This window comes from Mastigoproctus giganteus, chromosome 9 (genome assembly GCF_048544385.1).
Source record: "Mastigoproctus giganteus isolate SK-2022 chromosome 9, ASM4854438v1, whole genome shotgun sequence".
NCBI classification, from domain to species: Eukaryota; Metazoa; Arthropoda; class Arachnida; order Uropygi; family Thelyphonidae; genus Mastigoproctus; species Mastigoproctus giganteus.
The window spans coordinates 68,653,955-68,798,133 of NC_143583.1; the positions used below are offsets into that span (position 1 = coordinate 68,653,955).

At 37.3% G+C, this 144,179-nt stretch overlaps 2 protein-coding genes across 3 annotated transcripts in view; one reads left to right on the top strand and one right to left on the bottom strand.

Annotated features, from left to right (window-relative positions):
- The first annotated feature begins 1,030 nt into the window (after positions 1–1,030).
- Positions 1,031–89,788, top strand: Vha26 (V-type proton ATPase subunit Vha26). Its single transcript, XM_090381324.1, has 8 exons — positions 1,031–1,199; positions 5,927–5,992; positions 26,823–26,932; positions 32,854–32,920; positions 38,189–38,278; positions 49,520–49,683; positions 65,317–65,404; positions 89,636–89,788. Exons 1-8 carry the CDS (start codon positions 1,167–1,169, stop codon positions 89,696–89,698), a joined length of 681 nt encoding a protein of 226 aa, XP_090237450.1. The 5' UTR covers positions 1,031–1,166; the 3' UTR covers positions 89,699–89,788.
- Positions 89,789–115,915: 26,127 nt separating this feature from the next.
- The window catches only part of LOC150080424 (mitochondrial glutamate carrier 1-like), a 112,642-nt gene continuing 84,378 nt past the window's right edge, over positions 115,916–144,179 (bottom strand). Inside the window, exons 3-10 of one of the 2 annotated variants that reach the window (XM_090381764.1) lie at positions 143,692–143,747; positions 141,389–141,482; positions 138,314–138,429; positions 129,655–129,942; positions 127,694–127,769; positions 126,404–126,544; positions 123,677–123,696; positions 115,916–116,125 (exon numbers count right to left, since the gene is read on the bottom strand). In XM_090381764.1, the coding sequence (XP_090237890.1) occupies positions 123,678–123,696; positions 126,404–126,544; positions 127,694–127,769; positions 129,655–129,942; positions 138,314–138,429; positions 141,389–141,482; positions 143,692–143,747 (790 nt within the window). In that variant the 3' untranslated portion in view covers positions 115,916–116,125; position 123,677. The remainder of the gene's footprint in view (positions 116,126–123,676; positions 123,697–126,403; positions 126,545–127,693; positions 127,770–129,654; positions 129,943–138,313; positions 138,430–141,388; positions 141,483–143,691; positions 143,748–144,179) is intronic. The other variant, XM_090381765.1, reaches the window with a different exon arrangement.

Genomic DNA, 144,179 nt, shown 5'->3' on the forward strand with positions numbered 1-144,179 from the left:
CTTCTCTAACATGCTGCTGTAGAAAACAAGTACAGTATTCAATAAAACAAGTATTCAATAAATCCGCACAAGGCTTTCTAGTGTGGTTGTTTGTAATCTATCCACAATTTCTAGTCAATGTCTGAAAAGTTTCCATTATAAGACTTTTTGATTTACTGGCCACTCTATTTATCTGTAAAGTTGCTTGTTATACTCATCGCAGTCAATTAGGCCTATGACAAACTCCTACTGTCAGTTTTGTTTTTCCTGTGTTTGTGTCACACCAACCTGACGCAACATTGCCCTAATCACCCATGTTGACTGCCTTAGCTTTAATATACTTTTTAACTAAGAGAACCATCCTCCCCTGCTGTTCTGTACTCCGCATATTCAGATTCTGCATCCGTTATGTCTCAGTGACACCATGCGTCTGATATCCCGCAATGTCCGCATTTAATTACTTAATGACTCTTCAAATTCATCAAATTTGCTTACTCTACTCCTAGCATTAGTGCACATTTAAGTATGAATTCAGCTGTTCTTGCTCTTAGTTATTATTATTATTATTATTATTATTATTATTATTATTATTATTAGCCATAGAGTGCAAGGAAGCCTGAGGCTTATGCTGCACCAGCCAAAAAAAAAAAAAAAAAAATTTTTCTGAATTACCCCGAGAGAGAGAGAGAGAGAGAGAGAGAGAGAGAGAGAGAAAGGAATCACCAAGAAAAAGAAGAATGATGATATCCAGCTCAGGACCCTGGGTGTGCCAAGCCCATACTCACTAGATGTGAGCCCATGGGGTTAAATTTATCCTGACATAGCCCACTTGTTCCACCATGACCCAGAGCACGGCATGATATCCCCGAAAACCTCCTTGGTTCCTAGGCTGCTGTATTAAAGTACTGTAGTATAAAATATTGTACAGTATAAGTATAAAACATGCTTAGTAAAGCATATACATTTCTAGACTAATAAAAATAAAAATATACTAATATATATTTGCCCTAAGCACTAGGTAGCGCAGCAATGCAATTTGTCATATGATTAGTAAATATTGATGCTCGCTGGGGTTGTGTTGTGATATTTATCTTAACATTTATTTATTGTATATATTTTTCAGAAGTCCTGAAACGTTTTTAGAAATCTCTTTTGCGTAATTTAGCTTTATACGTATATATTTTAGAATGGCTCTTAGTGATCAGGATGTTCAGAAACAGGTGAGACCGAACTGTAATTTTATGTGGAACTTTTCTGATTTATCAGAATGCCGGTTGTGAAATTGGGAGCTGGACCTCTTGCAACAAATTTAGCTGTGGAATCACACAAATCAGGGGCGTTCCTAGGGTATGTGGCGCCCGGGTGGCAGTCGCAATTTGGTTCTATCCTTAAAATTTTTTTTCATATGTGTATGTAAGTTTCAGGTTTTCAGGCGCCCCTTGAACGTTTGTGCCCGGGTGCAGTGCATTCTTTTCACCCTCGAGACGCTCCCCCCCCCAACTCAGATATTCGTATTAATCGTAACACTTTAAATCCTAAGTAAGAATCACAAGAATTTTTTAAATATCTGTGTGTTTCACCATAATACTTATATGCCATCGACAATTTAAAGAAGAATGAATAACATTAAAATAATGAAAATGCATGATTTTAATCCATGTATCCCTCATACATTTCTTTGATAAATATTTTGGCAATGCCTCTTTAAATTTATGTAAGCTTTGGGGATTGCAAAAATAGGTGAGAGTTATACCATCAGCTGATTAAAGGCTTTTACAAATTATCTAAAGCAGTTTTAACTTTTTGAATACCTTCGCCCCCTCCCCCACATAATACTTAGTAAAAACAACTTTGGCTACTATATTTTCATTATAAATATAATGCTTCTAGTTACATTATGATCATTGATGGTTGGTTATAAAGTGCCATTGAGTCATTGTACTGCTGTAATAACATTGAAAAAAATAAAAGTAAATACTATTTTGTATTTTTATATTTATTACTTATATTCATTTATTTGGTTCATATTGCTCTAAACAGCAGTTTTATTCATAAGCCACTGGCATAGGTGCACTCATGGGGGGCTTAGGTGGATGAAGCCTTCAGGAACTTTTTTTCTGATATTACATATTGTACTGCCTTGTGTTGACATTTGTAAAAGCTACCATTTTGTAACATATGACTCCCCCCTCACCTCCAAGCAACATTTCTAGATGTGCCACTGGTCAATGGCTAAAAATAATGTGCAGCTTCAAAGCTGGCTCTCATGGCATGGATATAGCAAATAGCACATGCCACCAAACTCTTTACCAGGTGGAAGGAAGAATGAATGTTGTAGAGAAAGACTGGCTAGTGTATGTTCATTAATGTTTATTCACAATAAATATGATAATTTATTAAAAATAAAAAAAAAATTAATTACCGCCATACAATGATAAGTTGAAATTCAATGTCAGGCAGCCTTTTACCTGTTTTAAATTAAGAAATTTTGTTGTTTTGGCACTAGTTGAAATCATCAATGGCTGCTACTGATTATGTTAATAAAAAATATTATAAAAATATCAATAAGAAAACTGCAGGATTGTAATCCACATACCCTTCATATATTTATTTTATGTTTTTCATAAGTATTTCTCCAATCCTTTTTAAATTTTGAATAAATTATTGATAATTTGTTAACTGGGTAAAATCTCAAAAAATTGCCCAAACAGACATACAATATACTCCCCACATTATACATTTATATATGTATGTTCCACAGAGCACACACATGCCACATTGCATATATGCATAAAAAAGGGTTAAGCTATATGTGTTTATATTTATTTCTGATTTTTTAAATCAGTTTTATAATTTTTTACATTATTTTTTCCCAAAATTATAGGCAGGCCATGTGAGAAGATTTATGCTGGCCACAAGTAGCCCACATGCTGCAGGTTAGCCACCCCTGACATAAAATATAAAAAAAGAGTATTGAGAACAAAACATAGGGAATAGGGGATTGTACCTTTGTTACAGAACTAGAAAGAAATGTAACATGGCCACAACCAAGATATATAAAATATTAAATAAGTTAAAAAAGAACATTAAAAATAGCACAAATGTTAATGAAATACTTATGGAAGGATGGCTAAATTATTTTTAGGATCTGCAGATTCATGACAGTCGCCAGCTTTCATCCAACCTAAATAATAATAATTATACCGAAACTTTTATATTTTCTAATTTGATTTTCTAATTCTAAAAATTCCATGCCATTCCACTTTCTAATTCTTTCATATTACGTATGAAAGAATTAGTCCTCGTGGGTAGCACAGTGGTTATAATCACAGTCTCCCCAAGCTGGGTGGTAAAGGCCTGAGTTCAAATCCTGGAAGATTTTTTCTCCTGGAATCTTGGGATTTTGCCCAGCAAAACAAGCAAATTGACCAGAGAACACATGGAATTTATGGACATATTACACATGGGAAGATGAATTAGTTCTCAGGTGGCCTTAATATGATGCTTTACTTGTAATATACAGGGTGATTCACTACCAGTGCGACAAACTTGCAGGAGGTGTAGGGGGCACAAAGATGAATTGGAATCACATAGCATTGCAGGGTCTGAAATGCCTTCGTCATGCGGTAGAGGACGTTGAACGGGAGGTCGCGTGAACAGCGATCCTGCTGGAAGTCAGCATTTGCGAACCGGTTCCTGAGGCAGTAGGATGGATGAGTATTCAAATGTCGAACTGGCCGACATGCACCTTGCGTATGGAGCTGCGGACTGTAATGGGCGCGCCGCTCTGCGCTTGTACCAGGAACGTTTCCCACACAGGCGTGCTCCTCATCATACGATTTTCGCACATGTGCACAGAAGGTTACGTGAGACTGGTTGTTTCACAAGAGGTACCATGAATCGAGAGCGAACGACGAGGATGCCAGACAATGAGGAGAATATCCTACATCTTGCAGAAGGCAATCCGAGTACGAGTACTGAAGCGATAGGCCAACAATTGGGTATTTCCCAATCCACTGTATGGAGGATACTGTCAACAAACCAAATGAGTTCATACCATCTGCAACATGTCCAATCATTGGAGCCTGCAGATTATCCACTCCGGAGGACTTTTGCTACTTGGTTTCTTCAACAGAAACGGTTCGCAAATGCTGACTTCCAGCGGGATCGCTGTTCACACGACCTCCCATTCAACGTCCTCTACCACATGACGAAGGCATTTCGGACCTGCAATGCTATGTGATTCCGATTCGTCTCTGTGCCCCCTACACCTCCTGCAAGTTTGTCGCACTGGTAGTGAATCACTGGTAGTGTAATTTATATATATATTACAAGTAAAGCATCATACTAACCCATAATTAACACATTTTATAATTTGCCCTATTATATTTCAATTTATGTTTTTTAGTTCATTAAAATTTATGTTTTTAGTTCATTAAAATTTATGTTTTTTTTTTTAGTTCATTACATTTTATGCTACTGCTATTACTACTTTCTATCTCGGCGCCTTCGTAGCCAGGTGGGAAGGAGCAGCAGTGCGTAGCACACGCTTCTTGATTAGACCGGGGTTCGAGCCCGTCACCACCAAATACGGAGGATGCAGAAAGGTCAGGGAATGACCACCGCATATCCCGGAGCAATATGGCCTTAGTTGTTAATGCTCCTAAAAAAAAAAAAAAAAAAAAACCAAACTTTCTATCTCATTTTGCTTTACTTTCACTTTATATTGTATATATATATAATGTACTTCTAGGTTATGCCACAGCCTTGGCCTTTGCACGTTACCTGGGCTGTTTTGACTTACAGGTCATTCTCAGACTGCACCTTAACTTACTCAGCTTGTTACCTCATTTCTAATCCAATGTTTTTACACTACCAAATTCTACTATATCAACCTTTTAATATATCTAGAACATATCAAATTAATACAGAGTGATGTAATGCATAATCTTTCAAATAGATGGCATTGATCTATTCTGATTTTATTAATAACTTTAAGTTATCTATGATTTTAAAATTTATAAAGAATGCTTTGCCTAACATGGATATATATATATATATATGAAAGAATTAGAAGTGATAAATGGATACATGAATAATAAAGTCCAAGTGAAGTTGGCATTAACTTAGAACTTTTTAAATGTGTGTAAGACCTATAAAGAAGGATTTTTAAAATTCATAAGTAGATAATGGGAAAGTAAAATACTTCTATTTAGATGGAATAGAACAATAGTTATTCCCGTTTTTAAAAATGGAACATTAATGACTGGACCAAAATAATTATTATTCAGAGTATAAAAGGTATGCAAAGATAATTAGAAGTAAACTGAATGAATTATTTGATTCTGAGATAGGCAAGGAGTAGAACAGATTTAGACAAGACTGTTGTAGCATTGATGGCTATTTTTTTCATATAGAGAAGATTATTTGGTATTGTGAATAATGGTTGACTGTCTTTTATGACTCAGGAAATTGAAAAACACCTTAGTTTCACCAGTTACTCAGCTGTTTTTTGCTTTTTTTTTTTTTTTTTACTAATAGTTCTGTTAGTTTCGTGTTATGTTCATTGAACAATATTGTCCCCACCCCAAATAAAGTTACATTTGTAGTGCAAATTATTTTAATTTCAATGCAGTGAAGTATTGCTTTTTTTTTTTATTACAATATCCTGTGTCAAAAGATGCCCTTTTCCCAACATATTGTTGAACTGCAGCAGGTTAGGTTACTCTAAATAGCAAATATATTTTAGTTTATAAGATCCATACTAAGTATGTTGTGTACAACTGCATCATATTTGTGAATATAGAATTGCTTGTTCTTTGCATTACCATTAACGTTCTGTCTCAAGGGAGATTGGCATGTATTACATTCTAGTAAAGATTATTATTGTTACACATTTTTCCATCTTTGCACATCTTTTGCAATAAGTTTTTATTTTTTACAATAGCTTAAACATATGATGGCTTTCATTGAGCAAGAAGCTAATGAAAAAGCAGAAGAGATTGAAGCAAAGGTAAGTATTCCCTTTTTTTTTTTTTTTTAAAGAAAGTATGTTTAACTATGGATACAAATATATTTTTCCTGTAATACACGTTAAGCTATCTGTAAAGAAAATATTTATTGTCCATCACTGATGAATAGTAACATGTTCCATTTGATGACCACCCTGATCAAGACACAGTTTGAGACTTCTGGTGAGATTTGTAGCTATGTTTCAGAATAAAGATAGTTGCTTCAGTCAGAAAAGGTCTCTCAGCTAGTCTTCAGTTTTTGGATGGTTGAAGGATGGTGAATGATGAAATTTTATCTCCTTGACCATTCCTCAAATGTATGCTTCTACTGGCATTAGGTCAGTTGAATGAGATGATTAAGAGAAGTGTGCAGTTTGAAATCACATGGTTTCCAAAATGTTAGTTGCTTATTCTCTGGAATGAATGGCTGGATGATGTGTCATGCTGCCTTGTTGAAACTGTTTATCACAAAGTTGAACAATCCTTGCCCAGCAGAAATGTTCCAGGTCATTGAAAAATAGAGTCAGAATCTGCTCCTGATTAATGGAAAGATTATTGCCATTTTTGTCTTTGATGAGGTAAAGTGCTGTTCTTACTAACAGCACACCAGATTGTGACATGCCCTGAGTGAAGTGGGAGAAGTGATTATTTTATCGGGTCACTTGAATGCAAGAAATCTGTTACTCTTGTTGTTGATACGGCCAGACAAATGAATATGGGACTTAGTGGGGAATCAAACATTTTCAGGGAAGGTTTGCTCCTCATAGTATACAGCAACCATTTTTGCACAGTTAAAGGCTGTGTTCTTCCATATCTTTGTGATTGGCCTACCTGTATGCAGTATAAGAAAGTACTCCAATATCTCACAGTAATCATTTGATAGATGTTTATGTGCATTCTTTTTTGATTGAGAGTTGGTAACTGAAACACTTTTGACTTGACACTTTATAGCCACAGATGCTAATGTGCCATAAAACTCTGCGCCTCTGTAGCCAGGTGGGCAGGAGCAGCAGTGCATAGCACACACTTCTTGATTACACTAGGGTTCGAGCCTGTGACCACCAAATATGGAGGATGCGGAAAGGTCAGGAAATGACCACCGCATATCCTCGGAGCAATATGGCCTTAGTTGTTAATGCTCCTAAAAACCAAATACAGCAGCAACAACAACAACAACAGCCATAAAACTCTTAAACAAACAAACAAATTGAAACACCTGCTGCAGAAATGTTCTTTTTCATTCATGAGAATAATGCTTTTTCAGCAACTTGACTGGCCCTTCCTCTCTGCCAGGCTGCTTCCTCTGTTATTAAATTTCCACAGCAGATAAGATTACAGTAAATGCGAGCTTGCTTATGGAAACGTCATGTGAAATTTTCTTGAAAGGACATCACATTTAGCCTGCTATCATCATTCAGACTGTATGATATAAAATAGTACTCATATAAGAATATTTTTTTTTACATTGTTAACACAATGTACACTGTTTTGTTTGCAGTGTGCAAATTTGTTTTCTGTTTGCTCTGATTTATATATTAGCACAGGTTGTTTGATTTCAAGGTGAAGTTTTTGACATTTGTCCTTAAGATGGAATAATTTCAATACTGTTGATTTTTGACTGTACTATATTTTTTACCACAAAGTACCTTTTGAATAATTTATAATTATTAATAGCAAGGTTACAAAAATTTTTAGTTTGATGAATGTGGAGCAATTTGACAGTATATGGAGGGACCAGTAGTATGTAGAAAATATTTTATGTATACTGTCTATTCCTCCCTCTCCCAGTAGCAGTCTCCTGATAAAGTATTATACGGAATGTTCACAAACTTTCATTTAAGCCTTTCCATATAGTTTTCTTAAATTTCTCTTAGGACTAATGCAAACATTTTCAGGGAATGCAGTTAAGTAGTAAGTGCAAGAGCACAATAGTATTTGTTTGAGTTGACTGTGATTCAAGCCTGTGTCCATTAAATATGGTAGTGATTATATTCTTTTTCATATAAACTCCCCTGACCCTATGTGGCCAAATCGGAGTATAAACATAAATTTATTTACTTTATTATATGAGGGTTGGTCAATAAGTATTTACTCTCACCTAGAAATATTTGAGTTAGGAATTTCAAACTTGGCTGGCAATTTCATCCTTTTCTATGTAGCTACCTTTCACAGTCAGACATTTTTCTTATCTCTGGATAAGTTCTTTCAGGCCTCAGTAAAACAATTACAGGTAGCCTTCATTTTGTGCTAGTCCGATCACTAACCACAATGGCATTTTTATTTCTATTTATTTATTTTTGCATTTTTTTTGCAATTTTTTTATAAATTGAAAGTTTAAAATCGTCAGACAGAATTTATCGGCATCATACTGTGCTATGTATCGTGCACTGTTCATGTGATTTAGGATAATCTGAGCCAATCAGCAATTAGCACATTCTTACCAGAGACGAGAAAGATTCCCGCCCTCAAAGTAACCACTCGTGGATGCGCATAGTAAAGGTCCATGCGGCGAAGCATTCAGTTGGTTGTTGATTATGCTATTTACACGTGTTGGAAATTTATTATGCTAACATTTTTTTTATTAATTGTCATTAATAAATTGTGTTATAAAGTTTTTAATTTAATATAATCAAGACACACTATATCTGGTAAAAGACTCCACTAATGTTATTAGTGGAGTCCCTCAGGGTTCGGTGTTGGGTCCATTATTGTTTTCTGTATTTATAAATGATATTGATGATGGTATATCAAGCTTAATGTCCAAGTTTGCAACCCTGCCAACAAAGGTTGGCAGAGTTGTTAAGGACACTACTGTTGCTATGCTGCAACAGGATCTGGAAAGATTGAGCAGATGGGCTGAGAGTTGGCAAATGAAGTTTAACATTGACAAATGTAAAGTACTACATATGGGAAACAGTAACCCCAGAGCAACGTATGAACTCTGTGGTGCTGCACTGACAGTGGTAGAGAATGAAAAGGACCTGGGGGTAATTGTGCAGGCAGATATGAAGTTCTCTGAGCAGTGTAGATGGGCTGCAATAGTAGCTCATGGTGTCTTGTCAATAATATACAGGAATTTTTCTAGCAGGGATAAGGAGATGATTATTCCCTTGTATAAGGCAATGGTCAGGCCACACCTTGAGTACTGTATACAGGTGTGGAGGCCTCATTTCAAGGATGTAGAGCTGCTGGAACGAGTACAGAGAAGGGCAACAAGATTAGTGAATGGAACAAAGGGTTGCTCTTACGAAGAAAGGATTAAGTTTTGCAAATTACAGTGTCTGGAGACTAAGCACCGGCGAGGTGATCTGATAGAGATGTATAAAGCCTTGAATGGTTTGAGCATGCTCAATGCCGAAGGGATTCTTCCTCTTGCTCAGAATAATCACCTGAAAGGGCATAAATTCAAATCGAGGAAAGACAGATGTAGGATAGATGTGCGGAAATTTGCCTTTAGCCAACAGGTAGTTGGTTGGTGGAACAGACTTCCATTCCTTGTTGTAGAGGTTGATAGCCTAAATAAATTTAAGGCTCATCTGGACAGGTATTTTGAACAAATGGAGGGATGAAATGGGAGCGGTTTTTTTTTTTTTTTTTGGCTGATGCTGCATAAGCTTGCTTTCTTGCATCATATGCCTCTACTAATGCTAATGCTAAAAAGTAGTTAATTGAATCCTGGTGCAATATTCGGTGGATAGGGGCTCCTCCGTAGCCAGGTGGGAAGGAGCAGCAGTGCGTAGTACATGCTTCTTGATTAGACCGGGGTTCGAGCCCGTCACCACCAAATACGGAGAATGCGGAAAGGTCAGGGAATGACCACCGCATATTCCCGGAGCAATATGGCCTTAGTTGCTAATGCTCCTAAAAACCAAATAACAACAACAACAATCGGTGGATAGAATCTGATGAAAGCTGCCCTAATGTGTGTAGGGCTATGAATATGCCTCCATCGACTATTACTACAATTATGAAGAAGGTTGGTGCCTCTGTAGCCAGGTGGGCAGGAGCAGCAGTGCGTAGCATACGCATCTTGATCAGACCGGGGTTCGAGCCTGTGAGCCACCAAATACAGAGGATGCAGAAAGGTCAGTGAATGATCACTGCATATCCCCGGAGCAATATGGCCTTAGTTGCTAATGCTCCTAAAAAAAACCAAATAACAACTATGAAGAATGCTAATAAAAGAAAACAATCGATGCAAAATGGTAGGTAAAATTTTTGGTGCCCGGAACCTAACCCTGTGATTTCTGATTGACTCCATTATATAAAGGGTTCCATTTGCACCTGTCCCCCAGAACATAACCCCAACATAAATCAAGGGCTACCTGTATTTGCTTTTCTAGATCCATCTGTTTCTTATTTCTAGGCTAGGGTTAAGTACTTATTGACTGCTCATTTTAAAGACAAATGGGGTTATGTCTTCAAGGCTATTGTGGAAAAAGGAACTCTAAATATACCACAAAACTAATGTGGCAAATTAATGCTATAGTGAGGGTTATACTTGACAGATTTTTCTTGTTAGGGTACCTGAGTACCAAGATACCCTAATAATCAAAATAAACTTAAATCATAAAAATAAGAAAAAGAGAAAGAAACACTCAGCAATGCAAATGCATTACTCCCCAGCCAAACATATGTACTCCCATACATGCCAAAGTATGAGTGCCACTTTCTTAGTAAATGAATGATATAAAGACTGGAACTCACAAGCACCGCCCATTCACTGGGATATCAGATGAGTGCCACTTTCATAGTAAATAAACTAAATAAAAACAAGTACCTCACAAGCACCACCTATTCAGTGGGACATCAGAACTTTAAGTGTTGCTTTGTGTTTTTCTTACCTGTATGATTCTATTTTATTTTGATTATTATGGTATCTTGGTAACCAAGGTAGCGGAATCATACTTTCCAAGTTTAAATCCTAATTGTAGCACTGTTTGTTTATCATTTCAAATTACAAAAAAAAAAATTAAATAAAAAATTGACATGTGAAATATAAGAACTATGAGATGCCATATAGATACTAATACTTATAGGAGTAACATGCCTCCTTTTGTAATACAAGTGATATTAGTTCCCTGGCAGCCCCAGTTTTTAACTTCAGTATTTGAAAAAAGGTTTTTTTTTTTTTTTTTTTGAATTGTACTTTTAGCTTACTTATGCTTCACCTTTTCCCAGTAGACTGCAATGCTTATTAATTCAGTTCTTCATTTTTTTAAACAATAATTTAAAATTTTGCAAATGTTGAGCATTTTGGCATTAAAAATATCATTAATTTTAATGAAATAAAAAGTTTATTAATTTACTTAACTTTTCAGAAAAATGTTGGTGTCATAAAATATCAATGTGACACAATTAATTTAAAATCATTTACAGTCAGTTCTGCTATAATACGGTACATGTGTTCCTAAAAATCCCTGTGTTATGGTATTTCACGCATTAGAAACAACAGGGCTTATGGGAAATATGGGGATAGGGCAGAGCGCTTAAAAAAAAAAAAGTTCAGTTTGGTAAGTAAAACACTAAAAAAAGTTAGAAACCTAATAAAATTGCTAACATAGGTTTAGACATCTTAAATTTCTAATAAATAAATAAATATTACAGTAAATACAACACTTTACCTAGAAAAGATATGAAGTTTGTTTGTTTCTGTTCACTGACTTTTTTTTTTTTTTTGGATTGTAAAATTTAAAACAGTAGAAAAGATAAGCAATCAATAATGGTGAACACAGGACGTACAAATTGCACTAGTGAGATACGAAATAACAAGTTTATGAAGGTTAAAAAATAGAAATGAAGAGAAGATTCTGAAAATTTATTTATTTTTTATATGATTGAAGATTTCATGGAAGGGGAAACACATTTCACCATAATAACATAAAAACCCACAGAATTCCAGCTATCGATATTATCGCAAATGGAATTAGATTGAGTTTACTACCCATTTATAATTAATTGCACTAATTGAAAAGCCCAATAAACTGGGAACTGCAATTTTTTTTTATTGTTTTATGGTAGTGACCTCTAGAAATGTGCTCCTCTGCCCATGCTATCATGCCTCACGAAATTTCTGTTCAAACAGAAAAATGTGAGCTCCTGAAAACATGAGTCGGCCTACAATATGGAGCAGTGTGGCATTGGAGGCAAATTGCTGCTGTGGATAAAGGGGTGGCTGAGGGGGAGAAGACAGAGAGTGGTAATCAATGGACACTGCTCGTCGTGGACTAATGTTATTAGTGGAGTCCCTCAGGGCTCAGTGTTAGGTCCATTATTGTTTTCTGTATTCATAAATGATATTGATGAGGGTATATCAAGCTTGATGTCGAAGTTTGCAGACGATACAAAGGTAGGCAGGGTTTTCAAGGACACTACTGACACTATGCTGCTGCAACAGGATCTGGAAAGGTTGAGCAGATGGGCTGAGAGGTGGCAAATGAAGTTTAACATTGACAAATGTAAAGTACTACACATGGGAAACAGCAACCCCAGAGCAACGTATCAACTCTGTGGTACTACACTGACAGTGGTAGAGAATGAAAGGGACCTGGGGGTGGTTGTGCAGGCAGATATGAAGTTCTCTGAGCAGTGCAGACGGGCTGCAAGAGTAGCCCATGGTGTATTGTCAATGATATATAGGAATTTTTCTAGCAGGGATAAGGAGGTGATTATTCCCTTGTATAAGGCAATGGTCAGGCCACACACCTTGAGTACTGTATACAGGTCTGGAGGCCTCATTTCAAGAAGGATGTAGAGCTGCTGGAACGAGTACAGATAAGGGCAACAAGATTAGTGAATGGAACAAAGGGGTGCTCTTACGAAGAAAGGCTTAAGTTTTGCAAATTACAGTGTCTGGAGACTAGGCACCAGCGAGGTGATCTGATAGAGGTGTATAAAGCCTTGAATGGTTTGAGCATGCTTAATGTTGATGGGATTCTTCCTCTCACTCAGAATAATCACCAGAGAGGGCATAAATTGAAATTGAGGAAAGACAGATGTAGGATAGACGTGCGGAAATTTGCCTTTAGCCAGCGGGTGGAACAGACTTCCATCCCTTGTCGTGGAAGTTGATAGCCTAAATAAGGGATAAGGAGGTGATTATTCCATTGTATAAGGCGATGGTCAGGCCACACCTAGAGTACTGTATACAGGTCTGGAGGCCTCATTTCAAGAAGGATGTAGAGCTGCTGGAACGAGTACAGAGAAGGGCAACAAGATTAGTGAATGGAACAAAGGGGTGCTCTTACGAAGAAAGGCTTAAGTTTTGCAAATTACAGTGTCTGGAGACTAGGCACCAGCGAGGTGATCTGATAGAGGTGTATAAAGCCTTGAATGGTTTAAGCATGCTCAATGCTGATGGGATTCTTCCTCTAGCTCAGAAAAATCACCTGAGAGGGCATAAATTCAAATTGAGGAAAGACAGATGTAGGATAGACGTGCGGAAATTTGCCTTTAGCCAGCGGGTGGTTGGTTGGTGGAACAGACTTCCATCCCTTGTGGTGGAGGTTGATAGCCTAAATAAGTTTAAGGCTCAGCTGGACAGGTATTTTGAACGAACAGAGGGGTGAAGTGGAAGTGGGTTTTTTTTTTTTTTGGCTGATGCTGCATAAGCTTGCTTTCTTGCATCAAATGCCTCTACTAATGCTAATGCTAAGTTTAAGGATCAGCTTGGACAGGTATTTTAAACGAACAGAGGGGTGAAGTGGAAGTGGTTTTTTTTTTTTTTTTTTGGCTGATGCTGCATAAGCCTGCTTTCTTGCATCAAATGCCTCTACTAATGCTAATGCTAATATCACGTGTTATCTTTGTGAATACAACAAGTGATAACAGTGTGTCTCTCACCAATACAACTACAGTAAATGGGAAATATAGCTCTCACACATTTGATATTTGACATTTTTTAAACTTTGTAAACTTGCATTGCTGCACCAGTCGCTACATTCAGCTTGGTACCGGATTTTGTGTTCACTTAGTGTTACTTGCAGACGAAATCGCACATGAGCGAATGCGAAAATTGCATTATACTCACATTGGAGCAAATTCGTGTTGCGAAAATGCTCATTATAGCAGAACTGACTGTATATTCTTTTTTCTAAGGTTCTTTTGACATTCACTACATGAAAATTCTGCATAGCTGAAATAGAAAAACAGTTGTGTCACATTACATTATGTGCCCATCTTTTATTGCAATTATTTATTTTTCTTATGATGCCGCATGTCACATGCAAATTGATGTATTATAAATTTATTAGGGAAAAAAAAATCACCATGGACCAATCTATAGTATTCTGGCTGATACCATACATAGTACACAACTTGTCCAGCTATGTCAGTCCCCTACTCTTTTGTAGAATTGTAAAATGCGATGATCTGTGGCTTTTTTCCCCCCTCCTGTTGGAGCATCAGTTTTACTGCATGCACACTACCTGTCAGAATAATGTTCTGGTAACATAAATTACTTTGGGACACCCCTCGACGTGGGCACCTGTACGTGGTGAGGGGACCTCCCAGTGACACTGCTTGACTTCCAGACTAGCATCACTATGATCCAACGCCCATAGCCCAGGTTCCAGGCTTACATCAATGGAATCCGGCGTGTTTGCCATGCGCTGCGACCCGTGGAAATTCGGAAAGGGGGATCCTGGTGGTTGAGGGGCCCAGCTTCAATACACCACTTTGGCCCCTGCTTCGACAAGATGGGTGGTCCTGGAAGGCCTGGCTAGGATCAATCGGCTAGTAGGCTCGCCTGCGAGGGTCAACCGTGTCAATGCCACGCCCCTACCTTCATGGTCCAAGGGACAGGATTCAGGCTGGCGGTGGTGCGGGTATAGTGTCTGGGTAGCCCTGGCATTCCACTCCCGAGCGCATTTATTGCATGCCGGGTAGTGGGCATCCCTTTGGGCTCTGTGGTGGGTGGGGAGCCCGGGCACTGAACCACTTCAAAACTTCATGAATCCTGATAAACATATTCCTTCAGGGGCCCCAACCCGGTCCCTATCTGAAAATATTGACAGAGAGGCAGATAGCATTATTGCTACAAAGAGGCAGCGAACCGAACTACCATCAGGGCCTGTCCCAAGGTTCTTAATAATGCATTCCACCAACGAAACACCGATTGGTAAAATGTCACCCTTTTTTATACAAAAAAAGGGTTGGATGGGTTAGCAGGTACACCCAAGTCAGTTAAGAGGCTCCGTTCTGGGGACCTCTTGATTGAAACAAAAAAATGACAGGCAGTCTGAACATCTACTCCGAGTAACATCAATCGGAGGAATACCCATAACAGTGACACCACACAGAACACTAAATTCATCGAGAGGTGTCATTTCGGAGTGGGACCTTCTCGACGTCACCGAGGAGGAAATCTGCTCCGAATTAAAACCACAGGGAGTTATTGCCGTCAAGAGAATCACTGCGCGAAGGGATGGAAAAATTGTTAAAACCAGGAGTGTTATCCTGACTTTTAACTCTCCTGATGAGATTAAAGCTGGCTACATCAACTGTCCAGTGCGTCCATATGTTCCAAACCCTTTACGGTGTTTTAAATGCCAGAAATATGGACATTCTCAAATGGCCTGCCGTGGAGTCCTTGCATGCGCTCGATGTGGTGCAAAGGACCACGAAACAACAGCATGTTCAGCCACGAAACCCACCTGCATTAACTGTGAGGGAAACCACCCAGCCTATTCACGAGCATGTCAGAGGTGGAAAGAAGAAAAAGAAATTCAACGGCTGAAGGCAGAGCTAAACATTCGTACCAGAAGGCAAGGAAAGCAGTGAAACCTCTCAACATCAAAAAACCTACCTACGCCCAGAAGGTAGCAGGGAGGTGTTCGATTGGGACTCAGACGGACATGTCCGTCCCTCCAAAAGAATCATTTACTCCCATTGCACGTTATCTTTTAAGCTCCCAAAAACCTGCACAGAAGGACCAATCAGCTGCCACTCCTATATCGGTACCTCCTAATTCTCCACAAATAACAAAAGCAAATGCAAAAGAAAAGAATAAGAAAGGTGAAATACCACCTAGTACCCAAGAAAACATGGATGTCGAGCAGAAGGAGGTACAAGAAGACTCAGTTTTGGAGCTCTTTGCTGAGGAGAAAATGGACACTGGACAGCATCCATACTTCCCCAGGAAGGAGAAAGCCAGAACTGAAAAAGGTAAGCCCTCAGCACCTCTGAAGCCGCCTGATGGACCCACCAAGCCAAAATAATGGCTAAATTCCTACAGTGGAACTGTCGTGGATTCCGGCAAAATACTGATGACATCAAGGCACTCCTGCAAAAGCAAAAACCAGCTTGCTTTTGCATACAGGAGACTTATTTAAAGGCAAATGATGACCCCACTATGCATAACATTACCATCATTCGTAAGGACAGAATTGTGGATGGTCCTGCTCACGGAGGAGTCGCAATCCTCATCGGCAACCAGATCCCATTTCAGCCTTTGCAGCTTACAACTAGCATTGAGGCTGTAGCAATTCGCCTTTCAGTGGGGTTCTTATTAACTGTCTGCTCCGTTTATTTGCCACCTGGGATTGACATCCCCCAGAAAGGCCTTGATGATCTTATCATGCAATTGCCTTCCCCTTGTTTAATTCTTGGGGATTTCAATGGACATAATTCTCTGTGGGGTGGTGCTAACATCAATCGAAGGGGGCAAGTCATAGAGCATATGCTCACTGATAATGACCTTTCCCTCTTAAATGTGGGAACAAACACCTTCTTCCACATGCCTACCCGTACATTCTCTGCCATTGATCTTTCTATCTGCTCCCTTTCTCTCCTTCCTTCACTTACTTGGGAGGTAGAAGAAAATCCATATGGAAGCGATCACTTCCCCGTGATAACAACCCTAACTAGTGGTAGACCCTGTCTGCCATTTAGTTTACCGTGGTGGAAGATTGATCAGGCTGACTGGAATGCCTTTCAATATCTGGTAAACTTTGACATTGCTACAGTCAGTCAGGAGCCAATCAATGAAGCAGTCATGTATGTCACAGAAACGATTGTCCAAGCAGCTGCAGTTGCAATCCCAAAATCATCCAGCCGGTTCCCACTATTTCCCAAACCTTGGTGGAATTCAGAATGCACGGCAGCAAAAAAAGCACAAAACAAAGCGTGGGGGATATTCCGCCGATATCCCATGACTGAAAATTTAATATCATTCAAACGTGCACGTGTGAAAGCGCGTTATGTACGATGTCAGAGCCAAAGGAAATCTTGGATTCATTTTACATCTTCCATAACTCAGGCTGCTAGCTCAAAAGTAGTCTGGGATAAGATCCGGAAAATGAAGGGAAAATATTCACTATGCCCTTCAGTGATCCTCAAGCACAACGGATGTCCAATTGCAGATCGAACTGCAGTTGCAAATACTTTAGGGGAAACATTTGCAAAAATCTCTGCAATAAAATCTTTTCCCACAGAGTTTTTGGCCCTGAAAAAGAAAATTGAGAAAAACCCACCGAACTTCTCTTCAAAAGGGCTTGAATCATATAACAAGCCCTTTTTACAGGAAGAGTTAAATGCAGCACTCTCTCTCACGCATGCAAGTGCTGTGGGGCCCGATGACATCCACTATGAAATGCTAAAACACCTCTCACCACAATCTAAGGATCACCTTTTAATTCTGTTTAACAGAATTTTTATTCACAAACAATTTCTGGATTCCTGGCAAAGGGCTATCGTCCTTTCATTCCCAAAACCAGGAAAAGACCCTAGCAATCCAAGTAACTATCGTCCTATTGCTCTGACAAGCTGTTTGTGCAAATCCTGGAAAGAATGGTTAATGCACGCCTCGTATGGTATTTAGAAACAAATGGTCTGCTTTCCAGGACACAGTGCGGCTTCCGAAGAAATCGATCCACTCTGGATCATTTAATCCGATTGGAAACGTCCATTCGTGATGCTTTTATTAAATCCGAGCATTTGGTAGCAGTTTTCTTTGATATTGAAAAAGCGTACGACACAGCCTGGCGATTTGGGATTTTAAAAGACCTCTATAACTTTGGTCTTAGAGGTAACCTTCCTCTTTTTATTAAAAACTTTCTTTCGAATCGCCAGTTTCAAGTCCGTTTAGGATCCACCCTCTCTCGAGTTTTCTCTCAGGAAGAGGGAGTCCCACAAGGATCCGTTCTAAGTGTCACGCTTTTCGCAATCAAAATAAACTCTATCGCAGAACAACTTCCACCCACTGTAAACAATGCCCTCTATGTTGATGACTTTGCTATATTTTGTCATTCATGCAATATGAGGGTCATTGAAAGGCAACTGCAGAAAACCATTGACCATCTTACAGCTTGGTCTTTGGCTAATGGGTTCAGATTTTCATCACAGAAGACTGTTTGTGTACACTTCTGTCGCAAACGTAATCTTCATCTTGACCCAGAATTAAGGCTCGGGCAAAATAACATCCCAGTTTTAGCAGAATTCAAATTCCTTGGACTTATTTTCGACAAAAAGCTGACATTTTTACAACATATTCGTCAGCTGAGGACAAGATGTGTCAAAGGGCTTAACATCCTTCGTGCCCTTTCGTCAACTTCATGGGGCTCAGATCGTTCTACCCTTCTTCGTCTTTACCGAGCACTTGTCCGCTCCAAACTAGACTATGGGTCTCAGATTTATGGTTCTGCTAGAGATAGTGCACTTCGGTGGTTAGATCCAATCCACCATCAAGCCATCCGGACAGCCACTGGAGCATTTCGCACATCTCCTGTCCAAAGCCTTTACGTTGAAGCAAATGAACCATCTCTGTCTCTTCGACGTAAGCAGTTGTCCTTACAGTACGCCTCCAAATTAAAATCCCTGCCCGATCATCCCACGTGGCCATCCGTTTTTGAGCCGCGCTGGGAAAACCTCTACAATACCCGTCGGACTGCCAACAAACCTTTTGGTATTCACATTCAAGGGCTGCTGAATGAGCTGAACTTGATGGTAGACAACGTTGCCCATTCACCAAGGCAATTCTTTCCACCCTGGCATGCTTATTTTCCAACTTGCGACTTCTCCCTTAAGATCTGGGAGAAGGCTACTACACTGCCATCTGTCTACCAGCAACTCTTTGCATCACATAGACAGCAGTATTCTGACTTTCTGCCAATCTATACAGATGGCTCAAAGTTAGAATGTCATGTGGGATCTGCTGTTGTGTTCCCTCACAAAACATTATCCTATAAGATCCCACAAGAAACTAGCATTTATACTGCAGAGTTGCATGCAATACAAACAGCCCTAGATCACATTAAAAATCGCGACTACCAGAGGTATATGATTTATTGCGATTCATCGAGCGTGTTACAGGCTCTGGTATCGGTGAGTTTTAACCCTCATCTGATCCTGTCCAGGATCCAGCAGATTCTTTTTTCTCTCAAGAAATTAGAATTCGATATTCGTTTTTGCTGGATCCCAAGCCACATTGGGATCCGGGGAAATGAATCGGCTGATGCCGCTGCCAAATCAGCCATTTCCCTGGATAATTATTGCCTGTCAGTCCCCTATACAGACTACAGGCAAATAATACGTTCTAAACTACTTTCCCAATGGCAAGATTCTTGGCATGGACAGGCCACAAATAAATTACATCGCATCAAGCCTGTAATTATGCAATGGCAGTCCAGTCTACGCAGGGTCCGAAGAGAGGAAGTTGTTCCTGCCCGGCTCCGCATAGGTCATAGTCATCTAACCCATTCCTACTTGCTGAGGGCGGATGACCCACCTATGTGCGAGATGTGCAATGTTATTTTAACCGTCCTTCATATTTTAATAGAATGTCCTGTTTTTATAGAAGCACGACGCTTGTATTTTACCGCTTTTAATAATTTGACTGAGCCATTTACACTCAGTCAGATTATATAGGTGACAGACACAATATGTCTGACATTTTTAACTTTTTACAATTTATTAATTTTTATACAAAGATCTAAGTTTTATGCTTTTACTTTTATACCTTTTTAACATAATAATTAATTGTTTGACGTGGTAGCCTTGGCTACCAAAATGTTTAATAGCATTTTAAACCTGACTTGGCGCATTATGGCTTTAGCTGCCAATGCGCCATTAAAAACCAAACCAAACCAAACTTTGGGACAACGCTTTCCTGAAACATAAATGCACTGGGGTTAGGTGATTTACTGTTTGTAGCTACAAGCTCTATCAGAATTTCTCTTATTTTCCATCTTAATTCTCACATGGGCAAGTGGTGAACTCTCGGAAGCTTTTGGATAATGAAAAACATGCCATTGTGATGGAAAGCAGTGTTTGATTACATGGACTGTATATTTGGCCAGACACAATGCAGTAATGTAAACAATATCACCCCCTTAGGGCCACTCAGCTTTCATGAAGCAAAACAAATATAAACAGATAAAAAAAAAAACCCATCACGTACAAGACTAATGACACTTATTAGGAAGGTACAAAAATAATCAGCTATTAATCTCCAATCATTGAATCAGTAGGATTAAATATTTTCTGCTGACTGACTGTCAGGGAGACATGATACTTCTGCCAAGTTAAGTTCTATGGGGCACATTAAAGTACACATTGCACCACTTGTGGCATTTGTGTCACATTGGTGCTCAATTTAAGGCTGAGCTGGACGGGCATTTGGAATGAATGGAGGGGTGAAATGGGAGCCCTTTTTTTTGGCTGATGCTGCATAAGCTTGCTTTCTTGCATCGTATGCCCTTGCTAATACTAATTTCTTTTCATACATTGCTTAATATTGCAAGTTGCAATGAAGAACCACTGCTTCTGTTGTGATTGTGTTGCTTCAGCTTTACAGTGTTTTCCACTCCTGACAAGTACATATTAAATTTGTATAATTCCAAAGGGAAAAAAATTAATTGTGGGTAAGATCAGATGATTGCAGTAGTGTGAAGATGGGTCCATCTCTACCTTAATGGTGCAGCAGCCAGGCATCTAAAAAGAAGTGGACATCATGGGACCAGTGAGAAGAAATTCCATCGTGTTGGAATATGAAGTTTTGTTGACAGTCTCAAGTTGTAGTCCCACAAATAGTTGAAGCATGTCTGCAAGGTTATCACATTTTTTTTTTTAAGATAAAAAATGAGGTGATAATCCTGTTATGCTAAAACCACACCAGGCATTAAATTTTAAGCTATCTCTAATTAACTTTTGGGCTATCTCTTTCAACTTGTGGTTGTCATACAGGTTTAGACCCCCCCCCAGGCGCCTCCGTAGCCAGGTGGGAAGGAGCAGCAGTGCGTAGCACGCGCTTCTTGATTATACTGGGGTTTGAGCCCATCACCGCCCAATACGGAGGATGCGGAAAGGTCAGGGAATGACCACCGCATATCCCGGAGTAATATGGCCTTAGTTGCTAATGCTCCTAAAAACCAAGTAATAACCCCCCCCCCCCAACTCCAGGTTCAGCAGTTGTACCTATCGATGAATCTACATACATGAAATGTTGCTTGTTTTTGTTATTTGGTTTTTAGGAGCATTAGCAACTAAGGCCATATTGCTCCGGGAATATGCGGTGGTCATTCCCTGACCTTTCTGCATCCTCCGTATTTGGTGGTGACGGGCTCGAACCCCGGTCTAATCAAGAAGCATGTGCTACGCACTGCTGCTCCTTCCCACCTGGCTACGGAGGCGCCCATGAAATGTTGCATTGTTGGAGATTATGATCCTGTTCAGGTAATCAGCCTTTCGAGCCTACAGGCGAGTAAGGCTTCTGGGGTTGATGGCATATACCCTATAATTTTAAGGGAGGTAGAAAGTGAGTGCATTGAACCATTGAGACTAATTATGAGAGCATCACTAGACTACGAGAGATTCCGTTGGATTGGAAAAGTGCCAATCTATCTCCAATACATAAGGGCAGTTCTAAAAGTGAAGTGGGAAATTACTGACTAGTCAGTCTAACTTCAGTAGTAGGGAAAATCATGGAGGCAGTGATTAAGGAAGGGTGGAATTCAGGATCATTTAGATAGAAATGGAATTCTGAAGGATACCCAGCATGGTTTTGTAAAGGGAAAATCATATTTAAGAAATCTGGTTAGCTATTTTGACAGGGTAACTCATGAGCTGGATTTAGGGAATAATTTCAACATTGTTTATTTCGATTGCAGCAAAGCATTTGACTCAGTCCCACCTGAGCAGTTACTTTATATGCTGGAACAGGTTGGAATCACAGGGAAAATCCTTTGATTCCAACCTGTTCAAGTTATGGGGGAAGAAGTTTAGACTGGATTGCAGGAAGTTTTATTTTAACCAGCAAGTTAAAAATTACTGGAATAAGTTACCTACATGGGTGGTAGAGGCTGACAGCTTGGGGAAATTCAAAGGTCAGCTGGATAGTTACCCACGGCAGGAGGGGAAACACTTAGGTTGTCTATTTCCTTTTCGTTTATTATTTATTAATTATTTATTAATTTATTTTTTATTAAAATTATTTTATTCTTTCTTTTTTTTGACTGGTGCAGCATAAACCTTAGACTTCCTTACACCATGTGCCATTACTAATACTAATCAGAAATGTTACTGAGGCTGGGGATCATGTGCATGGCATATCAAATAGCGTTTCCATTTGGGCTTCCTTGGGCTTCTTTGACAGACAGCATATGTGCATTGATTTTCCCTCTGCAATGTTTTGGACTTTCTTCCAATATTTTGTTTTGGGATGCTTCCAATTTCCTCAAATTTTTCATCTGTGCATACAGTTCTCTTCTGCTCATTGGTTACTTGCAACCATTCATGACACATATTTTGCCTTTTTGGGAAAAGGGATCATCATAATTTGGTTTGGAGCTTAGAAGAATTTAAGATGAGAAACTTAAAATTGATATAATATTATTTGTAAAAGATTCAGTATTCTTCCTTTCTTACATAAAAAAAAAAAAATTATAATACATAAAAGGTTACATTTCATTGTGAATAAGCTGTATGTATTGTCTATAATTGTACAAAATACGAGAATAAGAAAATTTCCTCATTATTTAAACAAAAAAAGGTTGCTGTGGCCCCTAGATTTTACGATTTCGTACAATCTAGGAGCGAACAGTATTATTTATTGCGGCTAAATTGAAAATTTTCTTCTGAAGGAGTTTTGATAATTCCAAAAACATTATGTATTAAATTTCCTGAACTGCAAATATTTTTAGGAATCTCTATTTGATCATTTTCGTCTTTTATCCACTTTATTTCGTCTTTTATCCATTTTTTACAATTTTTTTCTTTTTTATGAACGATTAGTTTCAGCAGGGCTATCAACAATTTGTGATTCATTTTTTTATTTTTGCACTTTTTGTATCTTTCCTTTCTTAATTGTGAAGCCTTTAACTTATTATAATCGCCTTGTTTTCTTCGTTATCAGGATTTTTTAGTGCTACTTCATACTCTTCAATATATTTTCTTTTCTTCTCAGCCTTTCTGATATGATCTTTCTCTTTTCTATTACTGCCATTATTAACAACGTGGCTAATAGCTGAAGAAACTTTTGAAAAAATTGAACCATTGCCTTGAGACATGTAGAATTCTAAAATTAAACCCCACAATTAACAACAGCTGAACAGTCAACATTGTGTGATATCATAATGCTACTAAACGCTATCAGGTAAAGAGTCATCACTGTTGTATATGCAGCTTAATTTAAGAGTGACGTGCCTAGGCATGGTCTTTGAGACAGACCTGTCAATCACTTTGTTGTAGTATGATGCAATAGCAGATAGCTGTGCCTTGTGGAAAGCAAAGAGTGTGCACATGAAAAAGCACTATTTTCCAAAATATTCTTTTATATATAGATCCATCCACCAGGAGTTGAGCTGACCGGGCTAGCCAGGTGGGTAAAGTGCCTGCCTGGCAACCCAAAGGTTGTGGGTTCGAATCCCGCCTCGGGCTTGGATCAGTGTAAAATGCAAAAACTTTGGGAGGTGTATTATGGCCACAGAAGCCAATGCACCAATAACTAACAAAAAAAAAAGAAACCCCCAGGAGTTGAATTATTAGATGCTGTCAGATGGATGGACGTGGTGAAAACGATAGCTGCTTTATGCATATATGCTAATTACACTTGAAAATGAGAATTTGCACTCTGTCAAAAATATAAACCATACCAATAAATTAACCATTTACAGAATAGCATGTTAAGTGTTCGCATTTTCAGTCTTTTTTTTGTCATACAACAAATTCTTGCATAGAATTCACCAAATCATCATATTCACCGAATTATTATAGCCACCAATTATCTTTCACCAAATTGTCAGGTACAACGAACTGTCATGCACCAAATTGATGTGAACCTGATTTCCTTGACTGTGTCCAGATATGATATAAAATACAGCAATTATAAATGCTCTCCTTCCACATTGTTGAAAAAGCCTGAGTTCAAATTGTGTCAAGATGAGAGGAATTTTGAGAGTTTTTATACTATGACAGAGTTAGGCAGCTGGAGTGAGGACTTCGTGGCTCCCTCCCCTGAAACTTTGGTTTTTTATCTAGCAGAACAGGCAAGTTACCTTAAATCTCTCTCTCTCTCTCTCTCTCTCTCTCACTCTCTCACACACACCACACACACACACACACACACACACACACACACACACACACACACACACACACACACACACACACACACACATGCGCCCACAAACACATGCATATACACTTATTATTATTGTTGTTGTTGTTACTCTTATATCGTTTCTCCCTGATTGGGGGATTCCACTTCGTGACGAGTACTGCTACCAAGTACACAGGGTGGCTGTAATGTCTGGTGTTACTGTTGGTCGAGGAAATCTCTGACTATCCCACAGGTGTTCAGAATTGTGACTTTCTGGAGTTCTTTGTAGGTGTTTTCTGGGAGACCTATTGCTGCTAGGCTGCCGTGTAGAGTTTTTGGCACCATACCGGTGTTTGACATGATGATCGGGATGGTCGATACTTCTTGCATATGCCACATCTCCTTCACCTCATGTCTCAGATTCGTGTACTTCCTAATTTTTTCCTCATGGGTTTTCTGGACATTGCTAGTGTTGGGCACTGCTATGTCAATCAGGTAGGTAGCCTTTTCCATCTTGTCCACAAGGGTTATGTCCGGTCTGTTGTGCAGGATAGTCTTATCTGTTATTATGGCACTATCCCAATACAGCTTGTGGGTTCAAGTCTCTAGTACTGCCTGGGGTTCATACTTGTAGTATGGTACACTTTCTTTGGTCAACTGGTATTTCCTTGCTAGCTTCTGATGTATTATCCTGGCTACCTCATTGTGTCTATGAGTGTACTCAGTCTGGGTGATCACCTTGCACCCCGCGGTATTATGTTGGATCATTTCTGAGGCCAGGTGGCATCGTTGACATGTGTCATCTGACATTCCGAGCTCTTTTGCGATGTATTTTCTATAGTTTCTGGTGTTGATTACCTGGTCTTGGATGGCCAGCATGAATCCTTTAGTCTCGAGGAAGAACATTCCAATTGTGAGCCATACATTCAAAGTCGAAGCAGTGTTATCGATGTGACCTTGATGGAGGTCATTGTAGTGTCTCCCGTGGAGTGTCTTCTTTGCCCATCTTTCTAACTTTGTTTCTTGTGCCGTCTGGTTGAGTGGGGGTATACCACTTATCTATCTTCCTTATGGCCTGTGGAGTGGTGCTGTGTTGTTCTTGAAGTAATCCTTCAGGTTAACCATCGCTGTTTTCTGTTGCTCTATCATGTCTATCAGGCCCCTTCCTCCCTCTTTCCGAGCTATTGTTAGTCTCTCCACTGCTGACTTTGGGTGGTGTTGGTAGTTCTTGGTCATCATTGTCCTTGTCTTTCGCATGGCATGATATCTTCTAGCTCGGTGTTAGTCCAATCTATGACCCCGAAGGTGTATGTTAGTACTGGAGCTGCATAGGTGTTTATGGCTTTAACTGTGTTCCCTCCATTCAGTTTTGCTTTCAGCAAGCTTCTGAGTCTCTGATGATATTTTTCTGTCAGGCACTTCTTGATTTCCTTGCGCTCTAACTGCTGAGCCCGCATCATCCCTAGGTATTTGTAGGTCTCTCCTTCCGTCATAGTTTCAATCTCTTTACCAGTCAGCAGCTAGTAGTTTTGGCCAACTAATTTTCCCTGGTGCAGTGTGTGGGTCTTGCATTTGTGTAGACCAAATTCCATCCTGATGTCCTTGCTGAATTTTTCGGTGATCTGGAGTAGTTGCTGGAGTTGCTTCTTGGTTGCTGCGTAGAGCTTGATGTCATTCATGTACATCAGGTGGGTGAGGGTGTACAGGTTATTATTATTATTATTATTAGCCATATGGTGCAAGAATCCCTGCAAGGAACCTTGAAGCTTATGCTGTACCAGCCAAAAAAAAAAAAAAAAAAAATTCCTGAGTTACCCTGAGAGAGAGAGAGAGAGAGAGAGAGAGAGAGAGAGAGAGAGAGAGAGAGAGAGAGAGAGAGAGAGAGAGAGAGAGCGAGTCAGTCAGTCAGTCAGAAGTAGAAAGGAATCACCAAGAAAGAGAAGAATGATGATATCCAGCTCAGGACCCTGGGTGTGCCAAGCCCATACTCACCAAATGTGAGCCCCTGGGGTTAAAGAAATTGTTAGCGGAGTGTGGTTAACAATTTCTTGAAAACTTACTCCATAATAGACATATAATAGTCACCTTTCTTTTTTACTCTTGACATTTATTTTTTTTTCTAAATAAATGCCTTAATACAAATCACTAGGTCTGTCACTTTAGCAAGTAGTGTGTATATTTCAATGATGGAGGAATATATGTACGTACCTTGTTAACTAGGTATTCTTTATGATAAGTATAGATATCTGTATTACTATATAAGTATAGATATTTGTGTTTATATTAATATAAATTTCTAGGCAGAAGAAGAGTTTAATATTGAAAAGGGCAGGCTTGTACAGGAACAGCGGTTGAAAATTATGGAATATTATGAAAAGAAAGAGAAGCAAGTGGAGCTACAGAGAAAGATGTAATATTTTCACTTATAATTGTTCTGTTAGTACAGTATTATTTATTTTCCTCATATTAAAAAGATGTTTCAAATATTTCATCACTATTTAATGACTATTTTTTAATGTAACATGTATCAAGGTTGATTTATTTATTTATTCATCACATATGGTGAAATCACACTAAATTGTCGCATATACCAAACTGTCATGCACTGAACTGACTTAAATTTAGTTTCCTGCAGTTTTGGAACTAAACATTTTTAGCAGCCTACAGTATGAGAAATGGAGTGGTTAAAGTGGTACAGAGAAAATTCTATACAGGTTTGGTTCGCATAATGCATCAACAAAAAAATACTGTTTGGCATTTACTGTTTCTTCAAATTTCTTAACTAAATAGTTTAAGCAATTTGAAGAAACAGGTTGTCTTTTCAAAGTTCTAAAGACATGATAGGTATCAATCCATACATGCCTATGGTAGTAGATGAAGACAGACAATCACTATTAAGAAGTGATTGTCTGTCCCAAGTAAAGCTTGTGACATCTTTCACCAAACATGAATGTGAGTGATAAGAAAAATTTCCAATTCTGATTTACCAAGATATCCTTACAAGATACAGCTGTCTTATCCTTGAACTGAAATCAGGATACACTGTTGTTTAATGTTTTGAAATGAAATATCCAACATTTTAAATATAATGTGATTTTATTTTAAATCTCATTTTAATTTAGATGGTTATGTGAAGAAACAAGATGCTTATTGGGCTTTTAAAAATTCCCATATAGAGCAGTGTACCCTTTTCCAACATTGGCTTCTTTTAACCATGTTTACTGAATTTTACCTGAATGTTTTACAGAACATTGTTCTCTTACTCATGGATTACGCAGCTGGTACTGTTAAACCATGTTCCTTTGAGATAATGCTTTTATTCAGAAGATATTATATTACATTTTTTGATATCTACATATTTCCAGATTTATATTTGGAAACTGTACTCTCAAACAGATTTCCTGATGTTTATGATGGAAGTTTCGCTTAGTGACCTCTGTCGTCTGATTTAAACTTATATGACTGTTTTGTGTGGAGATAACTCAAAGATAAAGTGCTCTAAAACTGTCTTTACATAATTGAGGATTTGAAATTGGCAGTGCAGCAAGAGGTGCAGAATTCCATGAAATGTGCAGACAGCTTTCAGAGAAGATGCTATGTGTTGTTTGAAACTTTTCAGTGGTTTAAAAGCTTAAAGAGGGCCTCTTGTGCATCAAAGATGATCTTTACTCTGGCTGTCCTTAAACCAGTGATTCAGTACTTGTATTCGTGATCTGATCTGGGATCATAAACTTTCAACTATCTGTGAAGTTACTAGTGAATTCAGTACATGAGACATATCACTCAATTTTAATACAAGATTTGGGAGTGAAATGCATTTCAGCCAAATCTGTCTTGAATCCTGATTGATGATTATAGAGAGTAGCAAGTTCATGCATCAGGATCTTTGTCAATCTTTTGCTGCTGATCCACACTTTTTTTTTTTCTTTCATCATTGCTGGTGCTGAAGCATAGATGTATGGCTATGGCCCATTGAAAAAAAGGCTCGGCCTTCTCAGTGAAAGGGTGCCTCCGTAGTCAGGTGGAAAGGAGCAGCAGTGCGTAGCACACGCTTCTTGATTAGACCGGGGTTCGAGCCCGTCACCACCAAATATGGAGGATGCGGAAAGGTCAGGGAATGACCACCGCATATCCTGGAGCAATATGGCCTTAGTTGCTAATGCTCCTAAAAACCAAATAACAAACAAACAATCTCAGTGAAAGATTCCATCTTCTCCAATTCCAGAAAAGAGCAAGACAATCTCAGTCAAATATGGAGATCATGCTTATCTTATTTTTGGCTCATAGAGAATTGTTCATTAGGAATTTGTCCTGCATGGTTAAATAGGAATATTATAAAAACAGTTCTACAGTGATTGCATGAGCTGATCAGATCAAATGGCTGGAAAATTTCTGTTAACTGATGAATTGAGATCACTAAAGACTTTTTTCATTTTTCTGAAAATGTTACAAGTGATTCTATTGTTTCTTAATATTTCTATGCCATTAGTATCACATGAATTTAGCTTCTCAAAGTAAAAATTATAAAAAATTATTTAAGGAATTCTCTGTGGCAAGAAAGATTTAACAGTTTGGTTGACATCTCCATCAAAAATGATGTTGTTTGTTCAATACGTGAATTGGCAATTAAATTTCCAAAAAAAAAAAAAAAAAAAAAAAAAAATGACATTCATACTTCATTAAATGAATGAAGTTAACTTTATTTTACATTTTTGGAATTCTTATATGTAAATAAAAAAAAACTCAATCTGGACAAAAATTCAGATCTGCATCCAAAAAAACGGAGGACAGAATGTAATTTTTTGGGGATCAGATGGTGCTGATGAGATCTGCTGCTGTATAGTACAAAATATGTATTATATATGAAATGCATACATTTGTAAATATTAAAAGTTATGTAATATTATTTGTAACTTTGTGTATATGAAAAAATAACTGTCAGATATCTTTCTGGATAAAATTAAATTAGGAGGTTCCAAAATTTAATTCTGCATTGGGCTCCACAAGAGTTTATTACACTGTATACTTTTGCTAAAGCTTTAATGAAGAGGTGAATATAAATGCAAAGTGCTGTAATAAGCAAATAATGAAAATCATTGTTCTGTTAGGATTTTTGGCTGGATCAGTAAAATCACAAAGAAACATAAAATTGTGGTTGTAATATCATTCTTTCATTGTGTATTAAGCACGAACAGTAAGAGGATTTGTATAATATTTACTTTATGTTGTACTATGAACTAGTAAAAGAATGTAGGGTTTCAGAAGTCAAGTGCCTATATGGTAAATATATGGAGCATCATTAGATATTAGGAGCTCCTCTCCAAGTTCACATTGATCAACAAGGTTGTTGTTGTTTTGGTTTTTAGGAGCATTAGCAACTAAGGCCATATTGCTCCGGAGATAGGCTGCGGTCATTCCCTGACCTTTCCGCATCCTCCGTATTTGGTGGGCACGGGCTCGAACCCCGGTCTAATCAAGAAGCGTGTACTATGCACTGCTGCTCCTGCCCACCTGGCTACGGAGGCGCCGATCAACAATCACCTTGTTGAGAAATAAAATTAATTTATTCATATCTGTACTTACAAAGGAAGGAATTTTAGACTATATAGCGACTGGTGATTTAATTTGATGGTAAGTGTTTATGTAAAGTCAACTGTATTTGAAGGTATTTGAGAATGCATGCTATTATGTTAAGAGTTGGTAATATGATTACACACACATGCCCAAACCCACCCTTGTACTGCCTACAGAATTATTAAAAGCAGGTTGACCTAATCCAGCATACCATCAAGTAAGATTTAAAGTATTACTGCTTATTGATCAGAGATGTCATTTATAATTAAAACCTGTAAAGAAATGAGCCCAGATATACAGGATGTCTCAAAAATATTGGTACAAACGTTTAGGGGAGGTAGGTAACATCTAAAGGAATGTGAATCGCATAGGAACCCATAACCGGAAACGTCATGGGAAAGTAGTAGCAGAGACACAAGAAGCAAAAATGACACAAGACAGTAATTAGTGGCAAACATTTATTTGACATAATATTAACAATGGAGTAGGAGCTGGATGCATTTCATGATGTTACAACAGATGCTCTAAGGTTCCACCATGAGACGCGATGCATGCATGACACTGACGCAAAATGGATTGGCGGACATGGTCGAACACACCTGGAGTTTCTTTGACAGTAGCAGCAGCGCAGACGAGTCTCGCCACAAGATCCATTTCCGTCTCCACAGGGGATTCATACACGATAGATTTGAGGGCCCCCCACAAAAAGAAATGAAGGCTCGATAAATCAGGTGAGCATGGGGGCCAGGCAACGGGTCCACGACGGCCAATCCACCGATGCTCAAAACACCTGTTCAAATGGTCACGAACACACCTTCCATAATGGGCAGGCGCCCTGTCACGTTGAAACCAAATGTTGCGTCTCACGTTTGCTGGAACATCGTCGAGTAACCCTGGTAGAACTTGTTCAAGAAAGATCCGATATTTAGTGGAGTTCATGCGGGATGGTAACAGGTATGGGCGGACTAAGCATCACCGACCATACCGGCCCACACATTTATTGTGAAGCGATGTTGTGCCGCATGGGGGCGCACACCGTGTGGGTTGTCGTGAGCCCACACATGAACATTGTGCCGATTGAATAAGCCTTCCTGAGTGAAATAAGCCTCATCCGTGAATAAAACATAGGCTGGAAAATTCAAGTCTTAAACACTTTCTTGGAGAAACCACTGCGCAAAAGCCACACGTGCAGGATGATCTTGGGGGAACAGTAACTGAACCCTTTGGAGATGAAAGGGGTGTAAGGAATTGTCGGGCCAGACATGCTGTACACTGCAACGAGACACTCCTAAGGCAGAGGCAACGGCACGTGTGCTGGTAATAGGATTATTCTGGATGAATTCAACACACTTTCTTCCATGGCGGGAGTTTGCGTCGAACGTGGTCTGCCCGCAATACTCCTGTTACCTCTAAATGACCCATAATCGCACAAATTTTGATGCACGCGCAAACAAACGGTGGTCCAGTACATATCTGTCTGGGACGCGTTCTCCATAAATTCGTTGAGCGGCTCGTCCATTGCCCTTTGCTAATCCATACACTAGGTGCATGTCTGCCAGCTCACAGTTCGTATATCGATGCATGCTCTTCGTGCGGCGACTACTGCTTGAATGAGTGAACCAGAAATTTTCCCTCTCGGAAACTGATGAACAGCGCCATCTACCGACTTACGGTGACGTTTCTGGTTATGGGTTCCTATGCGATTCACATTCCTTTAGATGGTACCTACCTCCCCTAAACGTTTATACCAATATTTTTGAGACACCCTGTATATGATCACATCCAGATATAGGCATTTTTTCCCCCTGACTATTCCTTGATAATAGCGTTCTTCCAAAATGTGCATCTTATGCATAGAAACTTAAGTTTTTTAATAGGACAGTGCTCTTTGTTACAAAACTCAGCGATATGATGACTTAACTTAGATAGAATTATGTGATACTGATGGACTAGCTTGCCCATAGCTCTAATATGAGGCCAATAGGAAATATTTGTGAAGACCTGTACTTAGTGGCTAATGTCATTTACCTAACTATAAGCTAAATATTAAAAAGTAGGTGGGTTATCTTATCTTCCCTTATATTTTTGTAACTGACAGGAGTTAAACTGCCCAGCTCATGGAATGTTTTTAACGCTCACAGTAGAACAAACTTTGCTCTTATTACAAGTCACCTTGTTATTACACTACTTCCAATAAATGGCATCACCAAAAAGTTAAGCTGCCATTTATTTAAAAGAAGCGACACTGTTATGAGCCTGTTTTGGGACTTACTGTTCCCTTGGCAGATGGTCTCTATTGACAATTGGATGGTAAATATGATAACCTTTTGGCATGCCATTTTTTTGAAAGTTATACAATACCAAGATGATTCAATTAACATAAATATTTGTTCTCTTGTGAATATTAAGACTGTTGCATTAACTAGGCAGTTTAAATCCTGCCAGTAATAAAGATAGTCCTCCTCCTACTTTTCATAATTTCAAAGTTCCAACTAAAAACTATTCTGCTGGAGAGAATGGAATAATATATATAATGCATATATCATAATTTGGTGAAAATGTTCCCCAAAAACGCATTCTGTATTATAAACCAAAAGTGTACCCTATTTAAATCTAATTCATAAACTTTTGTGTTTTCCTTTAGTATAAGAAAATAATTTTGGTAACATAATATATTTTTATTTTTTTCAGACTGTTCTTCTTTTTGGATCCCTCAAAATTTATCGTGTGTGTTTTTTTTTTTTTTTTGTTTTTCAGTCAGAGTTCCAATGTGTTGAATCAAGCCAGACTGACAGTATTGAAATCACGAGAAGACCACATAAGGGTAAGTTTCCAGAGGATGTGATATTAAATAACAAATGTGTGTAAATATGATAAATTTGTATTAATTTTATCTTCAGTTATATTAGTTAGTTAATTACATATTAACTTAAATTTTAAACTTTATATTTAGAGCAGATTATTCTTTGTGAACTTTAATATCTGTTCATCTTAGTTTAAAGTAGACATTATGCTTCTGCTTTATGACCATGTATATATTAGGCTGGCAAAAGCTGATTATCGGAAATCACTTGCTAAAGGAGCAAAGAAAGAGGACACGGAGTTTTAAAAGTTAAATACAAAGAAGAAAAGGGCAAATCAAATTGGCCACTCACATAATGGTGCAGGAAAGTCAGTGATAACCCAGCTGTTGAACTGAATTGGTATCATGCTAATCTTTAAAAATGAAAGTCTCTTTGTGGCGAGTAGAAACTGTGCTAGTGAATCTCAGTACTGTAAAATGAGTGATACAGTAAAATCTCGTTAATACAAACTCGGTTTATACAAAGTACTCGTTTATATGAAGCACATACCCTGTGAAAGGATAGGCTCTTCTATGTAAAAATATTCATTTATTACAAAATTCAGTTAATATGTATTACATAGTTCATTTTCACCCTGTGAGAAATACTGTTATTTTGTATGTTTAATACAAATCTTGGCACAGTTGTCCGATTATTGCCTCTGGCCCCTCGGTTCCTTGCTTCCCAAAAGATGGTCCCGACTTGTTAGAATTTACTTTTGTGTAACCGAAACCAGTTTATGGTAGCTACAACATAAGTGCACTCTGAAAAACATCTTTGTGAAGAATGAGCTGTTAAATTAACAAAAGAATAAAAACAATATTTTAAAGTTTTTAACATACACTCCCTCGCTCTCCATGGGATTAATGTCATTTGCATTTATTATGCCAGTTCAAAGAGTCTTTTGCTACAGTACAGTATAATCTATTTTTTGTGTCATTTAATCTGAGCTGATGTCTTTTTTGTAACTTGTCTTAAAATTAATTTAAAGTTTGTTTATATTAAATCTCATCTAGCAGTGTTATGGTGACATAAATAGATGGAACTAAGGCTGGAAATTAAAATGAAAATTATACAAGAGGCTGATAAAATTCCCTTCCAATATTCCTTTGCAAAACGGACATTGCAAAGGAATACAACGTCCTTTTATCTACTTTAATGCAATACTGAAAAACTGAAAAAAACTTAGTATTAGTAGAGGCATATGATGCAAGAAAGCGAGCTTATGCAGCATCAGCCAAAAGAAAAAAAAAAAAAAAAAAAAAACACTTCCATTTCACCCCTCCATTCGTTCGAAATACCTGTCCAGCTGAGCCTTAAATTTATTTAGGCTATCGACTTCCACAACAAGGGATGGAAGTCTGTTCCACCAACCAACTACCCGCTGGCTGAAGGCAAATTTCCACACATCTATCCTACATCTGTCTTTCCTCAATCTGAATTTATGCCCTCTCAGGTGATTATTCTGAGCAAGAGGAAGAATCCCATCGGCATTAAGCATGCTCAAACCATTCAAGGCTTCATACACCTCTATAAGATCACCTCGCCGGTGCCTAGTCTCCGGACACTGTAATTTGCAAAACTTAAGCCTTTCTTCGTAAGAGCACCCCTTTGTTCCATTCACTAACTTGTCGCCCTTCTCTGTACTCGTTCCAGCAGCTCTACATCCTTCTTGAAATGAGGCCTCCAGACCTGTATACAGTACTCAAGGTGTGTGGCCTGACCGTTGCCTTATACAAGGGAATAATCACCTCCTTATCCCTGCTAGAAAAATTCCTGTATATCATTGACAAGACACCATGAGCTACTCTTGCAGCCCGTCTGCACTGCTCAGAGAACTTCATATCTGCCTGCACAATTACCCCCCAGGTCCTTTTCATTCTCTACCACTGTCAGTGTAGTACCACAGAGTTGATACGTTGCTCTGGGGTTGCTGTTTCCCATATGTAGTATGGGAAATTCAATGTTAAACTTCATTTGCCACCTCTCAGCCCATCTGCTCAACCTTTCCAGATCCTGTTGCAGCAGCATAGCATCAGTAGCATCCTTAACAACCCTGCCAACCTTTGTATCGTCTGCAAACTGGACATTAAGCTTGATATACCATCATCAATATTATTTATAAATACAGAAAACAACAATGGACCCAACACTGAACCCTGAGGGACTCCACTAATAACATTAGTCCATGATGAGCAGTGTCCATTAATTACCACTCTCTGTCTTCTGCCACTCAACCACCCCTTTATCCATAGCAACAATTTGCCACACTGCTCCAATTTGTGCAGCAGTCTTCCATGTGCAACAGTATCAAAAGCCTTTCTAAAATCCAAATATATAATATCAAAGTTATTCCCTGCATCCAGTTCTTTTGTGACTGCATCATAGTATCCAATCAAATTGGTCAGGCAAGACTTTCCCTTAACAAAACCATGCTGTGTCCGAGCTATAACTGAAGTCTTGTCTATATGATCCTGCAGTGCTTCTTTAACCAGTGCTTCCATTAATTTTCCTGGAACAGAAGTTAAACTCACAGGTCTATAATTACTTGTGTCAGCCTTTGATCTTCCGTTGTGAATTGGGGTTATATTTACATTTCTCCAGTCTGTGGGTACCTCCCCTGAGTCCAAGGAAGCTCTCGTAATTATGGCTAACGGATTGCTTACTTCCTTTGCTGCCTCCTTTAATATAACTGGATAGATCCCATCCACCCCAGGTGCCTTTCTTGTATTTATCTTCAACAATTTCTCCTCCACTTTACTCTCAATTATTACAAGATCATCTAGCTCACTGCCAGTGTTTACTTAATTTATGGCATTCCCCTTCCTGAATAACCCCTCATGTGTGAATGTAGATGCAAAATATTGATTTAGTTGTTAGCTACCTGAGCAGGATCATGAACAGTTGAACCATCGATATCAAGTGGACCAATCTGATTGATCCTCTTCCTTCTATAGTTTACATAAGTAAAGAACTCCTTGCTGTTTTTCTTTCCATCCCTTGCCAAGGATTTCTCGTAATCTGCCTTCGCCTGCCTAACCTCCTTTGTAACTTGGTTACATTACAGATCAACTTATATCTATCATAGGCTTCTGTGTCACATGTTAATTGATATGTATCCCATGCATTTTTCTTCTCTGCCATGTGTCTCATTAGTTCATCTGACATCCATTTAGGCCTGAACCTTGAACAATATTTCTTAGTTGATATGTTAAGCCTAGTAGCTTCCAAGATAAGTTCTTTGAATGCTTCCCACTTAGAATTTACTGTTGGTAACATGATCAGTTGATCCCACTGTATAGAATTTAAATACTGTCTCAGACCATCGTAGTCGTCTTTATGAAAGCAATAACCCTTCCCTTTACCCCTGATTGTAGTTACCTCCTTGAGTAAATCCCACTTCAGCACACACACAGGCCGACCGGGCTAGCCGGGTGGGTAAAGTGCCTGCCTAGCAATCCAAAGGTCGCGGATTCGAATCCCGCCTCGGGCTTGGATCAAAGTACTGCAAAAACCTTGGGAGGTGCATTATGGCCACAGAAGCCGATGCGCAAACAACTACCTAAAACTTCAGCACACTGTGATCACTGCCACCTAGTGGTTCCTGTATCTGCAGGTTCTTAATGCATGAAGAATCACTACTGATAATCAAATCAAGAGTATTGCTCCCTCTAGTTACCTCCCGAACATGCTGATTTAGAAAACAATCATCCAATAAATCCACAAAAGCCTTTCTAGTGTGTGAGTGACCAATCCACAAATTCCAGTCAATATCTGGGAAATTAAAATCCCCCATTATAAGACTCTCTGATTTACTGGCCCACTCTATTTCCCTGTACAGTTTCTTATTATACTCATCAGAGTCATTAGGCCTATAGGACACTCCTACTCTCGATTTTGATCTCCCGTTGCTTATGTCACACCAAACTGACTTGACACTGCACTGTCCAGCGATGTCGACTGGCTTCACTTCCTTGGATTTTATGTGTTTCTTAACTAATAGCATTACCCCTCCTCCCTTCCTATCCTGTCTATCCTTTCTGTAGACGTTGTACTCCCCAAATTCCAGTTCTGCATTACTTATATCTGTGTGACACCACTTCTCTGATATCCCAACAATATCCCCCTTTGATGCTTTGAGCAATACCTCAAATTCATCAAATTTATTTACCAAATTCCTAGCATTGGTGTACATGCAAGTATACATGCACCTGTTCTTTTCCTTAGCTACCCTAACACAACCCATGTGTTTACTTGTACCCCAGTGACTCCCAGCAGTCTCTGAAATATCCTGCATCTTATTTTCCAAGCTGCTGCTCATTGAAATAGAAGCAGTGCAAGAATCACTTTCACCTCTGCCAGTGGCTACTATTAATCTATTAGTCCTTGTATCCCACCAATGGAAGACTAGTGTACAAATTGGAGCAGAATGGTATTAAGGGTAAGTTGCTACAATGGATAAAAGGATGGTTGAGGGGAAGAAGACAGTGTGGTAATCAATGGGCGCTGCTCTTTGTGGACTAATGTTATTAGTGAAGTCCCACAGGATTCGGTGTTGGGTCCACTGTTGTTTTATATATTTATCAGTGATATTGATGAAGGTATATCAGGTTTAAATGTCCAAGTTTGCAGACAATATGAAGATAGGCAGAGTTGTTAATGACACTATGCTTCTGCAACAGGATCGAGAAAAGTTGAGCAGATGGGCCGAGAGGTGACAACTGAAGTTTAACATTGACAAATGGAAAGTAGAGCATATGGGTAGAAGTAACCCCAGAGGAACGTACCAATTGTGTGGTACTACACTTAGGGTGGTAGAAAATGAAAAAGACCTGGGAGTAATTGTGCAGTCAGATATGAAATTTTCTGAACAATGCAGGCAGGCTGCAAGAGCAGGTCATGGGGTTTTGTCAATAATATACAGGAATTTTGCTAGCAAGGAAAAGGAGATGATTGTCCCTCTGTATGAGGCAATGGTCAGGCCATGCCTTGAGTACTGCATACAGGTCTGGAGGCTTCATTTTAAGATGGATGTAGATTTGCTTGTACGTTTACAGAAAATTTTGTACAGAGTAAAAAGTGTCCAATCTAATAAATTATTATATTCAACTGTCCCTCTTCATATTCCAGGGTGAAGAAAGGAAGAGAGTAAATCCCGAAAGATAAACATGGTGTATGTTATATATAATATATATGAAAATTACCTTCCTTATGAGTTGGTAATTCCTTTTTAAATTTTTTCCAATTAGAATGTTTTGGATGAAGCACGTCAACAGTTGCAAGCTAAAATCCAAGATCAGGGTTCTTATCAAGCAATTTTAAAAAATCTAATTGTGCAGGTAAGTGAAAAAAAACACTTGAAAAAAATAAAGTAATTAATATAGCTGTAAGATAAGTTTTGTAACAACAGAACCATTTTTTGTCATTATTTGCATATGTGAAAATGAACGGTTGTTTGAAAATGACACAAGCCTGAGTTCCAAAACCACAAATGATTTTGGAACTCAAGCTTTTGCTTCTTTATGACTGGCCACTAAGACAACCTCTCAAAATTGTCAATATAGTATGCATGCATTTATATAAACAATGAACTAGATAGTATGAATCAGAGCTGTGCTACTCAATATGACACTAATAAACAATGAACACATGCAAGCTTGCTTTGAAACTTGTCACTGAGTTTTTATCCTGCTAGAAGCAAGGAGATCAATTTATGCACCATTATACCCTTAAAAATATATATAAAAAATATTTTGATCTTGCTGTAATGTTCAGTATTATTCAAGTATTCAGTTGCAGAGTAATTTTTGTAAACGACAGGGCTCGTCAGACTGATTACATAGACACCTAATTTCTGTCTTTAGCTAGAGATGCAATAAAAGAGTATATCAGTGGAACACTAATTACAAACAACTACCTCTGGAGAGGAATATGGCTTCCATTCATCAATGCATTACATTAGTTACAAAGTAAATTTTTGTAAATAATAGCATATGACATCCTTTCTTCGACTAGAAGTTACACTTAGAATAGCAAAAACTGTTAAGTGCTAAACTAGACAAAAGTATACATGAACTGATAACTGATTTAGCAAAATCATGTGACTTCACTTCAGAACTATGATAGGCTAGACAGTTTGGTTTAGATTTTGTTTTCTCAAAACACTGTAAATCCTAAGTCATCAGAAATAAATACACAGAAAAATTAGTAAATCAGTAACACTGAAGTAATGCCCACCAAAAGAAAAAATTATTCAGTTGAAGAAAAGTTAAAGATTATCGAAAGAGTTAAGAGTGCAGAAACAAAATGCAGTATATTTTGAAAGTGTGGAATTCCAGAAGGAATGATCCACAGTTGGATGAAAGAGGAAGAAAAATTGGGTGAAGAAGATGAAGGAGACTCATAGAAGATGAAGTAGGCCTCCAAAGAAAGAAAACTAGACTTTGTGAATGCTTATACAAGTGGTTTCTACAGAAGTGCAGTGAAGGAGTACTGATAAATAGAGTAATTTTGAAAGCACAGACACTTAAATTTCATAAGCTACTTGGTGCTGGTGATAATACATTTAACGCTTCTGAAGAGTGGCTTTGGAGGAGGAAGGCATGTAGGTGAATCTGCATTTGGTGACATTACAGCAGCAGAAGCATTTCCTGAATTTCTGAGTAATGTCATTCAAGATGGTGAATTCACAGACAAACAGTTGTACAACTGTGATGAAACAGTGCTGTACTATAAGCTTCTCCCTGGCAAGTCACTGGATATTACACTGGTGTGCAAAATTTAAGGACCAGTCAGGTTTTCACCTGTAGCTCTCATAGGAGTGGCCAGGATATGGGAAAAGCATACCAAAGGAACCTCGTGAGGTACAGAAATGATGAAGGAAACAACAGCAACACAACAACGGAAACAAACTGGTACAGAGGGACTTTATTCCAAAATAGCAACATAGCACTGGCTGCCATGATACAGATGCATCACTACCAAAGATGGAACAAAGGGAAGAGGTGGTCCTCAGTAGTAGATATGGCCACCCCTGATGTCGATGCAGGCTTTGCACCGCCTGTACATATTTCGAACAATGTTGTTGATAAGTTCTTGCAGTAACATTGTCCATTCCTCTGTCAGTGCCATCTTCAGCTGGTGAATATTTTCTGGTAGGTATGGACATGCTGCTAGGCATCTCCCCAGAGCATCCCATATGTGTTCGATGGGATTTAGATTGGAGGAATGGGCAGGCCAATCCATACGAACAGTGTCCTCACTTTCCCAAAGCATATCACAGCTGCAGTGTGATGGGGTGTGGCGTTATCATCCATAAACATGAACTCGGGACCAATGGCACCTCGGAACAGACACACATGGGGAAGAATTAACTCAGTACAGTGGCGTGCACTGGTTACAGTACTGCCTTCCGGTATCTGGAGTTGTGTATGTCCATCCAAGATAACGCCTCCCCGCCAACCGGGCTAGCCGGGTGGGTAAAGTGCCTGCCTGGCAACCCAAAGGTTGTGGGTTCGATTCCCGCCTCGGGCTTGGATCAAAGTACTGCAAAAACCTTGGGAGGTGCATTATGGCCACAGAAGCCTATGCGCCAACAACTACCAAAAAAAAAAAAAAAAAGAAAAGAAAACGCCTCCCCAGACAAGAACACCTTGACTGCCATATCGATCCCTTTCAATGATGTTTGTCGGGTGATAGCGTATGCCAACCTCTTGCCAGATTAGCTGACGTCCAGAATTGCTGCTGAGACTGAATTTACTGTCATCAGTAAAGAGTACCTTAAGTAAAGATTTTGTGGTTGTAACCTTTAGAAATAGTGTTGGTCCGTAAGTTTTGTATATCAGTGTACAAAGGTACCCAACAAAGCTAGGATGAAAACTAACAAAAAGATAAGTACTGTGCACAAAGACTGGAAATCACAAGGTAAAGCATTGTGCATTGGCAAAAGTTGAAGTCCCTGTGTTTTATACATCTCAACATGAAATGTCTACGTGTGATTTATAAAAATAGCTCCATTGCTTGGATGATGTGTGATATTTTTGCTTCATGGTTTGAAAGTGAATTTGTACCATTGGTGAGATGCCACTTTCTTTCTAAAAAAGTTGAAGAAAAGGCTCTTTTACTGTTGGATCACTGTCCAGATCATCCTTCGGCTGATATCCTGAAATCAAAATATGGTAAGCTCCAAATCACGTTTCTGCTGAGAAACACAACTGCACTTATTCAATCCATGGAACAGGGCATTATTTGAGCCTTACAGGCCTACTATCATAGTGAGCTAATTGCTGGTGTTTTGAACTCAGAAATTCAAATTGTAGAATTTTTGAAAACATTAACACCAAAAGATGCATACAATATTGGATTAGTGTGGGAGGGAATAAGCTCAAGAGCAATTGAAAACTGCTGGAAAAAACATATTTGAAAATATGAGATCATTAATAATAAACTTCAATTAGCAGCATTTTCAGAACAAGAAGCAAAGGCTGCTTCTTGCTCTGAAATGGTGTTATTTGTTTCAAGACTGCCACCAACATACTTGGTGGCAGCATAGGTGCCTCCGTAGCTAGGTGGGAAGGAGCAGCAGTGCGTAGCACACGCTTCTTGATTAGACTGGGGTTTGAGCCCGTCACCACCAAATACGGAGGATGCAGAAAGGTCAGGGAATGACTACCGCATATCCCGGAGCAATATGGCCTTAGTTGCTAATGCTCCTAAAAACCAAATAACAAACATAACAAACAACAACTTGGTGGCAGTCTTGGAACAAATAACCTGCCTGCTTGAATTAAAGTGGATGAGAAAGCTCCAGTTACACATTATCTGTAACTGGAAATTGCAGCCTCTGTGAACAGTGGGAAGACAATCAACAAACAGAGGGCCAGTGACAAAAGTAGTGACTAAGAAGATAATATGGATGACTTGTATAAGGAAAAAGCACCAGAAATTAAAAAAATTTGCTTGAAAACATTAATGAGGTGATGGCATGGTTAGAATGGAGTGATAGTGAACATCTTCATTTATTGCCTCCAACCACTATTAAGAATTATATATTGAAAAAACGCCATCATCAGTTTCGTCACGCTAAATTACACGACTCTTTCAGAACAGATTGCATAAAATGTAAGTCCATAATAGCATTATGCATTATTAGAATGTAAAGGGAATGATATAACTTTTAATACTTTGTCGTTAGTCTGTATACTAATAAAACATTAGTAAATAAGGTATATATTTACTAAGTAAAGTATTTATGTTAAAAAAATCTGTGAAAAAATGGTAAAATTTTTTTCGGCTATAATGTGTTTCACTTATAACGTGGATATTAAAGTTGTTGTGGCATTCACGCTGTATCTAGGTTGCGCTGTACTAAACATTGCTACTTAGTATAATTTTTATTTTTGCTAAAGAAAAGCTGTGTACTGCTCATTTTATTTGAAAGTTATTATTTAGAAAGTAATTAGAAGAATGGAGAAATGGAAGAGATACAAATTTTTTAAATGTCTATAAGAAATAAATTACTATACAGTGGCTGACAAAAAAACTGCAGCAGTTGTGAATTTTGCAAATAATGTGTTTTGCGCTGCATTGTGGGTTGCAGAAATGTTCGAAATGTATTTGTTAGATGGGATATATATCTCTGTGAATGAAATCTAATAAAAAGACTCAACCTGATATACCTAATTGCCATAAATATCTTCCCAGAGAGTAAAATGCGTAATTAATGAAAATATGAGAAATCATGCAAATGGCAATCGTGACAACCAGACATACATTTTATTGCATTTACGTGTACAAACTGAAATGACAAGTTAACATAATAGTATTATGTACTTTAAATCAGCAAAATAAGTCCTCAATATTTTGTTGTTCCTTCTTGAGCTGCAATTACAGCCTTGCAATGATCTGGCACAGAGTTAATCAACTTCTGGACATACGAGTGCCCAATTTCGTGGTACCACACCCTTACAATGCTCTCTTGCAGCTGAATCTTACTTGTTGGCTTCTTCTGGGCAATTTTAGATGACATTATGTACCAGCAGTTTTTAATAGTGTTCAAATGTGGACTGTTGCCGGGCCAGTCCAACACTGTAATGCCAACATTTCTGAGGTATGATTGCACCTTAAGGGAGAAAAACGAGGGAAAACATTGGTGTAAGTATGTTTTAAGCCTTGTGAGACAAGAAGACAAACTCATCATTAAATCTAAATAGCATAAAACTTACCTTTAATTATTGGTGTATACTCATATGTTCAGTTGACACTTTAGTGTCAACTGAACATATGAGTATATACCAATTTTGCTGTGTGGCAAGGTGCTGAGTCCTGTTGAAAAATGCAGTTTTGAACTATTGTGTGTAGTGATCCCTAATAACTGGTTTCAAGCACTCCTTCAAGATAGCAGTGTAGGTTACTGCATTCACCGTTCCATTAATAAACTTAATTTCCCCCTACCTGTTTGCTTGTTATGCATCCTGAGACCATCTGACCGGCGGGGAACTTTACAGTCGGTATTATGCAGTCAGGACGGTATGCCTCTGATTTTCGTCTTCTGACCTATCACTTCCCATCTGAGCCATGCAGGTTGAATTTCGATTCATCAGAAAAGATGACTGTGTCCCATTGCTCTTTTATCCAGGAAACATGTGTTTTTGCCTAAGCAAGTTGCTTCTTCCTCGTTTGTTGGGTCAACAAAGGCTTCTTCTTGGGCTGATAGGCATGCAGACCACATTCCGAAAGCCATCTTTGTATAGTTCTTGCACTTGTTTCCTCACCAGAGGCCATCTCAAAGTCCAGTTTTAGATCAGGAGCACTAGCATGGTGATTACAAAGGTGCAGCCATTGCAAATATCAATCTTGGGAAGGCCTAGTCACTCTCTTACAGCCTGATCCAGGTCTTCTCTTCACATCACCAGTTTCACACTTTAATTTCAACACTTGGATACTGTTGACTGGTGGCAGCCTATTTCATCAGCAATAGCACGATTGAGCAACAGCTACACTTTTTTTTTTCTAAGTGTCAACTGAACATATGGAGCCATGCTTACGCCTCTGCAAAACAGGATGCTAACAAGTGTGTATTAGGGCTCACAATGCCGGTCAAATTCTTAATACCAGTATTTCGGCATTTTTAATTTATGAAAACCTGGATACCAGTATTAATACCGGTATTAAAAAAAAAAAAAAAAAAAAACATTTTTCGCAATAAATTTTGATGACAGTTAGGTGCAATTAATTACTTGAATTCACATTATTACAATAATAAATATTCTAGCAAAAATCATTAAACATACAGTTATTGTAAAAACAAAAAAATAAGTATCCACACTACTTGTCCGAATAAAGTGAGCTCTTAAGAAACTCAATAGTGTTATGGTTTAAACTGGATCTAATTTTGGTACATATTTAACTAGTGGCAGAAAACATCATTTTTGATTCTGTGCTGGTTGGTGCTTTGTAATGAGATAGTCGTAGACGAGTTACAGTTTAATCCCCCCCCCTTTATTCCCTCATCTTCAAAAAATCTTATTTCCTTTTTATCAAAAATAAAAAATATTTCCTTTTTGACTTTTTATGGCATTATAATAACGAGAGAAAGGGACTGATGGTTAAGCTTGGTGGGGAAACCAAATCTAAGTTGTGGGGGGGTTATTTATTTATTTATTAATTTTTATTTCCCTGTACCTTAGTATCGCCATCAATGGCCATTGTTATGATTTTCGTACAGCATGCACTAAGTGCCAAGTGCACTAATCTAAGCACTAAGGTCATATCCTCATCCCCTCAAACACTAAGCCCCATAAGCTACCTGACTGCATTAAAGAAAGAATTTCCAAGAGCTGAGGGCTATCCCCCCCCCCACACAAGTATATATATTATATATCATATATATATATATATTATATGTGAGCTGTCAGTTTCTCAAGAGCAATGACACAAATATAAAACAAAAGTCATTTTCATACAAAACTACTTACTATACGTAACTGGTGTTCATTTACATCTAATCTATTCATTTTTCTCATTTACTCTGTTAATACATGCTATGATTTCCATAAAGTTTCTCTCAATTAACAATCTCAACTCTCTCTACAGCTTCAAACACTAAACTAATTCAATCTTAATCACTTCCTCATATTTTTCTTAATAACCAATATCAATTCTCTTCACAACAACAATACATGTTGCTAACTTAATGCTAACAATTCCATGTAATCTCTCTTAATTTAGCAATATCAATTTTCTTTACAACTTCAACCAATAAACCAACTCAAAACTGAACATTTCCTTATTTCTCGTGTTTCTTCAACCTTACTCTAAAATAATCTCCAACTTTATCTAAGTAACATTTCCAATACAACACAGTTCAGAGGACTTATCTTTCTTCTCTTTCATGGTGGGATTCCTTTGTGCAGGTTCCTTCCACGGAGTGCGGTGAGGTCTCTCTCTCTCTCTCTCTCTCTCTCTCTCTTCTTAGTTGAACTCTGCATCTGCTGTATAGCTATTCCAGTACTGTCTTATTTCAGGATTTTGAGAACAGTTAAGGAAATTACCACAACAGTAGTAGAAGCCAGGGCGTTATCTGACTGGCTTGTTATTCAACTTCCGGATTAACTTCTAGCACAGGAACATGCCCGGCGGAATGCTTCACTATATAGCTGGACACTCCCAGAACTGGAACCAAACTGAACCCAGAACTACCACTGGAAGTATGCAACCCCTTCGAACAACAACCACAAACCCCTCTTTTGGTGCGAGCACCTTATTTATTTCATTCTCATTTATTTATTTATTGAATTGATTGCAAGCTACAATGTACAACTTTTTTATCGCAAGCTTATGTGCAAACCCCAGAAGAGTTCGCATACATTTACCTATCTTCCCCTATCTAATTTAAACCTAACCCAATCATGGTGTTATTCTTTAAACTCATTCTTTTTCCTTTGGTGTGAAAAACAGAATATTTTTCCCACACAGCGAAATGCTTTCATCTTTTACCTCGGCCGCCTCCATAGCCAGGTGGGCAGGAGCAGCAGTGCGTAGCACATGCTTCTTGATTAGACCGGAGTTCGAGCCTGTGCCCACCAAATACGGAGGATGCGGAAAGGTCAGGGAATGACCACTGCATATCCCCCTGGAGCAATATGGCCTTAGCTGCTAATGCTCCTCATAACAAACAAACAAACAAACGGCTTTCTTTTACCTCAAGATCACCTGTTCACAATACCTTTGAACTGCTCCATACCGACACCCTTTCCAAAAATGCACTAAGTGTTGCATCCTCAAGTAGCAATGTAATAGAGGGATTAAACTATTGTTCAGAAGCTTTTAATTTTAACCCTTCTGCTTCTGCCTTCTTCCTCAGCACACTGTAAACTACATTTGTTTTATTCTATCTTAATTTGGTATTTTATTATCAGTAACATTTTATTTGTATAATCACATTTATTTTGTTTGATCTACTGTAAATTTATTGTAAATTTAAATATAAAGCTTTTTAAGATTTTGGTTTTCGTTTTTACTTCAATGGTTGGTGAGAAATGCTAAAAATCATAGTATATTCCTTAATTGCTCTACCAGGCCTACTGCCACTAATGGAAATATTTCCATAATAATGTTTTCGTTATTCCTTAAGTGCTTTACTTCCACACGCAAGTAAATTTGTAAGATTTTATGTCTTGCAGTTTCATGACGTTTTCAGGTTTCTGTTGCATTTGTACTGTGTATAACAATCCCTCATTTGCAAATTCAGCAGTATTAATGATTTATTATTGTCAATTTTATGACCTTTATGTGAATAAATCATGGATAATTATTTTTTAAATTTATTACTGAAAAACCGGTATTTTTTTATCAATACTGGGATTTGAATATCGGAAAAAAATGACCAGTATTCAGGATCCTGGAATCTCAGTATTGTAAGCCATAGCGTGTATAACCTTCCAACATCGTATTTTTAGAAGCGGCTGATGCAATAACTTTCAATTACTGTATGATGCAATAGAAGTGTTATCTGATGCAATACCTTTGCTTTGCAACAAACAATATCTTATACATTTCACTACAAATGTTACTTTTTTTATGGTGATGCAGTTTTTTTGTCCGTCACTGTAATTGTGAATGTGACATTTTATTTTAAGTATTTATAAAAATTTATAAAAATAATGTAAAAGAATTTCATTTACAAACATTAACATTAACTGGGCGCCTCCGTAGCCAGGTGGGAAGGAGCAGCAGTGCGTAGCACATGCTTCTTGATTAGACCGGGGTTCGAGCCCGTCACCACCAAATACGGAGTATGCGGAAAGGTCAAGGAATGACCACCGCATATCCCGGAGCAATATGGCCTTAGTTGCTAATGCTCCTAAAAAACCAAATAACGAACAAACGAACAAACATTAATACACGGTGGTGTTATTAGTTTCTGTTGAGAAGCGTATGAATATTAGCATTTCTAACCACGTTGATCATGAAATTAAAAAGAAAAACAAGTACTGCCTTTGCATTTGTACAATTTTAATGTTGCAGAGAAAAAGTATTGTATTGATCATGAAAAATAATACCAGAAATATTCAAAACAACCACATTTTAATATGGAGTAGATCTTCCACCCCCATGGCAAAATCTGTTGCAGAATTACACACTGATACAACCAGTATAGTTGTTCTTTTGTTCTCATTTTGTTATAAAAATGTGAACAAAAAAAGCAGCTAATAGTAAAAGCTGCAGGGTTATATTTCATGTTGATCTCTCCACTGATAACCAACCACCACAAGCCATTTGTCAAGGCTTGCACTTACTCTCACATTAGACACAATTCTCTTATTCACAAGTCAACTTAAGTTTAATATTTTAAATAAATGCTATCACAAGGTCAAAGTTCAAGTATCTTTCCATCTCTTCTGTCATGTGGTGTGAGTCATCTCTTTTCAGGTTATGATGGGCATCATGGTGAGATCTGCTATGTCGTATATTTTGAGGGTAGAGCTTTAACAAGGGTACAACGGTTTTTGTAGGCTGGCTGCTAGATAGTCCACCTGGATCAATCTTATGAGGAACACTATTATGCATCCAGGACAGCTAGTGTATAATCATACTGTCTCTACTCTGCAAGCTGCAACTGGAGAAAGAGATTCCAAGTAGTATTTATGTGGGGGTTACTACCAACCATGTTTGTGTCAAGGAGACTGTGTAAGCTATATCTAAAAATTTCATAAATTCATGCAACATGCCTTCTCCAACTTCTTTTACCACATCTACATCAGGGCATTGTGAATAGCCAAATTAATGGAACAACCTTATCTGTGAAAGATCTAAATCACTCAAAAAGTTCTTAATTTCATTTCACAAATATGTAGTCCCAGTTCCAATTTTTAGCGATGTCCATTTTCACCTACAGTCTGCCAAGTTCCACTTTTTCTGATGGGATCCCAATTAATCGGTTGCATCAACCACCACTTATTTCATTTGTCCTAATTTTTTATCCATGATCCTTTATTCTTCAATGGTAGTATTTGTGCTTATATCTGTCCTGATATTGCTTGTCAGAGAGTTCCTAAGTTGTAATTTCCACACACTAAAGCAACTTAAATTCAAAAATAAAAATATCTATTTAGGTGATGTCAATGTGAATTAATATTCTTTTGTTATTGGTTTGTTTTTGATCTGTATTATTAATTCTTTTGTTAAAGCAGACATTTCACCATAAAAAAGGAAAGGTTTTTGTCAGCCTTTATGAAGCCAATTTGCACATATAATTAACAGTCACTCTAAATCAAGAATTTAAAATTGGTATATTTGTAGCATCCAATAAAAGATGCACATGCATACTAGTTCAAGTTTTGGCTTGAAGCAAGTGAATGGAAGTGCTTAGCATCAGTTGTTGTTTATATCTGCAGTAAGCATTTTTGCGAAATTCGGTCACTGAGGTGCATGAGTATTTGAATTTTGCTGCTTTCAAGTCACTTGCCAACAGTGAAGATAATACCCAAATGCAGTCATTATGAAAAAAACATGTGTAAAGCACATAAGGTGCTTTACACATTTATTTTATTTAAAAAAAAAAAATTTAAATATATGTTTCCAATGTAAAAAATGATTTTTTTACAGTTGTGCTTATAAAACATTGAAAATTAAGATACCATTAAAAAAAAGCAAACAGTTTTGTTTTTGTTTGCTCTTTTTTGATAGCATCTTTCTGCTGTTTTTTAACCTTCAAAGTAAGTGGTGTACAAAAGGTACCATTCCAGCTGGTTTTATAAATTTTGCATGCCAGTTGGAGAGTTAAAATCTTTTTACACCATTCTCTAAAATTCATTTATTGCTTCTTTATTCTCCCAATTCTACAAATCACCCTGAACTTTTTGGCTTTCTCTAAACTAACTTTCCTGATAGGGAAGTATTTTTTTTTGGTGATTTTAATATTTACAACTCTATCGGCTTCAGTTTTTTAGTTGGTAGAGATGCTGAGACTTTTATAAGGTTAAATTAGTATGAAATGGATATTTTTAATTTTTCATATTTTGAAGTACATATTTATGTTATCAACATTTAGAAAAATATATTTTATTTATATTTTATAGGCAATGTTTCAGCTTCTAGAAAAGGAAGCTGTTATTCGCTGTCGTAAAGAAGATTTTTCTGCAGTGCAAAAATGCATGAAACCTGCCATGCAAGCATTTGCAGCCGAGGTTGGCAGAGAATGCAAACTTATACTTGACACTGATAACTATTTACCATCTGACATGTAAGTAAATGAAAATGCAAAGTAATTTGAATTTGCTTACCTTAAGTGAAATAGTTTAGATTTATACAGTGGAACTTCTATGTAACAGATTTCTCTATATTACGAATTTATTCATAGAACATTGCACCTTGAAACGAAATTACATGTAAAATTAGCCCCATATAGCGAAGTGTTAGTTTCTCATAATGAATTTTAAAAAAAATTAGCAAAAGCATTTTTAAAGATTTTCAAGCATTTATTGCTAAATAGTCACTCAAATATAATTCAGCCTCCTTCCTTCTGAAATTGCTCATCGGCATCTGGAATTAACTATCCTTTTAGCTAACACTTGTGGCCATCGACACCTGTAGGAGGGTCTTTGTTTCATTTTTGTAACAGGGATAAAACCAAATGGGTTTTCTTAAAAGTGGTCATAAACTTTGCAATAAATAGGATAGATTTGTAAATTGATGTTGGCCAAGGGGAAAACGAAATTTGCTGTGGGAAAACCTTTAGCGTGCTGCAGTGGCAATACATAGAATGCTTCAGCAGTTGGTTTTTAGTAATATCTACTGAGTTACAATCGCTTCTCACCTCAACTGTACCACATAACCTTCCCATCAATCATATGATAGTTTTCATCTAACTGGTTGGTTGTTGGACTCCTGGTAGATGGTTTTCATGAAATTTTTTAAATTTTTTTCTTTTTTAGCCGAGTAATTTTTACTGTTGCAAAAACGATGTCAAGGAGAAAGTGTTTAAGTATTAATGATAAAGTCAAGATTCTTCATGATATTGACCAGGGTTTTAAGAAAAAAGATATTGCGGAGAAATATAGCATACCTGCATGCAGTTTATCTATGATTTTAAAAAATCAAGAATCAGTTTTGAAGAAGGAGGAGCAGACAAGAAATGAATTAAGTTGTGCATATATGAAGATGTTGATAAAGCTGTTCTGAAATGGGCACAAATGATACGTGAAAAGAATATACCAGTATCAGGTCTAGTATTTTTACCAAACTTAAAAGTGTGAAATTGTTGTTTTTACCACCAAACGTAATGTCAAAACTCCAGTCAATGGACCAAGGCATTACTAAAAATTTAAAATTTCTTTATTGAAAGAGAACATTAATGAAGGTTATCAATGCATTACAAGAAAATAAAAACTTGGAAGTTACAATAAACAATAGAGATTGCATCTCTGAACTGGCAAAAGTTTGGACAAATGATGTCGTCAAATACACTATTCAAAAGCGGGATTTGCATTGAATATGCAAATCCCGCTTTTGAATAGCTTTTTGGCAGTTCACCTTGTTCATCCAGTTGTTGAACGACAACTGGATGAACAAGGTGAACTGCCACTTTCACAATTGAAAAACTTTTGAACATTATTAGAATTGTCAGGAAACAGAAAATCCTATAAATACTGGATGGTTATGTTAATGTAGGTCAAGATCTGGCTACAAGAGAACATCCAAATGAAGATGGAATACTGCTGAACAGTGTTAGATGCAACGATGATCATGAAGAAATTAACAATGTCGCTGAAGACACATCAGAACAACCCATAGAAAAACCAACTCTTAAAGAAATGGTTCATGATTTTAAAACAGTTTGTCTGGGTCTACAGTTTTGTGAAAATGTTCCTGATGATGTTTTTAATGCTCTGAATAAATGTAAAGTTTTCTTTGAGAATCAGACATTTTTTAATTTTACTGTGCAAACGAAAATTGCCAATTTTTTAAATTTGTAATACTTACCCGCAAAAATTGTGTAAACATGTAATTTAAATAAATATGTTTTTGAAATTAAATACATTAAAAATAAATGTCCGTTGTTTTCATTTTCTAATTAGATAACAATTTCCAATAAAAAAGATATTCTCTGTGTAGCAAAATTTCTCTATAACGAATTTTCTCACTGCATTTATCAAATTTGATATAGTGAAGTTTGACTGTAGTATATTATACTAAGTTATTCACTAGAGAAGTTAATAAGTTGCTTGCTTTTGTCTTGCTATTCCTTCCCTTAATGTCATGTAGAGTTTTGTCCAATGTGCAGTTATTTTGAGAATAGATCATTCTTATAATTGTCTTCAGCACATATTATTATGGCTGCTTTGTGATGCTTCTTTATACATTGTTACTTATATTTATCTGAATAATGAAAACTGGTTTGCTTATCTGCCTTTCATTTTCTCTATCCTCGTGCATTTTCTCTATCCTCGTGGACGGCCTCTTTCCGGAAACTAGTGAACAAGATTGGTCACAAAGGAATCAAAATTATAATGTTGAGCCAGAAGAGAAATTTTCACTGAATGAGATAGAACAGGCAGTAAACCAGGCAAAGGATGGTAAATCACCGGGCCTTGATAAGATAGAAGTATCAGTTTTGAAAAGGACACATAGAATGATACCTGATTTGTATTTAAATATGTTTAATAAGTGTCTAGAGGAAGGAGTATTCCCGGCGGGATGGAAGAGTGCTCGGATAAAGTTTTTGATTAAAAATACTGATAGACTATTAAACGAAGCTAATTCATATCGGCCAATAGCACTCTTGTCAGTGATAGGAAAAACCTATGAGAGATTGTGCATGAACCGTCTAATGATGAAGGATCAATATAAGAATATGACCTCAGAAAACCAGTACGGTTTCAAAAAAGGGGTTTCAACTGAAGATGCTATTTATAAAATGGTACAAACGGCTGAATTAAGTAATGATAAATATGTTTTGGGAGTTTTTATAGACTTTAAGGGAGCATTCGACCATCTTTGCTGGGAAAGTATTTTGTCTAGAATTTATAAAATTAGTAATACAACATTATATAATGTGTTCAGAGATTATTTTTCTGAAAGGAAGGTAGTTGTTAAAAATAAGTATAATCAGGTTGTCAAAGTAGTAACAAGAGGATGTCCTCAAGGTTCGGTGATCGGCCCCTTTGCCTGGAATATGGTATTCGATGAATTTTTAAATATGGACATGCCTGGCATAATAAGGATGGCATATGCAGATGATTTAGCTATAATAGTACAAGGTAATGCTAGATCAAATATAGAGAATAAGGCTGAAGAAGCTTTAAGAATGCTGGAAGAGTGGACGAGAAAACATAAGTTACAGATTTCTAAGGAGAAGACAGTACAGATGCTGTTGAAAGGAAGACTGAGTAGGAATAGGGCCCCGACTGTAAGGCTGGAATGGGGGCGCTGTCCGATATGCCAGAGTAACAAAATATCTGGGAATAATGATAGAGGAATGTCTCTTTTTTGTAGAGCACGTGAAATATTTAAAAAATAAAGTTAGAACTTTGTACGCCAAGCTCCGGCGAGTAATTAGGAGAGACTGGGGAATCAAAGGAAAATCCCTTAATTTATTATATCAATGTCTTTTTGTACCTATTATAAGTTACGGTGCTGGAGCTTGGGTGCATAGAGTTGATAAAGTGATTGTGCAAAAATATTTGTTACAAGCGCAAAGGTTCGCTCTTTTAGGAATTACGAGGGCATGTCGGACAGTGTCCACTGAGGCCTTGCAGGTGGTATCTGGGAGAATCCCTGCGTATTACGAGGTCTTAGTCTCTGGACTGTCTTATCTAACTAAAAGAGATATAAGGAAAACTGTACTTGGTGTCAGTACATGTCAAGATGAAAATAGGATATATTCTGGGGCTGACGTGAGAAATGAGAAGAAAAGATTTTATGATGAGATTAAGATTATGTGGCAAGAAAGTTGGGATAACACCGGAAAAGGTAGACAGACTTATATGTTTCTACCAAATCTAGAGATAGTCAATCCTAATAGGAAAACATGGCTGCAGTTTGGACTGCAGGCCATGTTTTTAATGACGGGGCATGGCTTGGCACTAAGGCTATATCAGCTGGGATTGCGAGATACTGGTATGTGTCCATGTGGAGGGTTAGAAACCTCAGAACACAATGCTTGAATGTGGTTTATATGTTGATATAAGAACTGAATTGGAACTCTCTATAGGCTTCCTGGAGAGAGAGGCCCTCTATGTTTTGTTCACTGATAAATGTTCATTCTCATATTTTAATAGATTTGTAGAAAGAGTTTTTAAAAGGATATGTAAAATTCAAATGACTGATGGTAGAGCCACACCTCCACAAGGTAGGGATGGCAACTCGTGCAATTAAGATTTATGGACTAATATCTAGATAAATTCTTTCTTGCACGAGGCTAAGTGGCATACGTGAAAAGTTTAAATTTTGTTTAAAATTAATGTTGTTGTTCGTTTTATTAACAAAATAGATTTTGAATTTCATATTAGGACACTATACCCATTTTAGAATATTGCCACGGATAGTCCTAGGCCTAGGGAGTGGATTCTCAAATGGATGCCAAAATGGAATATCCTCGTGCATATAATCCTCATCTGTATCCTCAGACCTTGTATTTAATTATAACTTCCCTAATGATATTAAGATCACTTTGTGATTCTGTCATTACAAACTTCATTGCTTATTTGCAATTAAATGTTATTTGTTGTTACTGAAACTGTTCTTAAGGAGTTTGGATACAGCCCTAAACATTGAACAGGTCTTCAACATTGATGAAACGGCTATTTTGGAAGAAGCTTTCGTGAGATGAAATTCATCTCATTTCATTATGTATGTATGTATTATATGTGTGGATGGCTCCTAGAACATAAGTTCAACTCCGCCTCATTCCTTTGAGAGAGAGAGAGTAAGGAGAAGGAAAAAAAAAAAAAAAAAGTTTTTCATCCCGCACAGGAGGACAGGAAAGAAAATAAAAACTGTCTGTGTGTCCTGTCTTATTGTGTTGTGTATTGGCTTTTTGGCTACCTGAGAGCAGCAATCATCGGACGGCTGCTTCCAGGCACTCATTCCTAGCCAAAGGAAGGCAGGCCTCCCCTACTATCTGCCCACCCTCTCTAAAGTCGAGGGGGAAGGGGGACTTCCCGGCTCAGGGAAGTCCTAATCCAGGGTAGAATGAGAGAGAGAGAGAGAAAAAAAAAAGATTTGAAGAGAGAGGGGCTGCCATGGCCTGGGGAGCCCCAGTTCAAAGCAGAATGCGGGAAAAAAAAAAGTTTTTCATCCCACATGGGATTAGAAGAGGAAAAGGAAGGAATGAAGAGAAAAGCTACCCCAGCTCCAGAACCAGAGTGGAACGCAAAAAGGGAAAAAAAAAATTTTTTTTTTTTTTAAGAGGGGCTGCTCTGGCCTGAGGAACCCCAGTTCAGAGCAGGACGGGAGAGAGAGAGAGAGAGAGAAAAAAAAAGTTTTTCATCCTGCACGGGACTAGAAGGGGAAAACGAAGGAGTGCACAGAAGAGCTACTCCAGCTCCAAGAACAGCCCTAGAACCAGAGCAGAGCACAGAGAGAGAAGAAGAAAAAAAAAAAAATAAATAAAAGAGAATAATATAATAAAATAAAAAAAGAATAATATAATTAAATAAAAAAAAGAATAATAATAATGATGAGATTATGGGAATTAATCATTGCTGGGTTGAGGTGGAGGTGCTGGGTTAGCATTAAGCCAGCAGGGTATGATGCCACAAAAAGACAGCCTTGGCAAACTCCTGGAAGGAGGGGACATTCTCAAGGTTCTGGATGAGTTGCTCCAGTTGGTCAGTTGCAAAGCTAGGGACAGTTGTCTTTGGTTAGCATTAGCATTAGTAGAGGCATATGATGCAAGAAAGCAAGCTTATGTAGCATCAGCCAAAAAAAAAAAAAAAAAAAACCCACTTCCACTTCACCCCTCCGTTCTTTCGAAATACCTGTCCAGCTGAGCCTTAAATTTATTTAGGCTATCAACTTCCACGACAAGGGATGGAAGTCTGTTCCACCAACCAACTACCCGCTGGCTAAAGGCAAATTTCCGCACGTCTGTCCTACATCTGTCTTTCCTCAATTTGAATTTATGCCCTCTCACGTGATTATTCTGAGCAAGAGGCAGTATCCCATCAGCATTGAGCATGCTCAAACCATTCAAGGCTTTATACACCTCTATCAGATCACCTCACCAGTGCCTAGTCTCCAGACACTAATTTGCAAAACTTAAGCCTTTCTTTGTAAGAGCAACCCTTTGTTCCATTCATTAATCTTGTTGCCCTTCTCTGTACTCGTTCCAGCAGCTCTACATCCTTCTTGAAATGAGGCCTCCAGACCTGTATACAGTACTCAACGTGTGGCCTGACTATTGCCTTATACAAGGGAATAATCACCTCCTTATCCCTGCTAGACCCTGCTAGAAAAATTCCTGTATATCATTGACAAGGCACCATGAGCTACTCTTGCAGCCCGTCTGCACTGCTCAGAGAACTTCATATCTGCCTGCACAATTACCGCCAGGTCCTTTTCATTCTCTACCACTGTCAGTGTAGTACCACAGAGTTGATACGTTGCTCTAGGGTTGCTGTTTCCCATATATAGTACTTTACATTTGTCAATGTTGAACGTCATTTGCCACATCTTAGCCCATCTGCTCAACCTTTCCAGATCCTGTTGCAGCAGCATAGCGTCAGTAGTGTCCTTAACAACCCTGCCAACCTTTGTATCGTCTGCAAACTTGGACCTTAAGCTTGATATACCATCATCAATACCATTTGTAAATACAGAAAACAATAATGGACTCAACACTGAACCCTGAGGGACTCCACTAATAACATTAGTCCACATTGAGCAGTGTCCATTGAATACCACTCTCTGTCTTCTCCCCCTCAACCACCCCTTTATCCATAGCAGCAATTTACCTCCAATGCCACACTGCTCCAATTTGTGCAGAAGTCGTCCATGTGCAACAGTATCAAAAGCCTTTCCAAGATCAAAGTATATAATATCAAAGTTATTCCCTGCATCCAGTTCTTTAGTGACTGCATCATAGTATCCAATCAAATTGGTCAGGCAAGACTTTCCCTTAACAAAACCATGCTGTGTCCGAGCTATAACCGAAGTCTTGTCTAGATGATCCTGCAGTGCTTCTTTAACCAGTGCCTCCATTAATTTTCCTGGAACAGAAGTTAAGCTCACAGGTTTATAATTACTTGTCTCAGCCTTTGAACCTCTTTTGTGAATTTGGGTCACATTTGCACATCTCCAGTCTATGGGTACCTCCCCCGAGTCCAAAGAATCTCTCATTATTATGGCTAAGGGTTTGCTTCCTTCCTTTGCTGCCTCCTTTAATATAACTGGATAGATCCCATCCACCCCAGGTGCCTTTCTTGTGTTTATCTTCAACAATTTCTCCTCCACTTTACTCTCAGTTATTACAAGATTCTCTAGCTTATTGCCAGAGTTGAATACACCTCTGGCATTCCCCTTGCTGAATAACTCCTCAAGTGAGAATGTCGATGCAAAATATTCATTTAGTTTGTTAGCTACCTGTGCAGGATCATCAACAGTTGAACCATCGATATCAAGTGGACCGATCTGATTCATCCCCTTCCTTCTAGAGTTTACATAAGAAAAGAACTCTTTGCTGTTTTTCTTTACATCCTTTGCCAAAGATTTCTCGTAATCTGCCTTCACCTGCCTAACCTCCTTTGTAACTTGGTTACAGATCAACTTATCTATTATAGGTTTCTGTGTCACATGTTAATTTATATGTATCCCTTGCATTTTTCTTCTCTGCCATATGTCTCATTAGTTCATCTGACATCCATTTAGGCCTAAACCTCGAACAATATTTCTTAGTTGGTATGTAAAGCCTAGTAGCCTCCAAGATAAGTTCTTTGAATGCTTCCCATTTTGAATTTGCTGTTGGTAACATCATCAGTTGGTCCCACTTAAATACTGTCTCAGACCATCATAGTCACCTTTACGAAAACAAAAACCCTTCCCTTTACCCCTGATGCTAGTTACCTCTTTGCGTAAATCCAACTTCATCACACTCTGATCACTGCCACCTAGTGGTTCCTTTATCTGCAGATTCTTAATGCATGAAGAATCACTACTGATAATCAAATCAAGAGTATTATTCCCTCTAGTTGCCTCCCGAACATGCTGATGTAGAAAACAATCATCCAATAAATCCACAAAAGCCTTGCTAGTGTGTGAGTGACCAACCCACAAATTCCAGTCAATATCTGGAAAATTAAAATCCCCCATTATAAGACTCCCTGATTTACTGGCGCACTCTATTTCCCTGTACAGTTTCTTATTATACTCATCAGAGTCATTAGGCCTATAGCACACTCCTACTCTCAATTTTTATCTCCCAATGCTTAAGTCACACCAAACTCACTCGACACTCACTAATAGCATAACCCCTCCTCCCTTCCTATCCTGTCTATCCTTTCTGTACACATTGTTCCAGTTCTGCATTCCTTATATCTGTGTGACACGACGTCTCTGATATCCCAACAATATCCGCCTTAGATGCTTTGAGCAATACCACAAATTCATCAAATTTATTTACCAAACTCCTAGAATTGGCGTACACGCAAGTATACATACACCTGTTCCTATTCTTAGCTACCCTTACACAACCCATGTGTTTACTTGTACCGCGATGACATCCAGCAGTCTCTGAAATATCCTGCATCTTGTTTTCCAGGCTTCTGCTCATTCCAATAGAAGCAGTGCAAGAATCGCTTTCACCTCTGCCAGTGGCTACTGTTAATCTATTAGTCCTTGTATCCCCCCCAATCTAGCAGTTTTCCGACCCACCTAACACTGCCTCGATAGCATCAGCAAATATTCTTGCACCCTTTCTATTTAAGTGTATCCCATCCCTGTAGAAGCAGTCTCTCCTGTTAACAAGTACAGACCAGGCTGAAAAAAAATTCTACCCCTTGAGTCTTGCACAATCTTTCCAAGGCCGAATTGATCAACAAGGCTCTCATCATATACTCCCTCCTATCGTGTCTGTGCAGAATTGCAGACACTTTCAAATTCAACCCTAATTCACGGCTTTTTTTCAACAGTGACCTGTACTTGTTAAGTAATCCTGCCGGTCTCCTACTCTTAATATCATTAGTGCCAACGTGTACAACTATATCACCTTTTGTGCCCTTAAAAGATGATATCCGCTCTACAATATTATCAACCTTTGCCCCTGGCAGACATACCCTGGTCCTGTTCCACCTATCCTTTTTACAAAGCATGTTCCCCGTTTCCCTGACAATAGAATCACCAACAACTACTAGTTCCTGTGGGACCAGCGCATTCTGCCTTGGGGGTTGCTGCTGTGTTGCGTGATGACCAAGTGCAAGCTCTGGCATTGATGTGGGCAGCTGAGAGCTTGATGGCCCCTCAATTTAGATCCTTCGAGGGCATCCACCCTGTCCTTCAAGCCTGATTTCGTTACACTCCTTGCATCGGGCGCACACAAAGACATCCCCCATGGCAAATCATGTCCCGTACCCGATTGCTCCACAAACATCATGCAAGCAGTGCATTTTAAAAGGCTGTGATTCAGAGGGCAACTTCCCCCCTCAGTTCTCCCCTGAGCCACAGCACTCCCATTAGCCTTTTGCTTTGTTGCTCTGGTCTGAGTCATGATTTCGATTTAATTTCAATAAAATTTCAATTTCAGTACAAAATTATAATCCTAAACTTGTATCCCAACACAGTTATAATGCTATATATATTTTTCAGTATGAAGTATTATCTACAAGTTCCGTTTATATAACTTCCGTATCAAGTTATGTATTAATTATGTTACGTTTGTAATCTAAGTCGTTGTATGTATTTAGTTAAAAGTACAATTTAATTGACAACGAAGTTTAACAAAATTAATAGATTTTACTGATTAATTGACAATATTATATTATATACTGTACTATACTAAGCTTAAGCTATCTAGTTCGGGATATAACGTTGTGTCGTATAACAATGGCGGCAAGTTACAAACGGTAAATCTATGGACACTTAAGTATTAATTAACTTCCAAATCTCGCTGTCTCAATTCAGAATAAACTAAGGATCCTGACTAGGTCTATAAGCTACTTATAGAAAATAATTTGATGTAACAATTGGTCAATAAAGCAGATAAATATGGCTAAAAAACTTCTCGTTCAGCGGAGCTGCAACTTGTAACACTTGGATTTGATACCCTTACCGATCATTTTATGCAATTACAAGGCTGAGTAAAGAATAAATACACCAGATTAATCAGAAAATCACAAAATAATGCTATACTACTAAATTTAAATCAAAAGTTTTAGAAAAACAATAATTTCAAATCAATAAATAAGAAAATCCACTTAGTGGCTTTGAGCATGTCTGACTCCCACGAGCCTCGTCAGCAGATCGCTGATGGTAGTTGTAGACCACTGATGGTAGGTTGGGGAGATCATGTTGAAACTTGCACTCATTTACCATTATGAGAAACCAAAAACTTTTGACTTTCGTGCCTTGTGGTTTTGAATTCAAACAAGGAAGCTTGGGTTACCTGGGCCTTGTTCCAAGAGTGGTTTTGTCAATATTTCTTCCCTGCACTAAAGATTTAACCTAGCAAGAAAAGAGTAAAGATTTGCCTCAGCCCAGAAGAAAAAAAAAAGCACTGGATTGTTGGCAGTGCTCCAGGTCACCTAGATAACCCTGATGAGATGACATGGATGACAGTTGGTGTGTTGGAGATGGAATAAAGCTCATCTTCCTTCCTCCCATAAGAAATTAGTCTTACACCCCCCATACTAATTCTAGTTATACTACCAAACGATGATATTTACTAAATACTTGGATGCCACTGATGAAGAAAAGAGGCCACTTTTACAGTCCAGTGAGTTTCAAGGATAAACAAAGGAATTACCTTTATTCCATCTATAGGACTTCTTATCCAACTCTCCTCAAATGTTGATAAATTATGAATGATAATTTAAAATAATTTTAAAACTCAAAATGTATTCCTCACCTTCAGCTCACGAGTAATTCAATAGCCCAAGTAGCAGTCATAGACCCCAACTCGACCCTAGAAATATCAAACCCCATGTAACCTCTAGTGATGGAAGATATTGTCAGAAAAAACACGGGTTAAAAATATGTTAGAATATAATTAAAATACAATGAATAAAATCCACTAAAAAATTTCTTCCCTGAAGTGGACCAAAACTTTTCAACCTGTTGTCCTTACAGTTTGGAATAAAACTGACGAACGTAATATATGTGTGTTACATTATTAATAGGAGATTAATTTTTAGCACATTCATTCAAACGACCATGAATCAGATATGAGAAATGGTCAGTGGATGTTTATAGAATTACTTTGTAGTTTCATATCTAAAGTTTCAGCAATTGACAACTTAGTATAATTATGCTGAATATTCAGAATTTTAGCTTCATTCAAAAGAAATGTGTGGTTTTCATTTATCACATTAAATGCTAGTTCCGAAGCATTGGCACGCAATGCACAAACAGATGCTTCATGCTGTTTAACCCTAAAATTTAAAATGCATCTGGTTGATCCAACGTATGCAGTCACAATCCCTACAAGAAATGTTGTAAACTAGGTCATGTTACTGTTCAGAAGAAGAGAATAGTTTCTTCCTGTTCTACTCTATTCTGAATTTCAACCTAGTGTGAATGTTGTTGAAGGGCTGATGGTGAGGAACACATTTTGAGTTTTAAAATTGTTTTAAATTATCATTCGTAATTTATCGACATTTGAAGAGAGTTGGATAAGAAGTCCTATTGATGGAATAGAGGTAATTTCTTTGTTCATTCTTGAATAGTAATATAACGTAGGATAAATTTAGCCTTACTAAATAAGATAAATTTAGATAAACTTACTTACTTGGTTCACTGAGTGTATTTTTCTGTAAGTATTATGGTGACCAGTTTTTTTTTTTTTTTTTTTTTAAAAGTCTGTCAGAGTGACAGTTTTAGTATTCTCAACTAATGTATTTCCTTTTGATCTACATTATTAATTGTTTTGATAATGACAAAGTTTGGCCATAAACAAATAAAATAACACATTTTCATTAAACCTGAGGTATGCAATCATTAAAAGTATGGATTTAAAATTAGCTGGGTCCTTTTGTCCAATTCTGGTAGCATGCTATCATAATATTAGCATTAGCTGAAGCATATGATGCAAGAAAGCTTATACAGCATGAGCCAAAAAAAAAAAAAAAAAAAATCTTCTCATTGTGCCCATCCAGCCACTCCAAATGTTTGTCTAGTTCAGCCTTTAGAAGCAGCTCAAATCGTTGATGTGTACTGCCTTACATAAACAATATGAGATTGTTAATTCCAGCACTTTTTGTTTTCACAAGTGAAAACAAAAAGTGCTGGAATTAACAACTCCACTACCAATTAATAAGAATGCATTAATTTCATTTTCACAAGTGCTGCTCTCCACTAATCTTAGCAGCACGGTGCATCTTCCCATAGCATCAAATTATGCTATGCCCAAAGAAGGGGTGAAGTCAAACAAAAAACAAATGTGCCTGCCCCAATGGAGTTACTTTAAAAATTATTTAAAAATATGTTTAAAAATAAAAAATGGATTGTTTACAGTTGTTTTCATAATAGATTGAAATGTAAGGTAGCATCAAACTGTGAACAATTTTGAATTATTTCTTTCTGATGGAAGGTTTTCAAAATGTAGGACCTTAAGGGATGACGTGCCCAATCGTGTTGTGGCAAAAATGTAATGTACCTGCTGAACTGTTAAGGGAATATTAAAAATGCTTCAGTGGCAAGAATACAGTAGGCAACATTGCAATCACCTGAGTTGAAGTGGTTCCCTCTGTATAAATAATACATGAAGGACATTATGGCCTTGAATATATTGCTGGATTCCAAAGGAGACACTTGGGAAAATGCATTAAAGTATTGCTTAGTTTGGAATTAGAGAGCTCTGTGATGTTGAAGAAAGAACTGTTTATAGCACATGTTGAAAAACTGAAAATGCAAGAAGAGAGAGCTCCTACAATGACCTTGGACTCTTGATTGCAGAGAGAACTTCTTTGCAGCAACAAAGATTGGTTTCAATTGATCATCTTAGCTTTGTTGCTACTAGATCCTGAAGGAGAGGAAGAAGGTTAGGTTGCAATGAACTGTAACAGTGGATTCCTTTTGCAAGAAAAGGATGTTGCCTTCAGGAATCCACAGCCCTCACATCTGAATTTTAAGTTTCTGGTATGTGAATTGAGGCTGAATGACTCATCCTTCAAAAAGTAAACTGATATGCATATTATTTGTTTAAATCATGAAAGTTATCACTAAACTAATTTAAGTGGTGTTTATTTATCTGAAAAATCAATTTATTGTTCAAGTTATGACTTAATTTCCCTGGAACTATATAATAGGTACTATTATAATGCAAGCCCATTGCTCTATTCATAACACTTTTAAGGAAGGAACTATTCATACCAAATATTGAAGGCCTACTGTATTAAATTTTATGTTAAATCTTCTTATTCTGTAGTATACTTTTATAAGTATGAATTCAGCAAGTATGTAAATACATTTATATTTTTTCATATTTACAAGTTTTTTTCTTTATTTTGTGAATTATCTAGGAATATATTTTTTAAGCCATTCCAGATAATATGGAATCCACTATATCATTTAATTTGTTTTTGTAAGTAGCTTTAATTAGTTGTTTTACATGATATATTTTGCATTTTTTATAACAACAAAAAAGGTCTTGGAATTCTAAATTCAGTGGCTAATACTATACAATTGAACAAAGGCAAAAAAGAGGACCATTTATACAATACAAGTAACTTTAAAATACAGTTTATTACATTTCATAATGTAATAAACAGAAGATATGTAATTCTTCTGAGGCGTCTCCGTAGCCAGGTGGGAAGGAGCAGCAGTGCGTAGCACACGCTTCTTGATTAGACCGGGGTTCGAGCCCGTCACCACCAAATACGGAGGATGCAGAAAGGTCAGGGAATGACCACTGCATATCTCAGGAGCAATATGGCCTTAGTTGCTGATGCTCCTAAAAAAAAAAAAAAAAACCAAAAAAAAAAAAAAAACAAGTAATTCTTCTGTGATATTATTATATAATTTTTATAGTTTTTAATTCCAGAATTAGAGTAAGTGCCTTCCATATCTATATATATATAAAACGCTTAGGTATGCTGCCCAAATTTTCCAACTACTAATTGTTGCCAGCACCCTTTCACACAGTTTCGCATGACCACCATACCTGACATTCATTTTTAATTTTTGTATTGACGTTTTTCAAGTGAAGAAAGGCAACCTATGCCTGAAAGCTATCGATGTATGTTTATTTTAACTGTTTATTTTATCTGTCTTCAATTGTAATAAACCGTTCTAAGTTTTAAGAAGCATAAAAATGGCTGAACAGTGTGTAAGAACTTTTAGAAAATATAGAAGAAATGCTAATGAAACATTAGAGGAGAGATTTAATAGATTATGAGACCGAAATGAGACTCTACAGCTACTATGAAGACAGACAGAAAACATTGAAGAAAGAGAAGCAAATTGGAAATGAGAAGATGGGCAAAATACCATAGGACTAATCAAATAGAAGTACCAGATGCTAATAATCAACAAGCTGTAATTAATGTGGAAGAGCATGACATAGGAAATATGTGTTACAACTGTGAGTATTGCAATGCAAAATCTTGGGGACATAAGTTAAACACATCGAATAAATACATTAAATGCTATCATGATGAAAGATTTCACTGTCTGGGACACCTACTCTATTACTAGACATGCTTACGGGGGATACACGTTAAGCAAATATCTACATAGAACATATATGAGAGTACAACTCAGCAATGGGGTTCACATCAATGGGTGCAGAGATTAAATCACCGCCTGGAACTGGTCCATCCTGTTTTAGAATATGCGGCCAGATATACCATTTGGTTTCAATGCTCTATCCAAATGAGGCAAATAAGCCAGGATATGGACAACTTTATATTTTTGATTCTGCTGAAGCAACAACAAAATAGCTTGAAAAACAATCAAACCAAGGGGTGTATGGCTGAAGTAATGCAACAATTGGACGAGATGCTGTGACAAGTTAACCCTTTTCCTGAATCACCAGGCCAATCCAACAATGAATGTGCACATGGCATTTATAGAATGCCTGGACTTAGATAAGAGATGATATAATGCACCTACATTCAAAACGGAGGTGGCTGCAATATTTGTTGGAGAAGATGGGGAACCACTTGCAGATAGAGACATGCATATATCCCACAGGTGACTGATGTAGAATTATATCACCACTAAACAAGAATGGTGAAGACTGAAGGATCTAGATTAAACTATTTATCCCATAATCAGAAAGATGGCGTATGTTACGCCAGGTACAACTAGTTTTTTCTAAAGAATACTTAGACTTGATTTTATAAATAAGGCTGTGAATGTACCAAAACTTCCTCCTTACACCTTTTAACTCAGCTATCAGACGCTTTCAACTTCTGACAGCTGAATTAAAAGGCTTTATGTCATCTAGTGAATTAAAATGACTTGCTTATCATGCTTTGTTTTGGTAATTAAAATAAAATAACAGTAATGCCATAACAATATGCTGCTTGTCTGGAAAGCAGATCAGGTGGAGTCTTGGAAAATTACAGACAAGAATTGGCTTATGATCTCTTTCTCAATCTAGCAAGTTGATCAATAATTGTCATCACATGCAGTGTAATTTTAATGTATTTGACTTAATTGATAAGAATAAATATTTTTATATTATGTCTTCTGATTAATTGGCTTTTTATATCATCTCTTCCAGATGTGGTGGTGTTGAATTATTAACAAAAAATGGGAAAATTAAAATAAATAATACCCTTGAAAATCGTCTGGATCTGATCAGCCAGAAGGTAAGTTAGATTATGTGGAACCATGATGTTTTGAATTAGTACAAAAAACTGCCTAATGGCACAGCACACGATGATTAAAGAATTTTGTTTATGGTTACAACTGGAAGAATTTTAGCATATTTATTTATTTATTTACATTTATTATAAAAGAATTTCTGCTCCACATTGCCAAGTATTTTTACCATTAGCATTAGTAGAGGCATATGATGCAAGAAATCAAGCTTATACAGCATCAGCCAAAAAAAAAAAAAAAAAAAAACACTTCTCATTTCACCTATCCATTCGCTCCAAAAGTTTGTCCAGTTCTTCCTTAAATTTATTTAAGCTATCAACTTCCACAGGACAGATGGAAGTTTGTTCCATCAATCAACCACCTGCTGGCTAAAGGCAAATTTCCACACATCTGTTCTGCAACTGTCTTTCCTCAATTTGAATTTATGCCCCCTCAAGTATGTACACTAGAGTCCTGCTAGTCCGAACTAATTGGGACCGAGCCCTGTTCGGATTAGTCGAATAACTGCAATAATGCAGAAGCAAGCAGTAAAACAGGTCTGGTTTATTAAGGAATGAATGTATAGTAGGCCTACAATCGTTTGTATGCAAGCGTGACACACCGGAAGCAAACCCTCCCCCTCCACGCTATGACTCATTGCACGCAACATTGTGCATTAAACGTGAATGTTTAAATCTTCGCCCTACATTATTGTAGTTTAGTTCAGTCTGCTGCCACAATGGCCACGAAACGGAAACACACAACGTGTACATTGAAAAATAAGCTGGAAGTTTTGAAAAGGCTGGACAAGGGTGAAAGTGCAACGAAATTGGCAATAGAGTTTGGAGTGGGCAAGGCCACAATAACTGACTGAAAAAAAAACCGCACAAAGATCGAGCAGTTTTGTACCTCTACTTCAGAAAAATCAGTTGAAAATCGACAAACAGTAAGGCCTTCAATGTTTGACAAGCTTGATGAAGCCTTATTCACGTGGTTCACTCAGGAAAGAGAAAGGGGAACACCCCTAAGTGAACCTCTTGTTAGAGAAAAGGCCATCTCAACAAACTAATGAAAGGTGATGAATCATTTAGTGCGAGTACCGGTTGGTTTGATCGCTGGAAGAAGCGCCATGGGATTCGCCAGCTAACGATCACCGGGGAGCAATCATCAGCTGATCATGCTGCAGCAGAGAAATATTTGGGTGAGTTCGCTGATTTGGTATCGCATTATTCACCTCAGCATGGTTACAACTGGAAGAATTTTAGCATCGATATATAACGATGCTAAAATATATAACTTAAATAAAATATATATATATTAAAATGCTAAGATATATAACGATTTAGCAGCGATATATAACGCTGATGAGACAAGTTTAAATTTTAAGGCTTTGCCCACAAAAAGTCTAGCATCTCAACAAGAAATGCGTTTCCCAGGTTTTAAAATGAATAAGGAGCGAGTGACATTGATAGCTTGTAGTAATGCTTCAGGAAATCACAAGCTACCTTTGATGATGACCGGTAAATCAGTGAAGCCAAGAGCTTTTAAAAATATGAACATTAACAATCTTCTAGTTCATTATAAAAGTCAAAAAAAAGCTTGGATGAACGGACAGCTTTTCATTGAGTGGTTTCATAATCAATTTGTCCCAGCAGTGAAATGTTTCAGCAATGAAAATGATTTGCCACCTCGTGCCATTCTCCTCATAGACAATGCGCTGTCCCACCTAGACGTTTCCGAGTTGACATCAGGAGATATAAAGGCAGCTTTCTTACCGCCTAATGTAACACCGTTATTACAGCCCATGGACCAGGGGATGTTACAGTCTATCAAGCTTGCATACAGAAAGAAATATCTTAGGTCCTTGATAGAAGATAACACCAATTCACTTTCTTTACATGAGAAAATGAAACAAGTGAACTTAAAGGATGTTGTATATTGGGTTGCTGAGTCGTGGGAGGGTGTAACCGAGCAGTCCATACAAAGATCATGGAAGAAATTATGGCCCTCTCTCAGCCTTGTCGATAGTTCTGACGAAAACAATGACACAGAACAATTAATTCAGCTCGTACAGGAAATTTCTGGGTGCGAAGAAGCAATAGAATCTGACGTTAACAAGTGGATTCCAGTGGATGGAATAGGTCAAGAAAACCTCTTGGATGAGGACATTGTGGCAGATGTCACCCAAGAAGACTCCAAGCAGAATGATGACGAGCCCGGTGGTACTGCAGAACAACTTGTGTCGCACACAGACATGGCAGCGGCCCTTGACCTCGCTTTATGCTACTTAAAACAACATCCCAGCACTACACCAGCAGACTACATATTTATGAAGTGGTGGCGAAACATGGCATCTTCTAGCCGATTTTCATCGTTACGTCAAAAGAAACTAACAGAGTTTGTTACTTCTGAAAAATGACTTTTGTTCCTGTTTTGGTGTGTAAGTATAGATCTGTAGTTTTAATAGGCCATGTCAAACACTGATTTCTTAATTTTGTATTAGTACAGTACTACAATAAAATACAATTTTTTTGTGGAATTCTAAATGTTTTTGTACCATTAATACCATTTAAATTTAACTGGAAAATACAAAAAAACGTTTATTTTGCGAACTAAAAAATTTCCTCTCCGCTGACCGAAACGTGTTCGGATTAGGCAGACGTTCGGATTAGTGGGAGTCCACTGTACTTTGTAATCTGAGCAAGAGGAAGAATCCCATCAGCATTAAGCTTGCTCAAACCATTCAAAGCCTTATAAATCTCAGTCAGATCACCTCGCAGGTGCCTAGTCTTCAGCTGCTGCAATTTGCAGAACATAAGCCTTTCTTGGTAAGAGCACCTCTTTGTTCCCCTCACCAATCTTGTTTCCCTTCCCTGTAGTCGTTCCAGCAGCTCTACATCCTTCCTAAATGAGGTCTCCAGACCTGTATGCAGTACTCAAGGTTTGGCCTGACCATTGCCTTATACAAAAGGGATAATCACCACCTTATCCCTGCTAACAAAATTGCTGTATATCATTGACAAGACACCATGAGCTACTCTTGCAACTTGTCTGCACTGCTTAGAAAACTTAATATCTGACTGCACAACTACCCCCAAGGTCTTTTTCATTCTCCACTACCCTGAGTGTAGTACTGCACAGTTGGTATGTTACTTTGGGGTTACTGCTAGCCACATGCAGTACTTTGCATTTGTCAATGTTAAACTTCAGTTGCCACCTGTCAGCCGATCTGCCCAACTTTTCTAGACCCTCAATCAGATTGACATCGATTGTAAGACTGGCATTGCAGTTCTTTGATCACTGAACTGCCATTTGAGATAGCTGAATCTGTCTTGTGCTCTATTCTCTTTTGTGTAGTAATGAATAGCCTGATTTCACAAGTTTAAGTGTGCTGTTAATTATTTGCATACGTTTATATTTATACATTTAATGCTGGTTAATGTTATCATTGGTTATTATTATCAGCTGCTTTATTTGATCATACCCCCATTTATTGTTATCATTTTTTGTTTCAATTAGGAGAAATATGGCTTCAGGAATGCCTAAAATTGTGTATAGGTCAGAAATTTGTCGATTATTTACAACCCTTACCACACCAAATGTTTACAACCCTTGTTAAAAGCAGTACCTTTTAACTTCTAATCCCTTTTTTTTTTTTTTTTTATGAAAACCCCAAACACGAAAAGTATCTAAACCTATAGTACTTAGTACCGTGCATGGGTTGAAGGAGAAGTATGGGGGAGGGGATGCCGGAAACTTTGCTCTAGAGACTAAACATGGGTTTCACCACTTCAAGCCTCCAATAAGCAAAGTGGTGGTATTTCTCCGGTTGATGAAAGTCATCAAACACCTGCCACTCATATCTGTATTCTTCATGAAAAGCAGGAGAATGCCTTGAACAAAAGCAAGTGAACAATCAAGAAAATGATGCTTTTGCTATTGGGCTATACATTTGGGGAAAGAAGCAAATCTAAACCCACTATTGTAAAGCTTTACAACTATATAACACAAGTTATTAGTGTTTAATTACTCTGTCCAAACAGAAGTTTTCCCATGAGTGATAACATGATCTCATGGTGTTTATTGTAGTACTGTATCCACTGTCTGCTTTCTGTAAATAGACTTGAGTTTAGGTTGCATTTGATGTCTGGTGAGAATTGAACTGTGATTTATTTTTTCATAGAATAGAAATGTCACAGAAATGTAGAGATTTAAGTTTGAGTGAAAAGAATAAAATTCTAAGTGCTTATGATGCTTTACATATGTAGTCAGTGAGAAGCTGCATTAAAACTTGGTGTTTTACAGCTTTTTTTTATAAACTTTTAAATGAATTAGGAGTGACTGAGAATGGTAATCTGAACAGGAAGAGTAAAAGATGTGGAAAAAATGAATTTGTGGAAGAAGCACTTCTGAGATGGCTCACAAATGCAAGATTAAAAAATGCTCCTATCAATAGAAATATACTATGCAAAAAGGCAAAGAAATTTGCAAATGAACTCAGTGCAAATGAATTTAAGCCTACAGATGGTTGCTAAGCAGGTGGAAAAAGAGATACAACATTGTGTACAAAAAAACTTCATGGATAAAAATCATATTCAGGTACAAGTTCAGCACAAAAATAGATAGAAAATGTCTTACCTAATTTAATGGAAGAATTTAGTCCTCACTGTTTTCAACACTGGTGAAACTGGTTTTTATTTTAAAGCAATGCCTGAGCTTATTTTTTTTATTAATAAATGGACACTCAACAGCTGGAAAAAAAAGCAGGAAGAAAGAGTGACTGTACTTTTTACTAGCAATATAACAGCACAATAAAAAAAAGCTTTTTATAATTGGGAAAAGTAAACATCCATATGTCTTCAGAAGGACAAAACCCTACCAGTTGAATATAAAAGCAACACAAGTGCTTGGATGATGTCTCATATTTTCGTTAACTTTCTGAAGGAATGTGTCAGAGAATTATCCGAATTATCGCAAGTCAGTAAAAATTTGTGCTTGCCGTATATAACTGTACAGCTTATCCGAATGTGCAGCTGAACAATATAAAACTCATATTTCTTCCAGCTAATACACCATCTATAGTGCAACTTTTTGATGAAGGAATCATAAAGACATTCACACATGAGGAGTTATTCAGCGAGGGGAATGCCAGAGGTGTATTCAACTCTGGCAGTAAGCTAGAGAATCTTGTAATAACTGAGAGTAAAGTGGAGGAGAAATTGTTGAAGATAAATACAAGAAAGGCACCTGGGGTGGATGGGATCTATCCAGTTATATTACAGGAGGCAGCAAAGGAAATAAGCAAACCCTTAGCCATAATTATGAGAGCTTTCTTGGACTCAGGGGAGGTACCCATGGACTGGAGATGTGCAAATGTGACCCCAATTCACAAAGGAGGATCAAAGGCTGACACAAGTAATTATAGACCTGTGAGTTTAACTTCTGTTCCAGGAAAATTAATGGACGCACTGGTTAAAGAAGCACTGCAGGATCATCTAGACTCTTCAGTTATAGCTCCGACACAGCATGGTTTTGTTAAGAGGAAGTCTTGCCTAACCAATTTGATTGGATACTATGATGCAGTCACAAAAGAACTGGATGCAGGGAATAACTTTGATATTATATACTTGGATCTTAGAAAGGCTTTTGATACTGTTGCACATGGAAGACTGCTGCACAAATTGGAGCAGTGTGGCATTGGAGACAAATGGCTGCTATGGATAAAGGGGTGGTTGAGGGAGAGAAGACAGAGAGGGGTAATCAATGCACACTGCTCATCGTGGATTAATGTTATCAGTGGAGTCCCTCAGGGTTCAGTGTTGGGTCCCTTATTGTTTTCTGTATTCATAAATGATATTGATGATGGTATATCAAGCTTAATGTCCAAGTTTGCAGACGATACGAAGGTTGGCAGGGTTGTCAAGGACACTACTGACACTATGCTGCTGCAACAGGATCTGGAAAGGTTGAGCAGATGGGCTGAGAGGTGGCAAATGAAGTTTAACATTGACAAATGTAAAGTACTACATATGGAAAACAGCAACCCCAGAGCAACGTATCAACTCTGGTACTACACTGACAGTGGTAGAGAATGAAAGGGACCTGGGGGTGCTTGTGCAGGCAGATATGAAGTTCTCTGAGCAGTGCAGACGGGCTGCAAGAGTAGCTCATGGTGTATTGTCAATGATATATAGGAATTTTTCTATCAGGGATAAGGAGGTGATTATCCCCTTGTATAAGGCAATGGTCAGGCCACACCTAGAGTACTGTATACAGGTCTGGAGGCCTCATTTCAAGAAGGATGTAGAGCTGCTGGAACGAGTACAGAGAAGGGCAACAAGTTAGTGAATGGAAGAAAGGCTTAAGTTTTGCAAATTACAATGTCTGGAGACTAGACACCAGCGAGGTGATCTGATAGAGGTCTATAAAGCCTTGAATGGTTTGAGCATGCTCAATGCTGATGGGATTCTTCCTCTTGCTCAGAATAATCACCTGAGAGGGCATAAATTCAAATTGAGGAAAGACAGATGTAGGATAGATGTGCGGAAATTTGCCTTTAGCCAGCGGGTGGTTGGTTGGTAGAACAGACTTCCATCCCTTGTCGTGGAAGTTGATAGCCTAAATAAGTTTAAGGCTCAGCTGGACAGGTATTTCGAACGAACAGAGGGGTGAAGTGGAAGTGGTTTTTTTTTTTTTTTTTTTTTTTGGCTGATGCTGCATAAGCTTGCTTTCTTGCATCAAATGCCTCTACAAATGCTAATGATAAAAATGCTAATAAAGGATTTCAAAACATTGCACAGGGCAACACAATGAAAAATGATTGCAGAAAGCAACAATGCCCAGCTAAGGACATAGCAAAAAGGATTAACTTATTAGATGCAGTGCATATGATGATTAGAGCTTGGAATTTAATTTCCGAATAAACAATCAAAAACTGTTTTCATAAAGCCGGATTTATTCAGCCAGGTGTTGTGATAAATATTGAAGAATGTAATGTAGTGCCAACAGAGTATACCAATAATTCATTTAATATTACACAAAATTTTGACAAGTGAGTAAAAATTGCTGAAAATCTTCCGACAACAGGTGATCTGTCAGTAAAGGATATAGTCAATGGAATTATATGATAAACCTAACACTAAGAAAAATTAAAATTCTGATAATGAAGGTATCGAGGTCCAGAGAGTTATGCCAACGACCAGAGAAATTAGGAAATTTTTTTGAAGTATTGCTGAGTATATTAGAATTTAAGGGAGGGAAAAGCGAAGGCTTCAAATTATAGTATAGGTTACAAGAACATGTTGAAAATATAACTGCTAAGGATTTAAGACAACAAACATTGGAGAAAAATTTTGAATAGGTTGGTATGTTTATAATGTGTTTTTGTATTCATTGTTTTTTTTTAAATTTGTATTTATTATTTTTTTAAATTTTGAAATTGAAATTGTCTGACGTTCATAAATGCCTGGATGATGGGGAATTTAAGCAGTTAACAGTCCTTGTTATGGTAGGAAATAGACCCACTACTGTAAAGTTGAAACTTATCCAGAACATGGACTAGCTGCATTTGGACAGATTCATCCTGATTCCGGCAAACTCAGCTTTCTTGTCCATAGTATATGGAAGAGCATTATTCACCTCCATTTTCATAGTAAATGAAATGTATGGGGACAAGGAGTTAAAATATTGGAGGAACAGCATCTCAGACCCCTGAGGAATAACTACAAATACATCATCAACTTATCTATGCCAGATACAATATGAGTGCCAATATCAAAAAACTTATCGTTAGCAAAATATCAGAAAAGAGTCTGACAGGAACAGGTAAACCCACAAATATGTTCTCTTCCAGGGCTTCCACAGTGATATTGGCTATGGTCCCCTAACCAGGGCACCCATAGCAGTACTTTGTATATGTCTATACAAAGGGTACTAGGAAAGTTTTGCAATACAGCTTTGTTTATTTAATTTTTTCAAAGTAATTTCCTCTACATTCAATACACCTCTCCATCCTCCGAAACCAATCTTCAAACCAGTTCTGCCAAGTTTCACTAGGGAGTAAAGCACACTCGTTGTCCAAAGCCCGTAGAAGGCCCTCATCACTGGAAAACCGCCTCCCTTTTAGCTTCATTTTCACATGCGGGAACAGTGCAAAGTCGCAGGGAGCAAGGTCTGAACTGTAGGGAGGGTGCTCGAGAAGTTTCAGTCCTGTCGTGGTCAAATATTCGGTGCAGGCTTTGGCGCGGTGAGCTGGAGCATTATCGTGATGGAGGTACCAGGTGTCCATTCTTGACTTTGGCCGCAGGTTCTTCATAGATCCAATGACTTTAGGCAGGCATTGTTCAGTATACCACTTAGCTGTGACTGTCTTCTGCGTGTCCAAAACGACACGTTCCACAATTCAACTCGATTTGAAAAATACAGCTATCATTTTCTTCTTTACAGATCGGGATTTTCTGACAATTACGGGTGTGTCGTCATCATCAAAGACCCAAACTTTGTTTTGAGCCTTGGTCGGCAGATCGTAATAGTACAGCCAAGTCTCGTCACCTGTCACGATGTTGTTCACATACCGAGATTGTCCCTTATCAAAGTTTTTTAACATCTCCCGGCACCAAATCACACGTCGTGTCATCTGCTCTTCAGTCAGTTGATGCGGCACCCAGAGAGAACAAAGTTTCTTCACGTGCAAATGATCTTGCAGAATCGAACGAATTGCTGGTGCATTTAGGCCCAAAGTATCCTCTATCTGTTGGTAGGTCACTCGCCTGTTTTCGTCAAGCATTTTCCTCACAGCAGTAACGTTTTCCTCCGTAACTGACGTTCGTGGCCTTCCCGGCCTCTCAGAATCCTCCAGAGTGAAATTTCCCCTTTGGAATTCTCTATACCACCTGAATATCGTTGTACGATGTGGACAGTCATCATCTAGTGCTAGAGTCATTTCTTCTAAGCATTGGTCTATGGTTAAACCACGCACGAAATTATACCGCAAAACTGTCCTTATCTCATTTCGTGACCACGATGCCATCGCAAGCACTTTACACTCTCACTACTAATGAATAACTGAGCCCATCGACTTGGCGCGGCGGCTACTATGCACGTATGAACATGTCTCAACATGCAGCAACAAGCAGCTTCCTGTGATTCATTGTTGCGTCATATTGCAAAACTTTCCTAGTACCCTTTGTATAAAGAATTGCCACACACAATGGCACAACTAGACCGACAGATGTTCAAGGCATGACAAATACCATTAGTGGAGAGCAAGGTTCTGTCCTCCAACGTGAAATCCCTGTCCAACAATTGCCTAGTGAGATCAGTTGCTAGCTGTATTGAAATAGATGTGAACAGGGAAACTATGTTGAAGGGAACCATAACCTCACTTTCTAAAATTCTCTAATGTTTCATCTGTAGAAGCAATATTTATTTCATTATGACTGTTCCTGGTGCTCAAGGCTTCTTCTCTAATATTTGTGCAGTGTATGGCCACGAGGTGTATGATAACGTCAAGATATTGAAGTTATACCTTTCAGAGGCCCATGACAGAAACACTTAAGGTTTGTACATCGTTGCAAGGCAGCTCAGGTCATTCCTAAAGGCTTCCGTTATAAACCACCCTTTTCTGATCACTGTATGCATTGTACTTGTCATCAATATAGTTTGAATACTCTGAGTATTTATCTGGATTGGGATTCTACATTGCCGGCTCCAATCTTTCTTATATCAAGGCTAGAGGCATGATGCATTATAGGGTTTTTTTTATTAATCCATGACTTCTATGTGTGCAGGCAGTGTGAGAGTCTGACAAGTATTGCATGTGACAACAGGAAAAGTTTAATACTCTTATTCGTGAGATACATGCTTCCTGCACCATCTGTAAGAATAATTATGCTAATACCTTACAATTTGTTCTTAACCTGAGTAATAAATCTGCAGATCAACAGAATGTTCTCTCTTTGGAAATTGCTGATTACACAGCTTTGGAAATTGCTACCATGGAAATTGCTGATTACACAGCTAGCTATGGTTGTGGAGGCTTCACTTTCATGTATCCCAGAGGAAATTGAAACTGAAATACGTTCTATAGTTACATCTATTTTACAGCATATTCGACCAGTGGCTCCTAATTTGTTTTGTATACGACAGAATGCCCCTAGTTCTTTATGTAAAAAGGCGCCTCTGTAGCCAGGTAGGAAGGAGCAGCAGTGAGTAGCACACGCTTCTTGATTAGACCGGGGTTCGAGCCCATCGCCACCAAATACAGAGGATGCGGAAAGGTCAGGGAATGACCACTGCATATTCACGGAGCAGTATGGCCTTAGTTGCTAATGCCCCTAAAAACCAAATAACAAACAACTTCTTTATGTAAAGGCTAGGATATTATAGTCTTACCAATAGATAAAGAACATTCTACTGTTGTAATGAATATAAATATAGTAATATCCATATAGTGCAAGGAATCCACAGGCTTTTGCTTGCACTGGCTGGGGGGGGGGGGGAAATAACAAGTAGATACGAAAATACAAATTATTTGCTTCCCTCTTCACATAGGTAACTATTCAGTTGATCTCTGAATTTATTTAAGCTGTCAGCCTTAACTACCTGTGAAAGCAACCTGTTTCAGCAATCAACTCGCTGGCTAAAAGAAAACTTCCTATCATCTAGTCTAAACCTCTTCTGCTGTAATTTTAATTTATGCCCGCAAGTTCTGGAATTCTCTATAACAGTGAAATTTCCACCTTCATTCATTTTACTAACCTCTCTCAGAGCATTATAAACCCCAATTAAGGTCCACATTTGGAATACTGGTTCAAGGTGCCTAGTTGCCAAGCTCTGTAGCCCACATATAAAGATTTTCCTTGTATGGTCTCCCTTTTGCCAATCCCACCATGCTAGTTGGATTCGTCTTTGGACCCTCTCAAGCTCAATGTCTTTTTTTCAGATGAGGTCTCCATACTTGGACCAGTATTCCAAATGTGATCTTACAATTGCCTCATACATTGGGATTATGACCTCCATATCCCAACAGGATAATGTTTCATAAATTATTAATAGGACATCACGGGCTTTCCTGGCTGCCTGTTTACACTGCTCAGAAAACTTCATATCTGTCCATATTATAACTTCCCGATCACTTTCTTCCTGCACTGTTTTTAATTCAAACCCACCAAGTGTACAATTTATTTTGGGATTGCTATTCCCCAAGTGTAAGACCATGCATTTTGCTGCATTAAAACAAAGCTGCCACTTCTCTGACCATTCTTACAGCCTGTTCAAGTCATGCTGAAGGAGTGCAGCTTGCTACTGATTATTAATTACTCTTTATCAAATCTTTATATCATCTGCAAATCTTGACACCAAGCGTTCTATCCCACTGTTGATGTTGTTTATGAAAGTCAGAAACAACAGTGGTCCAAGAACCGATCTTTGGGGGGGGGGGGCGCAATTTCTGCCTTTATACCAATTTGATGAATATCCATTAAGCACAATAAAGTGGACCATGTTCAGAAAGCAGCTTTGACTTTGTAATGTGATGCGACCCGATCCACGAGTATATAAGCCTGGACACTCTTACATCAAAATGTTTAAATGATCAGAATCCAAAGTGATTTGTTTATTTTTTTATTCTGGTTTGTATATTTCTTGGTATATATGGATAAGAAAATTAGCAAATCTTTATTGTGGTGGTAACTTCATGTGATGGGTGGGCAACTTTCAAAAATTTTATGGTTTACTCAAGGTACAGAATTTGGGTATTTCTTTGCACCAATTGTTTTCTGTTGTGGCACCTGACATGAACTCTCCAGACACTTGGCTGGTCTATTAGCACTGCTTATTGGCAATACAGATTATACAGTTGACAGCAGTGTTCGTTTCTTACAAATTATTAGAGATTTTGATATTTTGGAGAGAGAGGTTATTGTTTCCTTTGTAGTTTCTCTTTTTGCATCTATTCCAATACAGCCAGCGATTGATTTCACTAGGCCATTGTTGGACAGGGATTCCACGCTCGAGGACAGGATCTTGTTCTCCATCGATGATATTTGTCATGCCTTGAACATCTGTGCGGTCGTGTTCAGCGATTCCCTGTATAGATAGATTCAAGGTACTGCTATGGGTGCTCCCATAGCCAGTGTATCCACCAACATATCCACCAGTGTCACTTGCATTTCTTGGAAGAGTACATATTTGCAGGTTTACCCATTCCTGTCACACTGATGGATATGTTAGTGACATCTTTGCCGTTATTCATCTGATGTCAGAAATGCTTCTACTTCAGTATCTTAACTCCTTGTCCCCATACATTTCATTTACCATGAAATGGTAAATGAAATGATTAAGATTTGGAGGTGAATAATGCTCTTCCATTCTTCGATGTTTTGGTCCATTGCACAATCAATCAATCAATCAGTTATTTCAGTTTACAGAAAAAAAGTTGTTGGGGCAGTTTACTAACAATAAATCTGCACATGCCCCAGGGCATCCTCACGGCACGGCAAGGGCATTGTTCAATCGTGCATGATTACATTGTGACTATGCTTTGGACAAAGAAGCTGAGTTTGATAATAATCAGGGTGGATCTGTCCAAATGCAGCTACCCCTCCATGTTCTGGATAAGTTCAATGTCATGGTAGTGGATCTATTTCCCACAGGATGGTTCACTCGTTGCTACTGCTTATATTACATTCCCCACTATCCAGGCATTTCTGCGCACCTTTCCAGGGTGTTGTACTGTTACCGTTTGTTATTGTTATTTGGTTTTTTGGAGCATTAGTAACTAAGGCCATATTGCTCCAGGGATATGCGGCGGTCATTCCCTGACCTTTCCGCATCCTCCGTATTTGGTGGGCACGGGTTCGAACCCCGGTCTAATCAAGAAGCATGTGCTATGCACTGTTGCTCCTGCCCACCTGCCTGTTACTGTATTGGATGCATGCAGTTCCCTGGCAGGAGATTACAGTTGATGTTGTCAAAGGTGAAATTGACTGTTCTACCATTGCATCGTGCGAATGTGGTTTATTGCATTACTTTGCCCAGATTGTGGGGTTTGTTATATTGATGAGTCAGAATGTAGATTATGAGTTTCATGAGTTTCATGAAATGCTCTGTGACTTGGCCATCACGGAGCATTATTGGTGTGAGCAGCATTTTAATTACCATCTGTGACCTAACGTTGAAATATAAGACCATGCCTGTGATTCTCACCATCTTTCATGGTTGGTGGTCCACTATTAATCGCAGTATGTTCGTGTCAGGCGGCACCTGGGATTTCTCCCATCTCCGCTGTTAATCGCAGTACTGGGACTTGCATGCATCCTATTATGGAGGCAATTATTTTACATCATGACAAAAGATGGTGGGTTAACAACAGGGCCAGCATACACTACACCATTCCCATGGAGTCTGATGGGTATTTCGTTGTTCCCCTTCCCTCTTTTCACTGTACACGATCCATCCACACTTGTTGTTAATGCATGTGCATGGCTATACCTCTGCATACTATAAGGACTTGTTATTGTGTACCTTGTTTAAGTTGATAAAAAAGCTCATTGTCTTGAAAGCTTCTTTGTGCTTATTTTATCACTTTTATTCTCTTTATATTAATAGTTTTTCTTTTATTATTTATTGGCTGTGTATAATTTTGTTTTTAATTTGTACACTGTATTTTATATCATCTCTCTCGGCATCCATGTATTTAATTTATTTTTAATAAACTTACTTATTTTGACTGTTTTGTCGGTAAATAAATATTTATTTCATTATGACTTCTTGGCATTCAAGGTCTCTTCTCTAATAAGTAGTCTGATGTTAAGTATCTTTACTAATACCTTTCATATGTGAGGTTTTTATTTAAAAACAAAAGAAAAAAAAAAGGAAACTGAACTTGTGTATAAGTTTAGTTTTTCATTTAAATTTGTTAGGTGTACAAAAGATGACCACTTGGCTAGCCTCAATAAACTAAATATTATTTCAGGGAGTTCCAATAGTGTAAGTGTACCACTCTCGGTCTGTGTTTAATGGGGGGCATGATCATGTTCAGTGACTCTGTTTTGCCAAATATAGGGCACAGCTATGGGTGCCCCTGTTAGTCCTATCATGGCCGATATTGCCACGGAGGAACTCGAGAGTCAGATTTTCTTGAACTTACCTATTCCTATCACTCTGGTGTCATTATGTTGACGATATTTTTGCAATTGTACCCCGGGGATCGGAATCTGGGCTACTGCAATATCTCAATTCCCTGTTGCCTGTAATTCAGTTTACGATTGAACTAGAGGTTGATAATACTCTTCCTTTTTTGGATGTGTTAGTCCAACGTGTGGATTCACGTTTAGTAACTTCCGTTTTTAGGAAGCCAATGTGCGCAGACCGATTTACCAATTATGAGTCTGCGTATGCCTCTGGTCATTTACGTAGCACTGCCGTACTTTATTCTCCCGTGCTTGGACGCACTCTAGTTTGACTGGTGACGGGCAATTGGAGATTTCTAAAATTAGGGCAGAGCTTTCAAATTGCGGCTATCCACTTCACGTTCTAGACAGATGTGAGCTTCAGGCTCACAAATTTGTTATGCAATCTAACCCGCCTCGCGTCAATCAGTTTATTTTATCTCTACCACCTACATCCCCTGTTATCCGGGCATATCAGAACGTCTTGTTAGGATTTTGCATCTCCATCATATACGATGCGTACAACTTCCGGGGAGGAAATTACAATCTGTTATTTCTAAGGTGAAAACACCTGTTCCCTCTTTCCTACGGAGTGGTTCTGTATACCACATTACGTGTCTGGATTGTGGGAGAGGGGATGTTATGTAAGGTGTAAGGTGTGTTTAGTGTCAGACGGCACCAGGGGTTTCCCCCATCTCCGCGTAGTTTTCATTGTGGGTATACCAGTTCACTGGAAATGCCAGAGATTTAAAAGTGTATGGATATTGTATATGTGTAGTGCCGTGTACCGTTGTTCATCTGGTCGTTTAGCCGCTGGACCCCTGCTGAGGCCCAACGTTGCCCCCACCTTTGCCCCGTGGAGGCAGACCAGGAACCCAGTAGGCTTAAGTTACTCTGGCAGGTCCTGCCACCTAATTTCCTAAGATTTCAGTGGCTAGGACCTAAAAAAAAAAAATTTTTTTATTGTATTTTTATTGCCATGCATATATGCGTGCATACAAGCACATATAAAATTATTTTTATGTGTAGAATATAGTAAGTATACATATAAGTATCGAATTTAACTAATGCTACTAATGAAAATACGGTGTACCCTGGGAGCGATATATGTGTTGAACAAAGGGTGGAAGAAAGGAAAAGAAAATAAGTGTAACGATATAAAATGAAAAGAACCAAAAAGCAAATTTTGAAAAAACAACGACCAAGGTAGAAATAGCATTGCAGTATCTTTCATAATTTTTGTGTCTTCTGCAGAGGTCATCCACCAAAATTATGAAAAGGACAGCAATACTCTTACTTCTGTTTCTGACATGTTCTGTATGTCAAAGAACACGTGTAAGAAACCACGTGGTAAAATCTAAAAAGAATTTTGAATACAAATTTTGAATAAATAATTAAAATCAAGTTATGCAAAACTATTATGTGTTACTAAAGTATTACATACAGAACATGGATGACCTTACAGAAGTAAGTAGACCGCTATGAAAGTGAAATAGGCGAAGACAAAGGAAAGGAGCACATATATACACATATGTACATCATACATGTGCCAACGTCAATCGTGGGGTTGACGTCGCTTGAGTTGGGCCAGAACGTTGGTGAAGATATTTTGGATGTATTTAAATTTAGGTGTGTGGGGCTTTGCTAGCGTGAAGATAGAGAGGGGGGAGGCTGAAGACTGGGGAGAGAAAGACAGAAGTATGGAGCCAATAGGGAAGACAGCCCCAAGTTTCAGTGTGGCATGCTCATGCCCCACCAGAGTAGAAATGAGGGGGAGGGGCGATGAGAGAATCGTCTCCCCGGGGGAGTAGGGTTTAAAGGTGAAGGGGGCTAGGGTGCCCTCTTCAGGCTGCCATAAGGCTTTGGGAGCTAGGCTGCAGTTTGTTGTCTCTATTCTTGTCCACTTGATTCAGATTGGGACACTCATGAGGCAATCCCTGTCCTTTTTTTTTTTTTGTTGATTCTCTTTTCTTCTTCTTTTTCCCTTCTTTTCTTTATTCCTTTCTCTTCCATTCATTTTCTTTTCTTCCACAGTTTTCTTTTCCAGGAGTTGTCTCTGTCTTATGCGATTTATGTTACTGTACTATCAGTCTCGGTATATGGCAATTAACACCCTTCTCCTTGTGAAGAGGTCCTGTGCATACTGGGAGAGCGCGCGGTACTCCTCTTCCGTGTCAATGAAGTGATGTTCAAGTCCTTTGGGGAGGTAATGGATTTTCGTGATGAGGGTGCATCTGAAGTCTTCGTATTGTGGGCAGTCGTAAAGCAGGTGGTCCCAGCTTTCGACCTCCCCGCACGTGCAATTTGGGTCATCGACGAGGCAGAAGCTGAACAGTTTCTGGTTGAAGGGTCCATGTCCTGTGAGTAACGAGGTCAGGTGCAAGCCTGGAAAGAACCAGCCCGGTTGCCTTGGGTATATTTTGTTCAGTTCTGGAAAAAATTTACGAGTGATCTCGCCCTTTGTCGTCTCTGTCCATCTTTGTTGCCACTCCTGAAGGAGGTAGGTCTGTAGCCGTGCTCTTTCCGTTTTTTGACTGCTTGCTGGGTTGATTGTGAAGTCCTGATGATTTGCGGCCACTCCCTTTGAGTGCAGGTAGAGCAGTCCTGCTTTCACAGCTTCTAAATCCAGGGGTAGCACTCCAGCAAGCACCTGCAGTGCAGGTGTGCTTACCGTGCGGCAAGCTCGTGTGGTTGTCAGTAGGATGGTCCTATGTGTCGTATCCAGGATTTTCTTGTTGGTTACCAGTGATGTTTTGGTGTACCATACTGCAGCTGCGTAGATTATTGCTGAGATGAAGGTTGACTTATAATATAGCATTAGGGTTCGTTTTTTCAGTCCCCAATCCTTCCTTGTAATCCTAGCCACTAGGGCTGAGTATCTTCTTATTTTCATTCTTATGTGTTTCAGGTGAGGTATGAAGGATAGGTTATTATCTAAGATAACTCCTAAGTACTTCATTTGCTTGGTGAGTTTGATGGTTAGGCCATTTATTTTTATTTGGGGCGGACGCTGTACCCGAAGAGTTCCTTTCAGCAAGATGGATATGGTTTTTGTCGGTGCAATTTTTAGCTGGTTTTTTGTGGCCCACTATTGTAATTTCTGCATTGCCTGATTACCGATGTTTTCCAGTTGGACTCTGGAATCTGCCTCAATAGTAACAATGAGATTGTCCGCAAAGGCCTGGGCCTCAGCCAGCCCCAAGTCCTTGCACAGGAAATTGTCCAAGACCATGTTCCAAATGAGAGGACCCAAGACAGACCCCTGCGGACACTTGAGGCGCCTCCGTAGCCAGGTGGGAAGGAGCAGCAGTGAGTAGCACACGCTTCTTGATTAGACCGGGGTTCGAGCCCGTCACCACCAAATACGGAGGATGCGGAAAGGTCAGGAATGACCACCGCATGTTCACGGAGCAATATGGCCTTAGTTGCTAATGCTCCTAAAAAAAAAAAAAAAAAAAAAAAAACAAAACAACAGCCCCTGCGGACATCCCCTATGTATGTTTCTTGTGATTTTTTGATAATTTGTATTTATTTCCACTCTTCTGTGTGAAAGGTAGTCTTCCATTGCTTTGTATAAGTTGATTGGTACTGCAGCTTCTCTCAGTCTATTCAGGACGCTCGGCCACCAAAGTGAGTCGAACGCCCCGGCAAAATCGACCGAAATGACCAATAGATATTTTTTCCTGCACTCTTGTGCTTTCCTAAGCAGATCTCCAAGGGCATCCACCGTAGAGGATCCTGGCTTAAAGCCAAACTGATTTTTAGCTGCCAGGCCTGCCCTTTCGTAGTGGTTCTGTATCCGCATGTGGAGCATCCTCTCGTATAATTTACTGACTACTGAGAGCAGCGCGATGGGTCTGTATGATGATGGACATTCTGGGTTCTTAGTAGGGTTTTTCAGAATTAGCTTGGTGTTTGCAGTTTTCCGCAGGGAATTTCCCTGTTTCCAAACATCTGTTGTAGAGGGTGAATAGGATTTGCGGGGCAATTTCTGCTATTTTTTTCAGTATCTCCAGTTCGATCATATCAAGTCCCGGGCATTTGTGGTTTTTGATCCTGGTAGCAGCCGTGCTGAGTTCCTCATGGGTGAAGGGGGGCTCGAGCGCAGGGGTGATATATTTTTCATTTTCTTCGCAGATCCTATGTTGTTCTTGCAGAGTTAGGGTCGCAGGTTCCTTGAAAATTGTGTCAAGTATATTACCCATTGATTGCTGCCAAGTGGTTGTGTAGTCTCCTTGCGAGGTCCTGGTGGTGCTGATCACCTCCCCCCCTGGGCAGTTTGTTTGTAGTCACCTTGTAAACTACACCCCAGGGGTCAGTTCTTCCTGTCGTGGATACTAGACGCTCCCAGGAACGCTTCTTGCTTTTCTGTATCGTGTCCGTATAGTGATTTCTGGCTTCTCGATAGCGCTGTCTTAAAGCCTCCACTTCATGTGCGGGCCAAGTCCTACGGGCTCTCTGGAAATCTTTCCTAGCTTTTTGCATCTGGCGTTGAAGCACGGCTATTTCTGGGGTCCACCAAGGAACAGCACCAGGTTTTGGGTTTTTTCTTTTGATTGTTCGATCGCTAATGGTTTGTATTAGGTCTGTGGTCCCCCTCAGCAGGTCAATCCGGGTCATTCTGTGGGTTTATGCTGGCTGGGTTGCTTTCTATGGCTGTGATGAGCAGGTTTTTGAATGACATCCAGTTTGCTTTGGCAACTGCATATCTGTTTTTCTGTTGGTTTGTTAGTGTTACTGTTGTCAGTTGTCTGATTATTTTAAAGGTGATTGCACGGTGGTCTGAGGTAGTCAGTCACAAATCCCGCCAAGTTCCTAGTGGCTAGGGATACATCAATCGTAGCCTCCCAGAGGGTGTTGCAAAAGGTTGGCAAGTGGTGAGGTTGCTTTAGCACTGTCAGCTGTGATCCTGCCAAGTAATCCTCAAGGAGTTGACCATTTTGGGTTCCACGCCTGCCAGGGGTAGTACTGTGCCATGTCGGGGATCGACAGTTCACGTCAGCTCCTATGATGATTTTTTGGTTTGGTAGGATGTCCTGCAGGGATTGAAGATAGTCGATTGCAAAATCTGTCTGTTGTCCTGGTCTACAATAGAGTGCCACAACGTACAGGTTCCCTAAAGCTGTATTTAGCTGGGCACAGGCGACCCACTTTGTGCAGAACTGCGTGATTTTAGTCACTGTGATATTGCTGTTCCTTACCAGGACAGCAGCCCATGGGGTGTCTTCAACTGTGTGTATCACTTTGTAGGTGAGTGGGTAGCCTACAACCCGTTTCCCATGCGAGTATGGCTCCTGTAATATGATGACATCTGCGTTTTCCTCTTCAGCTTTAACCCGGATCTGGTCGGCTACTGCTCTAGCCCTCTGCGCATTTATTTGAATTATTTTTAGTATATTTGTGTTGTAAGCTTTAATTTTTGTCCCCATAGTTAATCCTACTTTGGTATAAACTCTTGGCTCGTTGGTACGTGGGACACATGGGGTCTCTCAGTGAATGCTTGTACTCTAACTTTAAGTTTAAGTTTTTACAGTTTACGCAGATAGGTCCCACATCTTTGTGGGGGCAGGCATTATATTCATGGCCTTTTTCTGAGCAGTGGCCGCATGTTGGGGTGGTTTGTGCACACGTATGCGTGGTGTGACCGAACTTGCAGCAGCGGTAGCACTTCGGAACGACCACACATTCGTGATATCGGTAGCATCCCCATTCTATAAACACCCTTGTTTGGTTCTTCAGGGTTTGCCAGGCTTCCGGGGTTAGTTCTACTACCCAGTTTTTGTTTATTCCATCCCTCGCTTTAATGGAGTATTTGGGCATTGCTATCTCTTGTGGATTTTTGTTAGGGATTTTACCGTGTAGGTTTCTATGGTAGAGTTCGTAAGCTAATTGGTTCAGTGTGATGTCTTTATCTACATCGTATATTATTATCGCTGGCCCTTTTCTTTTGGGTGGTTCAGCTGTTAGACCCAAAGTGGCTATTTTGGGGTTTTGTATTATTCCTAGCATCTCTTTCTTTGTCTCGGCTTCTGTTACCAGTCCTATGCTCCTCATCTTGCGTATTCCTCTGATTTGGGTTTGTTTGAGTCTTCCTTCATGGTGCTTATTAGTTTTGCCTTAATTTCTTCACTTGTTTTTATTTCCTCGGCATTTTTGGGCCTTAGTATTACCAGGTTTGGCGTTGGGAGGAGTGTCATTTTCTTTGGCTGTTCATTTCTTGGCATCTGTGTCACAGTTGGTGGATTACTCAGTACACTTGCATAGGTAGGGATGCGCTGTTGCATTTGTTGTGTGACCCTACATTCCTGGTAGGCCTCCAGTTTGGCTGCATTTCTTTCTGCCTCACTGCGAACCTTGTGGAAGACTGTCTCCAGCTTGGTCCATATTCCTACAATATCAGCCCTAAGGGCGGCTGAGATTCTACTTGCGGAGTCTTTCAGTTTGTTTTCAAGCTCCACCCGGAGGGCCAAAACCTGGTCCAGTACCGTTCCATCCGGCAATCTGGGGTCTATTGTAGGCTGGGACTGCTTACTTGATTCTTCACTGTTCTCTGGTTGGGGGTCCTCATTGTTTTGTTGGTCTTTCAATTCGCTTTGCGATCTTGTCTCCATTCCCGTACTCAGGGCGACATATTTCTTGTATTTCTTTTTTGAAGTTTGTTGTGGCTGTGCTCCATCGTCGTGATCATTCTTCTCTATAATTTGCAAATCATCATTTTGCTCTAGGATAGGTTGTTGCCTTCTTCGTTGGTGTTCATCTTCTGGCTGAAGTTCAGTCAATTTCTGACTATGGGTAGTCATTTTGTCTCAGGTACGGTTTATTGAGACTACTCCGGATTATCGAGGTAGGATCCACACACTGAAGAACCGGCTGGGAATGTTTACAAATGTTGCCGATCGTAAGTCCGTGGCACAATTTCGGGCCTAGCAGTGGTCAATATTTTGTAGTGGGAAAGTGAATGCTGTGAAAAGCAGGTGGTCGCTGCAAGGCAATTACTGCCAGAAGCGTAGAGTGCGGCCAAGTTACGCTCGCTAAAGAGAAGCTTAAGCGGCAAGTGGCCTTCAGCTATGACTGTGAGTGTGGCCCGAGACGTTTATATGCGCCTAGCAAGTGGTGGCGGTGGCGAAGCTAGTGCCGAAGGCTGTAGATGGCAACCAGGAGCTCTCGCTAATAGAGGCTTAAGCATTAACACATATGAGGGGTCACCCCCCACTCAATAATGCAGATCACCGTAGTCACACCCTCCAGTTCAAGAACAGTGGGTGAAGCAGTATGTGTGTTGTCGCAGGCCGTCCCAGTGTAGCACGGCGCAGTAAAAAATAGTTCTCTACACTAAGTACATGTTCAAAGCACACGATTTTACACAATTCGGCAGTTTACGGTACAGTTTGGTGGAGCGGTCTTTCAGCTCAGTTTTAAACACAGTTTGGCCAACTCCCCAGTCAAGTGTAAACTACCAACGTGGCTTCTGCTTTATATCAGTGCCTCTCTATGGCCCTGTTGCCAGCCACATGGTGACCATTGTAGTCTGACAACAAAGGACACAGATAGAAACGCTGGTAATTTACTAAATTCCCAATAGATAATAAAACTAATCTCACCTACGGACTCCTCCAGATAAGCTCTTTCAGGTGGAACACTTTTTTAAACTGATTAAACATTTTAAACACTTATTTTCCACACAAATTCAGGAGCGCGAAATAACATGTCCGGTCGTAACCCGGTCAAGGTCGCAAGTCGGGGGTGTTATGTAGGTGAGTCTGGTAGAAGATTGAAAGAACTGGTTTCTGAGCATGACGTGGCTCTGCAAACTGCTAATTTTGAATGCTCCGCAGTCGCCGAGCATTTTTGGGTTGAGCAGCACAATCTTTATCCCCAACGGGATATTGAAATCGTCGACTATTTACGCTCATTGCTTGAAGCACTGCACATAGCCACCAATAATAGTACTATGAATCATACAAGGGGAGTACACTTGCACCCTATTATAGAATGTACTGTATTGCAGTACGATGAGTGCTGGCGATCATCACGTGCATGTAATTCTGCTCTACTGACACCAGACTCATGATACATGATCATGCACAGCTGACTTGTGCTGTTGTAGCCATCAATATGTACTGAAGTACACCATTCACAGACTAGCTGATGAAGAGGCACTTCGCTTCAAAAGCTACTATGTATTTTAATGCTTTTATCTTATTTTATTTCTGTTTTTATCATATGTATATATCATTTTTATTTTAATCAGTTAGTTGGTCGTCGCAAGAAACTTGGATGATATATATTTTTAATTAGTTCAATGAAAAACTTTTATCTGGGGACAGCGGTGAAATAGCCAGAGTGGCGCATAAGAAAAGAAAACATAAAAGGAAAAAACACGTTATTGTACTGTAAAAACTGATATGTATTTTGTAGCGTTATTTATGACTTCATTGGTGCCGATCCCTTCACCGCTTCTTGTATTGTCTTGTCCTTTATTATTGTGTTCACCGTTGATACTGACAAGTCTAAATTCCGCACGATACTTGTTCCTATTTTATAATTTTAATACATCCTTATTATTTTAATTTTCTGATCCAAATCGATTGCATTCCTTTTCTTGGTAGATTTGCTAATACTGCTATCACTTATTCTCTTAGTCAGCATATGTAACGGTCAAAATGAAATTTTCTGTAAAGAACAGGGTTAAGGCGGAAACCCTATTGCGAGCTCACATTTTGCTAAAGCACATTTCTGGAGGTCACTAGCATCAAACAATAAAGATAATTTGCACTTTCAAGTTTATTGGGCTTTTTTGTTAGTGCAATTCTTTGTAAATGGGTAGTAAACTTGATCTTATTGCATCTGTGATAATACCAATAGCTGTAATTCTGTGGAATTTTACATTATCATGGTGAAATGTGTGCCCTCCATCTTCACTGAAATCTTCAGTCATATAAAAAAAAAAAAAATTTTTCAGAATCTTCTCTTCATTCCTATTTTTTAAGCTTGTTACTCCTTATCTCACTTGTGCAATTTATGCGTACCATGTTCGTCACTATTGATTGCTTATTATTTTTTTTACTGTTTTAAATTTTACATAAGTCCATGACACTGTATATTCAAGAGCATTCATATCAGTGTTGCCATTTTCACTTTTGCAGATATTTTTGGTTCACAGTTTTTATTAAGAAATCTTAAAATATATCACTGAGTTTTTGTCAGGACCATGCAAAGGTACTGGGGGGGCCCCTAATGCAAAAGGGGTTAAAATACCTCGTTTATATATGTTGAGACTTTTATGGGCACCTGATGCCGTGCATCCAATGCACCGCACCAGGTGCCCCATCCAATGCACCTCCCATTTGCACAGCCCTAGTTTTTGTTATAATGATGTGCATCTTGTATTCCAAACACACCCTGTATCCAAAAATTATTTGGTATGAAGAAAAGATCTATATATAATCTAATTAAGTCATCTATGTGCTTATGCTTGAAAGGAGTGCTGACTTTTGGGTGATTTGCTCAAGGTAAAAAAAATAAAAGGCATTAATGTTAGGTGGCACAGTCATTGAATATCATTCATTCATAGTCTTAATATGTAGGGGATCCTAACAATGACTTTCAGATCATTAAGTTTGCATATGCTCAATAGAAAAAAAGCCTATCATTTAATTATTACAACTGTATCTTTTAATAGTATGGGAGAGGCAAATTGTCCAAAAATTCCTAATGACTAGAGCAGTTTGAAAATGGAGACTGCCCACTTTTTGTAGCACATTCTCCATTTTCAACCAACTATTCCACATATTTTGGAGAATAGCTAATAGAAATTAAATTTAATGCAGCAACAACAATAAGCCTGGGAAATTAAATTTTGACTAAATTTAAGTTAAAAGTGATGCAATGTTTCAGTCTCTCTCTCTCTCTCTTTGTATATGATTACATGTAGAGTATTTTTTTATATTATTTTTCTAAAGTAACATTACTTTGAAATCACTGGTAAAAAAAAAATAATAATCATAATTTATTGCTTTCCATCTTATCTTGAATTTTTATTTTATTTTATTTTTTTTCCTTCTTCAGATGCTTCCTGAAATCCGTGTAACCTTGTTTGGTATAAATACCAATCGTAAGTTTACTGATTAAATTGTGCTGGCCATTGTACAGATTAAAACCTCTCAGCTGCAACTTGGTCATAGATATGAAAAAAATCCTGTTAGAAAAAAAAAAAAAAAATGAAGTATAACAAGTTGCATTCTTTCTTTATGGCACTATTACTGTAACATTCCTTCAGTGTATGATTTTGTAAAAGATAGTTAAATTTAATATATATTTAAGACTGTAATTGGTTTTGCTGTCAATAAAAATAATTGTTGATATTGACAAATATAGTTGCATATATTCCAACAAGATAAACATTACAGTGCAATTTTAGCAGAGTATTTCCTCATTAATTTCATATCAGATTATTTAATGTGATGTACACTCATCAGCCAAAGCATGACCACCCACTTAATAGCATGTTGGGCCGACTTTCGGCATGATAACTGCTTGCACCTAGGGTGGTGACTCCACAAGATTGCAGGAGCTGTCCTCCTTGAGTATCCTGAACAGGATGTCCCAGAGTGAGGCACTGACGCAGACTGGCAAATGCTGTATTCCACCGCATCCCACAAATGTTTTATCTTCTCCCCTAGGATGGTCCCCTTCCCAGGGGAGAAGAACATCTGTTCATCATAGAAGAGCAAAATTATAAAGCTTTTACATCTTTCACACAGAAAGTATTTGAAATGCGCAGAGCAATCCAAAGAATGGCAATTCAGCTCCCCAGCAATTAGACAATAATCAATAGTAAAATTGCCCAAGTTTCCCACCACGCCCAGACTACGGCTTAGAAACTGTTAGGACAGCAGTATTCTGCACCCTGACAGAAACCTGATATAACAAAACTCCCCAGGACTACCCTGCCATGTGTAGGAACCTAGGGCCCCCACACCAAATAAGTAACCATGTAGGGGAGGGAGATGTACAGGCAGCCAGGGAAGCAAATTAACTGAAAAATATCAGTAAGCTAGTAGCAAAGGGATCCAATGTAGAATGAATGAAAATGAAAGATAGAATGAATAGGCTGGGCACTGAGTGAACTAGGAATTATGGTAAAAGGGAATAAATGGCAGTTTTGGTGAAAGAAAGAGTGACCTAGCATGAGGGGAAGAGAGAGTGAATGGGAATGAGTGGAAGAGCAAATGTAATTGGCCAAAAGAATACAAAGTTAAAAATAACTTACATTACTTTACATATACTGTACTAACAAACATTTAGTACCCACATAAACACTATCACTGCATTCTCCCCTGGCCTGCAAAAAAAAAAAAAAAAAAACTTGCGGCTAGGCCTGCACCACAACCGAAGAATAACAGTAAGTTGAGTTGCCCAGAGAGTGCAGTGCAGAAAGTAAGAGTCGAATAAATGAGATGAGATCTAGAAGAATGAATAAAAGTGTAAGCGTGTGAGGAAAAAAAAAAAAAAACACAAACCATAAATGCTACAGTTAAGTACACACTAACTCATTTTAATTAGTATTTAAATTTACACTACACATCATTGCATCCCCTCCTGGTGTGTGAGAAAAAGATTAATGAGTTGAGTGGGGGGGAAAAAAAAAAAAAATATATATATATATATAAAAAAAAAAGAATGCAAGTAGAGTGAGAATGCAGATTATGAATGAAATAAATGTCTCTCTCCCACCCCCTCGCCTGGTGGGTTCCCCACTGCCAGCTAACATATCCCACCCCCGGAGCGGGATGGGCAGCTTGGCCTTCATACCGGATTCGACACACTGCTTGGACATGACACTGACGAAGACATTCTGCGGCTTTGCTGCCAACATGCCATTGGCAATCTGAACTGGGTACTCTAACCTGGTTCCCTTTAAAACCCCATCCCCCAGCCAGGGGGGAAGACAGATCTCTGTCTCCTCTCCTCCCTGCCTACCCCCATACTTAGCCTGGTGGGGCTCGTCTCCACTGACCTCTTTGGGGATGCCTACTCTATCATCCCTATTCTTCTATCTGTTTTCCCCCTAGTCTTCAGTTCCCCCCCTCTCTCACTAAATCGACCAAGGTACACCCTTAACAATGCTGCCAAATTATAATCAAATTATAATCTAAATTCCACCGGTTTCGTCTAAATCTCTAAGACAACAAACACTATTAGCTTTTATCTAGCATATTTTATCTAGCTAATGCTAATTTGTATAGCCTCACGTCTAAATTTAATAATATCAAAATTTTGCCCGACCTATTAGGCCTTTAACACATCTCTTTAGCAATCAACCCAACCGGCGATTTCCTAACAGCAATCCCATTAAGCACTAATGTCAAATGTGTAATTTTTTTTTTTTTTTTTTTTAAGGTCCTAGCCACTGAAATCCCAGGAAACTAGGTGGTAGGACCTGCCAGAGCAATTTGTTGTGATACTGGATACACCCAGCTAGCCTCCACGCCAGGCCCCACTAGGGGCGTGACGACCAATAAGCCGGTCAAACAATGGGCACAACATATCACACTGCACAGACATGGCCCACACACTTTCAAGTCTCTGGCTTGACAGTTAAAGTCTAATGTCCTCGATACAGCAAAACACACGTGGAGTTGGAAGAAATCCCAGGTGCCATTTGACTCGAACATACCTTATACCTAAATAAAAAAAAAAAAAAAAGTTTGATGGGATTGATATTGGAGGAATTTGGCAGCCAGAGAAAGCATATGAAATGCTTGGACCATTCCTGCACATTTTGGGCCTTGGACATGGGGCATTATCTTTTTGAAAGGGTCCATTGCCATCTGCATATACATTCACCATGTAGGACAAAATTTGATCTAAAACAGTGCCAAGGTAGGATCTAGCAGTTAGGGTGTATTCAATGGGGATAGGGGGACCCAATGATGTCCATGAAAACATCCCCCCAAATCATGATGCCACTGCTTCCAGCCTGTTTTCATCCAACCATTGCAGCCTGGTTTCATCTGAACACCATCAAATATGCATTGGTACATTGGCATGATGGAGCCAGAACCTTGATTCGTCAGACTAGGTGAATTTTCCAGTTGTCCAATGTCCTGTGTCCACTGCAGGAAGAGGTGTCGGTGACAATCAGGCATGAACAGGTCTACGCTGTAGGCCTATTTGCAAGAGCTTCTGCTGGCTGGTATACTCAGAAACATTTCTGTGTTCTGGTTGCAGTCTGCCATTAATTGAGGAATTGTGGGCCATCTTCTTGTCCAGGACAGCACATGCCAATTTCTGTTCACCTTGACTATCAACAAGAGGTTGGTTTCCACATCCTGGCATTTTGGGTGGTTGTGTGTCCCTCTTTGGACCATTTCTGCCACACATTAACTATGGCAGCCCCTGAACAGCTGACAATGTTTGCAGTTGCTGAGATGCTTACCCCTGCCTTTCTGGTGCTGCAGATCCTTGTTCAGAGTTTGAACAAGAAATGATTTGCATTCCCCATTGCACAGACTAACAAACTGACAGGCACTACCTATGACATCACTCCTATGTACTGTGGGATGCATCCACTCATAGAGACAGGAGTAATAACATTTTAGCTTATCAGTGTATTTTGAAGTCACTACCCATTCCCAACCAACACTAGTGTTTCAAATGTATTTTAGTTAATATTATTCAAAATGTGTCAATGAAATTCAAAGCCCGAGTTGGGTCCCTTGCTTGTCTAATTTGAAAAGCTATCAAAACCAGCTAAAAGTAAACATTGTTAAAAACAAAAATGAATGGACAACTATATCAAAAACTTAGCATTTAACATTAGTAGAGGCATATATGCAAGAAAGCAAGCTTATACAGCATCAGCCAAAAAAAAAAAAGAAAAACCCTTTCCATTTCACCCATCCATTCACTCCAAATGTTTGTCTAGTTCTGCCTTGAATTTATTTAAGCTCTCAACTTCTACGACAGATGGAAGTTTGTTCCAGCAATCAACCACACACTGGCTAAAGGCAAATTTCCGCACATCTATTCTACAACTGTCTTTCCTCAATTTGAATTTATGTCCCCTCAGGCAATTAAGCTGAACAAGAGGAAAAATCCCATCAGCATTGAGCATACTAAAACCATTCAAGGCCTTGTACACCTCTGCCAGATAGTAACTGGAAGGAGTCCAAGTAGTGTGCACGCGAGGGCATTGTCAAGGCCACATTATGTCAAGGATCTGGGTATATTCTTACCACGTGTATGCCATATCCAAAAATTTCATTACTTCATACAGCATGCCCCACCTACTTTTTCTTACCATTGAATACACCATTAATTGTCAAACTAATAGAGTAAGCTTATCTGCAAAAAGATCTAAACCTCCCAAACACTTCCTAATTCATTTCACAAATATACATGGTCTCAATTCTAATATCAATGATGTCCATTTCCACTTGCAGTCTGCCAAACCCCATGTACTTTTTGACAGAATCTCAGTTATCAATTGATTCAACTACTGCTCATCCCAGTTGCTGAAATTATTCGCTCTATGATTCCTCTTGCCTTAAAGGTGGTACTTGTGCATATGTCCTTTCAAATATTTACCATCAGAGACTTGGTAATTTGGAATCTCCTCTTTTCAAACCCCTCTGGCTTAAAATCTCTCTACATCATTGTGTCAAATTCATCTGTTGTCTACCATTCTCCCAATTCCGCTAATCACTTGGAGCTCTTTTGACTTCCTCTCTTTGCAACTTGACTTTCTCCAGTCCAACTTTCCTAACAGTGAGGTAATTTTCCTCGGTGATTTTAATGTTCACAACTCCAGCTGGCTTCCATTTTCTGGTCACACCGACCCAGCTGGTCGAGATGCTGAGGCTTTTACAATTACTAATGACCTTGCAGATTGTTCATTTACCTACAAGAATACCGGACAATCCTAACCATACAGCCAACACGCTTGATCTTTTTCTCACAAACAACCCTTCTAAGTATATGGTCAAGGTGAGAGGTCCTTTAGGCACCTCAGATCACAACTTGGTGATTGTTTCTTCTCCAATGGAGCCTTTATCTCATGGCTGTTCCCAACCTCGTATTGTTTGGCATTACAAGAATGCAAAATGGGATGACCTGCGAGATTTCTTTTCCTTGGTCGGATTACTGTTTCAAAACTTCTGATGTTAACGTCTACTCAGATCGTGTCAGTGAAATTATTCTTACAGGAATGGAATCCTTTATCCCACACTCCACTTTAAAATCTCATCCTTCATCTAAACCTTGGTTTTCCAATAAATATGCTAAGGTGTTCAAGAGAAGAACATTGCATACCGTAATTGGCTTGTTTCTAATTCTTCAGTTTCATTTTCTGCCTACACCAAAGCTCGCAACAATTGTAAAGCAGTTATTAAACAGTCCAAACTAGAGTTTGAACAGGCTAAGAGTAGAAAACTTGCTTCTTGCCCCAATGGTAGCCAAGCATTCTGGTCTCTCGCCAAAGCTGTTGGCCGCAACTTTTGCCCATCTCTGCTCTCACCTCTGTCCAAACCAGATGGTTATGTTGTCACTTCAGCCAAGGATAAAGCTGACCTGCTAGCATCCCATTTTTCTTCCAACTCACGTATTAATGATCTTGGTAAAACATCTCCCGGCATGCTCCATTCAGTGCCTTCTGTGGTCTTCCATCAAAAGGATGTCAGAAGGATTTTGACAAATCTTGATGCTAAGAAAGCTCCAGGTCCTGATGGTATTTCTCCAATTGTTCTCAAAACCTGTGCTCCTGAACTTACTCCTATTCTTTGCCACCTTTTTTTCACTTTATTTCAATGGTGTTTTTCCTTCTGCTTGGAAATTTACTCACATCCAGCCAGTTCTTAAAAAGGGTGACAAATCCCTCCCATCGAATTATTGTCCCTTTGCAATTACTTCTACTCTTTCTAAAGTAATGGAGAAATCAAGTAACCTCCAAATTTTAAACTACCTAGAAACCTTCCGTCTGATCAACGATCGCCAGTATGGATTCTGTCAGTGTCGATCCACGGGATGATATTCTGGCTTATGTTACCCATTTATGGGACTAATTCAATGGAAACGTTTGGTGAAACACAAGCAGTTGCTCTTGACATCTCAAAGGCTTTCAATCGTGTTTGGCATAAAGGTCTTCTAAACAAGCTTCCATCTTATGGTTTGCCAACTGTTTTTTGTAATTAGTTATCCAGTTTTCTCTCAGATTGCTCACTGAGAGTGATGGTAGATGGCTCTCTGTCTTCTAACTTCTCCACTACTGCCAGTGTCCTGAAAGGTTCAGTTCTTTCCTCACTCTTTTCCTCTTGTATATTAATGACCTTCTTCCATTGACCGGAAATCCTATCCATAGTTTTGCTGATGATAGCACATTGCATTCCACTTTCCATTTTAAGAAAATGGAAAGTGGAATGCAATGCCTTGTTCTGCTCAATCAGCTTCAACTTCTCGAAAATCTGCTACCATTTCCTTCAATGCCAATCTCCAGGTAATTCTCCAGTGGGGCAAAGACAACTTAGTTGATTTCAATCCTTCTAAAACTCAGTCTTGTCTTATATTTTATCATTAGCATTAGTAGAGGCATATGGTGCAAGAAAGCAAGCTTATGCAGCATCAGCCAAAAAAAAAAAAAAAACCTTCCACTTCACCCCTCCGTTCGTTCGAAATACCTGTCCAGCTGAGCCTTAAATTTATTTAGGCTATCAGCTTCCACCACAAGGGATGGAAGTCTATTCCACCAACCAACTACCCGCTGGCTAAAGGCAAATTTCCGCACATCTATCCTACATCTGCCTTTCCTCAATTTGTATTTATGCCCTCAGGTGATTATTCTGAGCAAGGGGCAGTATCCCATCAGCATTGAGCATGCTCAAACCATTCAAGGCTTTGTACACCTCTATCAGATCACCTCCCGGTGCCGTCTCCAGACACTGTAATTTGCAAAACTTAAGCCTTTCTTCGTAAGATCAAACCTTCATTCCGTTCACTAACGTTGTTGCCCTTCTCTGCACTCGTTCCAGCAGCTCTACATCCTTCTTGAAATGAGGCCTCCAGACCTGTATACAGTACTCAAGGTGCGGCCTGACCATTGCCTTATACAAAGGAATAATCACCTCCCTATCCCTGCTAGAAAAATTCCTGTATATCATTGATAAGACACCATGAGCTACTCTTGCAGCCCCTCTGCACTGCTCAGAGAACTTCATATCTGCCTGCACAATTACCCCCCGGTCCTTTTCATTCTCTACCACTGTCAGTGTAGTATCTCGCAAAAAGGGTTCTTCTCCTCATATGCTTATCTTTGGTGACACTCCGATTTCTAGGGAAAATGATATATTTTTTTGAAGATTACCCTGACTTCTAATCTCTCTTGGCACAAGCACATTACAAATATTGCTTCCTCTACATCTAAAAAACTTGTTTTTTTTTCTTTCGCTTTCTGCATTACTTTTCTTCCAAACAGCTGCTCACTCTGTATAAATCGCAAATCCGCCCTGCCATGGAATATTGTTCCCACATCTGGGGTGGTGCCCCCAAAACCTCTCAGGCTTCTAGATTCCATTCAGAAGAGGGCAGTTAGGTTAATTAATGATTCCTCTCTAATAGTCTCTTCACTCGCTGTCTCATAGATGTACTGTTTCTGCTGCATGCTTCTTCTACATATACTTCCATGGGCAATGTTCTTCTGAATTGGCTTCTATAATTCCCGCTCTCTCTTTCAAAACAGTCCAAACATCCGTTTACTGTCCAACTTCAAACTCACAAAACCAACTTTTCATCTTCCACGTTTATTCATTCAACTGCCGTTTTCTGGAACAACCTTCCTTCGTACGTATTTCCTGATAATTAGTCTACAGACGTTAAAGTCTAATGTCAACAAATATCTCCTTTTGTCTTCTCAGCCTCCAACCCAAGCATGGTACTAAGTACTATAGGTTCCAATACCTCTCGTGTTTGGGGTTTACATAAAAAAAATATGTATATATCACCTTTTGTGCCTTTAAAAGATGATATTTATAGTAACCTTTATCACAGCAAAAATGATTAAAAAACACAAAGACAACAAGTTACTTGGCAGATATAAAATAAGGTATGGTCCACTGAATTCTACTTTGCACTTCTCTACACAAATGTTAAGCATCTATGTCAGTGTGTGTGGTGTTAACCTCACAAAACAATAGATTGTACCTGTTATCTCAACAGTGCAAGACTGGGGAAAAAGAAATTATAGTATAGCAGATGTGCGTGTGGCATTGGTTGAAACACTATCATTCTGCATCTCATACAAACATCAAAGTATCATGGGAACTATGTAAATGAAAATTTTTTTTTTTTTTCTAAGAAAATGAACAGTTTCAGGACAAAGTACCACTATCCATTATGCTTGATGTGCTTGTGAATGGTTGAAGGATCATGATTGTTGCAGTATCTCAGTCGTTAGATTTTCAATTCATAGTGAATTTATGTAGGGTGACCATATGTCCGGGTTTCCGAGGACGTCCTCTTTTTTAAGGTGTCCTCGGACGTCCCCGCGGGTTTTTAAAATTTGTCCTAGTTTTTCTATTTACAACTCGAGATTTACATTCACTTTAAATTTTTACACCCTCTGTATTCATTTAAGCATCACTTATAAGAATGTGAGTGATACCCAAACAAATTATGGTACATACAGTATGGGTACTTTTCTGTTATATTCACCGTGACTGCTGCTCTATCGTCGGGTTTTCATTAAATATCACAGACCACACGTGCTGTCATATCTACGTCAATGGAGATCGTTATAGCTTACGCGGCCGCCAATAGATAATGCAGAAGTTACGGTGGCTATAACGGAAAAGTGCCACAGTACACACTGTCGCAGCAAAAACATCGATAATATCAAAGTATCGTTTTATGTTTTTGTCCCTGGCAAGTAGTTGCTACTGTTTTTCAAAAGAAAGCAATGTATATGGTATGTATATGCAAATATATATGCAAAAACATGGGAAAAAGGAAGTGCATAATAACTAATGAAATGCTTCAAGAACATCCTTCATTCAAGAAAGGTAAAACTAAACATGATGTAATCTGTATCATTTGCAATAGTGTTATTTCTGTTGAAAATAAAGGAAAACTTGATTTGAAAGAACATCTGAACACTGAAAAACATAAGCATAACACCAGATGTGCATCGGCTTCATCAAATGTTTTGGAAAACTTTATTGGACCTAACAAGAATGTTAAACTCATAAGAGCTTCTGAAGGCGTGGCAGCATATCATACAGTAATGCATCACCAATCATACTGCTCGCTGGATTGTTGGTTCCGCTAATGAAAAGAATGTTTCCTGATTCACATATTTGTCAAATAATGTTGTGTGGCAGGACTAAGACTGAGGCAATCATAAATAATATTTTTGGACCACATACAATCGATCTTGTAATGAATGATTTAAAGAACATACCATATATAAGCATTTCAACAGATGCTAGCAATCATGGTTCACTGAAAATATTCCCAATTTTAATTCAGTACTTTGACTATCAAAATGGTGGAACTAAATGTATATTATTAGATATAATTAATCAATCCAATGAACAATCACACACAATTGCAAATATGATATGTGATGTTTTAACCAAAAAGAATATTATAACTAAATGTATCTCTTTTTCTGGTGATAACTGTAATACTAACTTCGGTGGTGTCAAAAGAGCTGGAAGAAATAATGTAGTAGTAGTGGTGGCATGTGATGCAAAAAAGCAAGTGCCTCAGCCTAAAAAAAAAAAAAAAAAAAAAAAAAACCACACCATTCCCTCCAAATGCCTGTCCATTTCCTCCTTAAATTTATTTAACCTATCAACTTCCATGACAGATGTAAGTTTGTTCAAGCAATTAACCACCCGCTGGCTAAAGGCAAATTTCCGCACATCTATTCTACATCTGTCTTTTCTTAATTTCAATTTATGCCCCCTTAGGTTTGTAGTCTGAACAAGTGGAAGGATCCCATCAGAATTCAGCGTGCTCAACCCATTCAAGGCCTTATACACCTCAATCAGATCACCATGCAGGTGCCTAGTCTCCAGCCACTGCAATTTGCAGAACTTAAACCTCTCTTAAACTTAATCTTAAACTTAATCTTAAAAAAAAATCTTAAACTTAAAGAACGTAAACGGAAAACTGCTAGCTTGGGGGGAGACAAAGACCAATAGATTGACAGTAGCCACTGGCAGAGGTGAAAGAGATTCTTGCACTGCTTCTACTAGAATGAGCAGAAGCCTGAAAAAATGCATGGTATTTCAGAGACTGCTGGGAGCCATTGCGGTACAAGTAAACACATGGGTTGTGTTAGGGTAGCTAAGAATAGAAACAGGTGCAGGTATACTTGCGTGTACACCAATGCTAGGAGTTTAGTAAATAAATTTGATGAATTTGAGGTATTGCTCAAAACATCGAAGACAGATATTGTTGGGATATCAGAAACGTGGTGTCACACAGATATAAGGGATGCAGAACTGCAATTTGGGGAGTACAACGTCTACAGAAAGGATAGACAGGATAGGAAGGGAGGAGGGGTTATGCTATTAGTTAAGAAACACATAAAAACCAAGGAAGTGAAGCCAGTCGACATCGCTGGACAGTGCAGTGGAGTCAGTTTGGTGTGACATAAACATTGGGAGATCAAAATTGAGAGTAGGAGTGTGCTATAGGCCTAATGACTCTGATTAGTATAATAAGGAACTGTACAGGGAAATAGAGTGGGCCAGTAAATCAGAGTTTCTTATAATGGGAGATTTTAATTTCCCAGATATTGACTGGAATTTGTGGGTTGGTCACTCACACACTAGCAAGGCTTTTGTGGATTTATTGGATGATTGTTTTCTACATCAGCATGTTCGGGAGGCAACTAGAGGGAGTAATACTCTTGATTTGATTATCAGCAGTGATTCTTCATGCATTAAGAATCTGCAGATAAATGAACCACTAGGTGGCAGTGATCACAGTGTGCTGAAGTGGGATTTAATCAAAGAGGTAACTACCATTTGGGGTAAAGGGAAGGGTTATTGCTTCCGTAAAGGCGACTACGATGGACTGAGACAGTATTTAAATTCTATACAGTGGGACCAACTGATGATGTTACCAACAGCAAATTCAAAATGGGAAGCATTCAAAGAACTTATCTTGAAAGCTACTAGGCTTTACATACCAACTAAGAAATATTGTTCAAGGTTTAGGCCAAAATGGATGTCAGATGAACTAATGAGGCATATGGCAGAGAAGAAAAATGCATGGGATACTTACAAATTAACACGTGACACAGAAGCCTATGATAGATACAAGTTGATATGCAACCAAGTTACAAAGGAGGTTAGGCAGGCGAAGGCAGATTACGAGAAATCCTTGGCAAGGGATGCAAAGAAAAACAGCAAAGAGTTCTTTACTTATGTAAACTCTAGAAGGAAGGGGATGAATCAGATTGGTCCACTTGATATTGATGGGTCAAGTGTTGATGATCCTGCTCAGGTAGCTAACAAACTAAATGAATATTTTGCATCGACATTCACACATGAGGAGTTATTCAGCGAGGGGAATGCCAGAGGTGTATTCAACTCTAGCAGTAAGCTACAGAATCTTGAAATAACTGGGAGTAAAGTGGAGGAGAAACTGTTGAAGATAAACACAAGAAAGGCACCCGGGGTGGATGGGATCTATCCAGTTATATTAAAGGAGGCAGCAAAGGAAGTAAGCAAACCCTTAGCCATAATTATGAATTATGAGAGCTTCCTTGGACTCAGGGGAGGTACCCATAGACTGGAAATGTGCAAATGTGACCCCAATTCACAAAGGAGGATCAAAGGCTGACACAAGTAATTATAGACCTGTGAGCTTAACTTCTGTTCCAGGAAAATTAATGGAGGCACTGGTTAAAGAAGCACCGCAGGATCATTTAGACAAGACTTCAGTTATACCTCAGACACAGCATGGTTTTGTTAAGGGGAGGTCTTGCCTGACCAACTTGATTGGATACTATGATGCAGTCACAAAAGAACTGGATGCAGGGAATAACTTTGATATTATATACTTGGATCTTAGAAAGGCTTTTGATACTGTTGCACATGGAAGACCGCTACACAAATTGGAGCAGTGTGACATTGGAGGCAAATTGCTGCTATGGATAAAGGGGTGGTTGAGGGGGAGAAGACAGAGAGTGGTAATCAATGGACACTGCTCATCGTGGACTGATGTTATTAGTGGAGTCCTTCAGGGCTCAGTGTTGGGTCCATTATTGTTTTCTGTATTTATAAATGATATTGATGATGGTATATCGGACTTAATGTCCAAGTTTGCAGACGATACAAAGGTTGGCAGGGTTGTCAAGGACACTACTGACACTATGCTGCTGCAACAGGATCTGGAAAGGTTGAGCAGATGGGCTGAGAGGTGGCAAATGAAGTTTAACATTGACAAATGTAAAGTACTACACATGGGAAACAGCAACCCCAGAGCAACGTATCAACTCTGTGGTACTGCACTGACAGTGGTAGAGAATGAAAGGGACTTGGGGGTGGTTGTGCAGGCAGATATGAAGTTCTCTGAGCAGTGCAGACGGGCTGCAAGAGTAGCTCATGGAGTATTGTCAATGATATACAGGAATTTTTCCAGCAGGGATAAGGAGGTGATTATTCCATTGTATAAGGCGATGGTCAGGCCACACCTAGAGTACTGTATACAGGTCTGGAGGCCTCATTTCAAGAAGGATGTAGAGCTGCTGGAACGAGTACAGAGAAGGGCAACAAGATTAGTGAATGGAACAAAGGGGTGCTCTTATGAAGAAAGGCTTAAGTTTTGCAAATTACAGTGTCTGGAGACTAGGCACCAGCGAGGTGATCTGATAGAGGTGTATAAAGCCTGGAATGGTTTAAGCATGCTCAATGCTGATGGGATTCTTCCTCTAGCTCAGAAAAATCACCTGAGAGGGCATAAATTGAAATTGAGGAAAGACAGATGTAGGATAGACGTGCGGAAATTTGCCTTTAGCCAGCGGGTGGTTGGTTGGTGGAACAGACTTCCATCCCTTGTGGTGGAGGTTGATAGCCTAAATAAGTTTAAGGCTCAGCTGGACAGGTATTTTGAACGAACAGAGGGGTGAAGTGGAAGTGGGTTTTTTTTTTTTTTTTTTTTTTTTTTTTTTTGGCTGATGCTGCATTAGCTTGCTTTCTTGCATCAAATGCCTCTACTAATGCTAATGCTAATGCTCTCTTGGTGAGAGGATCCCTTCATTCCCCTCACCAATCTTGTTGCCCTTCTCTGTACACGCTCAAGTAAATCTACAGCCTTCCTTCCTAAAATGAGGCCTCCAGACCTGTACGCAGTACTCAAGGCGTGGCCTGACCATTGCCTTATACAGAGGGACAATAACCTCCTTTTCCTTGCTAGCAAAATTCCTATATATCGTTGACAAAACTCCATGACCTGCCCTGCAGCTTCTCTACATTGCTCAGAAAACTTCATATCTGACTGCTCAATTACTCCTAGATCTTTTTCATTTTCTACCACCTTAGTGTAGTACCATACAGTTGGTACATTTCTCTGGGGTTACTTCTACCCATATGCAGTACTTTGCATTTGTCAAGTTAAAAGGCGCCTCCGTAGCCAGGTGGGAAGGAGCAGCAGTGCATAGCACACGCTTCTTGATTAGACCGGGGTTTGAGCCCGTCACCACCAAATACGGAGGATGTGGAAAGGTCCAGGAATTACCACCGCATATCCTGGAGCAATATGGCCTTAGTTGCTAATGCTCCTAAAAATCAAACAAACGAACAAACAAGCATTTGTCAAGGTTAAACTTCAGTTGCCACTTCTTAGCCCATCTGTCCAAATTATCTAGATCCTGTTGCAGTAGCACACTGTCATTAACAACCCTGCCAACCCTTGTATCATCTGCAAACTTCGACACTAAGCCTGATATACCTTCATCAATAGGCCCCGGGTGCCAAGCGTATTTCGAGGCCAAGCTATATTCTTGCGATTTATAAAGTGCTCTTGATAAGCGATTGAAATTATATTTTACGTTCACATTTCTATAAACAGTTTTACTTTAAAAACAGTTCATACTTGAAAAGTAACAAGTAGAACACAGGAAGGAAATACACCTTTCTTCACATTTTCCTCTATTTATATTTTTACTAATTAACTAACACTTCAACCGCTTGTCCTCCGAGCGGCACTGCTCCTGCCTCCCCGTGGCGGGGCCAGTAACCTGGGGGAAAAGTTATCCTCCAGGGCGAAAAGGAGTAACGATGGATATAAATGACTATCCACCACTAGAGCCTTCAAATTCAAGGCCAGACAAACCAAATGATGATGACCTAAACCAACCAAAAAGGCTCTGAAGAGAAGTGCAGAGCAATGAGATCTCAAACTTCCTTGTAATAAATTCGCTCTCCAACCAGCCTGTCGGCAAATTATCACCATTTGTCATCCAAAGATTTTTGGAATCCATTGCTGGTACACCGAAAATGGTTAAACGACTGCAATCCGGTGACCTCCTAATCGAAACAGCCTCCTCAAAATATTCAGAATGGCTGCTTAAAACAACAACCTTTGCTGAGCTACCCGTATCTATCACTCCCCACAATACGTTAAACTCATCAAAAACTCGTGGCAATCAAAAAGTAATTAGTGCAAAACGTATAAAGACCAAAAAAGATGGAAATCTTGTTCCAACCCGATCCATAATTTTAACATTCAGCACCCCAGATTTGCCATCCTCAGTAAAAGCTGGCTATTTAAACTGCCGAATACGGCCTTACATACCTAACCTTCTACGTTGCTTTAAATGCCAAAAATATGGACACTCGCAACAAGCATGTAGAAGTGATGCCATTTGTCCAATTTGTGGTTCCAAGGAGCATACACAAACAGACTGTACAGCCTCAAGTCCCATTTGTCCCAACTGCAAAGAAAGTCACCCAGCCTTTTCCAAATCTTGTGAAATGTAAAACGGGGAAGAAAATCCAAAAATATACAATAGAGCACAAAGTTACGTACCCCGAGGCATGCAGACAGGTTATGGCGACCATGCCCAGTCGTTCATATGCATCTCACACTCGAAGCTTTAATTCAACAGCAGCTCAAACCGATGTATCAATACCTCCCTGCACATCTCTAGCTAACTGGGTTAAAAACACATTATCAAACCCTGTCAAAGACACACATCAAATTAAAATCAGTGAATCGACCAACACTCCAATCAGTATCCCATTGAGACACGGACAGGCCCGCATGACAAAGAAAAACTAAAAACTACTAAACACAACAATAAACCTGAATCATCCACTGGTAGTATGGAAGTAGATGTAAACCCAGATCATGAAGAACCATTACTAGAACTTCACGCAAACGATACTATGGATACCGGTCGCCCTACCTTCCCGAAAAGAGACCGAAAAAAATCCTCCTCAAACAAAAAACAGTCAGATGAATCATCCTCAACTAAACCAAAATGAATCACATCATCTTACAATGGAATTGCAGAGGCTTTCGTTCCAACACAGACGATATTCAATACCTAATTAATCAATATTCTCCGGTTGCCTTTTGTTTACAGGAAACTTACCTAACCACACAAATTTCTCCTTCGATAAAGAACTATTGCATTTATCGAAGAGATCGAAATACCGCTAGCGCTGCCCATGGTGTGGCAATCCTAGTAAATTCAGAGATCCCAACTAAACATATCCCACTCCAAACTAAAATAGAAGCTGTTGCTGTTCGTATAATTCTCCATAGTGCAATAACACTAGTCTCAATATACCTACCGCCAAACTATACTAACTCTTTAAAAGATCTTGAAGGCCTCTTTATACAGATACCTCCACCTCTCTGTATATTAGGAGACTTTAACGGGCACCACCCATTATGGGGTTCTCCTAAATTGGATAGACGAGGCCGACTAATTGAAAGTTTTTTGGATGCACTAAATCTCACTATACTCAATACAGGTGCACCGACACACGTATAGCTTCCAACAGGACACACCTCAGCAATAGATCTCTCAATTCGTTCACCAGTACTAGTCCCAGCCATAGAGTGGTATGTAATAAACGATCCCATGGGCAGTGACCACTTCCCAATAGTATGCAACTTTCTCCTTCAATTCAACCCTGCAGAAAGTGGAAATTTGTCCGAGCAGTCTGGGCAAAATTTCAATCATCAATTGACCTTGATGAGGAAAAAATCCGCCTCCAGCACATTGATGATGTGACAGATTACATCACGTCGCATCTTCTAAATGTGGCTAAAGACACAATACCAATATCAAATCCGCCGGGCCGAAAGCATTATAATTACTGGTGGAATGATAAATGCACCACAGCAAAGAGAGCAAAAAATAAAGCCTGGAATTTGTTTCGGAAATGTCCGAGCACAGTCAATCTCATTAATTATAAGAAATTAAGGGCAAAAGCATGCTTCATACAAAAGCAAGCAAAGAAAGAATCCTGGACACGAAATAATCCAAAATAATATGGAAAAAAATTAGACAGCTGTCTGGTAAGTTTCCTACCATACCTTCTCCAATCCTCTCCTGGAATGGGAAAGATCTCTCTAATCCTGTAGATATAGCTAATGCTTTAGGCAATACTTTTGCAGAAATCTCAGCAACGTCAGCCTATACTACCTCATTCCAAAGAATTAAAAACACTAAAGAAAAGCATGCTATTCATTTTCAAACTACCCGTCTTCTCCCATATAACAAACCTCTGCAATATTCTGAACTTTTACATGTCATTAGAACAGCTCGCAGTGGTGCTGCTGGGCCAGATGGGATTTATGATGTCATGCTACAACATCTTGATGACAAAGCTCTGCGCTGCCTCCTGGTCTTTTACAATCGCATATTTTTAGAAAATGTTTTTCCAGCATCTTGGCATCACTCTACAATTTTGGCATTCCTGAAGCCTGGAAAAGATCCATCCAACCCAAATAGCTATAGACCCATATCTCTCTCAAGCTGCCTCAGTAAAATCCTTGAGAAAATTATCCACAGAAGACTCGTCTGGATCATCTAATGAGCCATAGTCAATATGGCTTTCATCAAAACAGATCATGCTTAGATCTTATGGTCAAGGCCGAATTTGCCATCCATAATGTTTTTGTCAAACATGAACATCTAGTAATGGTTTCAATAGACATAGAGAAGACTTTTGATACCACCTGGCGGTATGGTATACTTAGTGATCTTTACCTTCTCGGACTACGAGGCAATCTTCCTATATTCGTTCAGAACTTTCTACATACTAGATCATTTCAAGTTCGATATCAACATGCCCTTTCCCCAACTTTCATCCAGGAAGAAGGTGTTCCACAGGGATCAGTACTGAGTGCCACTCTTTTTGCTCTGAGAATAGATTCTATCACTAAGCAGTTTCCAAATACAATTGAGACTTACCTTTATGCAGATGACCTTTCCATCTCCTGTCATTCTCAAAACATGAGGTCTATTGAAAGACAGCTTCAGATATCACTTAATAAAATTCAACAATGGGCGAGCCTCAACGGCTATCGGCTCTCGCAGCAGAAAAGTTGCCATCCATTTCTGTAGACAACGCAAACTTCATCCAGATCCTGAACTTCAAATTTTTAACGTCTTTGTCCCGGTCACCAGCAACATCCGAAGTTAAATTTCCTAGATCATATTAAAAATGTACGGACTTCATGTCTAAAAAAGTTAAACATACTCAGAGCTTTATCTGCCCAAACATGGGGTGCAGATCGTACCTCCCTTCTTCGGTTATACAGGGCATTAATCAGATCTTGTCTCGATTATGGTGCTCCAATCTATGATTCTGCCAGTAAGAGTGCATTACGCTGGCTTGATCCCATTCAGCACAGTGCTTTGAGAATTGCAATTGGTGCATTCAGAACGTCGCCAGTACATAGTCTCTACTTTGATGCCCATGAGCCCCCACTAACTTTACGCAGGAAAACACTGTTACTGAAATATGCTGTCAAGATACAAAGTTGTGCCTCTCATCCCATTCGGTCATACCTTTTTAACCCACCTTTAGAAACCCTATACAGAAACAAGCCTAGCATAGTAAAACCAGCTGGTCTTCGCCTTCTTGAACTGGTGCAAGTTTGGAATATTTCTTTCCATTCCGTAAAGCAGGTAGCAACTTATACTCAACCTCCATGGACTCCTCCTCCTCTTCCAATCTGTGACACTTACCTCTGTCAATGGAGAAAGAATTCTTTGCAAGCATCAAATATCAACCAAATTCATGCAGTTCACATTGAAAGATATTCTGATTTCTCTCCAATTTATACAGATGGCTCTAAATCTAATTCAAATGTTGGAGCAGCTGCAGTGTTTCCAAATACAATTGTATCAGCTTCCCTTCCGTCAGAATTTAGTATATTTTCTGCTGAATTATACGCAATAAAACTAGCTTTAGAAAATCTCCATTCTAACTGTTCCTTAAAATCTGTTATTTACACTGATTCCCTCAGCTCAATCATGTCGTTATGTAATTCCTCAGATAAAGTTTACCCTGTTCTAGATGAAATCAGAAGCTTATTACTGCAAATTAAAGAACCCAATCAACAGGTCACTTTTTGCTGGATTCCAGCACATTCCGGTATTTTAGGCAATGAACTGGCCAATAAAGCTGCAAAAAATCCAACTACCTTAGATTTAACCAACATCCCTGTTCCAGCATCAGATTATGCACTAACCATTCATGCTGCTTGTCTATCACAATGGACAGCACTGTGGCACTCTCAGACTAATAATAAACTCTTTCAGTTTAAACAAGACCCGAAAATTTGGCACTCCAGTGTCCGTACATCCAGACGAGTAGTCCTCTCAAGGGCAAGAATAGGACATACACATCTGACCCACCTTCATTTACTGAGAGATGATCCACCACAATATACACATTGTTCTAACAATTTGACTGTAAAACATATTATTGTCTGCTTCTATTATAAACAAGCCAGAACTTCATCCTTTATCTCACTGGTTAATCTGCATAAACCAATAACTCTTGAAAACCTGATTGGTGATAAGGCAAATATTTCTGAATTTTTTGACTTTCTCAGGCAAACTGGGCTTTTTAATTATTTCTGATTTATGGAAAACTCATGTTTTAATATAATAAGTGAATAGGCACATTATAGCCTTAGCAGCTTATGTGCCATTAAGCCTCCATAACAACAACAACCTTCATCAATATCATTGATAAATATACATAACAACAACAACCTTCATCAATTTCATTGATAAATATACAAAACAACAGAGGACCCAACACCAAATCCTGTGGGACTCCACTAATAACATTAGTCCATGAAGAGCAGCACCCATTAATTACCACCCTCTGTCTTCTCCCACTCAACCATCGTTTTATCCATTGTAGCAACTTACCCTTAATACCATTCTGCTCCAATTTGTACAATAGTCTTCCATGCGCAACAGTGTCAAAAGCTTTACTGAAATCCAAATATATGGTATCAAAATTATTTTTTGCATCCAGTTCCTTTGTAACCACATCATGTGTATTTTAAACTAAAAGAAAAACTTAATGATAAATTAATTGGAATTGGTTGTCCAGCACACATTTTAAATAATACTGTACATTATAGTTTTGATGGACTACCACTCAATATAGAAATGCTGGTTAGGGTAACCTACAATCATTTCTCTATTTATACTGTGAGAGTTGAATCACTAAAGGACTTTTGTAATTTTGTAGAGACAGAGTATAAGCCACCTTTATACTATACCAAAACGCGATGGTTATCTCTCTTTCCAGCCATAAGTCGCATTTTAAAACTTTATGAAGGGTTTAAATCCTATTTTCTGTCGCTGGAACATTCACCAGCAATATTGCAAACATTTTTTGAAGATGAGATGAATGAAGCATACCTTTCATTCATTCATGTCAGTCTTTCAAGAAAATATAAAACATATTGAAAGAGACTGTATTTCAATAATTGAAGTGTGGAAAATCCTTAAGACTGTTTTTCATTTGCTCAAGGTGAGGAAAACCAATAAATTTCTTCCGTTAAAAGTGTGCTCAATACTAAAAATTGCAACAGAAAAGGGTAAGGAAAATGAAGTCACACGGTTTAGAGTTCAAATCGAGAATTTGTATGGCCGTACTTTAAAATATATTGAATCATGGTTAAAACCATTATATGAGTTTCAAATCTTAGAATGGATCGATTTGGCAGAAATTCCTTCTTGGGACAATGTTCATTCCTGCTTAGAATATCTTTGTGAGAAGGGAGTCACAGTCGATGATGTAAAACTGTTTGATCAGTGGCATAATTTAAAGTTATTCTTGGAAACACAACAAGAAAATGAGAAATGGAATACATTAACTGCAAATGAGAAATGGGTGATGTTTTTTAAACAATGTAAAACTTCTGAATTAACTTCAGCGTTACTAAAAATTGTACAATTCATCTTTTGTGTATTTGGCCACGATGCAAATGTTGAAGGTGTATTTTCATTGATAAATAGTCAGTGGATAAAGGAAAGAAACCAATTAAAAATTGAAGCTGTTAAAGGAATATTATTTACTATATATAATATACAAATGACATGTGAAGAATTTTACAACCACATAATTAATGAACCAAAAGTTTTAGCAGAAATTTTATCTTCAAGTAAATATTAATTTCAATGAATTATTAAATGTTTTTTTTTAAAGAATACCTATTTAATTTTTATGTTAACGAGATGTATTTTATTTTCTGTTTTTTATCTTTTGCAATAAAAAAACTTAATAGTCCTATTTTTATAATCTTTCTAAAATTAATTTCTTCCTCTGCTATCCTAGTTTTCATAAAAAACATATATAGTCACCCTATCCATTCTTCAAGGCTGTTCAGTTAATTTCATGGTATAAAATTCATGGAAAAAATAAGAAATTGATGAACTTAAGATAATGAGTATAAGGAATGTGTTTTTTTTGTCAAACTTTAGAATTAACTTCTGAATTATTAAAAATTATAGTATTTATTCCTTCTATATCCGGTCTTCATTGATGAATATTCAATGGCCAAAAGAGAAGAAACCTGTTATATAAAGTTTGAAGTAAATAAAGGCTTATTTTTACTACACATAATATGAAAAAGAAATGCCAAGAATTTTAAGATCAAATAACTAAACAGCTGAAATCTTGGAAAATATTAATTTTTTAAAAGTATTAAGTGTATTTTTAAAAGAATGTCTGTTTTATTTTATCAGAAGAAATTTCTATTTTATCAGTAAATCATATAATGTTCATAATTTTTTGTTCATAAATAAGTTTAAAATGTCCTAGTATTGTCCTCTTTTTAAAAATTGGAATGTCCTAGTTTCTCTAAAAAATATATGGTCACCCTAATTTATAGGCTGCTCTTGAGTTTAACAATTTAATGTTTTGCAGTAAAAAAAAAAAAAAAACCTTTAATTCAATACAAACTTCAACTTTTCCAACAAATGTTTATATGTTTAAGTAAGTAATGCAGTATACCATGCATAAAATGTTCGGAATGATCAAAAAAATACAAAAAAAAAATTTATTTTATACTCTGAAATTATGTAAGACTTCTGTATACAGTAAATACCAAATAAGTTACAAACATTTCTGAAGCTGCACTAGATCTAAAATAACACTGAACAAGGGATTGTCATCTACTCCTAATCTCTGCAGTATTGAGATGAGGCTTAATTTATTACTGACATTTAAATGACAATCATATATATCATATATATACATAAAAATATACATATTTGTCTATTCACTCTTCAAATAAAAATCTGATTATACATTTATTAATACACGGATAAATAATCCGTTCATACTCTTTCCAATATTTTTATTATTACCGAACATCTACATATTCAACAATTCATATTCAGATGCCTGAAACTATTATTAATGACAATACATTCATTCTTGCATCATGTGATGATAAATAGTGAGCCATATGGATAAAATTAATAAAAGCTATAAATAATACAGAATTAAGAATTCCAAAGCTAACCAAGTGATCTAAAGCTAATTTCTTGTTCTTATTTTGGTTTAAAATTTTATGGGTATCACCCGAGGAGTCAAAAAAACAATTTTATCTACAGGTGGCTATAATCCAAAAAATATTGCCAGTACTTTCTTATTCTCTGTTTATGTATTACTACAAAATTAATTCATTCTATAATACTGTAGCAAATATGTATAAAAATATAGATAAAATGTTTTAAATTTAAAACAATATTTGTGCTTTCCTTATGTAAATAATTCATTTAGCTTATTTTATGTGAATATTTATCTTCCATTAAAATATACCACCACTGGAAGAAAAATAAATCACAGTCAGTTACACAGAAATTCTAATGCTATATTAAAGCTCTTTACAAACATTATTATAGATTATGTTCAGTTTATCTGTCAAGTTATCACATGCTATATAAAACAGTCAACATTAATACATCAGCACATGAATTTATTTTGTCAAGATAAATTGTCAACAGACATCAAAGCTATAAAATTGTGGTTTTACATGTAAATGTATATTTTAATTATTCAGCAAATCTTAACTTTTAAGTAACAACTTATTAATAAAAATTTTATAATTAATGTAAAAAAACTGAGTTTTAAACTTAAGTGCATCAAATTATAACTTATAATATACTACATATTAAAGTGATACTGAGCTACTAGTCTTTATAAAAATGCATTTTATTTAAACGAGAGCCTACAACTTTTATAACATTTTAATTATCAGTGTAATCATAGTTAACAAGTGCTTATTTCCACAAGTTCTTTAGCTTCTCCCAAAAAAATTAAGATGGGAACAGCACTATCCAAATTTTAATGATATCAGTGAAACTACAAGACCAGTATATCTAATTTACTGTCCAACAAAATCTACCAGAAAGCAAAGTTCTTGGTTTTTTCATTTTAGGCAATAAGAAATTTAAAATTTTTTGTACTTGATTAACTTATTATATATGTATAGTTTTTTTTTTTGATGCCCACAAGTTTTATTTTTCAATACTTATAGCTGGTATTTTGGAGATATAATGAAATATATACTATTTATATAGTTAATTTTTTATGTTACCTTAAAAATCCTCTACAAAAAAAAAAAAAAACAGTAATAATAAAATAAAGTAATAGAATGCACAGTAGATTATTAACCACCTAGCAGGCTAGCTTTATGCAATATGTACACCAGAAACAACAACAAAAAATAAATAAACACCTTTAAATATCTAGTAGAATCATGGCAGTTTGAATTTTAGTATTCCTCCATTATAGCATTCACTTTTATATGCATCATTTATTATTTTTTTTTTTAATTGGAGAAACAGAGCCATAAGAAATCCATAAAGAACCTGCATTGATGTACAGAGTGTGCCAAGCACTCACTCCTACATTGATTTTCCCATGCCACATCCCTATGTATTAGAAGTAAGGCAGTCAGGAAAATTATTATCCAAAAAAAACTGCTGTTACTAAAGATATTTGTCAGAATTATCTAATATAGTGTTAGAATAAATTATAAAGTACACTATTTTACACTCTTTTTTTGATTTTTATATAAAAAAAAAAAAAAATGTAAAATAAACCCTTTGGCTATTCTTGTACTTGGTTTTATCATGCCTTCTAGAAGGTTAACAAGTATAACTGTTTGAACAGCAATTACAACAGATTATGCTGAAAAATATACTACACAATATAGTATAACTACTGTATAACATTTTTCAAAGTGGTCCAAAGAATTTGTATTCTATATACATTACAAATAGCATAATGCTATTGTACTCTTTCAGAGAGTACTGTGTGCTCCTTTCAACAGACCGGTAGCTCTGAAAACAATCTTTTTTCAAACAAAACAAAGCAAAATAAAACAAAAACAACTCCCTGAGATTGCAAAGGAAATAACACCACACTTTTTTTCTTCAGATATTTACTAATAAGTATTAAAGGTTTGTTAGCTCCTGTACAGATTTTTGGTTAATACAAACACAAAGTTGAAAAGCACAAAATGAATAACTGGGTCGTTTTCTTATTTATTTTCTCAACTGTTCCCTTAATTAGTAGTGTTTGTGTTAAACACAAACAGTTTTTGTTGAATCTTCAAATATAGTTTACAACTGCAAATTAAATGATACAATTTAATTTTTAGACTTAATAATTCCATATAGAGTCTCTGTAGCCGAGTGGTCAGGAGCGGGAGTGCAGTAGCACAAGCTCTTTGAGTAGACCGGGGTTCAAGTCCCTGACTGCTGAATACGGTCGATCTGCCAACCCGCACTGGACCAGCGTGGCAGATTATGGTCCATTTCCCTCAGCATGAATTGTTGAGGAGGCTTTCATCCTGCAGTGGGTTGATAATGGCTGCGCTTTACCTTTTTTTTTTTTTTTTTTTTATAGAGTCTCAGATTAATTAACATGAAATTTTACTCAAGTTATAGACAGCACAGTATACGACATATTAACCATTAGCAATTGATGCGGGGCTAAATTTTTGCCTCACACTCAGTATTATATTTCACATTCTTATTTTCTTTTCCTTTCTTTCTTTTTTTTTTTTTGTCAGTCCTGCTTTACTCTTCAGGACAATTCAAAAAGGTGGGCCAGTAGTAATAAACTAAGTTCAGTGACTGTGGGCAGAACCATTTTCAAAATAAGCCCTGGGTAGGTTTATTTTTAAAATGAGCTTCCACCCTTACACAACATTTTATGCACAGGCTTAGTGACACTTCCTACAGAGCATCAGATCATTTGCAGCAGTAATGATTATGGCTCCCTGTAGAGATGTTTGGGTTGAAGAAATAGCTACAGAATTTCATATTTCTTATAGCAGAATGGCAAGCTATAATTTTCCTCTTGATTTTTATTCAGCTATTTCGAGTAAGTTGTATGTGTAGCAATCATTTTATTTGAATGTTTTAGTAAAGTGATTACAAGAGTGGGAAAATTTCGCGAAGAAAGTTAAATGTTTTTAAAAAATTAACTGTCAAAACTATGACAAGTTATTTTTAAAGTAATCATAGCATTAACAACCAGAAAAAAAAAAAATAAATCAGTATATTCATGTATAAACTTCTGTGGGATGATAATGTGAAAATCAGCATTTAAGATCACACAGATTATGAAATTTGGGACAGATTTTTTCACCCCACACTTGCATTACAAAATTTGATGCCAATATTGATGGATTAAACGTTGGGAATTTTTCTTGTATTATGATCTGGTTTGAAACAAGCAGACATCTCAGTATAACCAACCTCACTCAAGAGCTATGTGAACAACTAAAAAGTACACACTGATTTATAGAAAATGCTTCCACAGATTCCTAATTATTACCATAAAGATGCAATTGGAATTTCTTTACAGAAAACAGGATTTTACACTTCCATAAAACCAAATATGAATCATATTTGAATGTCTATGTTTCAGCACCATTATACATAAAGGGAACCTTGATATGTAAACGAAGTATAAAGCACCATACCACAAGCACATTTTTGGAACAACAGAACAAATGGAAATGTTTCACAAAGCATATGGCTTCTTAGTTATTATTTAAAATCTTTAATATACCTAAAAATTATGAAATTTATGAATAAATTCTGTTTCTATGGTTGGTGTTTCTTTCAGCACATCTTTATAGTAAACGAGAAACTAAGTTTCTCATTTACTATAAAGTAAACTATAATTAGCATCTTTTTAAATAAAAATTTAAGGAGCTAACCTGAAAGAACCTTTTCTGTTATTAATAATGAATACCTAAATAACTATATAATGCAAATACCTAACGTGTACAATGGTCCATAGCAACAAAATAATGCCCTCATTCTGATAGAAAGTCACATAATGAAAATTCAATATATTTCATATTTAGGAAAAATATGCCTTTAAAAATACTTGATAAGATTATTTTTGAATCAGTTTTTTTCCTAATATTAGTTATCAATTTTTATACTTAACTCTATAATTAATTCAAATCAATGCTGAAGTTTTGAGAGATTAGACTTAACTGACTACTCAAAACAAGTACACAGCTTAATGGAACCATTTCAAATTAGGCAAAATGACACAACAATCTTATTAGAGGATTCACATAAATATCAAGTAGACTGATTACATTTTAACTTTTTGTATAAAAATGCTTCAGCATATTACTATGCAGACTCGATTATTATACATAAAGGTATACTGCAAAGTCTTTATATAACCACAAAAAAAAAAAAAAAAAAAAAAAAAGTAAAGAGCACAATTCATTTTAATTTTGAAATTGATAATTTAAAAATAAAAACAATGGAACTATGCCTAAAAAAAAAAAAAAATAATAAAATTCAGAAACAAAAATGTTCTCCCCCACTCCTCTTGGAATATCTTTCATGCATTTTGGATGAAAGGAACAAAACCAAAAATGAATTCTCTGGACCCCAATTTATCCAGTTGATTCTTTAGTCCAACAGTTAGTGGAATGGTTTCTTCTTTTGCTTGACTTGCCAGCATCATCTGGCAAATTCAGTTTGCTTGAATAATTAACTAGAATCCGCTAGAAAAAAAAATTTTAAATAAATTTAAACTGATATGCAATACAGTATTAAATATAATGGATTGTAATAATTACAGCAACTGCAATAATTGGCTACTAAATATAATGGTTACAATAATCAGAGACTGGAGTATATGTTCAAAGTGACTGTAAGTGATTGAGCAAATGACAGTAGCATCTTGTATAATATGTACTGTAGTGTAGCATGTCTATTTTATCAATGTTGATATGTGAATAAATCACTACACTAACACTGTTATAGAAGTTTTACCCTGTTATGTATGCTTTGTTAAATTATCTTGCAATTAAATTTTTTATTATTCCATACTTTTCTCATGGTTTCCTTCCCTCTTGTACACGCCCATAGCAATACTCATGTGATATCACAAATACTACTAACCATTTTTCTCCACAATTCACCCCTGCATATTGCCATTTTATATTAGTAAGAGACTTCCATTGGGCATTATTCCTTGTTGACTGCATTATTCCGTGACTGCACATGGCTTTTGTAGGATCTTGTGTGGGGGAAGGGGGGTGCATGCATATGCTTGCAGGCACACACATAGTATAATACGCATGGTGAAAATTATGTAATACATATAGTTAGAAATGATCAATGGTTGTAAGGCCACATTAATAGCTTTATAATGTCTACATCTGCATGAATAATATAAAAATAAAACTAATGTAAAATTACTTTTGATTAAACTTAAATCAAAATAATAATACATTAAAAACATAACATAGAAATTTTAATAAATCCATTTACCCCACATAAACAAAAAATAATGAGAGATACATATTGATTGATTTTGGTTTTTATGGCACTTGGGTGACTAAGGCCATGATGCACCAAGTCCAACTGATACATATTCATTTCTGCTGCTTATTAAGGGCTACTATAAATATGAACCAGAAAATATTGGTTCGTCTTGGAAAGAGGTTCATAGGGGTTGAAGATTTACTAATTTTTATTAATTTTGGTACAGCTGACCTCCACTATTAACAACATGGTTCACTCAGTGCTATTTGTTAGTGTTCTGTATTTGTTGACATCCCTTTCCCCAGAGTTGTGCTTTGTTCTCCTAGAATAGTGCTATTAACTCCTAAAGCTTTGGGAGAAGTTACACCTATTAGCAGGTGTTTGGGTGCCCAAAAGACCTTCTAAGGGATGGGGACAGTGCCTTTTGATCCAATTTTCCACTCAACTAATTCACAAAGTCTTTGGACATCTTTGTCTTCAAAGTATGTTCTTTGATTTTGCTATTAAAAATATTTACTTTTAACTGATACTGCAATTAATAAGAATTAATATTATCATTTCAAGTCTGATTGGCTCATTTGCCAATCAGACTTGAAATGATAATAAGCATTTGCAATTTCTGAACAAGGATAAACTTTGAAAGCTGTTTGCTTATTGTCTCAAAAGTTATTTTTTGTTTCCACGAGTAATTTATATCTGTGTTAATTTTTCTATAACTGTACTGGCACAAGTTTCTTGGGTCCGTGACTGTAAGGTGTTATGGTCATTCAATGCTATAGATGGAAAATATAAAAAAAGTGGTCATGTGCACCATTTCTTGTATATTACAAAAATATACACTTTATACATCTGCCTATCCAGGGGTGTTATAAGAAGGGAAGCACATGCTCATAGGTTCTAATTAACTGAAGTATTTTTTTTTAAGTGCAAAACATTTGCTTTAGAGGCATCCAGTATTAGAACTTTAATGAAGAACAAGAAAAATCATGGAATGCGGCAAATTAGCAAACCCTTTTAAATGCAATGAAATTAAATCAGTTATCTCTTCAATTATTGAGATGGAGAGATTTTTCAATTTGTTTAAAGAGGACAATATACAGAATTGGTGGCCTCCATAGCTGAGTGGTCAAGAACGGGAGTGCAATAGCACAAGCTCTTTGAGTAGACCAGGGTTCAAGCCCCTGACTGCTAAATATGGTCAATATGCCAACCTGCACTGCACTAACGTGGCTAAACCTTCCCATTTTACACATACATTCATTCCAAATGTTTGTCTAGTTCTGCCTTAGATTCATTTAAGCTGTGAACTTCCATGATAGATGGAAGTTTGTTCCAACCACCTGCTGGCTAAAGGCAAATTTCCACACATCTATTCTAAAACTGTCTTTCCTCAATTTTAATTTATGTCTTCTCAGGCAATTAATCTGGGCAAGAGGAAGAATCCCATTGGCATTGAGCTTGCTCAAACCATGAGGTGTATAAGGCCATTTAAGGCCTTATACACCTCAATTAGATCCCCTCACAGGTGCCTGGCTTAAGCACTGCAATTTGCAGAGCTTAAGCCTTTCTTCGTAAGAGCAACCCTTTGTTCCATTCACTAATCTTATTGCCCTTCTCTGTACTTGTTCTAGCAGCTCTACATCTTTCCTAAAATGAGGCCTCCAGACCTGTATACAGTACTCAAGGTAGAGCCTGACCATTGCCTTTAGCAGGAATAAGGAGGTGATATATAATCACCTCCTTTTCCCTGCTAAAAAAATTCCTGTATATCATTGAGAGGACACCATGATCTACTCTTGCAGACTGTCTGCACTGCACAATTACCCCAGGTCCTTTTCATTCTTTACCACCTTGAGTGTAGTACCACATAGTTGATAAGTTACTCTGGGGGTTACTGCCACCCATATGCAGTACTTTACATTTGTCAATGTTAAACTTCAGTTGCCACCTCTCAGCCATCTGCTCAACGTTTCTAGATCCTGTTGCAGTAGTGTACTGTCATTAACAATCCTCTAACCTTTGTATCACCTGCAAACTTGGACATTAATCCTGATATACCTTCATCAATATCATTGATGAATACACAAAACAACAATGGGCCCAGCACCAAACCTTGGGGAACTCCACTAATAACATTTGTCCACAAACAGCAGTGTCCATTGATTACCACTCTCTGTCATCTCCAGCCGACCGGGCTAGCCGGGTGGGTAAAGTGCCTGCCTGGCAACCCAAAGGTCGCGGGTTCGAATCCCGCCTCGGGCTTGGATCAAAGGACTGAAAAAAAAAACCTTGGGAGGTGCATTATGGCCACAGAAGCTGATGCGCCAACAACTACAAAAAAAAAAAAAAAAAAAAAATCTGTCATCTCCCACTCAACCATCCCTTTATCCATAGCAGCAATGATACTGCTCCAATTTGTACAGTAGTCTTCCATGTGCAACAGTATCAAAAGCTCTCCTAAGATCCATGTATATGATATCAAAATTATTTTTGCATCCAGTTCCTTTGTGACCACATCATAGTGTCCAATCAAATTGGTCAGACAAGACTTCCTCTTAACAAACCCATGCTGTTTGCAAAATATAACAAAGTCTTGTCTAGATGGTCCTGCATTACTTCTTTAACCAGAGACTCCATTAATTTCCTAAGAACGGAAGTTAAAATAACAGGTCTGTAATTACTTGTGTCACCCTTTATGAATTAGGGAACCATCTCCAGTCCATGGGGACCTAGGTGGTAGATGACTTTCATCAACCGGTGAAATACCACCACTTTGCTTATTGGAGGCTTGAAGTGGTGAAACCCATGTTTAGTCTCTAGAGCAAAGTTTTTTCGGCATCCCCCCCCCCCCATACTTCTCCTTCAACCCATGCACGGTACTAAGTACTATAGGTTTTGATACCTTTCGTGTTTGGGGTTTTCTTAAAAAAAAAAAAAAAAACTTCCTTTGCTGCCTACTTTAATATAACTTGATAGATCCCATCCACTTCAGGTACTTTTCTTATGTTTAACTTCAACAATTTCTTCTCCACTTTGCTCTCAGTTGTTCCAAAATTATTTCGCTCCCTGCCAGAATTTGATAAACTTCTGGCATTCTCCTCCCCGAATAACTCCTTGTGTGTGAATGTAGATGCAAAATACTCATTCAGTTTGTCAGCTACCGAGCAGTGTCATCAACAGTCGAATCATTGATATCAAGTGGACCAATCTGATTCATCCCCTTTCTTCTAGACTTTACGTAAGTAAAGAACTCTTTGCTGTTTTTCTTTGCATCATTTGCCAAGGATTTCTCATAATCTGCCTTCGCCTGTCTAACCTCCTTTGTGAGGTAGTTACATCTTTGAGTAAATCCCACGTCAGCACACTGCAATCACTGCCACCTACTTTATCTGCAGATTCTTAATGCATGAAGAATCACTGCTGATAATCAGATCAAGAGTATTACTTCCTCTGGTTGCCTCTTGATCATGTTGCTGTAGAAAACAATCATCCAATAAATCAACAAAAGCCTTGCTAGTGTGCGAGTGACTAACCAACTCACAAGTTCCAGTCAATATCTGGGAAGTTAAAATCCCCCATTATAAGACATTCTGATTTACTGGCCCCCACTATTTCTCTGTACAGTTGTTCCTTGTACTCTTCAGAGTCATTAGGCCTATTACACTCCTACTCTCAATTTTGCTTTCCCAGTGCTTATGTCACACCAAACTGTCTCAACATTGCACTATCCACCCATGTCAAATGGATACACTTCCTTAGATTTTTGTGTTTCTTAATTCTATACATCGTACTCCCCAAATTCCAATTCCACATTCCTTATATGTGACACCATGTCTCTGATATCCCAATAATATCTGCCTTTGATGTTTTTACCAGCACTTCAAATTCATCAAAGTTATTTACTAAACTCCTTGCATTGATGCAAATGCATCAATGCAAGGTGCAAACAGCTCATGTGTTTACTTGTTCCATGATGACTCCCAGCAGTCCTTGGAATCCCCAGCACCTTGTTTTGAAGGATGCTACTCATTCCAATAGAAGCAGTGCAGGATCACTTTCACCCTGCCAACAATTACTGTATATCTATGTCTGTGTATCCCCCCCCCAAGCCTGCAGTTTCCAACCCCCTAACACTGCCTCGATAGCATAGCATTATGCAAGAATAAAAGCTACAAAGCCACCGAACAAGCCTCCCATGCAGACAAAAGAAGAATGAGTTCAAAAACATAGAGGACGAAAGAAAATGCAGTGTTTAATAAAATCTACTTCTCAAGATTTTGATCAATATCGACCTACACAGACTTCTCATCAAGAAGCTGGACCATTAACATCACAAAATCACATTCAAGTACTTCCTGAAGATTTCAGTCCAGAAAATTTGAGTTCAAATGAATTACCTGAGGATTTTCAATTGATTTCTGAACTGGCTAGACAGAGTATATTGCAACAAGCAGCTTCGATTGCATCATCCAAAAAGAATAAAAATCATATTTCATCTCAACCGCCTACTGTAGACCCTCCACAAGTTGACAGTAGTCAAGCATGAAATCATTTACAAGAAAAACAAAATATGCCTGTAACTCCTATAAAGAACTTGAACAACAATTTCTGAAAAATACATTTGGAACTGTTTGTGATATCTGTTTGTGAAAAATATGTTCAAAATTTTACTTTCTGGTGCACAATTATGCACCAGAAAGTCATTCGTTACTTCTCTTAGAATTTCCAACTGCAGATGTAATGACTATGAAGGCCCAACCCTTTAACCTCATCCAAGCCATGGATGTTTTCACATAAAATAAAACATCTTTCATGCCTACAGAGCACATGCTGTTTTTTTTTTTTTTTTTTTATATACAGCATTGTATTCCCTTAAAATTCCCAGAAAAAATTTGTATTCCCAGAAAAAATTGCTGGGATGATCCTATGTTGAACCTTTAAGTGCCAGTAAAAGCTGATTTTATAAGTTTTCTAATGTTGTAACCCACATAACATTGATGAATGTGGTATATTTTGGAAGAGAAGGCTATTAATTAGTTTATGTGATGGTTCAGTGGCAGTAAAAGTTGGTTTGATAGTTTCCATAAGCATTGTAAAACCAAAGAGGGGAAAAAAAAAAAATGAAAGAGAACTTTTATTTGCAGAGAAGAAAATTGCATGCCTGTATTTCAAGTGTCTAAAGATAAATTAATGGTGATGCTAGGTGGGAATGCTGCTGGCAAATTATGTATGACTACAGATAATTTTTTCTAAGAAGTATATGGTAGGCATGTATCGTGCACATCAGAAATCACCATAAAAAGAAACGCACAGATAAAGAGAAACTGTTTATTTTATTTAAAAGCACAACAAAAGTAGTTTTCATACAGATATTAATGGGTTTCCATGTTTGCTCCACTTGTGTGGCCTTGAAGGATGGTGAAATAGTATTCAAATCCAAGCCTCATCAGGAGACTTGTTTGTGCCTTTATGGTAAAAGACACTACCTGTTTCTTGAAAATGTTTCAACCATCGGTGGAGAGAGTGTCTTCCAGCTGCTTTCTCTTCATATTCCAAATAGGAACATCTTTGCATTTTAATGATAGATTTAAACCTCACAATACCACAGCACGCATTTTGCTTTTTACTGTGGCAATGCCACTGCAACTAAACTTTTTCAGTCTTACCACCTTAGCAGTTACTTTACCTAATGAAGTTCCATGAAACTTTTTGAGTAACCTTTGAAATAAGTGATCTGTTTCTCTTTATTTTCTATACTTTTCTTTGTACACTGGTTTGTATTTCTCTTTATCTGGTGTACTTTTCTTTGTACACTGGTTTGTAATTCTCTTTATCTGGTGTACTTTTCTTTGTACACTGATTTATAATGTGGTGCCACTACCAGATGGCTGTTTTGGTACTATTTAGTACCTCATGGAAAGCCAAACACCTCAGTGCAACATATGACAATACCTAATGAGATATACCAAGGAAAAAACAAAATCAGTTTCCAAAAATGTCTTTAACAAAAGCTCAGCCTGTTAAAAATTTTACTAGGTTGTCAGGTATTGCACAGACAGAGATGTCATAGTCTTCCACCAATGAGTAGCACTAAAAATGGCAATATCTGGGAAGAAGTAGCACCACATTACAAATAAATAGCATTATACTTCCCTTTTAAGAGATGTTTAGGCTACCTGTAGCATAGTGGCAGTAATGCAGCTCATGGTGTTAGCTTCACCGCTCAAGAAAGATTGTTTTTGAAAAAGATTCTTATTTTTCCCTTCATTTCTCCTGTTACATAAAATGTAGATTGCTGATTATTGTAAAATACAAAGAGATTATGAGTGAATAAAGATGCTTCATAATGCAGAAATGTATAACTGCTTTTCATGAGTTAATTATGTATTTTACTTCTTTTTTTTTTTTTTAATTTGCTATACACTGTTGAATAATAAGTAACCTAAAAGGTGCAGATTATTTTTCATGCCAAATTATTTTACATAGGAAACTGTAAGGAAATGTGGAGTTATATGAGAAGGCATATAATTTCCATGAAATTATTCATGGAAATTTCAATGTTTTGAAAAAGAATGAATTTCAAAGGCATTTTTATGGCTTTTTATTTATGAAAATAAGAATTGTGAAGAAAATTACCTTCATGTCTGCAAATATAATTACTGTTACGATAAACAAAAAAAAAAAAAAAAAAAAAAATCCTAAGTGGTCCATGATTTAATGGAGAAAAATGGGGGGAATCTTACTTCCAAAAATAGACAGCTACACAAAAAACAATAACAACATACCTTACTCATCACTCTCATCCCTGAAGGCATATATAAAAGAAAATAAATGGTGACAGTTATAGATAAGCTATTTTATTTTTAAATGTTTAAATTTCTGTTCAATTCAATAATAAACATGTAATCTGCATCATTCAAATAAAACTGTTAATACGTGTTTAATAAATTTTAAATAATTTTAAATAAATTTTAATAAATTATTAAACAAGTAAAAAAGATGATGTAAGTTTTAAAGTTGGCTCTGATTTTGGAGTTCATCTGATCATCCCTTAGGGAATGATTTAGCCATCCCTTAGCAAATTAAAAAATTGAACATTAAGTCAACGAAAATAGTTGTTTGAACTGAAGTTTTATTTCTTTCTTTTTCAAAATGATTTTTATTTTTAGTTGCACATGTAAGTGCATCTTTCATATTCACAATCAAAATACTTCAAGTAAAGCTGAGGACACATAAATGGCATTGGATATTAAAAATTGTAAAGTGGGATTTTCTTGTCATTGTTTTTATTAATAATAATTTACTTGAAAAGAAAGGAATTCTAGGTAACATATTACAAAAAACTACCTTTCACTCCCCACAAGAAATAATTATGTACCATGAGCAAGATGTGTTAAAAAATAAAATAAAGTAAAACATTTAAAACTTGCTACCAACTTCTATGAGCCTCATTTTTATCTGATGCTTTTCTTAAAATTTATGATCTGAAGAAAGGCAACTATGGATCAACCAAGATAAATTATTAAAAAATAATAATAATAAATAAATAAGTTTCTTTAATACAGACTTTGAAAAACTAACATCTGATACATTATAAAACTTTTGCATTAACTTTTCATCACTAATGAGGTGTTAAGTCAGTAATGAATTTCCAGCAAAAATAATTGATTCTTTTCATTTTTGTCTATTAATATAAAAGTTACAAAATATCAACTTATTTTTAATTACATTTATTTATTACTTAAAAATTTTATTCTAAAACATTAAGTTACAATTATAAGAAAGCATACCAATATGAAAGCACTAAATGATTGCTTTTATAAACTTTTACTGCTTCAAACAACCCGTTGCAGTTTTTGTTTACTTCAGAAATGTGGAGCCAAAGTTTTGAATAAAATAGTGACCTTAAACTTATTCTCAAGATGCTATGACTAGAAGCGTTTGCATATTTACTGTTACTGTAAATATGCAATGTAGATTTACACTCCCTAATTTAGCACTCTTTATTTCAGTTGAACTGAATTAAGAAGTGCTAAACTTCTGATGCTACAGTAGAGCTTTCACTTCACTTGGCAAAATTATTTCTGTTTTCCAGAGTGTTTAATTTTTTAAGAAAATTCCCAAATTTACATACTTGTGACCATATATGCTAACCACAGGACCAAAGCCAGTCCCTGCACAGAGCTTTCTGTTAACACTTACTGAGTTCTTGTTTTAGTCACTTTGTTGAATACTACCTCTTCTGTGACATTCAAAAACTAATAATCTTCTACAGCTTAATCCCTTCTATTTAAAGTCAGCTTTTTTTTTTTTTTTTTTTTTTTAAGTTGTTCTTGTCATTCCTTTCTATTTTGGGTCAAGTTCCCCTTGTGCATTTAAGCACAAGGGGAACTTGACCCAAAGTTCCCCTTGTGCATTTAAGCCCAGTCTGACACAATAACAAATCACACATTGCTGTTCAATCTGTATGTCTGACATGATACTTGCTTCAAAACGATTGTCAGTGACACGCGGCTTAAAAAAAAACTCTTCATACAACACTAGCTCAACAAGTACTGGCATATGCACACAGAGTCTGCTCAGGAACAATCATGGAGAGCGCCTCTAGTGGCAGTTATGGAAAGTTCGTGGTAAACAAAATCTTGCACCAGTCCGCAAATTAAATTAATTTAATTAATTATCACCCCTCATATATACAGTGTATATATATATATATATATATATATATACACACTGTATATGTATGAGGGGTGATAATTTATCTATGTATGTATAAAATAGAATCAGAATTATTCAGGGTGAATTAATGTTTCAAATTAACTACTGTTTCTACAGCCTGTGAAAGTCCTAAATCAAGTTGGATAACAAAAATAAATACAAAGAATCTGTTATAGGTGTATTGTTTATTTATGTTTTGTAAAGTTTCTGTAGACAAGACCCTTGAAATTCTCAGAAACTTTATCCTCACCTTTCCTATTCCCCTATTAGCAACTTTTGCCATATTTCAGTAATCATTCAGTTTTACTACTATATTGTTAATTTGCATTCTTTTTTAAATTTTTCTTGTATTTATGTGCATTCATCGCATTCATCTTGTTGGAATAGAAAAGGGTTGTACTTTCTTTGAACAAAGATCTGAGCTCATTAATAATCATTAAATAGGAATACCAACCAAAGGAAAAAAGTGAACTTTGTTAATTTCCTTTTCCAGAAAATAATACATACATATTAAATTTTATGTTAAATCTTTCCATGTTGTAGTATGCTTTTATAAATATGAATATGTATACAAATACATTTGTTTGTCACATTTATGAGTTTTTTATTTTGCAGATTATCTGGGAAAATTTATTTCCCAACCCCAGATAACATATCTACAAATCTACTATAAACATTAAGATCACAAATAAATAGAACTAAAAAAAAAAAAAAAAAATTAATTCATCAGTTTTTAATACAAGTTCTATTGAAATATTATATCTACACATTTTAAATCATCATTTTCAACTTACCCCTTTCTTATTCCTAGAAGCCATTCAGCTGCCCCAAGATAATAAACTGTTTGTGCAATACCAAAAAGAGGGGCTATTACAATCATTCTACAACCAGCACCTTTAAAAAAGGCTTGAATTCCCTCTGTTTTGAAGATTTTCCTATAGAAGATAGGTAATTAATATAAAAAAATTATATAGAAGCCCTGTGATCATATGTCAACAATACATTGATATGAGTGTCACCAACTGAAAAATATATTTAGGTATAGTCTCACAAAAGAGATCAAGAAATACTGAAAGTGTGAAAAATTCAAAATGCCTGCTGAAACTGTCACTCTTTATGCCAATTCAGAGCACTTATCAAGAAAGACAAAGTACAAGTTCATTGAAATAACGATATAATGAAGAATGATATTATCACCTCAATGCTAATATCATCCTTCATTATATCATATTTCTGTTTTGGTCAGTGACACATATCTAATAAGAAATCTTAAATTATATAGTAGAGAATTAAATAAGCATAGACTTAGATTGCCTTAGCCACCTTTTCTAAATAATAATAATAAAACAAGTTGAAAATATTCAAATATTTAAAGATCATTCATCCAATAAAATATTAAATACAAATTTTAGGACTAATTCAAAGAACTTGTTTTTGGATCTATGTTCATATGAACGTTATTCCTTGTTACACTGTTCAAATTTTTTTTTTGTACAACTGGCTAATTACAGCCATGATCTAACAATAGAATACATCTGCATTATGCATAGATGTGTAGAGGTGGCCAGGGGCTTGGGTAAATGAAAATTTCCCTCACAGCAGACTGATCACAGGAGAACCGTTATGTGCTCCCTCTCCCATCCTAAATTAGTTGCATTTTTGTTTGCGAGGATACCTAAAATAACTGATATGTAGAGCTAATATGTCAACTAAGGCCAAACTACTTTGGTATATTCAGCATGTTGTTGAAGATGTATGCTGTATTCCATAGCAGATTTCCCCATCTACACAAATTCATTTATAAATGTGAGGAATCTATCTGGAGACTGAAGATGGGCATTTTAAGCATTTGTAAATTTTATGAGTGGGGGAAAAAAAAAATGAAAGATTATGTTTTTTATTTGACTAACAAACTTTTAGGGCTAATTCAGAAAGAACTTGTTTTTGGATCCATGTTCATCAAGAACTTTTTTTCCTTATTACCGATTACCCAACATCTTCCAAAGTTTGACAGGAGAGTTCTGATTCAAAAAGGTATATAGAGACACGTGAAGATTTAAATGGATTTTACAAACACCACTTACAAAAATGCATCTGGAATTCCTGAATATGTCATCTCTCCACTTCCTTTTTTGAGTAATTGTAACCTTGTCTTCACCACTGTAATAAAATAAAACATAATAATATCAGAACATGTGTACACACACCTTTGTGTGCATATACTATTTGTAGAGAGGTGAAAAAAATGTTTCATTTACTGAAAACACAAGAAGGTATTCTTCTTGAATGATTCTTCTTCTTTAAGAAGGCATTCATAAAGGCATTCTTCTTTTTGTTTCCAAAGAAGTAATGTAAAATTCAAAACTGAAGATCAAGAAAGTGCCATAAAAAGTGATTTTTCTGGAATTACAAAGTTAACAACTTTCTCACTCATTCACATGAACAATGTAATAATGGTTCTTTATCTTTCATTCTTTTTACACTTAATATATATTTGGCCATATAAATATATGAAACAAATGATACACATTATCCTCCAAAAAAGTATCTGAACACCTTGTTTTCACAGTCAATTGGACCATCCTGGATAAACAAGTGACTCTTACTAGTATATGAGAAAGATGTATGAGCCACATAAGTTAGTTGTTCTTGTCATGGTATACAGAGGCAAGCTCACTGATTTCTAGAGGGGGTGTTACTATCAGATGTTACAATGAATCTCAAAGACATTCTAGCAAAACATCAACCAGGATATTAAGGTGTCTACAGGGGATTAGATCTGCACAAACACATTATGTACAGAGCTCCACAACCTCACTGTTCATGGAAGGTGAGCTAACTAACATACTAGGCTGAATGCATCAGTTCTTGTCCATCATGGAAGGTGGCAACCAATTACAGTATCCTTTGCATGGTGTAATGAATATTATAATTAGTACACAGAGCAGTGGAAAGTGGTTCTGTGGAGGTGACAAATCTCACTATACCCTATTCTGATCATATGGGTGTGGATGATGCCTGGAGAATGTCCACTGCCGGAGTGCATTGTGCCAACAATGAAGTTTGAAGAAGGTGGAATCATGGTAGGACCCTTAGTGGTTGTGGTGAAACCACCACAAACACCAATGCCTACCTTAAATTTTGAACAATTCCATGTTTCCTACAGTGCAGCAGTTCTTATAGTTTGTGTCAACAGTAATCTGAACTCTGTGGGACACCTGTAAAATGAACTGGAGCATCAGATGAGGGTTAGACCATATCCAACATCAGTAATTCAATTTGTAACTGCTCTGCAGGAAGAATTGAGACCTTACCAGCTGAAGTTTATAGTTCATGGTCCACCCTACTGAGGTAGGGTGGACCATGTCATAGAGTTCAAAGGGGGACAGAAACACTATTGAAGTGAATGGTAGTGATGAAAGTGTGAAAATGATATGGGACCAGATACTTTCTGAAGGGTTTATAGCTAAAGTGTGAAGGTCTTCCCTTTTTCTTGCCCTTCAAGATTATTATGGTATATAAGGGCTCATTACCTTCCTAGAGTAATGATAATAATTGTCACAAATGAAATAAAGACTTCTTTACAAGGATAACTCACCTCTTGATTCTTCTTATTTAAATCCCATGTGAGAAAGAGGAAAAAGGAATGAACAATGGGAAAGCTTTGCTATCTATGAGGTGTGACACACTAGGGTATGTGTACTTTTCCATCCCTCAGTAATCTTTTGTCTTTTACTTTCCCCTTCTTACATGGAATACCAACAAGAGGTGAGGTATTCCTGCAAAGAAGTCTTTATTTCATTTGCGACTGTTATTTGGATTACTAAAAGACCTCATGCTATAATTCACTGTGATAACAATTGTTAAATGGAGTTCATTTTTACTTACCTGGTGGATGTATATATTTTAAAATGTTAACTAGGTCTAATACCCTATAAATATTACTTATAAATAAAATAAAAGGGAAATCATATGTAGGTAAATACAAATAAACCACATCAAAATGTACTTCTCAAAAAAGTAGACATTATAAAAACTTACTTACCATCAAATGGATTTACAACAAAAGCAGCAGTAGATCCAGCACCACAGCCAGCCAGAAAAGATGTCCAAAATACTGCTTCCCCACTGCTGCCTGATTTCCTTGGACCCAAAGCATTAAGATGAGCAAATAAAGGAAAGTATACAATTGAAAAATTCACATCTCGTAGCATAGTAGCTGCTGTGCCTCTGTATAATCCCATAATACCCCTGGTTTTCAGTAATTGGAGTGCGATAGCAGTGGCAGATGTTGCTATAACAGCCTCGCCTTCTGCTGCAGCTCCCTTGGTTGCTAAAAAAGAAAAGAAATTAATCCTATATATAAATCTTTGGGCTAAGTACTGTAATTGTTTATGAATTTATGAGAGATGTGTTATGGCTGCTGAATGAACACACACGCATGGCTTTTTGTAAAATATAAAAATGTCCAAAAATCTGGGGAGGACCCCCCCCTGGGGGTGGGTGGTCCTTTCCTAGAAAAATTTTTAGAAAATCATGGTGCCAATAGCATTAGTAATAATAAATTTTTATTTTAAAATAAAACAGCCCTGTGTGTATGTGTGCGTGCAATCTACTTTTAAATTCTGTTTCTTAAATACCAGATTACAAATTATAAATGGAAGTGAAAGTATTTTTATTTTTATTTTTTATGAAACCCCCAAACACGAGAGGTATTAGAATCTATAGTACTTAGTACCGTGCTTGAGTTGGAGGTTGAGAAGATATTTGCTGATATTAGACTTGAAATTCTGTAGACTGTAATTTTCAGGAAAGATATATGAAGAAAGGTTATTCCAGAAAATGGCAATTGAATGAATAAATGAGGAAGACGAAAAGTTGGTTCTTGAAGTTGGACATTATGTGGATGTTGGCGGCATGTGTTTGGACTATTTTGAAAGAGAGAGCAGGAATTATAGAAGCCAATTCATAAGAACAGTGCATATGGAAGTATCTGTAGAAAAGGCATGCAGCAGAAACAGTACATCTATGAGACAGAGAGTGCAGACTCTGTTAGAGAGGAGTCATTAATTAACCTAACTGCCCTCTTCTGAATGAAATCTAGAAGCCTGAGAGAGGTTTTGGGAGCACTGCCCCCAGATGTGGGAACAATATTCCATGGTAGGATAGATTTGCAATTTGTACAGAGTGAACAGATGTTTGGAAGAAAAGTAACACCGAGAGCAAAAGAGAACACCATGTTTTTTAGATGCAGAGGAAGCAATATTTGTAATGTGCTTGTGCCAAGAGAGATTAGAAGTCAGGGTAATCCCCAAAAGAGATATATCAACTTGATTAGAAATCGGAGTGTCACCAAAGATAAGCATAGGAGCAGAAGAATCCTTTTTGCAAGATATAAGACAAGACTGAGTATTAGAAGGATTGAAGTCAACTAAGTTGTCTTTGCCCCTCTGGAGAATTACCTGGAGATTGGCATTTAAGGAATTGGTAGTGGATATTCGAGAAGTTGAAGCTGATTGAGCAGGGCAAGGTTTCTCAAAATGGAAAGTGGAATGCAATGTGCTATCATCGGCAAAACTATGGATAGGATTTCCAGTCAATGGAAGAAGGTCATTAATATACAAGAGGAAAAGAGTGGGAGAAAAACTAAACCTTGGGAGACACCAGCATTAGTGGAGAAGTTAGAAGACAGAGAGCCATCTACCATCACCCTCAGTGAGCAATCAGAGAGAAAATTGGATAACCAATTACAAAAAACAGTTGGCAAACCATAAGATGAAAGCTTATTTAGACCTTTCTGCCAAACATGATTGAAATTTGAGATGTCAAGAGCAACTGCTTGTGTTTCACCAAACCTTTCAATTGAATTTGTCCATAAATGGGTAACATAAGCCAGACTTACTACTTACCAGACAAGACAGACTTAAAAACGATCTATACTACATGTTCAGAGAAGTTGAGAAAGGATTTCATTACAGCAAATCAGTTACACTAATTTAATATATGCCCATGTTGGGCATGTAGTATTAAAGAAATATTAATGAACTAACAATAGTACTTTTGCTACTTAAACATTTCAGCTCTTAATCACTCCAGAGGTAACAAATATGGCAATCTCAATATACAGATTATCTATGCCTTCTGTATATGTGGCAACCCCACCTTCCAAAAGGAACTTGCCTTTATATATAAGAACTTCACTGTTAATGAATCAAGAGCACTGCCACATCTACCTTAGAGAAATTATAAATGACTGACAGCAGTGAGGGTCTCCAACGTTATGATCCATATGTAGCAGCCTTCAGTGGACAAGACTACTCAGAGTGTCAGACAATGTAACTCTGGTTAAGACCATTCAATGACTTCTCCAATTCTAAACCCCTCTAAAAAAAACTATCTAATGTCTAATCTGCTAACTATAGTGCAGACCATTCAACAAATAAAAGTAAACTATGTTATGTGCAAATGCTTGATGTAAAAAAAGTGCTTTCAGCCAGCATTTCTCAACCTTTTTAATAACATATCTCATCTAAACTACAATAAATATCTTTCAACTCAGCTATAGGTTGATCATGGATCATTAAAATATATTTTTTAAATATTTTTCAATTTGCAAACTTTTCAGGGACTACTTTAAATTACTTGTTTTCATGCATATTTTTATAAATATACAAATTAATTTATCTGTAAAGATAACAGGATTTGTTATCTTCACAGAAATAACAGCAGTAGTGATCTGTTTCACTACTGCTGTTTGCATACCACTTGAAGTACAACTCTAGGTTTGCTGTTTAATTTTTTTATTTTTGTTTTTATAGAATATCACTTAATTTTCTGGTCATATGCAGCCATGTCTTCAACTGATACAATATAGTATTTTAAAATTTATTTAACTTTGTAACTTATATTAATTCTGCATAAGGAGGAATGCTTGTTCCTTTTCATCTGCCTTACTCCTCATCAGCAGAACTGACCTCTCCATTGTTGTTTATTATCTACAGTTGAATCATTTCTGAGTTGCACCAAGAAGACTTGGTGCAACTGTTTTCATATGCACAATTGCACATCAGACACTGCTATTAATATAAAGTAAATAAGCAATGTGATGGATGGATGAAGTGAATATATTACTCTCTTTCTCAGAAAGACATACATAAATGAACATAAATTTAAAAAGAATGATTGCAGAATATTACAAATACACATTCAACAAGAGATTTTAAGTGATTACTGGAATATTCTTCATCTACTATTGGAAGTACGTAGTTTGAATTAGTTTAAAGAAAGTTTGGACTATATAAGTTTTGCTTTCTTTCAATTTCAAAAACTTTTTAGCACCTACTTCAAATTACTTAGCATTAGCATTAGTAGAGGCATATGATGCAAGAAAGCAAGCTTATGCAGCATCAGCCAAAAAAAAAAAAAAAAAAACACCCTTCCACTTCAACCCTCCGTTCGTTTGAAATACCTGTCCAGCTGAGCCTTAAATTTATTTAGGCTATCAACTTCCACAACAAGGGATGGAAGTCTGTTCCACCAACCAACTATCTGCTGGCTAAAGGAAAATTTCCACACATCTATCCTACATCTGTCTTTTCCCAATTTGAATTTATGCCCTCTCAGGTGATTATTCTGAGCAAGAGGCAGTATCCCATCAGCATTGAGCATGCTCAAACCATTCAAGGCTTTATACACCTCTATCAGATCAGTGCCTAGTCTCCAGACACTGTAATTTGCAAAACTTAAGCCTTTCTTCGTAAGAGAAATCCTTTGTTCCATTCACTAATTTTGTTGCCCTTCGCTGTACTCGTTCCAGCAGCTCTACATCCTTCTTGAAATGAGGCCTCCAGACCTGTATATACAGTACTCAAGGTGCGGCCTGACCATTGCCTTATACAAGGGAATAATCACCTCCCTGTCCCTGCTAGAAAAATTCCTGTATATCATTGACAATACTCCATGAGCTATTCTTGCAGCCCGTCTGCACTGCTCAGAGAACTTCATATCTGCCTGCACAACCACCCCCAGGTCTCTTTCATTCTCTACCACTGTCAGTGTAGTACCACAGAGTTGATAGATTGCTCTGGGATTGCTGTTTCCCATATGTAGTACTTCACAGCCCATCGGCTGTGAAGTACTACATACTTCACAGCCCATCGGCTCAGAAATACTCTTTAACATATAATGATAATGTTTGTTTATAAAAAATGTCATGTAATTTTCTTTTTGTATCATTTTGTCAATTCTTATACTAATACAGAAGCTTTTTTTTTTTTTTTTTTTTAATTTCCTTCTTTTTTATCCAAAATTTCTGTATTTCTTAACCATTAATTTGATACAATGATAATCCACTATATAATGTGTTTGTTCAGAAAATCTGAACAAACACATTACACTACTGTTCTTATAACAGACTTTCACTGTACATATAGAACTTAAAGAAGAAAACCACAGAAAAAAATAAAAAAAGTAACCATCTAAAAACAATATCACATGGGTACAGTTATTTTTATTATAATAGATAGTTTTCAGCTCTATGTTTTGGTATTTGTGATTTATGTCACTTGCACATGCCTGCTGCATTGTAAATGGTACAGTTAATTAAAAAAAAAAACATAGTTAAACAAATTATTATGTCTGTATGGGAAAAAGGAATATTAATTCATTCAAATTTGTAACCGTAAACCATTTATTATACTTTCTGCAGTGAAGCAAAAATGGCAAATATTTTTTTATAAACTATCTCCAAAATGCAGGCACAGCCATCACTGAGAATGGAGTCCTCAAAAAGAAAACAAAAACTCAGGAAACATCAGCAGACATCTCCACAGAATAGCAAAGTCGCTACTTTCTTTAAGGCACCAACACTCAGACTGATAGTATTTAAACAGATAATTTCAAATTCACATGTAACAAACCAAAAATTGAAAACAAACCATAACAAAATTACGATGGGAGTTTCTAACTTGAGATAATTTTACAAGTTCTCTTTGCTTGATCATGTAAATTACTCTACTAATTCTGTGATGAAATCAAAAGGAATGCTGCATGCACAATAAGGCAAGATACTTCCAATTAGTTTTAGGAAGAGGCCTTTATTAGAAGGCAAAAGTTACTTTATTTATCTATTTAATTTAACATATAATATACACAATAGGCATGCACCCAGTTAAAGTGCATTTCAAAATCATAAGTCCAGTGCCATGAGAAAAATTACATAGAGCAGGTAGCTGCAGGAGATATCATCACATACACGTGAATTGATGAGAACATCTTTAACCTTGAATTCATCCATGAACCAACCAACCTACTCCAAATAGTTCTGGAAACTTTCCTGTCTACAGCCATATCCAGATCAAATATTTTCATGAATGCTAATGTTCTTTTAAAGAAGGAATTCCTGGATATTTCTAATCTAGAGTTACTGATGTGGAATGTAGTCTTCTGTCTAGTAGTCACTGCTGGAGCATGGCACAGAAGATCCCGCAGGTAGGTTGAACCAGTGAAGATATGGTACAACAGTTTTAGATTGAGAACAGTTTGCCAAGTTTCCAAAGATTGAAGCTTGAAGTAAAAACAGATTTGGGTAGAAAATTCAGTGGTAAAACATGGAATTATGTCTGGAAAGATAGTGGATGAATTTCATTGGGCAATTCCATTTGCTGTGTCAAATATGTATAGTGTGGGTTCCATTATAGGAGCAGTGAACTCCAGTACAGTTGCTTTGAACAGGAGCACAAAGAACTGAGGATCTTGAAATCTGTATGTCTACCATTTAATGAAGCCAATTTGTTTTCTAGCTTGGTTTAACATATTCCTGACATGTTTATCAAACCCACATCCAGCAGTAAAAGTAACTCTCAGATCTTTAGCTTTGGCAATTCTGGAAATCGGAGTCTCCTTGGTGAAATATTGGTTTACTAAAATCTTAGTTTTCCTCAAAACTGCAAAGGAAATTTGAGCTGCATTTTCTCCAGCCCATTTAAAATAACCCAATTAATGAAAGAGTTGAGAGCGGATTGAAGGTTAACTGCATCATCTTGACTGTAGATACCACAGTACAGTTTTACATCATCGGCAAATGTTAAAATCTTAATACTGCCTCTCTCAACAAATTGTTGCAAATCATTAACAAAGATGGTGAATAAAAGAGGCCCAAAAGATGATCCCTGTGGTACTCTCTAGATGGAAAAAATTCCCTTGAGATTTCCTGTCTGATGATTACCCCATGTTTTTGATACGAAATATAACTCATCAATCAGGAAAGTAGAGGATCGAGTATTCCATACTGGCTTAGTTTTTTAGCAAGATGATTGTGCCAGATATTGTCAAAGGCCTTATTAAGGTCTGTGTAGATCACATCTACACTGTAAACTTCTCTCTCATTATTATTATTAGAGTTAGCAGGGTAACAAATGCTAAATACCATAATGACCTCTGTAAGTAGAGATATTTATAAACTACTTTGTTAATACATTTGTGAAGTATAAGCAATACTCAACAAAAAAAAATTTGCTTTGCAAACATTGACTGAAAAGCATGATTCATAAATATATTTTCTAAAAATTATAGTCTTAGTATTATGCAATAAATATAAATTATGCATGCATGAGGATAAAAACAAGTTATATAATATACATTAGTGGAGGCATATGATGCAAGAAAGCAAGCTTACGCAGCATCAGCCAAAAAAAAAAAAAAAAAAAAACCCCAATTTCACCCCACGATTTGTTTCAAATGCCTGCCCAGCTCAGCCTTAAATTTATTTAGGCTTAGCTTCCACAACAAAAGATGGAACCTTGTTCCACCAATCAACTACTCGCTGGCTAAAGGAAAATTTCCACACATCTATTCTACAACTATCTTTGCTCAATTTGAAATGGTGCCCATTCAGGTTCTTAGTCTGAGCAAGAGGAAGAATCCCTTCAGTATTCAGCTTCCTCAACCCATTCAAGGCCTTATATACCTTAATCAGATCACCTCACAGGTGCCAACTCTCCAGGCACTGCAATTTGCAGAACTTAAGCCTTTCTTAGTAAGAGCACCCCTTTGTTCCACTCACCAATCTTGTTGCCCTTCTTTGTACTCGTTCTAGCAACTCTACATCCTTCTTAAAATGAGGCCTCCACACCTGTACACAATACTCTAGGTGTGGCCCAACTATTGCCTTATATAATGGGATAATCACCTCTCTGTTCCTCCTAGCAAAATTCCTATATATCATTGACAAGCCTCCATGACCTGTCCTGGCAGCCTGTCTGCACTGCTCAGCGAACTTCATATTTGACTGCACAATTACCCCCAGGTATTTTTCACTTTCCACTTCCCTGAGTGTAGTACCACACAGTTGATACGTTTCTCTTTGGTTACCACTACCCATATGCAGTACCTTGCATTTTTCAATGTTAAACTTCAGTTGCCACTTCTCAGCCCATTTTCCCTACTTATCTAGATCCAGTTGGAGTAGCATGCTGTCTTTACTGTCATTAACAACCCTGCCAACTTTTGTATCATCTGCAAACTTGGACATTAACCCTGATATAATTGCCTTCATCAATATCGATAAATATACAAAACAACAATGGGCCCAACACCGAACCCTGGGGAACGCCACTAACAACATTTGTCCACAAAGAGCAGCGTCCATTGATTACCACTCTCTGTCATCTCCCACTCAACCATCCCTTTATCCATTGTAGCAACTTACCCTTAATGCCATACCTCTCCAATTTGTACAGTAGTCTTCCATGTGCAACAGTATCAAAAGCTTTCCTGAAATTCAAGTAAATGATATCAAAATTATTTTTGGCATTCAGTTCCTTTGTAACCATATCACAGTATCCAATCAAATTGGATACTCTGATGTGGTTATAGTATCATAGTATCCAATCAAACTGAATACTATGATACTTGGATAACACAAACCCATGCTGTGTCTTAACTATTACTGCAGTCTCGTCTAGATGATCCTGCAATGCTTCTTTAACCAGTGATTCCATTATATTCCCAGTAAACACAAGTTAAACTAACAGGTCTGTAGTTACTTGTGTCATGTAGTCACTCCAGTCCATGGGGACCTCCCCTAAGTCCCTCTGACCTCCCTTGAAACATGCAATGCACGATTTTTTTTTTCTGCAATTAATAGAAGTGAAAAGTAAATAGTTATTTTTTCATTAATTAATTACTATTATAAATAAAGATTATAAATTTACAGAATACTTAATAAAACCCTATAATTTTATGTTCGCTAAACTTACCTGTTCAATTTATAGATCTTCACAAGCAACACTTTTTGGCTGATGCTGTATAAGCTTGCTACTAATGCTAACACCACATTCATACAAAACAATATGTATGAAGTGTGCATGGATTGTCTGAATTAATAATATTGCATTAAAACTACAATTAATCTGTGAATTTATTATATCCATACAAAACAGAAATAACTGTCAGATTTCTATTCATTCCATTTTAATGAAATTTGGATGGCCCAACAAATATTTCTGCAAGAAATAAATCTAAAATTTCATGAAAATCCATCCACTGGGAGTTCAGTTGTTACACATGCATGGACAGACATGGTGAAAACAATAAGCACCTATGCATATAAATGTAAAAATACACCTAAAACGTTAACTTTATTTCTAATGTATGTGAAAAGGAATTTAATATTTAGCAATTTGGTAAAATTACAATTTACATACCAACTCTCCCAGCATCTTGCAATTGAATTTTTAATAGCTCCATGGGAGTTGTAATAATAATCTGGCAAAATCCTGCACAACCTCCAGCTATCATTTCTTTACCAAGTGATAAGTGGCTGAAAATAAACAACATAAACAATGATGTAAATAATGATCAATAATACAGTACTTTAAATGCAAATGCAATTTAAATAAGAGATTTTCAAAGTTATGGCTCACAACATATGAAAAAAAAAAAATTCTGATCACTATTCAGTTAAGTGAAAAAGCAACTAAGTCCATGATGTATTAGTATAGTGCATGTATTCTTTGGTCAGTTTGCTGTTTGTTGGACAAAAAACCTAAGTAACTGAAATTGAAAAAAAAAAAAAAAAACCATCTACCTTGCCAAAACCAATTAATTCAGTCATATTCTGAAATAAGTCCATAAATTCCTTGCATCATTGGCAGGATTAACACTAAACATTTCCACCAGTATGGAAGGAGAGTGAGTATAACCACTGTGCTATCCATGAAGACATCACTGAGTTATTTAATTTTTAAAGGCTTCAGGAAGCATACTGTAAAAATTTCTCTTAATAGCTAATGAAGAGTCCTGTTGTAAACATAAAACTTTAATATATAAATACAAAATTAAATACATAAAATACTAGATAAAACTGGATGATAAAATTAAGCCAAAGATAAGTGACAAAATATAAGGAGCTTTTGAGGAACTATGCTTCCCTATCAACTTAAGAAAATGCAATTCTTACTGTTAAATATGTTATACTGTTAAACAATGCAATACTGTTAAACTGATGAAGAGGCAATGTTAATTTGAACATGGTTTCAAGTTAACGTGCTGCTCTCAATAATTATTTTGCCAGGGCAGAATGAGCAAAATTAGCTATGCCAACTGGTTTTTATCTAGTAATTTGGTTTTATTTTTGCAGTTACTCATTAAAGTTTTATTTTATAAAATATTAGGACACACAGAAATGTACATTAAGTACACACTAGTCTGCAATCAAGTCACTGGGAGGAGGAGGGTTGGTAAGCTAAAGCAGATTATCAAGTCTTTGGTTAAGAATATCAAGAATACAGTCACTTTTTTTTAGGCCTCCCACTGTTACCCCCCACAATGTGAGTGCTGACTTTTGCACTAACACAAAAGGTACACTCATCATTAAAAAGAGCAGAGGTCAATGCATGTCATTTTCAAGCAACACAATGTGTTTTGGTTTTATTTACCACTATCCACCATTGCTTGTAATATTTGTAATTCGTAGATGCCAACATAGGGACTCACATCTGGTGAGTATGGGCTTTGCAAACCCAGGGTCCTGAGCTGGATATTATCATTCTTCTCTTTCTTGGTGATGCCTTTCTACATTTCTCTCTCTCTCACACAGGGGGGTAACTCGGAAATTTTTTTTTTTGGCTGGTGCAGCATAAGCCTCAAGCTTCCTTGTACCATATGGCTAATAATAATAATAAAATAATAATAATAATAATAATATGTCATGAATACTACAATATGTGGATTTTTCTTCTAATGGAGAGATACCTGCCTCACTCATTTTTACTGCTCACAGTATGCCTACCAGTTTTCTTACACTACATCACACAATGCCCAGTCCATACAAAATTTCAGTGCCATTAGTTCCTGTTGTAAATCCTTGTTTTTATTAAAACAGAAACACTGTTGCTGTGTAAGAAATCTATCTTTTCTGCTTTTCATATAACAGCACATCCAGTGAACTTGAAAAAATTGCAGACTGATGGTCTGATATAGTTACTTTGGATTTATACTGTTTTTGCTTGTAATACTTGTAATTTAAAGGGATTAAAAAAGCCTATATGCTTTTTTTTTAACCCTTTATGCTGAACTGCTATATATAGGCTGAACTGCTTTATGCTGAAATATATATACATCATTTAGAAATGAGAATGTTTCATTTAATAACTTTTTTTTTTCTCATCACTGTTTAATGTACCCTCTGTCACTCAATTCTTCATTTTCACTATATAATATTGGTGTGAATACACCATAGATCACTCTTAAATAAAAAAAACTATATTTGTAGTGTAAAAGGGCATAAATTTATCTGTGTCTCATATTCACAACGAGTTGCCATGTATTGCACTACCTCAAATAAGTAAGGCTTCACTTATTCATTTTCACTATAATGAAACATTAGAATATCAATACAAGATTTGGCTACATTTATTGATTCCATTATTCATTTATCAGAACTTGAAGTTTATCAATTAATCTAACAAATTGGTTAACACTTAGAGAATGATAGCTTAAGAGGTTGCTAGTTATCCAAATAACAATCACAAATGAGATAAGGCTACATAATTTGTAATTTTACAAACTGTTAAAATACACAAAACTATTCTTTACTGGCTGTAAAACTTTTAACATAGAACTAATATATTTAACTAAAGCCAGTCCTTCAATGTGTAATAGGCAAATTTAAAGCATTAACTAAATACATCAGTTAACAGTTAAATTTATAATAAATGGAAAATACATTAACTTTATATTTTTTTAATTTCCTGTTAATTGATACATTTAGTTAATTAGTGGTTATGCTTCAAATTTGTCTGTTCACCATTGAACAGAATGAAAAAAATTCCAAGAACTCCAAAAAAATTCCAATTCAAAGAACTAAATTCCTACATTAAAAATTTAACAGACACAAATGAAGAGATGTGTGAATATTACTAATCTGTGAAATCCCTACATTAAAAATTTAACAGACAAGAATGAAGAGGTGTGTGAATATTATTAATCTGTGAAATCCCTATATTAAAAGATGCCTTTTAACCAGTACATCAAATGTAATAAATATTTTAATTTTCAAATTTAATTTCTGTGTATTTTGTACATTGATGTGTTTGCTGGAGAGTCAAATACTAATCAAAAAATTTAGTTTGACAATAAATAATCATAAAATCACATTAATACAAAATTTGTGATGCTCTATAGTGAAATAAGGCATATTCTCCAGACAAATTTGAACACAATTTGAATTTAAATCATCTGAAATGTAACAAATCAAGTCTCATCATTTCAGTACTCACCCTGTATTTCTTGACAAATGATGGCGAAAAAAGTCATTTGCTGCTAACTTGATTGCTTTTTCAGGTGTGATGAGTAATATATTAACTGCAGAGCCTACGTAAAACAAAATTATATAAAGTAACAAATATAATTTATAGTAGTTTGAAGGTCTAACGTATGAAGTAAACTACCTGGGCATATCAAGATAAAAATGAAACAATGATTATGTGGCAGCATTTTTGCACACAATCATTGTTACCCACAGCAATTATCTCTTTTAACTGATTTAACTTATGCATGATATTAATACAACCAATTTACAATTATAAGAGACATTAGAATTTCTGAAGGGTATTAGAACCCCCACACTGAACAGAACTGTTCTAGAAAATCTGAGTGGGTTTGCAAATTTAAGGGATGACTGTAAATCAAGAGCTTAGAATGTGCAACATTTTGTTGTTTTAAGCAGAAATTATGAATAATTTAAATAAATTAAATTATTCAAATGTGAGACAGTGTGGTCTTAATGTATTTTGTGCCATTAAAATTACAGAGTTTTAGTATTAAGTAATTCATGCATTGTGAAGACGTCATTTTGCATCAAACTTACTTTTGTTTGATTTACGTTTATCTACACTTATGTCGTTTTGCATTCCCATCACTATTACAAGACAGTAATATTTGTTCTGCTGATTGATTAATATTTAAGAAAGTATGTGCTAATTGCTAATTTAATTATGTTAATCAAGAAGGGTAAATAGGAATGATTTTCTCATTTATTAATTATTATTATAATGTGTTTGTCTAATAAAGTCTGTAATACATTTTTTTTTTTTGTTTGTTTGTTCAGGAATAATTCTCTTTTAACATATATAGCAACTTAATTCCTAAATTCATTTCATATTATATTAGCTCTGCAACCAACATCTTTGGTTATATAGATGCTCTCTTCACAAATAGATGTCCTTTCGCTATTCTCACTAGATGAATAAATAGAAATGACTTTCTCATTCCTATTTATTCATCTCTGCCCACCTCTGAACCCATTCAAGAAGCACAATGTCATACTTTAGATGCAGTCTTCAGACCTGAACACACTATTCCAAATATGAATAGTTCTCACCATTGATTTGCACCATTGTATAACAGAACCATAACCTCCTCAGATGTTAAGGTATGGTAAATCACTCACAAGACACCTTTCACCTTCCCGACCATCTGTTTATGCTGCAATAACTTGTGTATAATTTAATCATAACATCCAAATCTCTCTCCCCATTTACACTCTTCAGTTCTATCCTACCCAAACATATATATTATGTTCAGGTTGTTGATTTTGAAATGTATAATTGTATATCTGGTAGCATTACTGCATTTCTCCAACTGTCCATGAAGCCTGTCCAAGTGATTCTAAAGCTCAGCCTGACTGATATTATTAATCAGCCACTTAACCGACAAATTTCAAAATAGTGCACCTCATTAATATCAATACCTTCAGCTCAATTTATAAGAGGTTTTCAGACAAATTAAAATTGCATTAAAGAAATTAAACGATTTGTAATAATTTCAATGTCTACCCTGAAATATAACCAAGTAACTTTATCATTTTGCTGTGTAGGGCATATGTAAGTTTAACTGGAAATTTCATTTCATACTCATCACTTTGCATTTTATACACATCACTCAATTGTTCATAGGGTGACATGAATTTACTAATGAGGCCCACTGTCTAATGAAAAACCAATAGATAATGAAACAGCTGTCACAGTGGTGCTATGAGTTTTAGACAAAGAACAGATTCACCTTTTGGGGAAAGCTATCTGTATAAAACAGCATTAGTTAATTAAGTTGACTCACAGATAATGGTGCCACCTCTAATGGGAGCATAATCCCAAGCCTTGACAGCTGAATATCAGTTTCTGTCACTAGAAGGCCAAATCATCTCCAAGACAGAAACTGAATGCAGAAATGCAAACAATTTTTAAATTGTGAAAATTTGTATTTACATTTTTGTATTCTACAAAAATATATGCGCAACATTTTATACATGAAATGTTTTGTTTTAAATCATTTCAAGAAGTTTCATCATTACTTCTACTGTACTTAGAAATTTTAGCTTTACCATCCATCACACTGCTACACTTAAAAATATGTGGCAGTGTGATGGATGATAAACCAATTATCATCTTAAAAGCCAAAAAAGGGCACCAGAAGTCCATAATAGCCAGCCTGAAAACAAATTTAATCAGTGTTATATATTCAACTACAGTGAGACATAAGTGCACTGCATATAAAATATGGAATAAAGTAAAAGTGTCCATACCTCTGTACATCCCAAAGAATCCCTCTCTGGTATATGTCTTTCTGAAGCAGTCAAACCTATATGATTTGAAAAAAAGAGAGAGAGAAAAAAAATGTTCAGAAACTTCACTGTAAATTGAAAAATCTTTTTTTATATCCATCAAATGAAAATGTTTTAATCAATAAATGAATGGTAAGCCAAATCATTTTAGGGTAACACACTCAAAATAACTATTTCTTTGGTTGTCCATAAAAATTATATTGCTACTAATTTATATTGCAGTATTCATGTGAATAATTATAGCTCTAGGGTTTGTATGTGTCAAAGTTCAGTAGTAATGAATGAAGATCTTCATTCATTACTGCTGACAGTTCATTACTACTTAATAATGAAGATCTTCAAAAACAACTCACCTCATGAAGTTAGTTGTTTTTGAAGATGTTTCTAAACCATTATTATTGTACTGTAATTTGATAATACTGTAATTTGATAATAAAAGTAATTTGTAA

Coding starts and splice junctions, on each gene's coding strand:
- Vha26 (XM_090381324.1), top strand. CDS start 1,167: ATGGCTCTTAGTGATCAGGATGTTCAGAAACAG. Junction 32,921..38,188: donor CACGAGAAGACCACATAAGG/GTAAGTTTCCAG, acceptor TTTTCCAATTAG/AATGTTTTGGATGAAGCACG. Junction 38,279..49,519: donor TAAAAAATCTAATTGTGCAG/GTAAGTGAAAAA, acceptor TATATTTTATAG/GCAATGTTTCAGCTTCTAGA.